The sequence below is a fragment of the Polyodon spathula genome, chromosome 20 (assembly GCF_017654505.1).
Source record: "Polyodon spathula isolate WHYD16114869_AA chromosome 20, ASM1765450v1, whole genome shotgun sequence".
NCBI lineage: Eukaryota > Metazoa > Chordata > Actinopteri > Acipenseriformes > Polyodontidae > Polyodon > Polyodon spathula.
Window position 1 is genome coordinate 3,724,473 of NC_054553.1, and position 129,501 is coordinate 3,853,973.

Below are 129,501 nucleotides of genomic sequence, written 5' to 3' on the forward strand. Positions count from 1 at the left end.
CCCTGTCCACACTGACTTAACACTGAGATCTCTACTCCCTTCATTGCAACATGTGATGAGGGCGCGTTTGTTAGGCGGTGGGGGTAGTCTATAATTCCGTAAGCACACTAACGTTTTGGGAGTTTCTTCCTTTCCAAAAGAGCTAATTAAAGGAGGCTGGACGTGGCTCTAATCTGAGCGAGGAGGGGGAGGGGGAGGCGGGAGGTTCCGAGGGCCTACCTGGGGGAGTCATCCGGAGAGTGACAGCCCTGCTCCACGTCCTTCGAGGTCACTTCCTGTTGGAGAGGCTGCAGTTCCTTTGATGAGTACTGGGTGATGAGGTCAGTCAGAGGGTCCGGGAGTCTGCTGGGCTGGAGGGAGCCCTTGTATTCTCGTCCTGCACACAACGAGCACAGGAGCACAGGTCAGAAACACGGAGGTCAGTGGTTCTCTAATGAAGGCACGATTCACTGCCGCTAGTCTACAATGTGTTTGAGTGTCTCTGGCCAGGCTGCTACTCACTGATCTGCTTGGTGATAAACACGAGGATCCACAGCAGCAGCACCAGTGCGAAGGCAGAGGCGGCTGAGACCATGCCAATCACAGCCATGGAGGTCTCGTGGGGCTCCGTCACTGGGGACACACAACAGCTCTTAGGAACTTGAGAATCTACTGTGGCTATTCCACACCTGTAGTATTATATGGATAAAGTGACCCCTGCTGTCTCAGCTGAACCCAAAGCACACACAAATGCATGTATGCAGGCAAAGATTTAAATATCATAAATGACATGGGCTGCGCCTTCTAATTCAGTCGAGTGTACTGCAAAGCAGGACAGGGTTAAACTGCTGTCAGGTTCCGAGTGCCTGTGTGTCTGCTTCGTCTTAGTTTCTCTGCTTGTTGCTCAGGTCTGGGTTTTCCACTTCACCAGATTTAGTATTGAAATCGGTCCTTCATTTCAGTTAAATATCCCACACTTCAATCATGCAACATGAAACAGGTGTAATCCTGGAAAGTGACTATAGAATACTTCTTTGACCTTACTAAAAAGCCATGCCTTATCACCCGAGAACCGTGCCCCTCAGCGACGGGTACCTTGGCACTCCTTGCGGCTCGTCACGTCTGTGCCGGCACAGGGGATGCAGACCAGCTCCGACCCCCCGTCTGTGCGCTTGAGCTCAAAGAACCTGGGGAAAGGAAGAGGGGCAGGGTCACACCAGCAGGGGGCGCTGAGGTGCAGGGAGTGCACTTTGTTTCAGGTGTGAGTCCTGCTGCGCAAACAGGGTAGATTCAATCACAGCACAGGGAAGTATTTGTTTGAAACCTCCCCCGCAGGAGCTGGAGCACCTACCCTTTTAAACAGCGGCCACACTTGGCGTTGGCGGTATGCTGGCATGGGGAGAGCTCCTCCCGGTTCTGAACGTGGCACTGTGTGCAGGACCAGCACGGGTTCAAGCCCCGGTCAGGGGAGTACCTGCCGTCCTCACAGGGCACGCATTGCACCGGCCACCCAGAGTCAATCCCGCAGTCCTGGAGGGGAGAGGGGAAAACATTCTGTCTATTATACATACTGCAATGCCAATAAGAGATACTGGAATTATAAAGGCATGTTTCAAGTGTGTGGTTGCAGGTTCACACACTCATGTTTGCAGTAACATTCTCCCACAGTTTTGGCACCGCTCAGGAATGCCATGCTTGTTTATTCAGTTTTAAATGCAGCCGCACATTCCTCCCCTCCTTGCAACACGCACACCCTTCTCCAGGAGCTTACCTCCTGGGGCTCTTCACCTGCGGGACACGGCTGGCACTCCTTACAGCTCCCGTCAGAGGAGCGGTACTGCGTATCACTGCAGCTGGAGCAGGAGCCGCAGAGCAGACACCACACCTGGAGACGGACAGACACATGAACAACGCTCAGTACAGTACAGTGCAGTACAGCTCCGTCCTGTGTAATGGAAGCTAATATGTACAGGCGGGAGTTTTTACTGGCTGGGAGGGATTCTCGTTTGCATCAGACCTTGTGTTTAGTGTTGGGGTTCTGGGGTCCCCCTATAATATTGGAAACTATTTGCAGCAGCTAACGGCTATCAATGATATGAGCAGAGATCTTGCAAAACATTCTATTCGTTTAAACCAAGCTGGTTCTATAAAAACAGATTAAGTTTTTTTTTTTTTTTAATTTAGATTGAATAACTAGTTATAATGTGTTTCTAAGTGTTCGCTGACTGTACTTTCTCTTGCTCTCTTTGTATGACCCGACACTGCAAAGAGTCTGTGGTAAATAAACTACCAGCTTGATTCGAGGCAGACATCAAACACTTAAAAACATGCCATAGAGCCCCTCAGTTCATTTGATCAAATGTAACCATGCATCACACCTGCACAAACAATGACTAAAGTGTAATGTCTCTGCTTGAAATTATCTAGAACATGTGATTGTTAATAATATACAGTACCCATGTGTCATTATATTGCAGTTTGAAACCCTAACCCTGCATGGTGTGTGGGAATGCTGTAACTAACGCTGGAGATCCTACTCATGAAGGTTAGAGTTTGCTTACCAGCAGGGATATTGTGATTGCAGGGCAGTCCATTACACTGGCTCTCAGCGGGGACGCTGCAAAATAATCAGTCAACTTCCCCTTTAATCAGCTTCAAAAATGTAACAATTACAACATTCTTCAACAGTGCCTTAAACATCCAATTAACACCCATATACAAATCTGTGCATTGACTGTATCTCAGGTGAGTGTTTTTCCAGCAGGTAATGATGAGAACTCAAACCCGCACTGTGTACAGGCAGGTATTCAGTGAAGAGCCAGACTCTGCCCTCTACTGGTTACACGTGAACACTGCTGGTGTTGGCGTCTCATATTTAACAGGCTGCTGCTGCCTGTCTCATTGGAATGCAATGTTAAATTACTGTGCCAGTCTCAGAGAGGCGCAGATTGTGTCCTGGATGCATCCTTTGCTGGTATTAACTAGATTCCATCTGCATTGACCAAACCCTTCCCAGAACTCCAAAAGCATTCATCAGAACCCTCTTTGAATTTCATATGCAGCACTGCTTTCTGGTATCTTCAAGGAAAGAACTGTTCACAGTGCTTTTCGTTTCTCAAAGAGCATTGCAGTTAAACTACACTTCAGTTTACAGCAGCATTACACTGTACTTACAGTCACTGTAGTAACACCCTATGTGTACTTGCTGTATACTTATAACTACAGTTGTTCATATAAGGTGAATGCACATCATTTGAATATCAATGTATGTACCTACCTTTCTAAATGTAAATATGTAAAACTACAGTTCATGAGTTCAAAATATCTTACCTTGTGGAAGAATTGCAAGGCTAATACATGTGCAGTTGTCTCTGCTGTCCAGACAGTCAAACATGTAGCAAGAAACTGAGTCACACACACAACACTGTCACCCTCCTCTCTCTCCAGACAAGTTCAGAAACACTGTTTTAAATAGATGGAGAGGGGCTAGTGGAGGCACTCTTTGAGCCGATTGGCTGGCTGCAGCTCAAGTCTCCGCCTCCACACAACAGGTGTCTTTGGAATTCCCCTGACAAGCCCCTGAACTTGAACAAAGAGGGGAGTCAGAGTCAGGACCACAGAGCTAAAAACAGAGCGTTCAATACTGAGCTTCAATAATGGACAATTGTTTCTTAAAAAAAAAAAAAAAAAAAGGAATTAAAACGAAGAACTGTCCTTTCGCCTTTCAGAGCCAAATGTAGTGATAGTGGGTTATTGTGTGCCTGTGTACTGTATGCATGCTAGGTTTGCCTGTTCTGTCCTAGTGTATGATTTCATTCTGCACTTCACACTGCTTAACCCTGACCATTAAAACAGGGGGCAGCCTGCTGCACACAGTAAATATTCTTACAGTTTCACCTTCCTAACTAAAATCTATAGGGACTAATTCTGAGGCTATGGGCACAGAGGGGTTTACAGTATGGCAAGTCACAACACCAATATTAAATTGCTCTGATCACCAGTGCTTGGTAGTTTTGTGAGCGCAGCCAGTGTTATGCATATTATACAGCAGACTGGTCAAAAGAGCAAGTCGCCAGTCTATGTAGAAAACACAGCTGCACTCCACATGCCAGAGAGAGCAGGCTCCACTCTAAATCACCCTGGCGAGAGCGGTTTGGTGATCTATGGAAAGTCAGTCACATGACCCACACAAAAAGGAGTTCCCCTCTCAACTGCTAACTGTGTCAGCTGACAGTCTCAAACAAGTGGAAGAACAAGTTGAGCCCTCTGTACTGGCACAGCAGAACAATCCCCAGGAGAAGAAGAACAGCGTCATGCTCCTTTGCATCTAGGAATTAGGGAAGCTTCACACTGTGGGATATTTTATGTCCATTTCACACATTCAGTTACCGACTGCTCTGAAACATTTGCAACTGATGTCTTATTAGGGCAGAGCTGTAAGTGGAATGTAATACTTACATTCCTGGATGCTTTACAGGCAGGGTGCTGTATATCTGCTGTCAGGCTTGGAAACACTCACAGCTACCTGACCTTCTCACTACCTGCATGTGTCACTGTGTGCCAGTGCTTGTGGATGTGCTGGAGCGCTATGTCTACAGGTGATTGACAGTGTGTATCTGTGTGCTTGCATGTGCATGTGCATGTCTGTAGGTGGGTGTGTGTGCGTGCGCGTGTGTAGATGGGTGGTGAAGTTAGCAAGCATGTTGAAACTCTCTTTAGCTCTATTGTCTGTGCAGAAGTTAGGTACCACAGGTAAGAATGAATCATTGGAATCCCAACGTCTCCCCTACAAACCCTGCACAGTAAACTCCTGTCTTGTGACCAGTCCCCTATAAAGAGCATCTCACAACTGACACCACTCTCTGTTAGGCCAATGAAACACCAGGCAGCATTCAGGGACCTGTTTCTGAAGCAGCTAGCTGATTATACAAGTACCATCCTGGCTGCCCAAATGCTTTGATGCCTGCAACTCTGAATGGGGGACACTGCTGCTGGAAAAGGTATCACTCCGTACAGTCTGCTGCTTTTACATTTCAACTCCAAAAGAGTTGAAGCTCTGAAATGTCTTAGCTGTACTTTCTTCAGTGAATGACTCCTGGAAATATTTGTCGGCTGTGCTTTTTCTCAAGTGTACCTTTCGCTTCAGCAGAGATCCAGGGGTGTCGAGCTGTACGGTTGAGGCGTCTCACATTTCCATCTTCCAGTCACGGCATAACACTGTCGTCATCTCTTACCTCAGTGTGTTCTATCCAGACTGAGGCCGTTTGTCTGAGAGAGAGAGAGGCCCCCGCTCTTCTGAAATAAGATCGCACACTGCTTTACACTCAAACACACTCAAAGAACCTGCACGCATCACCAATTCATTCACTGCTGCGTCATTTTCTATTAAGTGACTGTTCTTCCTACATCACTAAAATATATCGCATCGGAGCTTCTTGGAAATCCCTGAGAGGCTGTGGACAGGGGCATCTAAAAGTGTGTGTGTGTGTGTGGGGTGGGTGTTCACTCACTTTTTCACAAAAGAAACATGTGCACGCTCACTTGCTTGCACCACTGTCAACGCTTTCTATGTAAATCAGGCTACTTCAAGAATTATCCCTCTGGGCCCCACCCCACACAAACATGTTATTTCACATCTTTTGACGGTTAAACATAATATATATTAAACCACAACAAAATAGCATTGCCCATTCAAAATGATTATACAACAAATGTGCCTAAATATTTCAATGCTGACCTGAAAAACAGAACACTTTAGAATAGTGTTTTTTTTATGTCCTGCCTGTAAGGTAATAAAGATAAATGTTGTTATAATTCTTATGTACTTATTAAATGTAGGTTCCATTTCAATCTGCGTTGCCCAGGCAGTAAAGCTGCTGTTATCTTCTATTTGTAAATGTTATTAAAGCTACATTATTTCTTTATAATTGATATTCAAGTTTCGGTTCAGTTTTCTTGATTATTTGAGGCTATTTCATTTTTGGGAGCGGGATACCTCACTCAGTTCAATAGCAGACAGGCAGCCTTTCAGTGTCTTTACTTTTGCTGTCAGATGACTAATTTTAAAACGGGAACTATACACAGAACTTGGATAATTAATGAATTGAAAAATGAACGCTTTAGCAGGCGACTATTGTGGATGGTGCAGCGAAAACCATAATTTCACCACCACCAAAGAATAAGACAAAAACAAGACCACATATTGCATAATTTGTGCTGGAGCCCATGGCAAACCAAAAACACTGACCCAGTGTTCTCAACCAGGGGTCCGTGAGTAAACTCCCAAAACTCGGTTCCGCAGTTCTTGCAAAAACCCATTTCTACACAATCACACGTTGTGCAACTACAATATATACTGCTGAGCAACACAACAGACAGGTTTAACCACACGATATATCATCATAAGATATGTACGTAGTCTGCATTTCACCCCTGTCTCTCTGTTCTCTTTTATTACGTGCGTGTTTATAAATATTACAGCTCCCTTTGATGCAATACCAAGCATAGCCTTGGAAGCCGCCATTAACTGAAACAGCTTTCTGATGTGAAACAAATACTAACTCAATAACTGTTACACGTTATCAAGCCACATTTGGGTGAACGCTCGATTTCAGCCCCATGTTATTATATGGGTTTATTCAGCCATCTTTAATATCTCAAGACTATATGCCAAAGGGAAATTCTCTTAACATTACTTCTGGAAAACCTTTTAAAGTTTTCTAATTGCTTCCCACTCACCTCGTCTTCGTATTCCCGTGTGTTTTTTATATGCACAAGGAGTGAATTTGCCGACTCAGTGAGTGCAGTAGCTAAACTGCGTTAGGAATGTTGCGGCACCAGCACTGGTACTCGATCCGAGGATTACACACAGAACCAGCGCATTATTTGTCCGTTTTTGTCAAACGAAACTTAAACTTGCAAAATTGAGACGCCGTTTATCTACAAAGCATTCACAATGTGAAAAAAAAACACCTTTTTAATCGAAAGCCTTCAGCAACTTTCAATGCGCAAAATGAAACAATTCCTTGATGAACTGCAAATCCGGCCCGGGGCCTCGTTATACATGCAAATCGGTTTCAAAATGCTAGTGGTTCGTGGGAAAAATCCATACACCAAGGTGCACCCTACATTGAAAAAGGTTGGGAAGCACTGCACTGGGAGTTTTAAACTCGGTGGCTTTGATAAGCACACAAACACAGAACTAACACCGGGGAGGCTGGAAAGAACATGGACTTGCTTATAGCAAAGAGCGCGGGAAGCCGACTGCGGGTGTGAGAGCCAATGTTTCTACACCCGTCATCTTAAAACAGAAAACAAACACCCGGCTTTAATGAGGGCTATACAGCTTAATAAATACTGTGTAGACAGCTGGTTGATATTATTTATCGATACATTCTTTATCACTGTAAGTGCTGTACATGGTCGTTTTTTTTTTTGCTTTACAAAACAAACATTGAATTTCTTCTGAAGTCATTTAAACGATGCTTGCAGGATACGACTCACTACACAAAATTCCGATAGCAAGCCCATTATTATTATTATTATTACCACCAGTATTATCCTAAGACATTTCTATAACTTTTTACAATTAATTTCATGAAAAAAGCAATCAAGCTCTTTGCAGAGAGATTGATTCAAAGGAAGTGCGCAGAGCTCTGAAGTGTTCAGAACGCACGGGGTAGATAATAAATACAATGCAGCTTTGTGAATTACATCTAACCATAGGCGTGGGTGGCATTGTGGGTTTAAAAAGAACTGTCAGATTAAAAAATAATTAAACACAAAAACAACAGCGAACTACACTATGCAAATAATAAACGCACGCTTGGCGTCACTCAGCCTTCCTTGTTGTGAGCGCTTAACGGCATTTCACGTTCACCTGGCGTGGGCAGGTAATTGTGAAGCCCCCCCCTCCCCCCCTCAAAAAAAAGAAGAAGAAAAGCGAGACAGCCTTCAGAAACTTCCCCTTTTCTAATCTTTAGCCACACACACGACTTCCTTGTGCGTGTGCTGGTGTTGCAGGGAGGGATACATGGGGGCATTGTGTTTGTCTCCTACCCGCTGGCAAGCTGGCTCATCAGTCCGTCACGTCAACTGATTTCACGGCTTCATCACCACCTTCACAATGGGCCCCTTCACATTGAACTGCATTTTCAGGTTCCGCCTTCACAATTATATGTGCTATTAAGGATATTTTATGGCAACACAGCTTTCTAGTTTCAAGAGTTCCCCAAACGTAGGGTGGGGTAAAGGGCCTTTTGGGTACGAGAGTACCCCTTGCTTGGGGAAAGAGAAGCCTATGGGAGGCCTCTTACCCCATGACGAAGTAAATTGCAAGCGAGGAGGGTTTGTTTTAAAGACAATATGACTATTTGTATCGTATTGCCAGTAGAAGTTTAGCACTTCCAAAATTATTTGGACTTTCTTTAATAAAAATAGCATTTCAAGCTCCCCCACATGTCGGTTGGATGATGAAAGGCTATTCATTCCAAGTCACAGTAGTGCCACAATGGTAGCTCTCAGAAGCTACACTGTTACGCATTGGTTTTATTTGTATTCCTTCTCCTGATTCAGCACTATGACTCGAACGCACATAAGAAAATACATCAGCGCGTCATCATGTACGCAGGGATATTTAAAAGAGCTCTTCTTGTTAGTGTAGAACCTTAAATTTTACGACAACTATTTTCTAGTATTGTTCACAAGACTTTTGAAACTTCACTTTTTGAATATTATATATATATATTATATATATATATATATATATATATATATTATGATATATAATAGATATATATATATATTACTCTAACCCTAACCCTGGGATGCCCAGCGCTGACCGGCAGCAGTTCGAGGGTATAAATCCTATCATTAATGTTTGTTATTGCTTAGGAAGTCGTTTTTAATAATACGGTTTTATATTAATTGCTGTCTTTTTTTGAACCGTATGAGTTTTTAAGGACTTTGTGAAGTTTGAAGAATAAAAAAAAAAAAAAAAAAAAAAAAAAAAAAAAAATCTCATGCTTGTGAATTTGACCAGTGGTTTTCAATGCAAAAATTGCACCATTCTCATACAAAAACAAATGTATAGCAAACGCTTCAAGACTGGAAATCAAAACGACACGACTCCGGATCCAAACAAACACTCCCCTGAGGGATGTTGACACCTTTCTGCTGTTCAGAGCACTCTGCTGCAGTATTGGATCTCCACCACAAGAGAGCGACAGCTTTTCTTCAATTGCAATAAAAACAAACGAACAGTAGTACTGGGATAATTTGTGCTTTGTTTAATTTACAGTGCTTGCAAGATGAATCACAGATATCTGCAAACATATAGATTAGCCACAGATCACAATAGCAAAACTCGTAAAGAGAGAAGATACCGTCGGAGTGCCCCATACTGTAGATGAGACAGGATGTCATGCTTACTAAAAGATTAATCCTTCCCTAAATGTTGTGAAAATCTGCTTTGATCACTGATCCAACCTCCACGAAGTATACAAGTTACATTACACCAGAACATGAGAACAGTGAAACAGACCATGTGTACATACTGTATGTAAATATTTACACACATTATATGGTACCAGCATGCAACATCCCACTTGGTGGCTGATGGATGCAATACTAGCTGTTCTCTAGCAACCTGCATGGAAACCCTATCAGAAGTTCCAATCACAGTCTCAATATTGGAATAGCTCTGCACTGATAAAGGAGAATAGGGTCTCATAGTATTATCATTGCTGCTTAACAATGAAGGATACAGTAGGAGAAAGGTACTGTGTTGTTCTCTTCTGCCTGGAGGCTGGGAGGCTTGCAGCTGTGTCTGGAGGGAAGTGATACAGGATCTGCTTCTGAAGCAAGTGCAAAGGAAAGGCAAATATTGAGAGAGGAGTACAATGGAGTAACTGTATAAAACTGTATAAAACTAGCCAGCAATTACTCAGAACGGCAATGTGTTACCATTGCTCTCAGTAGGGTTCACACCTGTCCCTGTTTTCCTTCGATCATCCTGGTTTAGTGGAAGGTCCTAGGAATTTGATATGCCTTCCCGGGAGACTAAATTGAGCACAAGGTAGATACATCAGGATACAATATTCCTGCAAAAGACGCACAATATGAATTGTGGTCAATACTGTGGTGGTGATGTTATCAGTGCCCGTAACTGAAGGGAGATAAACAGGTGCCAAAGTAATCATGTACGCCAAGAGAGATTTCTAGATAAGCAATTTAGAAAGCAAGCCACCAGTTTGCTGTTCATGAGTGTTGGTGATAGAGAGCGCTCTGAACTGCAGCTCTAGTCCCCTAGGGGAAGAATCAGCTGTGTGTGTGTAGTTTGACTGCAGTTGAACTGCACAGCCACTGTGGAATCTTACTGCACACATAAGTTTATTGGTCGTATTTCCCCAGTTGTAAGGTCTCTACATTGGCTTCCAACACATTGATTTCAAAACACTGCTCCTCCACTGCTTCATGGTTCTGGTGCTGCCTGTTTGGATGAGTTACTTATTCCCTTTAAACCAACTCGTACTTTGAGATCGTCAAGTGATGGTCTCTTGATTATTCCAAGAACTGAATTCAAGCATTTGAGAGCAATATAGCAAATGGATATGCACAACTGCTAAGATTTATTGAATTAAACCCTTTAACACTTTATCAGAATGGCAGTCCTGGAGGATTTCAGGCTCCAGCCCCTATGAAGAACCTTGACAAACCCCAAACACCACAAATGAAAAAGTTCAAACAGTAAATAAACTCAAAGCTGTTTAATCTCTGTTTGCAGTGGCTCCATAAAAGCAAGTATCTGTCAAGGGATTTGTGTGCTGACAGTCACAAGGACAAGGACACAATGGACAAGGAGACAGAGAACCTACTGGATAAGCTATTCGTGTGTGACCAGAAAAAAAAAGAAAAAAAACACATGACGGGTGGTGGGTTAATAAAATAATAACATGAAGGTAAAAAATTCATGGGCCAGTACCTTCGTATCATTTCTGTGTGCTGCTATAAACTAATACTAGTTCCCCCAGGTGAGACTAGACTGGGCGGTACAAGTTTAGGATTAGGGTCAGGGTTAGGTAAGTAGTCTTGAAAGACCCTGAAGTAGTTCATTGTCCCTGTTAAACCTGGACAGGAATGGCTCTCCAGGACTGTGATTGGACACTCCTATTATAGTGTCACTCACATAGACTTCTCGGTGTTTCTGACAAACACTTTTGTCAAATTTTAAAAAACGTATTCAAAAAAAGTTACCAAACCAGAAAGAAGCAACCCAGACATTTCATTGAGGTCTTTGTGGGCAGTATACAATCGTTTTCTTTCAGATATTTGCCAGTTTGGAATATGTTTTTCTGCAAATGTATACATTGTCCAGACATTTACAAAAAACAAAAACAAAAAAACCCTGGTATTTTACGACGAAACTGCATTGGTTTTAACAGCGAAGTTTTCAATACTGTGCATGAACAGGAAAGCAGAAATCCCTCTCATCATACCAGCAAACTTTGGATTGGTCTTGTACTTTCTCTGGCAGAAAGGAAAACAGAATCTGGCTACTGCAAAATAACTTGTATTGCTTAACTTCAGCACCCAGACGCTACTGAACAATAGAACTCTTCCATTGAGGCATCACAGACTGTGAGACAGTGCCTGTACCCTGCTTGGCGGGCCATTCTTATCATGCAATACCAATAAAGAAATCTTCTGGGCTATTTAAGCTTTAGAGAGTGGGTACACCCTGTCAGTACAGTTAAGTACTCAGGGCTTACATACACTGCCAGCTGTTGCATTAGCTGAGACAACACACACATAGTCCGCTGAGTCACACTTTGCTACAGGTCCATGCAGACCGTTCACAACATACCAGTGGTATTGGCTATATTCTGTCATCGCGTGAGCGCTGTACCCTTACTGAACAGGGAGGCTCAGATCAGCTACTTGGAAGTTTTCAAAATATGTTCACGGCGTATGTTTCTATGACTATATGAAACTTTTTTTTTTTTTGCATGTAATTGTGGAATTTTCAGAGGAAACTCGGGGGTTCTAAACTCACTCTAATGTCGTGACACATACAGTATGATGCACGACCTGTCAAGTACAAAAATGTTTGTTTTGTTAGCGGTCGTTCATTGACGACATACCTATACGCCTACACTCGTATATATATGAGCGTGTATATATATATATATATATATATATATATATATATATATATATATATATATTTTGAAATTTGAGGTACATGTAACTAATTTATTGAGAAAAGTGACAATACTGTGTTTGGCAGCCATTTTGCACGAGTCAAATTAAAGCTGACATTTTACAGCTAATCAATAGGAAGAACGGAACTTGCAGGCAAGTCTCTAAGTGAACTGTGGACTGCCGATCAATGCTGTTAACAGCTTTGTAAAACACATTGGATTTTGAACTGACTGAAGCTGCACAGTCTCAAACGAATCTTCTATTTAACAGGAGCTAAAAAAAATAATAATAAAAAAAATCTAAATCATATTGAACTCTGTAGGTAAATGTTTCTATGTGTTTGGCTACCAGGCATACAAGAAAACCCAACAATTAAGCATTTTTATATGGCAATCTTACAGCATATTAAACAAAAAAAACTAATAATAATAATAATAATAATATAATAATAATAATAATATAATAATAATAATAATACTTTTGCATAGAATCTTGGTTTGGGTAAAACAAATGTATTTTTGCTTAATAATAAACATATACAAACCCTTTACAATAGTTTACTGCGCTATGCAATGGAGAAAGTAGGATGAAACAAAGCTTTAATTAAACCTGTAAAGTTAAGGAAATGCATGTAGGATGGGCCAAGCACTTAGACTTACAGATGTATCACTGCATATCACCAAAATACGTTTTGCACAATTTTGTTTAAAGCAAAATCACACTTTTAAAATGAATAACTAACAACTTAGTCATATGTTGAGTTAGCAAAGGAAACTGCTGAGTTTTTGTTTTGTTTTTACTAGTTAAATTACTAGTAAAACATACTGGTTAAAAACACTTTAATTCAGTTCAAACGACTAACGCTGTGCAAACTATATTTTGGTGTAATATGTGCCTAGTGTCTAGGTGTATATACCTAGCCATATCTATCTAGACACTTCTATATGCACTGTATAATTATTGAGGATATTTTGAAGTACCTATGCAAGATTATTGTCTCTGCGTTCCTATAACGTTAGTAGACATTTCTGTTTGCAAAAAAACAAACAAACAAACAAACAAACAAAAAGTCCTAGGAAGAGTCTAACCTGGGCAAATTGAGAAATTGAGAGAATGTCTTATATATAGCCCGTGCTCAAGGTGTGTGTCTGACGTGGTATTTACCTGTGTAAACAACAACCGCGCGCTTATGGAATGGAGAGATAAGGTCACTTCAAAGATCATTTTCAACTCGAGACCGAGACCGGTGATGGCGGACTCAACAAGCACAGAGCGTTATTTTTATTATTATTATTTTTTTAAATATATTTGTATTTGTGACAAATAGTAAAAACGGTTTAGAGGCTTCAAAAAAACAAAACAAAACAAAAAAAAGTTCCACCCAAGATAAATGCTGCTCCACTGTATATCAGAAGAGATTATTTCGACTTTTGGATAAATAGTCTGCTGTTTTAATAACACAGAGATTTCCACATGAATACAGGTAAGCTTCCTTTTTTAAAATATTCATTGTATAGCTTATTTTAGCTGAATAATTATTTTGTAATGACGTAAAAAAAAAAGAAAAAAATTGTATTCTTTTTAAAACCTAATACATATTTTTTATTTGATCATTTATTCTAATGTTTTATACACACACACACACACACACACACACACACACACACACACACACACACACACACACACACACACACACACACACACACACACACACACACACTGCCGGCTCTGTCTGGTACCTGAAGTACCCTGAGAAGATTGCAGAGATACCTAACCTTCCAGTTCCCCTCACCCCTGGCGCTGCTTATTCATTCCGCGTATCAGACTTCAGATCACGTTTAGATCTGGCTTGAATGGAACAAAGCGTCTGAGAGGTCCACAAAGAAACACGCTTGGAGCATCTAGGTCAAGAGGAAAAACAATGTGACAACAATGACTGAGCTTCCTAAAAGCTTTCACACCAGCTCAGCCGTGGGTGTGTGGTCCCTGCTTGCGATAACAGAGCAGACCTTTCGGTTGTTGTTGACAGCTGAATATAACAGCAGGACATACGGCTTTAAAGAATATCAGATATAAGAAAAAAAAAATAACAAAGCAAAAATATTCAATGCAAGTGTGTTACAAGAGAGTTTTTGTTTGAATCTGACTCTTGAGGTCTCCAGGTAAAAGCCTTTTAGAAGGACGGCCTGTGCTCAGAATGCACAAAGTGCTTGATACAGAAAGACTGACAAGAAATAAACATTTCATGCGTAACTATAAAACATTCAGTAAATGTCTTCAAATTGAGCAGGCACGCCGAGAGAGCGGGGAAATTCCCCTCGAGCCCACAGCCTCAAAAGGGGCCCTGGAAAAACAAATTCTGGTCACAGTACCGAACATTATCCGATGTGCTTCTGTGGTAGTCTAGAAAAAAACAACAGTAAATTAGACTCATGTTGTTCTCTTACTAGATATCTCTTACCAAGGATGACGTTTTGTTTTGCAATGTAATTTCAGCTATAGTACAGAAACGGCCCATGCTTCATGGGAAATGCAACGTACGCTGAAACCAAACCAGTACAATGTTCCCCCCCACCCCCCCCCCCCCCAATCAACAGATTCTCCACCCAATTTGTACTTTACTTACTTTACACCACGAGACATGAGGTCTGAATAACTACACGCTGGACTGGCTTTGCAGTACTGAAGTAAGCATTAATCCACACAGAACATTTTTTTTGGAAGTATGTGTAGCAGTTCTAAATTTAATTAAGATTCACGATATTATTTTGAAGATTGTGACTGTCTTTTACCACGGGCTCTTCCAACGACACTTCGACAATGTTCAGCACCGCCGAGCCCGGTGATTCAAGCGGCGCTAAGAATTTCAGCACCTTGGACAGCGGGCCAGCTAAGGAAGAGCCCCTTGCACCGGCCGTTCTGTGCACGGTGCTGTCTATCTACGGCACCATCATCGCCGTGGGTCTCCTAGGAAATGTCATTCTGATTAAAGTGTTTGTCACGATCAAGTCCATGCAGACAGTCCTTACCTTTATTGCCAGCCTGGCTGTGGGAGACCTGCTGCTTTTGCTGACCTGCGTGCCGGTGGACGCCAGTCGCTACTTCGCGGATAGGTGGCTCTTCGGCAGAGCTGGCTGCAAGATTATCTCGTTCATCCAGCGGGCCTCGGTCGGCGTATCCGTGCTTACCTTGACCGTCCTCAGCGCTGACAGGTAATGGGTTCGTTGCTGTGAGCGGTCCCAGTGACGGGTTCGCTCTCTTTGTTTAGCTTCTGTTGTTATCATCAGAGTCCTCGGAGCTCTTAACAACACAAGTACCGCTATGGTTTGTTTTTTTAAACAGTAACTTATTTCTTTTTTGATCTGCATTTAACGCCATTTATCACTTTTAAACTTTTAAAAGTTCAATCTGCAGGTGGGGAACTTTCTCTAAGGTGTACAACAGAGTCACTTTCAGGGCCATAGCCAGCCATGAAAAATTACCCAGGACAGTTTTTTTCTAACTGAAATACAAATATATGACGACATTATTATATGTTGCTTATTTAAATGTAAAACTGGCCTGGATAAACGAGAAAAAACAGCTTCTAGAAATTGCCACTCTTACCCTTTTCCCGTCATTTACCAAGGATGATCCTTGTAATTTACCTAGCTAGCCAATCTCTGTAACCATGTGGTGGCTACAGACTGCAACACAGGAAGTTCCTCCCTACGATCTCAGAAGTATTTCCGTGTGTTTTTCTTTCAAACCCGTAGGTAATTAAGACACTAGTACTAGTAAACTCTTCACTGTGCAAGCTGGGGTGTTGTGTGTATGTGTACGGTGTTGTTTTGTAAAATGTTGTGCAGTTTACTGTCAGGTTCTGACGTTTCCCTTATCATCGAGTTGTGTTTATTAAAGTAGCTATCATATATTCATTAAGGAAGTTACAGTTTACAGCACGCATGTCTTCGCTGAGCATTTGGCATATTCACTGTTAAGTGATCAGTAACGATTGTGCGAGGTGTTAGGTGCTAGCGATTAAATAAGGCGTACAGGCGAGGTGTTATCGTCCTCTTCGTCAGGAGAACAAGGTGGAGATCAAGATGATTCCACACCCCCTACGCTTTTTGGAGAGTGTTACACAGGGTCATGTAGACAAGCAGACACTAAGGGGAATGGCTCTCCCTGTTGAATCTGTAAATAAACACGCCTTTTTTCTCCACAACGTGTGTTGTTTGCTGTACGAATAGATGAGCGGCAAATCTGATGGAAACAACGAATTCCACGAGCAGCTGCGATTGCAGCAGCTGTACGGGGGGAGCCGAGAGGAGGGGGGCGGAGAGGACCCCAACACCGACGTGGATCCTGAAGACTGGACGGTTTATGACTGGGACCCCGAAAAGAGGGCTTGGTTCCCGAAGGTGTGTATATGAATAGATCTCTTGGACAGGTCTGTCAGTATCCAGCGGGTGTATCCAATTCATTTTCACCACCATAGAGAATGCAGGAATTTATTTTTATTATTTTTTTTCATGGAAGATAATGGGGGTTGAAAGGGATACACTGAGTGATTTTTATAATAGGTGGAAGATGGAGGCTTCTGCAGCTATCTGGCCCATAATGTTAGTAACTTTACTGTGTCTCATTTTTGGTCCATTTTAAGGGATCATACTGAACTATCCAGTATAGGGCATCACAGTCATCCCTTGCAAATTTTCACTTGACTCAGAGCTGGAAATAGACTCCTGTTGCATAGCAGTTTCACCCATTCCAGGTTTTAATATGTGCTTGAGTAGAACCAATGTATAGGGACCAAGCTCAGCTATGTTTTATTGAGCTCATAGCAAAACCAGGAATGGATCACAGTGCTGTGCAGTGGGAGTCTTATGTTCACTTTGTACTTAAGGCTTTTGCAGTCTCGCTTCAAATCTCACCCTGCAGTTAACAGAAGACTTTCTGGCAACTTACCACGCCAACTATGGCTTCAGTACGGAGGAACCGGAGAGCATATCGGCCTCGGCTGATAAGCCAGCCCCTCCTACCCAGGGTGGTGATGCCAAGAAACCACCAGCAGGTGGCGCTGAGGCTTCACAGGCTAAAGAGGGCAAACAGAAAGGAGAGAAGCGTAAATGCGACCTGGGTGAGGAGCGCTGCTTTCCTTTTTATCTTAGTGACAGTAAAGTCAGGCGCCACTCGCCACAGTCCGGTGCTGGACAGCAATAAGTATATATGCAGCAAAGAGTATGAAGCTGCAGTAATCCTGTGAGGATACTCTTCATTTCAATCTTTAGTGATAACAAGAATGCTGCTTTTTAATTATTGTTATTTTTTTACTGTGTATGATTTTTAAAAGCAGCTGCTCCTTGTTTTTGTTTTGCAGGTTGGTTTGATGTGGACGAAGGGAAAAACACAAATGTCTATGTGTCAGGTAAGGGGGATCGCTGGCCTCGCTGCCAGTAATATCAGTCGTCACACAAGTCAGATCTGTGAACGCAAGCAATGCAGACTGTATCCACGGAGCCTAGATAGCTAGATACATTGGAACCTGAATGAACCGGGCACCACAGGGAGTCACGGGACTAGACAGATAGATACATTGGAACCTGAATGAACCGGGCACCACAGAGAGCCACGAGACTAGACAGATAAATACATTGGAACCTGAATGAACCGGGCACCAAAGAGAGCCACGAGACTAGACAGATAGATACATTGGAACCTGAATGAACTGGGCACCACAGAGAGCCACGAGACTAGACAGATAGATACATTGGAACCTGAATGAACCGGGCACCACAGAGAGCCACGAGACTAGACAGATAAATACATTGGAACCTGAATGAACCGGGCACCAAAGAGAGCCACGAGACTAGACAGATAGATACATTGGAACCTGAATGAACTGGGCACCACAGAGAGCCACGAGACTAGACAGATAGATACATTGGAACCTGAATGAACCGGGCACCACAGGGAGTCACGGGACTAGACAGATAGATACGTTGGAACCTGAATGAACCGGGCACCACAGGGAGTCACGGGACTAGACAGATAGATACATTGGAACCTGAATGAACCGGGCACCACAGAGAGTCACGAGACTAGACAGATAGATACATTGGAACCTGAATGAACCGGGCACCACAGAGAGTCACGAGACTAGACAGATAGATACATTGGAACCTGAATGAACCGGGCACCACAGAGAGTCATGAGACTAGACAGATAGATACATTGGAACCTGAATGAACCGGGCACCACAGAGAGTCACGAGACTAGACAGATAGATACATTGGAACCTGAATGAACCGGGCACCGCAGAGAGCCACGAGACTAGACAGATAGATACATTGGAACCTGAATGAACCTGGCACCACATAGAGCTACGAGACTAGACAGATAGATACATTGGAACCAGAATGAATCAGGCAACCAATCTGATGACCACTTAATTCAGGTCGCTTTAATAACAGCTGTTACTGTATATAGTGCCACATAGTCTTATCTGTATTACAGTATGTGACTTACACAATACAGTAGACTCGCTAAGATTAGTGATTTCTTTTTTTTCTGTAGAAACAGTCTTTTGAATGTATCTGAATGGAAGATTTGACACCTCTGTCTTTGTGTTTTGGTCTACAATTCTCTCTAAGTGATTCTGTTTGCCTGTCTGCTTGTCTGTCTGTCACTCTCTGGCCTTCATCTCTCTCTCTCTTCTTCTGCACACTTCTCTCTGTCTGTCTCTCTCTCTCTGTTCTTCTGCACACCTCTCTCTCTCTCTGTTTCTCATTCTGACTGGCTGTTTCTCCATCAGGCTTGCCGCTGGATATCACCCCTGATGAGTCTGTGGAAGTTATGTCCAAGTGTGGGATTATCATGCGAGACCCCATCACAGATTATAAAGTGAAGCTCTACAGGGATAACCAAGGGAACCAGAAAGGAGATGGGCTGCGTTGTTATCTCAAGGTCAGTAACCGACTTGCTCTTGTGTGTGCTCTTGACTGCAGCTCCAGATCCCCCCCGAGCTCAAGCCCGTGCTGTCTTTAGCTCCCCAGCTCTCATAGAAGGGAGCCCTGGGATGTTGAGTTTCGGTGGATCCAGAGTTTTGGTGCCCTGAGGTGTTGACAGCTCATTTATAGTTAGTCCTGGAGTGGGGGAGTGGTTGGGGGAGGTGGGTCAATTCCTGTTTTTCAATTCCAATTCCTTTTTAAAATCAATCCCCAATCCCAATTTCCTTACCCTTTTAATCAATTCCAGCACATTACTGATCAAAATTGCAGTTAGCAGTATTCTGGAAAAATTAGCTTCTCACAGTGGCAACAAATTGCTTCAATTGAAGTCCCTGTGAGTCTGATACACTGACTTCAAATGAAATAAGCAATTATTCTACAATTCTCTAAAATATCAATTCCTTCAAAGGAATAGGAATTAGGAATTTATTTTAAAAATGAATTGGCACTGAAAAGAGGAAAAAATGGCATTGCTTATTCAGGGATGGGAAATAAGACTCCCATTCCGTACCCATTCCAGGTTTTAATATGAGCTTGATTACTCACAGTGCATCAGTAGCAAGCTGGGGGTGTCTTATTAAACACATAGCAAAACCTGGAACGGATCAACATGCTGTGCAGTTATTTCCAGCCCCGCTGTTACTTCTGCAAACCCTGTGATTGCTGGCTCTGTGCACTGGTTGTTCTGTAGAAGGAGTTGGTGGAGCTGGCGGAGAAGCTGATCGATGAGTCTGAGATCCGGGGGTACAGGCTGCACGTGGAGGCGGCGCAGTTCGAGCTCAAGGGCCAGTACGACGCCAGCAAGAAGAAGAAGAACTCTCTGGGTTGGGGTGTCTTAGCCCGGTTCTTAGTGGTCCACGTCACAGCTGGTATTGAAATACATTACAAAGCAGTTTTACTGTGAGAGACTGTAAACAAACACAAGGGCAAATGGGTCTTGTTTTATCCTCGAGCAGAAGCAAGAGTGGATGCCGCACAAGAGCTGGACAGTTTAATCTTCTCTTCTGTCTCGGTAACGGGGTTGGTGTTGCATGTGTCAGTACATTTAACATCTCTCCCCACTCCCAGGCAACTGGACTGGAAGCCAGAGAAGAAGCCCGGCGAGGCTCGGCTGAGGCACAAGCAGGTTCTGATCATCAGGAACATGTTCCACCCCAAGGACTTTGAGGTAGGCTCAGTATTGCCACTGTTCGACAGGACTACCGGGCTCAGCTGTGGGCTCAGTTAAATACGTCATGATCTGTAGCGATGGGATCCCACGTGGCATGCAGGGTGCACTGACCCACATCACGGTGCCACAGCCCATTACTGTTGTGAAATGCTTTGAGACCCCGGGGTCTGTTTTAATGATCCAAACAGAGGCAGTATCTGCATTCTGTTTATTGAATGCCTTAATGTTCCTGTGTGTAAAAAGACGTCGAAAAGTCAGTGGGATCAGAGGACGCCCACTGAGCCTCGGGTCCCCGAGCTGTGTGGGGAATCGCCACGGTGAAGGGGAAATAATAATAATAATCGAGCATTCCAAAGTGGGAGAAAAACAGAAAAAAATTGGGAGATTCTAAATTTATAAAAAATAAACTAAAATTATGTCTTAAAAATATTTGCTGATAATTATAAGCTTCCTTTCATACAGTTATTTTCTTCCTGCCAAAATAACTTGCAGCTCAGAGAATTGAGCTGAGTCTTTATTAAATAAGTAATGTGATTTATTTCACGCTGTGGGTACCCATTTATTGGAGATGTATTTCAAGTTGATTGTCCAGTTGTCCAGTGATCACTGGGATCTGAGTTTTCATCTGGGTCCCAGAGCTGGCACGCATTCGACATTAAGTGTGTAAAGTGAGTCATATTTACAAAGAATGTGCTCAAGTCTTAAAAAACTCTACTTCACAGTGCTGTAATTTATTAAATGTCTGCCTGAAACCACGTTCGTTCTGCACTTATGAGTCACTTAAATCAACACCCTTTTCTTTTTGAATTGTTAAAAATCACTCAACTCAAATCCAGCTGAACTGGCTGCCCTTGTGTGTGGTATGACTGGATTTTGAGGTGTGTCAGAGTTTATACAGACACCACGAGTCGTTCTTTAGTTCAGGGGAACTTTAACCAGCAAGCGAGTTCAGTTGTAGCATTCTGATTGGAGCTGCAGTTTCAGGGTCTGCCGCTGTGTGTTTTATGAAGTACAGAATCATTTTTGGTGGAGGTTTGGTGTCATGATGGGAAGCTTTCGGCTGCTGTAGCGTTACTGGTGTTTCAAGCTCTCATCGAGACCAGTTTTGAGGAGTTTATACTGAACAGTTAAATGAAGGTGTATTTAGTTTCAAACTGTTGGAAGTTGGTACGCGCAATGCGTAATTCTACTACAGTAGATGGACTGAAATTTGAACTGTATTCCTATATAAAATTGGAATTGCTAGGAATAGTTTGTATTGGATCATAATAAAAATGTTTGTGTTAGCCTCAGTGTCTCTTATACAGTAGTGTATCGTTCTAATCGAATGGTGTATAATTGAAATTATTTGAATATAAATCCAATCATTTTTATTGTATACTTGTTCAACTGTAATGCTGCTGTCATTACAGATTGTTGAGATAAACTGCTTCTGTGATGGGTTTGCATGTTTTAGAAATGAATCAGAATTCCTCACCCCCAAGTTTGCTTTTCAAGCCCATCTGCTGCTCTTACAATATCACATGTTGATGGATCCTGTTTTTAGCAGCTGGCCCCTGCATGAACTGATGCAGATACCGTGCGTTATTCATTCTCTGTTCCCATCATATTTGTCTGTTTCAAGCAAGTTCTCTCAGAACAAACACTGGATGAAGCCCGCTTGTATTTTGAGGTTGCTCTGCAGATAATGGAACTAAAGGAGCTGTGTGCAATTAGATTATTTGAGAGCCATGCTCAGCAACATAAAGGATTTAAAAAAATGCTACTTGTTCAAAATATGCTACTTAGTTCAAGATCTGCAGTTAGCAAAGACATGGAACTCCAGGTTTGTGTCTGCGGCTGGAGCAAGGTGACACCGGTCAGGGGTTTGAAGGTTCATCGAGGGAGAATGAAATGCTTGAGGGAGAAGGGACAAGGGCCTCGCATTGATCAGTACTTCTTACAAAGTCAGTCAAATGAAGTCCAGCGACAGGAAGCAAACCACAGTTCGCAGGATATCAGCAGCCCTGCCATAGACGTGAGGAGGACTTGCGTGGCTACAACTAGTGATGAACCCGGTCAGACGAACCAGCATAACAGAGAAAAGAACCTCAACACTAGAGATGCCTGCCAGTCCAAACCAGCTACATCGAGGTCTAAGACCCCAGTAATGCACAATTTATACACTCCTTGTTTGAGCTCTCCTAGCCACGCAACCTAAATATTGCACAATCAGCGCAACCCACGTGCTTGCTGTTCGCTTCGTTAACAATTTTCAATACGTGATGATGATACGTTAGAGTATGAGTATTAACACATCAGCCTGGGACAGGCCCCAGCTGGTCTTCAATGGACACAAGCTCAGTTTGTGAGTGATCTCTTGCAATCCTCTTCTGCAGGGAACGTGTTTGTGTCTCGTTCCAGTTTTCCAATGCAGTAGCACGTTTTTTCTATAGTAGTTACTCACAGTAAAATCCCCCCTTTATTTATTATATGTTCTATATGTTATGGAGGAAGTATAATACATACAATCAAATAGGGCAATACATACCAATAAAATTAAATCCTAGACTTGATGGGTATTGTTGGAGGGTATTTACTAGTCATTTATTGGAATGTATTTATTCTTTCCTGCTGAAATGCCAGCAGCTCATTTGTAAAACTCAATAGACTGTGTTGCTGCTTTCGCACATGGCACTGCTCTCTTAAACCCTTTTCTGTCACGGATTCCAGACCAGTGGAAATGCTTCTGTTGGGTTTAGGTCCGCTTGTCTCTCACCGTCAGTGTTTTTTTAAGGCTTCTGCTCCCAGCGGGGCAGGCTTGGCTCATTGAGGGGTGAGGCAGATGGCTGATCAGAGTCTGAATGCTGCTTTGTTTCACAGGAGGGATCCTCTGGTGCTCAATGAGATCAGAGAGGGCCTGAGGACAGAGTGCGAGAAGGTTGGCCAAGTCAAGAAAGTCCTCATTTTTGATGTGAGTATGGAGCAGATTGGGTCTGATTTTCCATTGTGGGTAATATTATATTACAGGGATGGTAATAAGAATCCTATTGCATAGCAGCTTCCCTTATTCCAGGTCTTAAAATTGATTAGCCACGGTGCACAGGTAACAAGTTCAGGTGTGTTAAATTCTCAGTAAAACCAGGAGTAACTGCTGTGCAATGATAGTCTTATTTCCATCACAGTCCTGTATTTTATTTTCTATTCTGTACCTGCATCCCCAGAGCCAGATTGCCGCATTCAAATGTATATCTGTCTGACCCATTTCCCAGCCCAATAACAGTGGTTTTAGTTTTATGTACCCCCTTAACCCCCCCCCCCCCCCCCCCCCCCCCCCCCCCCCCCCCCCCCCCCCCCGCCTGGTTCTTCCCAGAGGCACCCGGATGGAGTGGTTTCAGTAGCTTTCAAAGAGCCGGAGGAGGCGGATGTCTGCCAGCTGGCTCTGAATGTTCGCTGGTTCGGGGGGCGAAAGCTATCTGCAGAATTGTGGGATGGGAAGACGGATTACCAGGTAAAGTAGGAGTCGTATTCCTCTCCTGCTAATGTTTTGATGCACTTTAAAAGAGCTTTTCTTAACAGGCAGATGATTAAACAAGGTAGCTTCCCTGTCTTCTACATCACTCTCCTTCGTGTGCTGTAAGCTGGCATTCGCACAGAGCAAACATTTCGGCTTTCCGATACAGAACAGAACCGCTCAACAAAAACACTACCACTTTAAACCTGTTTAAAATATTCTGAAATGTGCAGGTCTGAATTGCATAATGCCCGAATACATTTCAAAATGTTTTTTTAGTTGGTGCTTTTTATGTTTTAACTGTAGACTGAGAGTCTGAGTGTGCCCAGACATGTACAGCTTTGTTCCTGTTGAGACAAGCCTACATGTAGAGAGAGAGAGAGGAAATGCATGACTGATCGTAGTTTGGCATGATCTCTTGGTTTTATGTCCTCTCTACGCAGATTGAGGAGACATCGAGGGAGCGGGACGAGAAGCTGAAAGGATGGTCCTCATTCCTGGGGGACAACTCGGCTGTGTCTGCTGGGAAAGAGGCCCCCCAAGGGGAGGGGCCCCCCAAGGAAGATGGTCCCCAGCCCCCAATGGAGAACACAGAAGTGTCCCTAGCAAGGAGCCTTGAGCCTGGGGGGCCTGTGCAGGAAGAGGAGGAGGCCCAGGGGAACGGGAGCAGCGTTTCGGAGGATCCTGGAGTCGAGTCGACAGACAGCAGCCTGGCAGAGAGCGAAGATGACAAGGAGGATGTGGATGAAGCTTAAACAGAGGAGGAGACGAATAACCCGCTGGAACAGCAGGGTGGTCCGTGCTGAGTGGGGTAACGGAACCGTCAGTGATTCCTGTTCCGAGATCCTATTTGAACAAGGAAGGGACTGAAAAGAAAGTGCAGTACAAGTAGCCCCTGATGCAAAAGGAAAAAAAATGCCCTAGTTTTGCAGTCCCTGAGCTTTCTTCTTCTCTTTGCCTTTCATTTTAATCAGAGGGATTTTCTTTACCGTTGCATAATAAACAGATGTTGATTGTCGGCTGTGAAGTGCTTTTCTGTGTACAGCAGGGGTGAAAGCACGATAGCTCGCTGAGGCCAGCGGGTTCTCAGTATCTCGAGAAAACGGAAATGATTACCCCCCCCCACCATCCCGAGATAGAGAACTCTTTTCCAGACTCCCATTTTTCTCGCGATCCTGAGATCAATTATCTCGTGATCATGACATCATTTTTTTCCCCAGTGGCCTCAACGAGCTGCCATATGAAAGAGACCGTCGCCTTATTTAATAGAACGTGGCAGTGGCAATGAGATCTGCTGATGGGTCCATGCAATAGACATCGTGTTGTGTGCCAGGGCCTGTGAGCATTGGGGTCTTGCTGCTTGGTTTGTAACTCTCAGAGCTGGAAGGCTGTGATGGAACTGAGCAGGTTATGAAGAGTAAAACACGTATGACTAGCCAGCACTTTACCATACAGTCTGTGCAGGTTTCGAAAGTCAAATTCATCATCATAAGCAGGACGTTTATACTAGAATAGTTTGTTTTTTCTTTTTGCATTTTCTGCAATGCATTTGCAAAATAATTGACTGAAAAAATAACCCATTATACCTGCTGCACCACACCTAAAACAGGAGGCTTTCAAAGCTGGTGTATGAAGTATGCAACTGTTTGTTTCTTTTTTTTGTATTTTTTTCAAGATTGTAAGGTAAAGTAAGTGTGTCTTGAAGATGCATTTTTGAGCCGCTGGCCTTTCGAACTCTAATGCTACACTGTTTCCTCTATTAAATCCAAACATTTGAAATGTGTTTTGTCAATACAGTCCAAGGACAGCAATATAAACACACGTTTGAACCTAGCGCTGAATTGCGTCCAGCAACTGCTCCTTTAAGTACGGTGGCTGGATGATTCCAAACTTTATGATCAGTGGTTTTGTTTTGTTTTTTTGTAAGGAAAAAAAAGTTTTTTCCATTCTGTCAGTGTTTTTGTCTTTTCGATGTATTTGTAACCCATTGGACTGAGTTCAGAAACTGGGTCATCAATTCAAGTCGCCTTAGTAATGCTGTGATATTGCTGGACATCACGCCCTTGTGATGCTGTATCATTGTTAAGTCAAGAGTTCTAATTGTCGTATAACACACACACAGACAGACGTACGCGTTCTGGTGTACATTCACATACACATTCACAGATCGCTGGCTTTCCCGTAGACTTGATTGAGGACAAGCTGCAGCTTGGCGCCTGCTTTCCATTGTTCTTTTGTATTTGTGTTTGTGTTGTAATGTGTACAGTAGCAGCTGTTTTAATAAAATAAAATCAAAACGAAGTACCCGACCTGGTGATTTCCATTGGTTTCCATTCCATACAGGCAATGTGCTTGATTTCTCTTCAGGAGAGAGCCACCCATCTTCCTTGTAAAGAAGTCCCATGTATGGCATAGAGGCGGCTTTGCCGTGCATGCATGCATTATTGTAACAGCATATATGTGTATTTGTGAAAGCACCTTAAAGGTATAATCGGACTCTTTCGGGATGTGTTTTGGTCTTCTGAGAAATTGAGCATGCTGGCATCCCTCTTAATGATCTTACCAGCTGCTTAAAAGAAAAGGAAGTCCTATTTTCACTCCTGTCCCTATCATTGTGTAGTGCTAGTGGAGACTGTCACCTTCTGGTCAGCTTTGCACACGTGTGTACCGATGAACATTTTAAAATCTAATAACCTTCAGTCAAAATGTAGGAAAATTGTGTATAGATTTCACCTTTTCACATGTCTGAACCAATGCAGCTGTTTTTAAAAAGATGAATTCATTACAGGAATTGCTCTGAAAAGGCACAGCCGCAGTACCCAGTTACCCAATTTATGGATGGCTGACAAAAAAAAAAAAGGCTTTAAAACGAAGTGAATTTAAAAGTCTCTAACGATGCAGTATTGAAATGCAATCTGTTGTGCAATGCTTCCATGTAAGTAACTGGTCTCTTGAGAGCTCGAACCTTTCACATTCATTTATTAGACGCTGGGGTTATTTGCCGTTCACTTCAATGCTCATGAATGCTTTACCTCGCGTACTGTAAGCAACAGACCATTTTCTTCAATTACTTGTGCCCCTGCAATTTCTATAATGCACCTAAAATTGCTTGTCCTGCAATATAATTGGTTTTATTTGTATGTAACGAAGTTATAAAACCAAATTACCACAGGCTTCATAAGTAAAATTACAACCCTTCACATCTATCTATCTATCTATCTATCTATCTATCTATCTATCTATCTATCTAGCTATCTATCTATCTATCTATCTATCTATCTGTCTGTCTGTGTATCTCTATATATCTATATCTGTCTATCTTTAAAATACACATGTTAAATAAATTAAGCATGTTAAGAAAACGTACGCCTATCATTTGCGTATTAAACACACCGATATGTATATACTGTAGGATATACTGTAATCCTATCTAGTAACTCGGGGTACAGGCATGTATCGTTTACTAGCAGGGGGCGCCTTTCTCAGTTTGAGCACATTTCTGTGTAAGTTATATAAAAACTAAATTGGCAAGAATGTCGTTAAGATGAAATGTTTGTCTGGAGTAACTAAACAATGCACAAACCTTCAGGTGTAAGTAGAGAGAAAAAAAAAAAAGACTACTTAAAAAAAAAAATTATAACAGCTTTATGAGTGAATTGTAAAAATGGTTAGCTTACTTTCTGACTGCTGAACCAATAACAGCAGGATGTGTGTGTGGCTCTGCTCGAAGCTTTTTTATTAACAATGACCCCCTGCAGCCAGACAGCCAGGCTAACCTGACGGGGCGCATTCTGTTCATACCTGACAGAAGCAACACCTGTATCTCCACGCGAACCTCAGCGGGGAAGCCTATTGGTTGCAAGAGCCAGGGGACGCAGCCTCTGTGCTCTTATCAAATTAGCAATCGTTCTTCTCATTGATTTCACAGCACCTTGAAGAACTTGAAATTCTACAGGTGAGGAGGCGCGCACGAGAAGACGCTCACTTCTATAGCCTTGTTTTTACACTGCTGCTTTGAGGATTAGTATGACTTACAGTAACGCCGAAGATCACCTAGTTTAAGAATACTGTCACAGCAAAGAAGAAAACTCACACAGGCAAGTAAAAAAAAAAGCATGTCGTTTTTTGAATTGACTACTATACGAGTGCACCTGTTTTCCATGGCTGGCTTATCTAGCAATGATCTTGCATTCAGGAATGAATACTTGCTAGCTGTATTTTAGGGGAGCCATTTACAAAAGGAGAATACATAATCGCTAAAGATTTGTATAGAGTTAGCTTTACTACAGCACTCGCATGCCTAAAGCTGCTCAGTCCTATGTATATATTTAAAGATATTGCAGTACGTTTCCCTGTGGCGTTATATCTGGGTTTTTTTCTTCTAAATGAATAGTTTCTAATGTTTAGTGTTTTCATATTGACGGAAGATCGCTGCAATTTGGAATTCGTGTGTGTTTGTTTTTAAAGTGGTCCCGACCTGGTTTAAGTAGGTTAGGTGTGAAACGGGTTGTGGAAATCGAAGCGAAGTAACCCGCGGGTCAACGCAACGCGGGAGCAGCTTGGCTCTCTCTGTCTGCATAGACAAAGTGCGCAACGATAGGAATGAACGTGCTTTAACTGCTGGGAGAGAGAGAGCAACTGACTCATTGCATACAAAAGGCATGCAAAAATTATTCATATTTTTATACCTATACTAATACAATATTTAACTAACCATGATTACAAAAAAAATAAAAAAATAACGCATCTACATTGTAATTTGTGAATTCATATTCCGAGAATCCCTGCTATCCATCAATGTATTTCCTCAATCTAGGAACTCTGGAAGTCTTCCTGTGGTGCAGTCAGAGATGGCGCTATTAAGACTCAAAGTGCATAGTGTTTCTGGACTTTTCAGACAGCTTTGTTATTCACAGCAGACTTGCTTATGAAAACCATGGATAGGTGTTGATCAGACATAAGCTCACAGTAACCCCTGGAATGACTCTATACAATGTCTTTATTTACATTAGTAGCCCACTCATATTTATTACTAGTACTTAGTGATGTGACGTCACTTGTCTCTATCAGTGTCTTACAGTTGCAGCCAACAGAAGATCTAGCATGGCTACAGGATTGCATTGTGTGCGTGTCTGTGCTTGCATGTGCTTGTGTGTGTGTGCATGTGTGTGTGTGTGCGTGTGTACATGTGAATGTGCAAGCCCGTGTTGTGCTCCTGTAGATAACAACACTCATTTGTGTCCTTTTTTGTCTGTTCCAAAACTAGGACCTTGTTCCAGCCTCCTCCTGGGTAAAATTACACAATCTAATGAGAGCACAGCAGAGCCACCTGAGAGCAGGATCTGTAACCATTTAAACCAGGAGTGGGAAAAGTTGCCAGTTCAAGTCTTTCCTAATGCTCTACGTTGTTGTGTTGAAGCAATGTAGGGAGTTTTTAAGTATTCCTGTTAACCCTAGTGGAGTGACTCTCCACCAGGACCCTTGCTACACAGTGAAAGTGGGTTTCCTGTAGGGTTAATGATGGTTTGATTGGTTGGCAGGAGTGAAGAGGCAGCTGCGATGGAGGGGAAGCATGGAAGCCCCCCGATGAGGATAGAGCAGTCTGCAGACAGCGAGGGCCAGTCCCACTGTGTCCTCTTCACCTACTTTCAGGGGGACATCAACAGCGTCGTGGACGAGCACTTCTCCAGAGCTCTCAACAAAACCAAAAAACCCAAGGACCTGAGCACCAGGAACAAGGGATGGAGAGCCGTCTCCTCCACTGCCAGCGCTGCCACCACCACTGCCAACAAACATGGTAACTGTGTGCTGCATTGACATCTAAATAAAAGCAATTAGCAATACAAATCTCATAATGAACAACAGGAGGCTGGAATGAGCGTCACCACTCAGCTGTTGTTGGATAGTGTAGATCCACAGGTGCAGATCTTCAAGCTCCACAGATATAAGTAAAGTGTAGTCCTTCACTAGCGTTTCAAGCAAATCCATTCAGTGATTTGTTTTGAAGCAGGAAACCCATGGCCTGACTGGGTGTCTGTTTCATCTGCATTCACGCTCTCTCTCTCTCCTTCTCTATGTTGTTGTGTGTTTCATCCGCACTCACTCTCTCTCTCTCTCCTTCTCTGGGTTGTGTGTTTCAGGTGAACCCTCGCCACCAGTGCTGTGGGATTTGCCCGGTGCCTCCTGGGCTGGCAGTCAGTACCCTGCACCCACCTCCTCCCGAATTCACTTCAGCACCTCCTCAGGGGGGTTACATAGCTCCCCCAGCCAGCCTCCCGGCCCCTGGCCTTTCCCTGTGCGGGACAGCAGCAGCTTCGGCCCTCCTCTGGGTGTGTACCCCCACCCCATGGGCCAGGAGCTCCCTGGAACGAGCTCCTTCCTCAACCTGCTGCACAGCGAGAGGGGAACCGCCAGCACCAGCCTGGGTGCGGCCTCCGAACCAGAGCAGCCTCCCTCCTGGGCAGGGCACCCTCCAGCACGCTTCAGGGAGGCAGTGGGGACAGGACTGAGCCTCGACTCAGGTATTGGAAGCCTTTTAAATGGAATTTGGCATTCTGGAAGTGTACGGAAATTCTGAACAGTACAGTATGTTGGGCCCAGGAAACATTACTAAACTACACAGACGGTTTCTTTGTGGCGAGGTTCCAAATTCATTGCCATTGCTGGTATTTCTTTAGGGTCATAATAGTGATTATCAATAAATTCAGCTCAGGTAGGTGGCATATTCATATTCATATGCATATTCATATTTCCTTTTCAGTGATCCAAGCCCCGGAAAAGAAGAAGGACCTCTACTGGTATTAGAACATGCATGAACCAGCCTGGCATCTGAGCTTTATACAGGCGTGTGAAAATCACAAAGTATTTCAAAGCACAACTCTATGGAGCACAATCGAAGAACAACTGCTTTTCACAGGCTGGCACTTTGAGCCAGGATAGAACAGAGAGACGACATCACAAAATCTGGAATACTCAACGCTGCAGCCAGCTATTCTTGCCAAAATACTGATTGAAAAAACAAACCAAAATAACAGCTCAAATGCTCTGGAACGCTTATCCCGGTTTCAAAGATTTATCATTGATACTCGACCCAGAAGAACAGAAAATCACAGTATTGCAAACCATTTTGAAGTGCCATTCAAAAGAAAACTGCTGTTTTCAATGGAGAAATGAAGAAATCATACATACAAATAAAAATCAGGTGTTGAATGAATATCTACAGATATGTAGACACGTTGCAGGAAGGAATGTTGCTTTAAATGAACAAATAGCTAACGCTGGTGTAACAATAGGAACGCCGTGACTATTGAATGACAGCTGTACTTTTTAAGTTGTATTTAATCCTTGTTTCTTAAGCTAATATCATCTCTGGTTATATTTCCCTGCACACCAGTGTAAATGCAGTAGTTTTAATTGTCTTTGGTAAATAGGGCTTCTCTCAATGGCATTGGTATTGTTAGTTGTGCTCGATTTGTCTGTATATGGAAGCAGTTTTTTGCATTCACAAATGACCAGCTGGTTCTGGGTCAGTTTAACAATTGAGACTATTAACAATTTATTTTGTCTCCAAAAAAAAACAAAACAAAAGAAGGTATAAATCATTTATCAATCTAACTATTTCTGAAACGTGTTTTTACCAGGCTACAGACTCCTAATCTGCACTCTCATAGATCAGGCCAGTACTGTACATTCAACTGCGTGTGACGCAGTAAATTGACTATATTATTGTCATATAAAGAGGCATTGCTCAAATGTATATAACAGTGTACGGCTTTGGGTTATAAAGGGGTGCCATCACACTGTTCCTGAGGGTATGGGGGAGATCAGTATCATTAATTACATTTTAATAAGCTGAGCACAACTCAGGAGAATACTTGCAGCAGCAGGAGGTTATGAATGTACTATTCAAGGTCTCTTATAGCCCAGTAAGCAAAACAAAACAGAATATATATATATATATATATATATATATATATATATATATATATATATATATATATATATATATATATATACTTGCAAAAATACTGTTGTTTGTCTGGGCTCATAAGGTAACAACATTCTGAATAATGTACAGAAATAAAATAATGATCGTCTGCTTCACATTTGACCCTTTGTGGTACGCTCTGCCATTGCCAGGCAACTAGCAGCATTGTCCAGCTGGGTCTTTCTTGCTGCAGCCCATATGTACTGTATGTTTAAACATTCAGTATGCCACAGAGGCATGATGTACTGGCTCACCCTCTGGATAATACTGACCCGCAGCTTGAAATGAAGAGCTGCTTACTGTCCTCATTATTGTGTGATTGACACGGCTGCTGATGTGAACGTGTGAAGGAAATTATGCATTTGGTTGTGGCATTCTGAAGGAATATATTTGTTATTTGTGTTTTTAAATATGTGGCTTCTAATAATTAAAATATATCTTTTAAGCTGAATAGTGTTTACTGCTATTAACAATTCAGAGATGTAAGCGTGTGTGTGTGTATGTATATATATATCATGTGTGTCAATGAGGATCCTTCACTATATTGACAAATGGAGGGATGTGGGCAATGGAACTTTGCTATTTCCTTTGCATAACAACCATTTTGCATTACAAATGACACTTGAGTGGCGATAGATGTTACTGCAAAACAGGACTGGGAAATTTCTATAACATGAATGGCTTCGAACATACATAATTGTAGACTGAAGCCAAACTGCTGTACAGTCTCTGCCACTCAGAAATGTACAGACGTGATTGCTCTACCTGATTTTCAGGTTCCCAGCAGCTTCAGGTGATCCTGAAGAAAGACTGATAAGAAGCTGAAGATCGGATGACAAGCTGCAGGTGAGTTTCAGTGAAATGTACGGCACACCTTATTTATTAGGTATGAGGTGTGATTTCAAAACCACATTGAAATCATTCACTGGAGATGTAGCAGCTGGTTTTTAGACCCCCGTTTGCACTAATCTTGAACTACAACAGGGATGGAAATAAGACTCCTATTGCATAGCAGTTTCATCCATTCCAGGTTTTATTATGTACAGTGTGCAGGTAACGAGCACAGGTGTGTCTTATTAAACTCATAGTAAAACCACAGATTGATCAGACTGCTGTGCAATGGGGATCTTAGTTTCTTCTTACCTAAGGTAACAGTGGATAGTCCATGATTAGTGCTAATTGGGGTCTGTGAACCCAGCTAATTGATTAATAAAACATTCACCTTTCTAAACATGATTCTAAACATGCTATAGTTTTTTTTATACCTTACACCAGGGGTCTCCGGTAGAAGGTGTGGAGTGTATGCACAACTTCTCCAGCAGACCCAGCTTCTGCTTTGTGAGAGCTTGTCAATCTCATTTGAAAATTGCATCTTTCCAATCAAAGGCGGCAGTCAGGGCTACGTGAGAATGTATACAAACCCACCCTGCCTGAAAGAGAAAGCTGGTCATGTTTTTTTATGTCTCATCGTTACATTGGCATTGCGATTTCAGAAGGAGGAGCTGCTTGTCTTGTTTCACCCTTAAAGACTGCTTTAAGGAGTTTTCTTCTCACATTCTGATTGCTAAAATCCAGTTTTCAGTTAATTGAAACCTTTCTAGATGATTACAAGATGATTAGTTTTTCCATGCCAGTCCTTCATGTTTTGTGAATATAACCCTGTGTGAAAGTTTCAAGTCGTTTTTTTCTTTCTTTTATATTGCTATGGAGCAGTCTGTCAGCTGTCTCACAGCAAGCAGATGGCTGGCACTTTGTAATTTACCTTCTGCAGTATATTATATGTGGATCCATCTTCCCCTGCTGTGGCTCTTTGGCTTCTGCTGACACCTTGTGGTCTATCTTTGTAATTGCCATCAGAACATTGGTTTTAAGAAGCATCACTGATTGTATGCTGGGAGTCTATTTAAAAGATCTAAATAGAGGAGAATTGTAATATTGCCAGGGTTTAGAGGACTACACCTCTAACAGCTAACAGTTCATTAAAACAAACTGACCGCTACAAACAAGCATGGCTGCATAAGGTGACGCTCTTACTCAGCAGGTATTGAATACATCCATTCATTAATGTGTTGATTTCAAAACAAGAAAAGCTGTCTTTCCCTCACCTTTACAATTGAGTACCACTCAGTGGCGATTCACACTGAGCGTTTTAAAAGCCGATTGGAAGTGAATTTTCCTTCTTATCCGGGGAGCTGACGTTTGACTGGCGTTCTGTAAATACTTAAAGGCAATTACCAGTATGAGTCCGAGTACCAGCACATCGATAGTGGAAATGTTCTTTCCACAGCTGAATCACAGGAGCATTTCAAGAGAGCGCAGTGATGAGAAATGAGTTCCCGTGGAGGGAAGGTCCTCTTCTTTCTGTGTAAAGTGATTCAGCTGGAAGGCTACGCTAAAATGTGAAAACAAGAAACGAGTGTGACCAGCAAACTGGACACCTGCAGCAGACGCATCCGCTGAGCCAGCGTCTGAAAGCAGTGCCCTGGGGAAGCCCCCGAGCCTGGGAGAAACAGCTCAGAAAAATCACAGGAAACGAACGCTGTGAAGCACGGATGACACTCTCTCTCGCTCATGATTTATTTAGTAATGCCTACATTTATTTTTTAAACTAGTCTCCAGAAAGGCTCTACCTTGGCCCTGTTTTCTTTGAAAATGGAAAACAACTTAAAAAAACAAACAAACCTAAAAGCAACCAGTGCACAATGTTATCAAAGGCCCTGACATGAATCTGCAGGCAGATGGATTTTGTGATGAGAATAATGGTGTATTGATAAGTGTAGGCTGATTTTGCTGTCTGTGTTGCAAAACACAAGAAAATCTGCAAGGTTCAGCGTGCCATGTGACTGTATTAGCACTGTGTTACTGTATTAGCACTGTGTTACAGTATTAGCACTCTAACCGCTGAGAATAACGGTAGCCCACCCCCGTCTCAAACCCACAAACCTCTGAGCAGCAATCCTCTTTATCTATAAGGGTGAAGAAGCAATGACTGTAACGGGTAACATGCATCGGGCTGCAACCTGTACAGATGTGGAGGTGTTTGAATATGCAGAGCAGCTCAATCATTTGCTTCACATTTACTATGTTAGCAATCATTCTCGAAGATCTCATTTCTTCACTGGCTGTCTTCTTGCCTGCAGGCTGAGCTACCCTGAATACGATGTTCTACAGTAAAAGCATTACAATATGTGTATTAAAGCCCAGTCAAAGTGCAGTAAAGCTTAGGGAAGCGTTGCACAGCCTAGAGAGGTATGGTAAAACATTAAAAAAAAACATGATAACCCATTGAAATGCATAGTATAACCATGGGACGAGAATGAAAAAAAAGCAAAAACACTGTACAAAATTACTGTGGTGAACTTTTATAACTGGATTTGTGCATTGAAAACAAACACACACACACACCATAGTTCAGCTAATGTCTGTTAAAACGCTATTATTGTTAAATAGCTTCAATTCTAATCACAGCACAATGGCTTTCACTGAACTATTGCCAGTGCTGCGTTTCATAGTCTGCAGCCCACAGCTTCACATGGCAGTCAAAGCTGTTGGTTTTGTTAGCAGTCAGATTACTCCAAATACTTTTTTGTTTTGTTTTGTTTGTTTTCTGTGAATGGGATCCTGTATTTCTCCAAAGAGAAAACAGAACGGTTAGACTAAATCTGCTTTTACAGAAGAACTAAAAAAAGAAGCGACAGAGAGAAGAAAAGTAAGGATTCATCTTGAAGTGAATTAATAGTGAAACTACCTGTAAAGAAATGCTAAGTGAATCATGGCTTGCCTCTAGTCCTGTTGTGTCATGCTGTGGTACAGTTACACACTAGTCTTGCAGCATCTGACGTTTCAATCCCTTGCTATAAGAAACCCCTGGCTCTATATTTTCCACTAGTTGATGTCTAGCGTGGGTTCATTTTTCCCCCGTGCCCAGCTTGGTTTGGTGGCATTGACGGTTACAGACTGCCTGCTCAGTGCAATGAGATGATGACCTTGCAGTGAAAGAAGGGATTAGATGTCAACTGCTTTCCTATCAGATGTCAGGCAGTTTACACCCTGGAGAGGTTGCAAATTAAGGTGGGGCTCAGTCAGCATGCAGACTGCAGAAAGGAACAAGGAAAATACGCTAAATTAAAATATTAAGATTTGACAAAATACAAGCACATTTCAGGTATAGATGTCTTATCATGAATAGAAGACAAGATGCCTAAAGTTCAATAAAAATCTTTAATAGTGTTCATGAGTATGATCTCTGTCGCGTGAACTGCCCAAACTGCAAGAGGTGATGCCTCTTATGACAATAAGCGTAACCCTACACACAGTGTATGAACCTGTACAATACAAAACCCTGAAGGCTCATCTACTGTAGAGTGATCTTCATGGATACAGTACCTTATTGTAACAAAAGTTCACGCACAGACTGGTCAGCTGCAGCGGTATTTGAAAAACGGGTCTGTGTCTCGGTCTATACGTTGATTGTAGAGACTGGTATGACTTGCACACTCTGAGAACTGAGGGTTACAGAGCTTTCTGCTGTCTTGGCGGATACCAAACTGATGTACCCCCCCCCCCCCCCGATCTGAGATAACCCCCCCCTGAGATAACCCCCCCCCCTCCAAATAAAAAGAAAACCACAGGTAGCAGGAGACCCTGAGAGAGACACAGTCATTCAGAGCAGCACGCTGCTGCAGCAAGGCTTGTGGGTAATTGAAGTGTAATAACTTGAATTGATTTATTTAATGAAAAAAACACAATCACTCACTGTGTGTAAAATGTTTCAGGACCCCGTTAACTGGGCAGCAGTAACAAGCCCGATATTCATCTGGTTTCCATGTGTGTGTCCGAAAGTGTTTTGGAACTAAACTATATATATTTTTTTTTATGGATTCAATGCAACTGATTGAATCTTTGTAAGTTTTCAGTACAAACTAAGCATACGAGGAAAGGCATGCATGTTTCAAATGAACATTGAAAATTACAGTGAAACAATCAAAGGTCACCCAAGGGATTTGGGACATCTGCGTCAGCTTAACGCTAAATAAAACCCAGATCATATAGAACACCATTTCACACCAGAAAAAAACATGAAACTGCGGCTTCAATCCGCACTCGTAAAAGAAAAATCAGCAGTGAGTCCGTCTCTGCCTTTTGAGCATCTCAGTTTTGTTCGTGTCATGTGGTATACTTTGAAATAGTTTCAGAAGATTCCAGTTTGAACCAGTTTTATTAATAATAATAATAACTGGTCTTGGTTGAACCAAACGTTTGTACAGTTTGGGAAGGAGCACTGGCCTGATAAGTGCTCTAACCGCACATGCGGTCAATGGCAGCTCTGTTCGGAGTCCTTTTCCGAGTCTGCTGTCTTTCCTCTCAGTGTTAGTTGTTGGCACAGTTTCCAATGTTTTGTTTATGTTGCTTATCAATTCTCTCCCTAGACACGAGCGTACAGACAGACAATCAAAACGGCCTGCACACTGAAGAAACAGTCATTATGAGAAAGCTTGCAACCAGACCTACAAGAGTGGAGCAATAGGATCTTTTAACTGATACCGATGACTGTACAATCGAGAGAGAGCAGCGAGCTCAGTGCTGGTATCGTTCTGTAGTTTGGAACTGGGCTCTGATCAGGCTGAATTGCAGGTCAGGATGAATTGGTGTGATCGCTTGCAGAGCTGTGAGGGGAAGCTGTCATGGAGCGTGTTGTTTTTACTGCAGGCCGTGCCATTGACCTAACATAGGAAGTAAACTTACAAGCACATAATAGCTGCTGGCTCAGTCTACTGCAGACTCTGCATAAAAAGAGTGCATTACCAGGAAAATGATTTAGAAATGTAAGATTATTTAGTTAGATTTGCTTTCAATCGAGATAAAAGAAAAAACAGCACACACCTGTTTTCCTGAGAAAAGACGGGCCCTTGTCAAGATTTCAAGGCTCGGTCAGTGCTGTAGAAAACCACATCCTGCAGCAAGAGCATTCTCACCCTGCACTTGTGTAGAGACTAGATTGAGCAAGCCTTGACTTCACTGTTTTTCAACGATTGGTTTCAAGCAATGTTGAGAACACTAGGCTTCAGCATTAAGGCTGAGGGTGGGAGTTTGGTCACCCCTCATACCCCTATCTATAGGTATTATTTCCTGTAGCAATTCCCGTCTCATCTGGGCACGGAGTCTCATCTCTCCAAACAGGTAGTTGTGCAAGGCTGTACACTGCCCAGATGTCAGTCGTGCTTATCACGGTTTAGAATCTTCTCAGATGGAGACAGAGACATTGGTCCAGACAAGGTTACAAAGCAGTGATCCTGAATATTACTGTAGCAGGGACAGCTCTGCCTCGATCACAAGCCAATTCAAAGAATTGCAACCCATTTGAATTCCTCATTACAGGGCTAACATGAGAGCCGTGTGCAGGCAGGGTAATTATTGCATCTTTGTAATCAGCTCATTTGTATTTGCGCTTAACATCAGAGAACATACTATTGACACGCCCCCCCCCCCCCACACTTTATTAATTCAGTCTCCCATTAGTTATTTTTAAAAGCAAAACCATTGCTATTTACAGGAAGCTGTTTTATTTGTGAGCCCAGATGAGCAAGTCACACATCAGTGCTCTTCAGATGCTGCATACTGTACTTATCCCTCATTCTAAGGTACTGCATTTTTCATCTTTAATTATCCCAGTGCTGTTTTGTTTAAGTTATCGGACTGCAGATGTTGTTTTGTATTTAAACTTCTACTGAGTTTTTTTTTTTTTTCATGGTCAGCAATTAAAGATGCATTACACGCAGTAGGCTCGGGTGTGTAAAACATCCAAGTTTTGACTTCAGCCAGGGTGAGGTGAAAACTGATAAAGGCACAAGCCAAAATGTTTACCGGGAAAAGAAAACAACAAGGGTTTAAAAATCATTATTCCGTACCCAGCGAGAATAAAAGTAAGTTTTGTTTAGGGACTCCTAGTTATGCCACATAAACAATTGAATTTGTCTTTCACAAGGATATAAATTGCAATTTAGTGTAATGATGAATCTGGCTTTTTTTGTGTTTCACCTTATAATGCGAATGCATGAGCATAATGAAAATGCTGCCATAGTGGCTTAATAAAGAGCTGTTATCATACTGGCTTAACACTGGATAGCTTGTAATGAGGGAGCACTGTCCTAGGACAACACAATGATCATATTGGTGAGACAAGCAGGGAATTCTACAGTTGGTAACTATACCAGCTAAATCTCGTTTTCCATCCAGTGACTAGCACAGGAAAGGTGGAACAACCAACAGCCCAGCAAGAGAAGACCGCAAGCTGCAGCCATGTGTGTAACCCCGGAGCTCAAGATGGGCGCTTCGAAGTACCCGATGACGATCAATCATCCAACAGAACAGGAAAATGTGTGGAACTGTGAAAGGAAAGAAGTGTGAAGTGTGATAACATGCCGTGTGCATTCAGCAGGTTCAAAATGTCAGAAGAAAGCAGAGACACTACCAGGCAAAGCATCCAGGAAGTGGCATTTAACAGTGAGGCTCAGCAAGAAGTGTCTCAGTACAGCACGGAGCGCTGAAGGACACACTTCTCCATTCATCTCCTCTGCACCTGCTCCAGGCAACAGCATGATAAACACCTACACCACCACCGTGCCTCCACCGCCGCCAGTACCCAGCTCCAGAGCGCCACTACCAGTCATGAAATCCTTCATTGGCTTCCTGGGCTTCTTGATTTTGGCTCAGATGGTGGGATCAGCCTTCCTTTTCATGTACATATTTAAAAGAATGGACGAGGTAAGACTGCTGTCGGTATCTTATTATTAACAGAGCGGCTCCTGATCTCTTTGCAGACAGTAAAAAGTAAAGGTGTGTTGATAGCAGAGGCTTGTCTTTTCTGTCTAGGTGTGTGTGCTTCAGGGTTCTTGGTGGACTCTTCTCTGCTGTAGCACAGTGCAAGTACTTCTAGGTTCAGAGATGGTAGATGTAAAGGACTTTCAAGCAGGTCACGCTGGTTCAAGAGATTTAGAAATACTGTAAAAAAAAAGAAACGTTGTGACAAACATTTTAACTAAAACTCTGTCTGAATGGCTTTAATGGTTCAAGAGATTGTAACGCTGGTTAGAAAATAAAAGTCTGATCAGCTTGACCTCAAAGGACCCAGGATGAAAATCAAATGGGGAAGTAAAGTTACAGGGTGGTTAGTCTGGCATAACCTGGAACTCTGTTCATATGAGCATGAAAAACGACCTGGTTCTGTCGATGAATCAGACTCTATTTGTCACAAAGAGTTCCGCTAGTGACTGTTGAGTTTGAATCAAAAACTCATGAACTAGTCTGGTAGAGCATTACCGGCGCCCAGATTGCTATGGATTGCTGAATTATTCTCCCTTCTTAATAATGGCTAGTAAGAGAAGCCATTATGCAAGTCCTTGTACATTGCCAAGTACAATCTAAACATATGTTCCTGCTTCTAGAAGACAGATTGTAATTATTATTATTATTATTATTATTATTATTATTATTATTATTATTATTATTATTATTATTATTATTCTTCCTCATGAACTGGATGGCTTGACTTGTCACCATTCCTGTTTTGATATTTAATAGAAAGCTATGATCATAATTGGTTGTGTCCCTGTGAGTGTTGTCTGGGCTATCATGTGTGCTACCAGTTTATTTTGTATTGTTAATATGAACTCATGAATCGGTCTGGTGTTAGTCTCCTCGTGTTGTCATGTCTGACTCAGGACTTGTTCTCAGCTTGGCAGTAAGGTGATTACAGTGATTAACAGTCAAGTACAAAGTCAGAAAAGTGAACGCCGTTTTTTGCACAACATGTTTTCTGTGTAAACGGCCAGACATGGAAGTTGCATAACCTTGCTAATTATTGGGCCGTCCTTCTTAATGCCTAGAAATGTATTTGATAACAATGTGACGAGTAGGTAGACTTGTTTTTTAAAAATCAGCTAACATCATTCTCTCCCCTTTCAATGAAAACTGTCCAGTACAATGAAATCAAATGAAGACCGTTATAAATTATTATAGTCTGTTTTAAACAGGATCAATTACCGCTGTAAACATCCAGTGAATTTCAATAGCTTCCAGAAAAATATTATTGAGTTAAAACAACGCAAACACAGCTGGTGAAATAGTGCTCAGTACATTTCTCAAAGGAAAAAAAGACATGTTGTCTAAGTGATAGCAGCTTTGTAAAAGGATAAATTAATGTATACATATAATATATATATATAATTTTTATAAAAAAATAGTTTGTGAAAATTTATCGAAAGCATCATAATATGCTATAAGGCTAGAAATCACAGGCATTTTGCAATAGCTTTGCTGGAGCAGTCTGTAGAAATTGAAGTAAGGCACACTGTGAAATGCATTACGTAGTTTGGGGGAGAAGTGGTTTTTCAAACCAGCACTGCTTTTAAACAATTGAAAACAGGTGTAGAGGAAGTGTGAAACCAAGCTGATAACAAGCACAATGTGAGCTTCTTCAAAGTAAAGGGACGGGGAGAACTAAACTGATCAAAACGTTTGGCACTGAGCTGAAAAGAGAAACCTGTGTCGAAAGAGCATTTAATACATTGTAATTACACATGTAGTTACAATGCAGTCCGTAGCTACTGCGTCACATGCTTGATTATTAGCAGTGTGGCAATGCACTAGAGCCACAGTACAATGTACCTCGAATATCATGTGTTGGTGGGCTGCTTTGTTTGATGTGTGACGAGATACCAAGATTAATGAGGGACTAAAAAGTGGAACCCCTTCAGTGCTGAATTATCTGAAGAATAAGCTCATTTACTGAGTATACATGAGAACAGGACTTTTACACATATTTATACTCGGACTGGAAGTCCTGTGAGGCTCCTATGTGATTTGCAATGGCATGTTTTAGGGTGAGCCATTACAGCTAGCAATAACATTTCTTACATCATCGTTTCAAGCAGCTATTTGGTGCTTTTGATCACATATCATGAAATACAACCTCAATAAAGATACGATATATCCCCTCTATTGAACACAAACCGAAATGTTGTGTAAGGCAATAACGATTTAAACAGAGATACTATTTGAGTGTCACTGATTATAATGAAAAACGTACATGGTTACAGTGTAATTACTGTTTAACTACAAGGTGAATTACAAATTGAATGTTGGTGTACGTTGAATAGTTTCAAACACCTAACAAAACTCAAATTGTACAGGTGTAGTTACAATGCAGTCCAATGCAGGCGTGGTTACATTGTAATTAACAGCACTTCTGATTCTCTGGAATAGCTCCTCTTGTGTAATTCGCTTTGCTGCTGTATATTTGTGGTACACTGTGTGTGTAGGCTAAGTGTGTGTTGTTGTGTGTTACAGGTCCAGACTCTGATGAGCTACCATGAAGATATGGTGGTACTGAAAAGAATAAAGCAATGTGAAAAACCAAGCGACATCAGGAATACACACCTGGACTGTGGGAAGGTCGTCACAGATTTTCAGAAGCTACTTCCAGAGGTAAATTAGTTTTTTTTTTAAATACTATGAGCATACATACTCGGATAAATTGGGTTACTAACCTATTCTCCTCCTCTTTTCACACTTCAAGATTATTTCAAGACTGAGGGATACTGAGAAAGCTGAAATGGTGAAAGGTGTGTTATTGTCTATTTAGTTATTATCTACAATTGAACTGTTATTTAAAGATGTTTAGGTAAATACTTTACATTGTGTCTCTAGTTACTGTGTATTTGCAAAGTAGCTGCTTAGTAAATACATGTGCACTTCCTCACAATTACAATGTTATTATGCATGGTTACAATATAATTAATGTGTGAATCTTTTTGTATGATACAACCCTAATCCTTTTTTGATACAATTGTGTACTCGCATATATTGTGCAAAAAACTTTAAACATTAAGCACATTGTAATTGTATGGAAGTACACATGCACGGTTTCACAGCAAAGGGCATGCTGCATTGTCGTTTAACTTGCTGATTTCCTGTTTCAGGTCAACTCCCTTCAGATCAGAATCAGGACAGCCAAGACCAAAAAATAATTGCTCAGCTGACCGTTCGATCTCCCTCCTCGTTAATCAGCCTATCAGGTAAGGAAAGAGCTGTTTGAACTCCACCTTGTGATGTGTGTGCAGCGTTCAGTTCTGGCAGCTGTCTGGCATTGCAATGCAGCCCTGTTCTACGTCCTGTAGCAGTGATCTACAACCGGAATTTAAGGATAATGATCTTTAATTATGCTGTTTCTCATCTTACATTTGTGCTGTCACATCAACAATATTCATTATCAGTTTACAACCTCTGAAGTGATTGCCATTGATTGGTACTCAGTTGTAAAGGTGAGGGAGGGACAGTTTTTTCTTCTTTTGTAATCGACACGTTAATGAATGGATTTATTTAATACCTGCTGATAAATACTTCTTAAAGGAGTGTGAGTATCAGCCCCCCTTATACTACTACTACCACTACTACTACTAATAATAAATAATAATAATAATAATAATCCTGACTCTTCTTGCTTTTGTTTTCTTCATGCAGGCAACACCATTAAACTCTGGTCTAAAGATCACATGCTGTTGACGACCAGATCCGTGATCTATGAGGAAAGCACTGGCTCCTTGCGGATCAAGAGACCTGGAAATTACTATATCTATTCTCAAACCACCTTCGTAAAAAAGCCGCGAGCCAGCCTTTTCAGCCAATGCATTGTGCAAAAAGATATTTCTGGAAAGGAGACCCTGCTGTTGAGGTCCTATAGCACCCCGGGCCGCGACGTAACTGCCAAACCAGACCCTGAGCTGCACACGTTGTACCAGGGAGCAGTGTTCACACTGAAGGAGGATGACCGAGTGTACGTGAATGTGTCTGATTTATCAGTCTTGCATTGGAATGGCACGGCAACACTGTTTGGATTAGTTCTGCAATAGACTTTTCTAGAAAGACAACCAGCAGCCTGTGGCTATGGCTTCAATTTGGACAACATGTACAAGTCAAACGCCAGTCAACAGAGCCAGGGAACAATATAGGACACACTGAGATGTTTCTACTGAATATTTAAAAAACTAATTCAATCTTGTATTCTGTACAGAAAGTACAGTATTCTTGATTTAGTTATATTGAAGCACATCATTCATGATGCATGCATAGACGCTGACATCATGAGCACTAGAACTATGAATAAGTGTTCCATCTAACTGATTTTTGACATTATAATAATTTATTATGAATCTGTAGGGAAAAATATTGGGCATGTTTTCAATACGTTTGCCCCAGTGTTTAATTAAAAACAAAGAAAAACGTGCAACTAAAAGAGAGCTTCAATTACATATAGTCGTTTTTGTCAATTCTATCTAGTTGCCTGGCTCTAGTTTGATGTTTAAAAAAAGACTGGAGCCAACACTTTGGAAAGATGTGCTTTTAACAGTAGCACTACAGCTTAGCTATTGAAGCAAGACCATGTGTATTTATATTCATTCCATGGTAAAATAACCAATTAAAAATGTAAAAAAAAAAACAAAAACCATTATTTATTTATTTTTCTACCAAAGAATATATTTTTTCAATTCTATTTTTGCATAAAATGTACATAGCCCCCTGTAGTCTCCCCTGACAGATACAGAATGAGAAATGGTTCACCTTGTAAAAATGCCAGCATAGACACAGATTGTTAAATGTACAGTACAGTGGGTTCATAAAGCGCCATTGAGACTTGAACGCTTTACAACGGAAACATTCAAAACAGTCAACGCATGGGACTGCCTGACTTCTTAAAGGGACGAGTAGATGGGACCGCCTGACTTCTTAAAGGGACGAGAAGATGGGACCGCCTGACTTCTTAAAGGTATGAGTTGGGTGCCATACTCTAAAGAAAGATGAACTTCCTGGCCTGGAATCAAATTAAAAAAAAAACTCTTTTAATCAAAGCCGCATGGACAGCGAGCATGAATCTACTTGATTCTTATCGTCCGGTATCACGCAGCCGTACAACATGCCTACAGAGACCATCGACGGCAGAAAGTTATCTGGAGGGACACATTTTGCCTGCAGAGGATTTCAACCAGACCCTGCTTGTTTGGACTACCATTGCACATGCTGTGCTGTGAAACTAGCATTATTGATCCGGTTCACTCAGGAGCATTGCGGGTCATTGAAATGCTGCACAGTCTCCACTGGATCTCGACCAGGATAACCTAGCTGTGATCCAATACCGTCTTCAACCCTAGTTCCCCAGTTTGCAGCTTGATTTGTATTGGTCAATCTGCTTTGCACCTTGCTTGTCATTGCCTATCAAGGTCTTGACATCACCTTTACAGACGATGCAAAAAATTAAACACCGAAGCGCACTCCCCCCTCACTGGTAACGATTGTCAACTAGTCAAGCATGTCCGTGAATAAGGGCTATACCACAGCGAGTAAGCCTTAACAGATGTGCTTGCTGAGGTGCAATGATTCAAATCATTTGGGAGTCACATTCATGCCTGATTTTCACCTGTGTTTTGTAAGGATTTTGTGCATGCTCTCAGCACTGAGTCTGTCAAATTGGGGGGGGGGGGGGGGGGGGGGGGGGGGGGTACCACAAAACATTCTGATCCTTGTGGTAAATGCGTAACTGTCAATAACTGAAATATCAGTGACTTGTAATTGACACTGAACTTAAGACAAATCAAACTGCTCATTCCAAGCGACATGCTTACGGGACTTGTTCTTTGTGAGTGCATTCGCATGCACTCAGTTACATCGGAATGAACAGGGATTTTTTTTTTCTCTGACTCACAATGTGTTTGTACGTTAGTGTTTTCGTATTTTCAATTAGTAAAAAGTAAAGTAATTTATTGTTCAGTTTTTTTTTCACATAAATGGTGTGAAAGCTAAACAAAGTACTAAATGTTAAATTTATGTTAATGGCAAATATGTTGCTATAATTGTTCTATGTATTATTCTGTAAGTCAATATGTTTCTTTTATATTGTCATGAGTGTTTCATTTTTTGAAAATGTATTTATATAAACATTGTTCTTAATTCTGCGTCATGTTTTACATTTTTTCTATAGTTCTTGCTTTCTTTTAATTCAAAAAAATCTGGCATCATTTTCTGAGCTGCAGTTTTCCCTTGTTCTAAATCATATTTTTAAGGAACGATAAACAACTCTTTATGTATCGCAGACTTCTTCCTGTGCTGGCGGGCTGCTGTGTTAGAAGATTATTATTGCAAACGTCCTGCGTTGGGTGCATCGTGGTTTGACCGATCTCAGAACTAGGAGGTATTTGTGGGACCAGTCATTGCCTTCCATAGCGAGTAGATATGTTTTCCCACGTTATTTATAATCGAGGTGGGCTGTGTGAGTAATACTGTTTGTTTAGTTGAGGTGGAAGATCTACTGCTTCTAAGGCCATGTCATCAGTCTGACTGGTTCAGATGCAGAGGCTGCCCCTCCCACTTCCCTTTCCAGCACATCTCCACATGTCTAGCTGGGCTGGAGGGGCCTTGGCAAGGCTTCCGGTTGATTGGACCTGTTGGCTGGTGATCCATTGGCAAGTGGATTACTCTCGGTCAAAGACGAGAATTGTCTCTTGCTGATCTGAATAACATTTAGGTTTTCGTCATAAGGCAGAGGACGAATAGAAGGAGCTCTCCTGATTATGATAAGAGACTCAATAGTGACCTGCTCTACAGGGTGGAGTCTGTCTCACTCCTCTCTCCACCACTGGTAGTCCCAATTGTAATCCCAATGTTCTTTTGTATAAAGTGACGCAACAGAATCATGTTGTCGGTACGTGACCACAGGCCACCTCTCTCAGGCTTCTAGGTATGACGCTGTTGTTTATGTGCATAGTTAAAAAAATATATAATAATTGCTGCCAATCAATGCAATGTGGTCGCTGTGGTGCAGCTCATGTCAGATTTATGAAACTGGGTCACTATGGGCTTGATGGTATTTACCACACCAAAGCAATATCGCTGCCACAAACAAACAAACAAAATCTTTGTTTTTTAATGGCTTCCCTTTCTTAGAAACCTGCTGTGTGTTTCAGTGACCTTAATCAGTACCATGGAAATGCTCTTTTGGTGCACAGAGCTGTAACAGGATGCGCTACCTTGCGGGTCTTTGAGAACCTGAAATTCTGATTGACATAAACCAGAACTAGTGTGGGCAGTGACCTAGACAGGACCTGATGAGCAGGGAGGGGTCTGAGAAATTCTTAGTAAGAAGGTACACAGCTATGCAAAGTGCTGAAGCAGCAGCATTGGGAAATGCTTCACTTGACAATAATTACAAACAGGCGGTCTATTACTATTTGCAACTAACCTGTTATGAAATAGAGTGGATGTAAATCTGCCTGTTGTTGGCCAGACAAATTTGTATATTGGATACATTTTAGATAGACACACAATCTGCCCCTCTTTGGCCTACTAAAATGGGTATATATCGAATAGAGAAATATACTTATTTATACACAATAGGTACGGCTCCAAAAGCCCTTGATAGTCCACAGGGCACGACAAGCTTCACCCTGCCGTACATGGCCAGGATCAAAACCCAGCGATGTATTTTACTGAAAGAACAAACATGTCACACTTCTCTTTCTGCCTCTATACTTCATGAATTTCCAAATAATGATATTTAGAGGCAGCTAAACACCCCCTTCATCCCACAGCCATCACGCGCTCAGCTCAGCTCCCCTGCACTTTTGCGCTTGTGTCGCTTACTTTTCAAAGCTGTTATGTTTGGCAGGAGAGCGCATGCCGCTACAAAAGACTGATAAAGATCTTGACAGCTTTTTTTTTTTTTTTTTTTTTTTTTTAACCTTTTAAGTCATGTCTCTGCATATGTTTTTACAAATAAATATCTGTTACTTTTAAACTTCTCCTTTAAGTGACAAACTCACTATAAAAATATGATTATACGGCTGCTTTCACAGACCCCAAACAGCAGAAACCTTTGGTAAAATTAGGATTAAAGATACCCAAGTTGCTAAAGGACAGTAACTTGAACTCAAGGTGAAAAACAAAAGCAGAAAAACTTTTTTTTTTTTTTTTTTAAGTAACTTACTGAAAATCAATTTGCTAAGTTTTGAAAATAAGCCCCTTTGTTGTGACCATAGCAGTTGCGTTACTCTTGTATTTAGTCAGCCTGCTTGTAAATGATATATGTATATAGGTCGCGATTCCATTTCATGATTGATCCCAGCCTTTACACACGAATCTGTAGGAGGCCGGGCATTTTGTCTCTCATCACCTCAAGCTGTGTGATAAGCATGCCATGTGATTAATCCACACTGCTATCTGCATGCAAAGTTCATTTAGTTACAGAATGTGGTTCCTTCATTATCTCACTGATGCAGTACACAGGTCGCAATAAATATGGTAGATACAAAGTAACTAGGAAACATTCTCTGACTCTCTCTCTCATCAAAATGAACTTATCACTATTATAACACATTTATTTAAAAAAAAAAGGTATATAAAGGATGGACATTGACTAAATGTTTTTGGTTTCTTTTTAATCACTTGATCCTTGACCATGACATGATTGAGTAACTATGACTGAAGCACATGCACTTAATCAGCTAATTAGTGAGACTGTTGACTGGACACTCGATATGGAGTGATTCCAGCTGTTGAATTGCATGCTTTAATAAAAAGCAATAAAGAAAATCACAGAAAAAAACCAACAACATGCCACATCTGTCAAGAGAGCAGCGCCTTCGTGCAATCGGCATGTTGGAAGCTGGACTAGGGCAGCGTGCTGTGGCTTGCCGTCTTGAGTGCTCTCCGCCAGCAATTTCAAACCAGACAAGATGGTATAACCAGACACACACTGTCAATGACTCTGCAAGACCAAGAGTCACAACACCTCCTCAAGATCGACAGATCATTTTGCAGCATCTTCATGATGTCAATTGTTAATTCATCACATCTAATGAATTTTATCCAAATATAAGTGTTATGTTTCCTTTGATGCAACATTTCAGCTTGTAAGATCTACCAAAGGAAAAGGCCCTTAACTGTGATAATAGAACTGAAGTCTGTTTCATTGCTCGAAGTTCTCCTTTCGGTTTCCCCGAAAGCAAAAAGTTAATCAGCACAACACATTAATGGTTTATAGGCCACCCTCTACTGTTCACAAGAAACACATTATTTTGCTGCAGGAAGGCACAAGCCCATAAGCTGTTAAGACAATTACAGCACTGCTCACCTGGGTCGGTTGCAGAATGAGACTGATGCGTTTTATCCGAGAACTGGCCCCCTGCGACAGCAGCGTCATCTTTCTCGTAAGAGCTCCCGAATACCCCTCTGTGCTCAAAATAGACCAAAGTAATAACAGTACAGGGTCAGAAGCCATCTTTGACAGAGACTATGCCTCTACTAAACACCACACTCCAGCACGCACCCTGCGCATGACTGTCCATTAACACAGACTGTCTGACAGTTCAGTCATTTTTAGTTATTTATTTAATAGATGGGAATAACACAATGTATTTCTATTTACCCTATTGCTCCAGAACTCTGTGCATTTCTGTTTGTCTTTTTTTTAAGGGTCTCAAAACACTAATCCAGAACCCCTGAAACAAGGCAACGGGCAGAGCAGCACATTATGATACAAGCAGGCCCTTTTTCTGTGGCTAAGGAAAATACATTATTTTTTTTCAGATTAAATAAAAAAGTAAAGGCATGTTGAGAGAGCCATCACCAGTCTCAGATCATTTTTTCAAAGGGTTTCATTTTTGTGAAAAGGTGAACTTATATTTCCTAAGTGGCATGCTGCGAGTTATTTAGAGTAAATCATTGAGATAGTCGCTTATTCTATAGGCAAACTTTTCCAGGCAGTGTAAAGGCAGCACAGACTCATCCCCTCCCCTTCATGGAAACTGTGACACTCTGCTCCCCGCCCCCCCGCTTGGGCCAGCCCAATTCAACACTTCTGACAGGATATGTTTGTCAGTCTTTCCTGTCACAACATTTTACTCTACACCTCTCAGGAAGAAGCGCATTCTTTAGTTACATCAAGAGATTACTGCGAGCAAGAGTATTTTTCTTTTTTTTTTTAATTATTAAATAAAAGGTAAATTATGGTTTAAGATTGGCATAGGCCTACTTAACTGAAAATGAACTCTGAAACAAACAAGACATTTACCCAGAGTACTGGACTGTTGACCACTTCCATCAAGTCAGTACTGCAAGCAATTGTTTAGCACAGGAAATGCCAAACACCTGCAGTATTAGTTCCTTTTAATCACACATCAATTCTTGGTATTAAATGTTTGCTATAGCATGCTTTTTAGTGGTTTCACCTGCCATACCAGAGCGCTGTTTAGAGAACAAGTAGCCTGGAGCTGCATCAGTCTAGTACAATTTTCCTGAAGGTTTTGCACACACTACTGCCAGTCAACTAAAACTGTGTTAAAAAATAACTTGACCTTTGAATGACCCTTGATGAATGTATTTGAACTGTTCTGAGAAAATACAGCCAAGTTAGGGGCGAAAGGGTTCTACTAGCCCTGTACACAGCTCTGGTGTTTGGAAGAACTCTTAACAAGTTTTAGCAAAAATAATCAAGCAATGAAGCACCTGCTAATGCCAATCTGAAACACCTCACGAGTCTGCAGGTCTTCAACTGAATACTTATTTGAAACACGATCAAGGTAACAATGGAGAGATTTAGCAAGGAGCCAATTCCTGGAACCTGATCATTTTCATTACACATCTAAACACCATTTAAAGAACAGAAGAATCCATACTTTTTTTTTTTTTTTTTTTTTTAAATGACATTTCTGTGACTCATGAGTTTCCTGTATTTGCCTCTCTCTCACTTCATCTTGTCTACTCTGCAAAATGCAACTCAAAACACCATTTTATCAACCCCAGGCCATCTCCGATATTGCTTATCTTGCCATTTCACTGTCGGTTGCAAGTAGGTTTTAACAGATTTTTCTTGCCAAGATTATAAATAGACTCTACTGTACTGCATCTTGGTGCAACTTTGCTGTCACAGACCACTTGGAAATACTGTCAAGTGAATAAAAACCTTAGAAGGATGGTGGTGGGTGTGATGATGATGCCCAAGACAATAAAAATACCACACATTTCTTTAGTTTTATTTTTATTTTTTTTTTTTTTAATTAAAAGAAATGCCTCAGTCATAACAATTATGAGCAGTCAGAAAATAATATTTATAATAATATTGCATAGAATACATCTGCAAACAGTAAACTTGTAAATAATAAAAAAGGCTGCAGATTAGAGTGAATTCCCACTAAACCCATCCAGCACTGGAGGGTTATAAACCCAGATACGCACATTCATTTACATCCTGATTTAAACAGATATAGGAAGACTCTCACGGCTACCGCAGAGCAGCCTGCAAAGAGGTTTCATTTTATTTATTTACTGCAGAACTGTACGTGTCCTTCAGCAATGCACGGGTCGCCCTGCTGAAAAACAAAAACAGTCCAGCAGCTCATACCAGGGAATTACATTTCTGTTTACTTCTTTATACTGTGGTTTGTTTATAGTGTGGGGACGGATACAGTGCAGTGGTTTCAAGGCTGAAGTGCAGGGCGGAAGGCAGTGGGGTCGAGCCCCCTCGGCTTATGCAGTGTATGCATTCACCAGACCACAGCTGTGAGAGAACACCAGCATGTAGAAATAAGGGGTGTGGGGGGCGACTGGGACAGGGATCCGAGACAGTCACTGCAGCACCTCACTTAGCATACCAAGGACACAGAGACAGGATTGCTAAACAGCGAGCAGGGAGAGAGACGGCCTTCAGATATCTGAAATGGTAAGCCTGTAGTGCAGGGATAGAAGTCCCATTACATAGCAGTTCAAGTAATTGTAGATTTTATTATTAAGTCTTAAGATTCATGGTGTGTCAAAGGATTTTAATGATGAGATGCCAGTAAATCCTGGCAGCGACAGACAGCTGGCCAGTGTGGAAAATAAAAGACTCCTATTGCTGGCAGCTCCAGGTTTTACTATGACTAGTGTAGTAAAACCTGGAGTGACAAGGATATCAGCCTTTACTTGCAAGTATCTTCTAAACTCATCGCAAAACCTGGATTTGCTCAAACGACTGTCATGGATTAGAGCCAGAGAAATAACATATAAAAAGACTTCACTAGGGATAGCTCATTCAAATGTAAAAAGTGAACTCTGCACATTGCAAGACAGCAGCACAATTTGGAGGAAACTGAAATATTTAATCAAAATCTAAAATGTATCAGTCTGAAAGCTCTCCTCCATGTACTACACAACAAGTCTTATTAACCACCTTTCTGCCAGCGATACATGCTGCCCCCCCATACCCAGGCTGTACAGCTCAGGAGCGCAAAAGGAGATGCTGGTCTAAAGAGGAGAATCAGCATCTTTAAGGCAGTCGCCACAGTGAGCAAGAAAACCCAAATGGCCACCCCAATATCAGCGCAATTCACGGGAGTACCAAGAATATTGCATTTTGAAAAATGGTATAATATTAATGAAAAAATAAATGACAAGTTTTATTTAATTCTTGATTATCTTCAAATAAAAGAAAAGCAGGAAAGAACTTTTTTGGGGTATATAAAAAGAATGTACATATTTGTTTGTCCATCTATAGTTTTTTTATACTACACATTTATATTAGATTAATAGATATCCCTGACAGCTTTGTGGACTCAACAAAAAGGCTGCAAAACATTTATGTTCATCACTACCCACCATACACTGTACAAATACACACACATGCAGGATCGAGTGATAGAGATAGATTAAAAAAAAATAACACCATCAAAGCACATGTTAAAATGAACCGCATTTAACAAAGCCTTTACAGTACAGTTTGGAGCAGAACGTGTTTCGGCTCAGTGGGATAGTTTTTTTTTGAACTTGTAATTTGTTCGACCCGCTTCAAGAGTTCTCTTGTCTAAAAAAAAAAATTTTTTATATATATATATATATATATATATATATATATATATATATATATATATATATATATATATATATATATATATATATATATATATATATATATATATATATATATATATATATATATATATATACACACACACACACACACACACATACACACATACATACATACATACATACACACAAAGACCACAATTCAAACAGCTGCTTGCAGGATTTTAAAACTGTCAAGTCTGGTGGACTATCAACAGCCCAATGCAGACCTTGACTGGATCCTGGAGGGGCTGAAACTTCTACTTCGTACCTCCTATCTAAAAAGCTGTGCATGCAATTGCGTATTTAACAAGAGCACTGCTGGCATTTTGCATCATTTGATGCATTGAATTTTGGATGGCTTTTATAACACAAGTCTTCAGAGGCACTCAATAGCTCTCCGGCCCCTAGTTTCACAGATTGAAGATTTCAGAAATTGAGAATGACAGAAGGCAGCGGTTACACTCTCTCTTTATCTTCAGTAGTGGACCATGCAGACAGCTTCTTCTCAGCACCCAGCAGGGGTGACTGGAATTGTTGCAAGACAGGAATTCCAATGTAATTTACTGCAAAGCCCAAGTCAGAGACTGAAGCGAACGAGGTATTTCCTTCAATACGACTATCGGAAGAGAGAGAGAGAGAGAGAGAGAGAGAGAGAGAGAGAGAGAGAGAGAGAGAGAGAGAGAGATTGCAAAATATTTTGTCTGCAATAAAACTTATTTTTTCTCATATCAAACCAAGTCTATACCCCCCGTCCCCAATTGAAAAAAAGGGTAAAAACTTAAACACAATTTCCAACGCAGAGCACAGGGAATGCCAGAAAGTGGTACTTCGATCCAGTTTCACTTCCCAGTAATTCCCCTTTTGAAAACGTTAATCCGCTGAAACTGCCAGCAGCTTTCAACCAAATCGAGCAAACACAGACATAGAGACGCACACACAGGCACAACACCGCGTGGACAGTGAAGTTAATGGCTGGTGTCCTCCCAGGTGCAGTCATTCTTCTGCTTCATCATTTTCCTCACAACTTTCTCTAACTCCTTACGAGACTTCTGCTCTTCCTCCAAGCACTGCCTCATTCTTTTGTTTTCCTAAAGAAAAAAAAAAAGATTTAAAAAATGCATTAGAAGGAATTCATTAAAATTGTGAGGGGGAATCTTCACAGTGCTGAGCCTTCAAAAGACCATGTACAGAGCTATCTTCACTGCTGGGGATGAAAGAACAATAGAAACCTTAAAACCAGTACCAGAGTTAAAATTCTCTTTTCTCATTTGGGGTGCGGGGGTGAAAAACACTTCTATAGGGTCCATTACCTTCTTTAATTCATGTACCTCGTCCTTTAAAGCATAAACAGCATCAACAAGACTCCTGGGGAGGAAGCAGGACAAGAAAGATACAGGTAAGGCGTTATACTGCACTGATACGATACAGAAAAGAGATTAGGAGCATCAGTTTGCATCGCAGAATTTATCGCCATTTTATTTCTATTCCTAGATTGAATGTATCCAAGCACAGTATTAGAACACACACAGAAATTAACTCAAGCGCAGTACGTCAAGTTCAAGAGAGACAGTCCTGTAAATCAAGTCCCAACAGAAATGGAAATAGAACAGGTTTTACTATACGTTGTGCTGAAATAGTCACTGTGGACTGACAAACTCATGTGTGACCAATTAAGTGAACTGGAAAAGCTGGAACGGCACAGGAAATCAGCGAAACGTTCCGGAGCATTTATGCAGGTTAGCCCTGGGAGATGCGACTCGTTTTCACAGTGGCCGGTCGACTGTTCTCCTTACTTTTCCTCTATGACAGTCTGCCCATTGCTCTTGGTTTCCTCAACAATTATCTTTTCCTCTTCAGGCAGTAGCACCTGTGGGACAGGCTCTTTTCGAGAAGCTGTGAATAAAGAGGAGTTGAGTGTGGGTGTGAATTATGCTTTGCAACACGTTAAATACACAAACATTGTTGGCAGTAAAATGACAGCATAATGCTAAATCATTCCAGTTGCAAAAATGAATCCCCCCTCCCCACAGAGAATACCCAAGCAAGAGCAGCGAATCCTGAGTCTGAGCTGTGCTTGAGAGCATCCTGTTCAGCAAACAGAAATAAGCCAGCGTTTCCTTTTCTTTGTTTCTTATGAAGATCAAAACCAACCCGTTTCAAATTAGAGGAATTCAATTTATTTTCTTTTGTGGTCAAACTGTGGTAAATACAGATATAATAATTGCAATCAGGGCCTCCCATGTAAAGGATTCTGGCACATGCCCCAGTCTACAGGCTGTATCTCATTGTAAGTGTTTAAATATCCTGTGCAGATACACAGTAGAGTACCGAGACGTTAAAGATCCTGTTTCTGAGAACCAGCACTGTGGTATGAAGGAGCAAAAAGGTACTGAAACTGCAACATAGTTAACACTGGGAGGGAAGTGAAAAGCTACACCACTGATATTTCTATGATTTTTCACCTTTGGTAAAAGTATAATGCATTGCATACACACACACAGACCCATATTACACAAAACAGGACAAAGTAAAGTCCCAGGGCAGTACCCTTACTGGAGCTGATGGTGTGGTGAAAGCTGGCTCCAGTGCAGTAGGCTTCAATGACCTTCAGAATCTGGGCATCTTCCTCAAGAGCTGCAGTACCTGTGAAGAGAGAGATGCTAAGAAACCAAGGCAAAGAAGAAATTAAAAAGGCAGAGAAAACAAAAGTAAGTTTAATGCATTGGGTTGTGATGCATTGCTCATAACAGCCTTGCAATGTGGGCCCAAGAGAGTACCTAAGGGGGTATTCCATTGCCTCTGCTGGCTGAGCTCTACTGCTTCTGGGAGAGGCATGTGAAAGAAACCCTTGAGTTTGGGGGCAGCAGTCTGGCAAGGACCCTCAGTTTCCTACAGGTGCATTCATAGTATACAGTGCCTATAGGAAGTATTCAGGTTGTTTTCACAGGTTTGTTATGTTACAACCTGAAATCTTGATGCATTTAAATGGGATTTTCTTTTTTTGATTTACACAACCTACTCAACACTTTCAATGAGTGAAAAAATGGGTGGGGGGTGAAAAAACAAATCAATTAAAAATAAAAACCTGAAAAGTTTTCATTAGATAAGTATTCACCCCCTTTGCTATGACACTCCTAAATAAGCTCAGGTGTAACTTGCCTTCAGAATTCACACAATAAGTTAAATGGAATCCATCTGTGTGCAATAAAAGTGGTTCACATGGTTTCAGATTAAATACACCTGTCTCTGTAAGGTCCCACAGCTGGGTAGTGCATTCAAAGCAAAGATACTACCATGAAGACCAAGGAGCATTTAAAACAACTCTGGGATAAAGTTGTGGAAAGGAAAAGATTAGGGGAGGGGTATAAAAAGATTTCAAAGGCACTGAAAATCCCCTGAAGCACAGTCAAGTCGATCATTAAGAAGTGGAAGGTATACGGCACCACCCAGAATCTGCTTAGAGCAGGCCATCCTCCCAAACTGAGCAGTCGGGTAAGAAGGGCATTGGTCAGAGAAGCCACCAAGAGGCCAATGGCAACTCTGAAAGTTCCACGGCTGAGAAACTGCCCATGTGTCAACAATAGCTGAGGAACTCCACAAATCTGGCCTGTATGGAAGAGTGGCAAGAAGGAAGCCATTTCTGAAAAAAAGCCCATGAAAAGTCCTGCATGGAATTTGCAAAAAGGCATGTTGGAGACTCTGAAAAGATGTGGCAAAAGATTCTGTGGTCTGATGAAACACAAACTGAACTATCTGGCCTAAAGGCAAAATGTTATGTCTGGTGCAAACCCAACACAGCACATCACCCAGGTAACACCATCCCTACTGTGAAGCATGGTGGTGGCAGCATCATGCTATGGGGATGCCTTTCATCAGAAGGGACTGGGAAGCTAGTCAGGGTAAAGGGCAAAATGGATGGAGCTAAATACAGGCAAATCCTTGAAGAAAACATGCTTCAGTCTGCAAAAGACTTAAGACTGGGACAGAGATTCACCTTTCAGTGGGACAATGACCCCAAGCACACAGCCAAAGTGACACTGGAGTGGCTTAAAAACAAGAAAGTAAATGTCCTAGAGTGGCCCAGTCAAAGCCCGGACCTGAATCCGATTGAGAATCTGAGGCAAGACTTGAAGATTGCTGTGCCCCAACGATCCCCATCCAACTTGACAGAGCCTGAACAATTTTGCCGAGAAGAATGGGTGAATATTGAACGATCCAGATGTGCAAACCTGGTAGACTTACCCCAAAAAACTCACAGCTGTAATTGCTGCCAAAGGTGGTTCTACCAAATATTGACTCAGGGGGGTGAACACTTATCTAACCAAGACATTTCAGTTTTCAGGTTTTTTTTTTTTTTTTTTTTTTTTTTTTTTAACTGTTTCATAATAGCAATTATCTTGCCTCTTCAAAAGTGTTGAGTAGGTTGTGTAAATCAAAAGGGAAAAAAATCCCATTTAAATGCATCAAGATTTCAGTAACACAAACTGTTAAAACGTCCGGGGGGGGTGAATACTTACTACAGGCACTGTATATACAGAACAAATACTAACAAAGGAGGCAGAGATAAGAAATATATATTTTTTTTAAATAGAAAAAAAAACACCAACTTACTTTTCCTGAGCAGAAATTCATCATCAGATGATGTCTTTCTTTCTGTTTTTCTCTTGGGAAGAAACTTTTTCATTGTCCTTGGGCTTTTACTGGAGTCCTGTGACAGAGCAGTGGATTAGGAGAATGAGAGCAGCCTGGTTTGGAAGTGCAGAGAAACTACTCTACTGCAGAATGTTCTGTAACACACCAACAAATTACCCTGCCATAAAAATGACTGCAGCACATGCTAGCAACGGTACTTTCATAAAATGACAAGTGTAAAAAGTTTGTTGACTGACCTGATGCATTACAGGCGCATCTGCAGGTTAATGCGTTTCCCTGTTGCTGGGTGTATGTACAGAGTGAGGACAATTAAGGGTGGCTGAGCGACAAACAAGGAACCTGGACTGTTGGTGGGTACCTGAGGACTATGGCTTTGCATTTTGAAGCGGTGTCATCTTTTACTTGCGATTGTGCTATACAACCAGCATGCCTTGGGTGCATAGTGAGCTATGGAAATTTGGCCTGGCACAACACAGGCAATACACCCAACATTTGATTATATAATGGGATGTTGAGGATTACTATACATGTGGAACCCAAACTGGTAACCCCCCAAAAATAACCATAACCGAGAGAAGCTGGAACTTTATTCCTCACAAGTGAAATGTGCAGCAGTTAAAATATTTTAAATTAAAATATTTCTGAAACTTCAGTACAGCAGTTTATAACCAGTGAACATACCAATCTCCATGCTCTGTATTGAAATGACCTTTATATCGCTTAATTAAAAATATACATAAAAAACCACACAAAAACAGAGAAACCAGTTGCAATAGGGGACAATTCCAGCAAGATATGACAGGGCTCCAGACAGACTCGATTTTGAAAGTATAAATTGTCACTAGAAATCCCCTCTCCTGGTGAGATAAGCAATCTCAAGTTGCTAGGATACCTGGTCGCTTTTAGAGCCTTCATTTTTTTTTTTTTGCACATAAATTTCTAACTCTCCAACTTATTCTGCAGCCTGATTTTATAACTTGGTATCGACATCAGGTTGCAGGAATGGAAGCCAACAGTTCTACCACCGGTCTTTTAAAGAAAGAAGCATCAAAAAAAGACACCAAAGTTAAGAAAGCAAGTTGCTAAAATATTTAGTTTAGTTGCAATCTGGAGCCCTGTGTTAAGGTGGCAATAAATAAATAAATAAATAAAACACCACAGCAGTCAGCACAGCAAATACCACACCTGGTAGCACGAGACACGCACAAACAGCGATCTAGCCTTACCTTCAGGATATAAGACATCCTCTACAGTAGTGAATATGGAAAGAAAGAGAAGATGTGCATGAGAAAAGGCTGGTGAATAAAACAGTCCAATCATTTCACACACCCCTATCCCGTCCGCTGCAACCCCAAACAGATCAATCCCACCCTAGTTGGTGTTAGCACTAGTAGCAGTATCTGGAGGGGAAACCAAACAGATCTTCTTATGCAGTTCCCAAAGAAACTCAAGCCATGCAACCTCGCTGATAGAAATCAGTGTGAACTTGATTTACAAAACCAGGGAGAAACAGACAGACTGCATGGAAAAAAAAGGAGAGAAAGACATAGGGAGTTAGATATATGTGGTTCAGACTCTAATTGAACTGTCTGAAAGAGTAAAATGTTGACCTTGTGTTTTAATGGAACACGTCAACTCTCAATTCAGAAATGATGTACCAGCAATGAGCAAAAGATTATAGTCAGTTGAAAAAACAGTGCTTTGAAATTGATAGTTTGCAGATTTTCATTGCTCTTTGGTATATGGCGGAAAAGGAAGAGGTCATGTAGAATTTTTTCTTTTTTTTCGACGGTATTGAACCTTGCAGAAGAAAGGGGGTGGGGGGTAGATCTATGAACAATTACAGACACAGAAATGGAGTCTCTTATTTGTACTTTTGCTGCAAACTTCTTGTTTGCTGTTGTTTCAAAACCTAGAAAGTACAATGGTGTTTTTGGATAGGATGCCCGATTGTAGAAATAGCAACTCAACATCTCAGACTGACCAGAAGCACTGCATCAATAAAAAAAAAATTAACAAAAAAACATTATGAGAAAGCGATCAGGGAGAAGTCCTTACTTCCTTGTATCCCAGTGCGGCGGAGGGCTTGAGTGGGGGTGCTGGTCGTAGGCAGCTCAGGGACCAGGGCTTGGCGATCTTCGGGGGCTCCAGGGGGCCTCGGCTAGAGGCGCTGAACACCTGAGAGAAGGTTTGGTGGGAGGGAGTGCTGACAGCAGAGCTGGCCCTCCCTTCCACATTCTGCAAATGGGTTTAGAGCAAGCAATGAATCGCAATGCAATATAGTACAATAAAATACAACATGACATTTGGATTTGCATAGCACAGCTCAGCAAGGACTAGATATGGATGATATTAAAAGTTAAGGACACAAACTTCTTATTCTTTCTAATGTGATGCTTACTTGATTACACAGCATGAGCCACCCTGGCGTTGAGCCGCCCAATAAAGGCGGGCACCACAGAGAGGCTCTAACTCTATAATTATGCATAGCAGCTCAAATGGGTGTCTGGTACCTTTATTATTGTTCCTCCTGGACTGCCCCCTCTGGTGAGAGTGTGCAAATGCTCCACCCACTCCTGCAGCTCCTGCTGGTTACAGCAGCACACGGTGATGCGCTCAATCATGTTCCCTGCATGGGGAAAAAAAAGATTTAGTGCGTTTGTGAACAAAACAGGAATGTATTCTACCATATTTTCTGAGGCTTTGCAAGTAGTGCTCTCAGCTGATGAGGCTTCATAATGAAGGGAGAGGCACTGACCTGTGATTTCAAAGGCATACTGATTTGTCTCGCTGTCGTCAGTCTGTTTGGTCACAGTCATCCCCGTTAATGGCAATTTTCCCTGACAAAGATTAGAAGGCAGCCTTGTTTTCACATTGCAGATTAATTAAGTTAAATTGAACTGCATTATAAAATCACCACCAGCCAATGAAAATGTTAAACTAAATAAAATCCATAGTGCGGTAAAATGATTTTTATTACACCTGATTTTAAAAGGTGTAATAAAAATAAGTAAACAAACTATGTATTAATGCTACATCCATATAGCTCCTTACAGGTCATTAGTGTCATTTAATTACTAGGAGAATAGGAAATATATTGTATGTAACTTAGCATTGGCCGTGAACATTTTACTGGAGAAACAAAACCGAAACAAAAGACAGACACAGTATTCTACCGTCTGTAGATGGATGCAAAAATATACATAAACCGGTTCTGTTTTTAAAACTCTCAAGATCTTACTGACAAAGACCTGGACTGAATTCCACTTTCGCCTACTGTAAACGCAATGTTTCAACACAGTGGTCCTTGGTTGGTTTATTTATTTATTTATAGACCCTTCTAGATTCACATGTGAAACCGGATCACTGCAGGTCCGGTCCGGTCCGGTCCGGTCCAACACCATGTAAACGGGGTGGGAAAAAAAAAAGACAAAACAACAACATTTACTGAACCAGGAGTTGAACCTAAAGCTATCCCTCTAAAGGACTGTCTTGTCGAGGGTCTGTTCTGTTCTACAAGCTTCCCACCTACCTGGTATATGAACCCGCTCATGCGCGGGCTGGCTGAGAGCATCAGAAGAACAGTGGGAAACAGCATGAAGTATCGCTCCTCTTTATCCTGCGTTACAAAGACAACCAGAGGCTCAGTTTTGCATTTGTCCTCATACCCATATCAAATACATTCTTAGCCCCTCAGGATAAGACCTGTGCAATCCTCTTTAGTACAATGGTGTTTTTTTTTATCATATAAAATGTATCTTTCCAATAAGGGAGCTGTCAACTTGTTTTTCTTGGTTAATGTTCTTAGTCGTCACCAGCGTTTATGGATAATCCTGATAAGACTCGGGTCTTCGTTGACAGCGCTACATTTCCTTTTAATATGTCAATAATACTGCTGACTGTATGCTCTCTCTCACTATAAACATGTTTTCCTTTTCTTTTTTCAGTGAATTTATTGCAGGTTTAAGACTGTGGAATGAGACACAGGGGGGTGGTTTTCCACTTTGATCATTTAAATTAATATAACTGTGGGAAGCTATTTTCTTGCACTACTTAAATGCAAGCGTGTGTGAAACTAAAAAATTAAACTATAGATGGTTTGGGTTTTTTTTTTTTTCCCAATGTGGTAATTTGATAGATATTTAGATAATAGTGGCCTATGCAAATCCGATCTGATGATCTAGTTTTATTTCTTGGTTCTGATACCAAGCTGGTATACCCAGAAGCTTCAACGATATTCATTTAAAAAAATCAATTAAATTCTTCACCTCCAGTTGTTTCAAAGCAAATTCCTTTTCAATAAAAAATAAAAATAAACGGAGCACAAAACAATTCCACTGGGCAAATCTAGACTAAAGCAGTTTGTCTCAGTTTTTAAAAAAATGTATTTACTTATTTATGTATTCTTTTTTAACACATGTTGGTTTTCAAGTAAACAGAACACATTACAGTTCTATAAATGCGTGCAAAAATTTAGTTTTTGCAGTACCGAGTTAGTGTGCCTCTATTGTCTAGCTTCGAGTTCGGTCTTTACCTCGCTCGCCCCGCTCTGCACCATGACCTGTGACATGTACAGGACGGTGCCCAAGGACCTCATGTTCTCTCCTTCCCAGCCTTGGATTGGCTCCGATAGGATCTGGAGCTCCAGATTTTTTCGTTTGCGGAGATCCTGGCATTGCGTCTGCGATGCGACAGAGGAGGAAGACGGGTACTTTATAAGCAAGTTTTTGTTTTGCTTTGTTCTCTCTGTGCACAAACAATGGCAAGTAGTAACAAAAAACAAACAAACATGCAAAAGATGGAACAAAACTGCAGATTTAAAATGCCATTTCAATATTCATATATGTGGTATGAAATATTTATTTTTATGCCAGAAAACAAAAATAACTCTAGTGCTCTCAACCCACCTTTGGGTAAGGTTAAATGGGTACTGATTTTGTGTTCTGCAAAAAAAAAAAAAAAGGGGAGTCCCCCTTTCTTTCTTTCTTTTTTTTTTTAGAATCATCTTTTAACATTTCAACTGTTGTGATAAAGCAGCCAAATAACATTTTACCAAAAGACTGTAACCAAGCATGCAAATCCAGTGGAATCACCAACCCTAACCCTAACCTTTGATAATGAACACCCCCTCATCAGAAAGACACAATGCGGGCCACTACCGGAAAACATCTGACTCACGCCTTCCCTGTGCATGTATACTGTCTGATGCACACATGCAAGGCATACAGTTTAGGTCTTCAGAAACAGCAGCATGTGAATTACAATCTCTTTCTGCGATCAACTCGTTTACTTTTTCCACATAGGATTGCTTTTCAAGGCATGTGCTGTCTGATTACAATTTATTGTTACAAATACATACATAAACCCAAAGACGAACGATTTCCTGCCAACTACGTTTTTATTTAAAAACTGAAACTGTAACAAAACAGTTGTGAAACAAATCTGAAGGTTATTTAAAGACACTGAAGTCCACCCCCTGAAGACGTTTCTTACTAGCTTTGTTAACTTACTGCCATGTTTTCAAATTGCCCACTTAGCAAACAACTCTGATAGACAGGGGACAATAAATTGAATAAAATAAGTGCAAAATGTGTAGCTTCCTCAAACAGGACAAGGTTTTAGTGACCAGGACAGAAACAAAGTTTTATTAAAAGCAGCTTCTTAACTTGGTGGCAAGAGAAGCCAAGATGCTATTGTAAGTTACCAAATTTGAATGGAACCAAATGATCATTTTTGAGTAAAATAACTTGCAAGACGTACAGAAGACAACAATAGCAGTTGTGATATTCTAATTGGGCAGCTTTTACTTCACTGCATGTGACCCATGTTATTGGATGCTGATGGAGATGGTTTAATGTAGACCACACTGTTACCAGTACCTCAGACAAACAGGAAGTCATCTTACCACAAGATTTTTGAACGCTGCTATTGCTTTCAGGATATCACTGTAGTCAGGATGCGACTCCTATTGAAAAATAAAATGAACTTAAAATGCAAATTAATTAAAAAAAATACAACTTGCCGTTTATGTTACATTACACACAGGTTTGTTTTCTTGCTAAACACATTCAAGACATACATTTTAAAGGCCTGTATGTACACAAATACTTTTGATTCTACATACACATTTTTGTTTTAACAGATATATGTAATTTGAAAAAGGAAAACCGCCGTGTACCAAAAACGAGCAAAATTTATTGCGTGGCATAAATTAATATTAAATAGATATGCAATTGATATTAAATTCATGTTCAATTATTCCTTGTTACTTTCCATTAACATATAAGTCAGATTAACGGTATTTTCAATTAAAAACATTTAAACAATGGGAAATTATTACATATTTTCAAGGGTACCCAAACCAAATATAAATGGACGTGACATGCAATTACATTTTCAATAGACATTTGGTTAACATTTAGCAAGAAACCAGCTACTGCATAATTATTAAATATAAATTTAACATTTAATATGCAATTGCATATCTATTTAAGATTTTTGCCATGCAATAGAAAGCGTTACCGAAAAAGGTAATGTAGGTACACAAAAAATGTGAATTGATTTAAACCCCTGCCCCTCCACCCCCAAGAAACTTGACTATGCTTGTCTTACTGAAATGTCAACTTCAGAATTTATCAGACTGAAACTGCAGATGACACTACAAATGAATGAAATGATATTTCACCTAAAAACACAAATGCAAACTGAAATTTCAATGCAAAGGAAAAAAGAAAAAAGAAAAAAGAAAATAATACTACATCCTCCCTCACTGTTTGCCAGTACAGCTAACCCCCAATATTGTGGCAAGAAACCTGACTTCATCTCTGCACATCCGAGCAGCGACAACAGGCTTCAGCTTCCTTTGTGTACAGAAAAGATCTGATCCGAGAAGCTGATAACAGGGCTACTTTCACACTTTAATCGTTCCAGGGAAGGAGCAGGTATTCAGCAAGGGTTGCATTTTGTTTAAAATGTATTTGAATTAGTCTTGGGGTAATCTAGGTGTCACCGTGTTTGGTCTACAGCGAGTGAAGTAAGAATCTGGCTTTAACCACAAATCCTAAATAGACGAAACAGGTTTTCAGACAGGCTGTAGCGTGTACAACAAGGCGCAGTTACATAACGTTGATGCCTCTTGTTTTACTATTTATCCAACATATTGGGACAAACTGTAGCTGACATTTTCACAGAACATAGGATCAGCTTGAGATTTTGAATTTTTGATCCTAATTAAGCACCCTGCTACAGCAATGGTGCAGACATGTTTCCATGTTTCTCACTGACCAGAATCTGTGATCTGAACTGGCGCTTTTATTTGGTTACTAACAGCTGAAGCCCTGATGCTACCAAGAGGTTTTCACATCCAACGAAAAAATAATCTGTAGTTTTGGACAGAAATATATTTAATTGTATTTTTTTTTCATTGCTTTATATGGAGAAAAAAAGTGGCAACCTTGTATGAGGGCATCATGCATTTGCATGTTCTTTTTTTTTTAATCCGTCCCCATATGTGGTGGCCATGTACAAAAGTGTTAATGTTAACAACACAGCCAGGGCTGGCTTACCTCAACGTGTCTCTCCAGCTCCTGCAGCAGGGTGGGGTACCTGTCCAGTCTCATGAAAGGCTTGCTCAGACTGGTGGTCAGGGTGAGGATCCCAGGGCTGCTGGCCCCCTGGCTCTCCATAAACTTATCCAACTCCTCACTGGAAAGACAAAGCAAGAACAGTCTCCATTACCTTCAATACTGTACTTCAATGAGGTACGGTACTAGGAGAAGTACCACTAAGTTACAATGCTGCAAGCAGAAAACCACAGAATCCTATGATTCTCATAAATCTGTCCACAATGTTTTGTTTTTAATTCCTCCTCCTGTTCGTGTTTCTTCTATGCCACATGGACATGGCAGTATTTAAATTCGTTTTTAAATCTAATTCCACCAACTTTAATCATCAACACGAGGAGGCTGCCTGTAAGTAGAAACCCACAAAAAGGTTAAAAAAGCCAAGATAACCTACTTAAAGGGTGCCTTTCCCAGTGTGGTGATGACTCACAATTTCTAGTTTCCCCTGTCATAACATAACATTCCTCTAACCTGCAATCTAGCACCTGAAAGCATTTTTTCATTGCATTTATTAAAATGTTGATGACAAACTATTGTCTCACTAAAACCGTTTCACTACAGTGAAAAACATTTCAATTGCACAAGATCATTATTTTTGCACGATCAAAATTGACCAAGACGGAATTCATGTGTGTACAGTATGAAACCAGTATCTCAAAGGTCTTTATCGCCTGTAAACCCCAAAATATATATTTTACATGACCGCAATATAGCATTCGTCTTAGGTCAAAGTGAAGGGGGCCGTTAGATTTTGCCCAAGGCGCTTCTATAACACTGAACATACGAAGTTGCCAGTTGGGGTTGGTGCGGTTGCGTATTTGCAAACTCACAGAAGCTCTCCTCATGTGGATGCTAAATTACAGGTTAATTCACCCAATACAAAACACAGAATGCATACTCCCTAGGTCAACACAAACAGTTTTAAACACAATTAAAATAAATACGTCTGAAGTAAATTCTGTGAAAACACCATCGTTGTTTTTCTTGTCCGTGTCAAATTCAACGGAAAGGTTAACATTTCCGTCTACCTCACCGAAACACCACGACAACCAAATGTGTTGCATCCCGAGAAAGCCGCTAGCCACAGATTAAGAAGCCCTTACATAATACCCCACGCTTTCCCCAACACAGACACAACCATTACGCACACAAGTTACCATAAGCTTGCGATTCTTAAACATCACAACTTTTGCCCTGCCCCTGGTGGCATTGGTCTCAAAATATAGTAAACACTTTTTTCCAAGTTCTAAACTGAAAGCTTATCGCATAACTTTCAAATGAACCAGGATCGGCACACAAACCTACCCATTCTGCAGTATACACTGTTGCTAGCTATGCAACACCTATCAAGTGGTAACTGAAGAGTCACATACTACAAATCACACACACTGCGATGGCGGCTGTGAATAGAAACCAAAATCTTTAACTTGTATACAAGTGTACATTTACAGCATGAAAAAAGTTTCAGGTTTATTGTATGTATTATACTGTAATTACCCATGTATTCTATTTTTTATTTTTAAAAGGGAGATTTCAAATATACACCAAACAAATGATTACATTTGAAATACATTTCCACGTGTGTTTTCATCATTAGAAGCTGCAGTGTCTCTCATACTAAAATAAGATTCCTGGGAGAAGCTTTCCACAGTTTACCCTTCTATGGTTACACAGTTAGTTTCCATTTATAAAGGGCTTTTTACATTACAGGCACACAAGCTCTGACTGAAATCCCCTTGCCATTCTGAACTAAACTGACATGCTACTGAACCTAGGGGAAGAAAAAAAAAAAAAAAAAGAAAAAAGGGGACCTCCATAATTTTTTACTTATTTTTACAGAATTGTGTCTTTTGTTAAACCAATACCATTTTCTAGGAAGTACGAAAAAAGGATTCAGCCTTCTTAAACAGATTTGGTACTTTTTGCTCTTTAAAAGAACATATATATTACCTGTTCAGTTCAACCACAGCAATACTATTGCATGAGTTAAACAGCCACTGTTCCTGTGTTTGATCTCTCAACAGCACTCTCAATAAAAGATAAAAGGCCACAACTTTGTAACTTCTACTGATCGATGATTGATAATGAAAAAGTGACACTTGAAAATGCCCAGCAGGATGTAACAATAAGTTATTTTACCGTTACCAGGAACGTTACTTTCACAGACAGGTTGTGATGTCAATGTAGATCAAAGGGACGTTGATATCTGATATTCTTAACTTCTTTAGAATGGTGGGAGTTTTCACATGCGTACAAGCCAGGGCTGCGAGTGTAATGCACAGGTACACTGAGGCGCCCCTAATCATTGTTTTAACCCTGTGCACAGCCTGGACTATTTGAGTTCTGAATCCAATTGAGCATTGCAGGATCGAGTTCAATAGGCTGGGGAAGACAAAGTCAGTCTTCAAGTACAGAGCAGCTGAAAGTCCTCTGCTGTGAAGAACAGCAATCCCCCCAAACTTGGGCAAAAGATTGTATAAAAAAACCTAACGGTTGTGACAAAACCAAAAGCATGTCCAACTGAATGCTAATGAATAATACTGAATGGGTGTCAGTACTTCTGACCAACGTCTAAACGTATTGCTGTATTGTTCACTACATTTTGTCATCCAATGCTAAATTAATATTGAATTAACTTGTCAATAATACATTCAGACTGCTTTTACTCAATGTATAGATTTACATCTAAATGACGGTTACATTTATAAATGACAGGGTGTCAATACTTGACACTGCAGGCACCGGACTATTTAAAAGAAAAGAAAGTTTGAATATGCAGAGTGCCACCCAGTGGTGGTTTAGAAAAAGAAGTGACATGAAGTCTGGAGGACCATGCTTATCACAATACTTTTAGAAAAAATGAAATCTAATAAATCACGCTAAAACACAGTCATCATATTATATATTTTATGTTTTTGTCCATAAACATATAGGTGTGTTCTGATCGAATACATGTGCACTGATTATGATCACATACACTGTTTAAGTATGACCATATTGCAAAGTATTCCGTTTATAATATTTTAAGTTTTAAGTCTCCCGGCTCGTGTCACAGACCCCAACTTGCACTAATATTGCACGACCATCCCTAATGTAGTAGCCCTGGCTTACCTGTGATCAGTGAGCACACAGACTGCAGAGGGGTGGTTCGAGCAGTACGTCAGGTACAGGCACTTTATCTGAGGCATCAAGTTCAGCAAACAGCCACCTATCCTGTGCTGAGCTTCCGGGAGCCTGAAACACAGGGCATGTTAGAAGCTTCCCCGAAGCCTAGAAAGCTACCTGCGTCAATCAAGCTTGTGCATTCAGTGTGAAAACGCTCAACATATATTTAAGAAATATTTTGTGCAACAACTGTTAATTCTTTAAAAAAAAAAAAAAAAAAAAAAAAAAAAAAAAAAAAAAAGCAAATTATTCAGTCTCTTTCCAAATATATGGGCCTGTTTTACAAAGCTTTCGCTCCAAAGCCTGCAACCTTGTACTCCAAAATATTGAAAGAACAAATATAAAATCTGTACTGTTTATATCATTTTTTTTTTTTTTTTTTTTTTTTTTTTACACATGGACATTTGTATCTTTAGACAATTAAACCACTACATGTATGTGTCTTTACTTGACATGAAAGGAACCCAAATACACAGCTGAAGGTCCTTTTACACGTTACTCCCCACCCCCTCTGACATCATCAACACACCCCAAACAAACAAACAAAAGTTGTGAAAAGAATTCTTTGCTTCACAGCACCTACTTTGCACATTCTTCCAAAGTTTGACAAATACTCTGTTGAAAAGTGAAAATTTCTTCCAAGTTCCCCATTAAACAAGTACCATCTGCTGTAGCCAACCTTCAAAAGAAAATGCAAACATGGAGTTACTCCACCCAGCGGAAGTCAATCAGCAAACAGTTCAGGGTCAAACGAAGACCACGGATTACATAATAACTGCGGGCTGTGATCAGGACTGGGCTCAATTCCCTTTCAATCAATTCCAATTATGTTTTAAAATCAATTCCAAATCCTTCAAACTTGCAATTGATTTTAAAAAAGAATTGGGAATGGAATTTGAGTTGAGAAAAGAGAATTGACCCCAGCCCTGGTTTTGATAAGAACGCCAGTGTGGCAGGTTTCATTGAACTCAATACCCTCATGCACCTCACACAACAGCCACTCTGACTTACTTCTCACTGGACTGCAGGGGCCTCAGGTAGCTGGTGAGCAGAGTCTGAAGCTCTTTTGAATATTCGCGTTCATTTTCAAGGATATCCTGCACTACCTGAAACAATTAAAAAAACAAAAGGACCTTAATTATTTTCTGCAGCTCTTATACAGACCACTGAAGACTGCAATGCTTGGGTAGAACACTATTCAGACTTGAGACAAAAACAGTAATAAATATATATATATATATATAATTAAAAAAAAAAAAAGATCACACAGTTTTGGACTATTTTGGTAAAATCACAGCATGTTCTACCAGAATGGTAACTCCCATTATCCCTCAGGCCAGTTGTGTACTACAACCATTATAGATCTAGGGCCTATAATGTCATCAGAACCCATGTCCCATGCCATGGGGGCAGCTGCAATCCTGGAAGCAAGGCTGGCCTACAATACCACCACAATGTGGGCATCAAGAGCAGAATGTGTGAACACAGGTTTCTTTAGATCATAAATCCTAGCCTGTGAACAATCATGACCCAGAATTCCTGCCAACTCTCGTACTGTTTGGGATGACAGCCATGCTGTGCCCATTAAACATTTACGCACTGCAATACAGGCACAGCCAAGCCTTCTAGGAAAACAGCAAACAATTAATAATAATAATGCATTTCATGAAATAATGACTTACAACTCAACTGATTAATTGCACCTCAAACAGACCCAAATTAAATTTTACAGCATGTTTTTCTTTGAAAATTATGTGGCTAAAGTGATATAGTGCTTTGTTCTGGAATGAGGAACTCAGAACTGCGCCCCAGAGGGGAAGGACAGCGTCAGGTGCACCACTCGTACTGGTACACACCAACTTACTTGGGGGCCCTCCTCCTTCTCAGATTAATAAGCATGAGATTAATCACAACTCAAATGTAATTTGTTTTGTGTAAGGTTCAAAAGAGCCATACCACATTGTAATAATTCTTTGTAAGCTGAGGTGTGTCGAATCCCTTCAGAGCCTTGGGAGACACAGGTTTATCTGCAGAAAATTACACAGAGAAATAAAAAGAGGATTACTACAGCAGTAACGATGATGGTATAGAAATTGGTGGAATGTACTTTACTGTAAAATAGTTCAATAATAATCCACAACAAAACGTAAGAGCATTTAAATGGGTGCCAGGTGATACGTCACAAACAACACTGATAATGTGGCACGACAAAAATGAATAGCATATTATACAAATAATACCTAGCAGACCATTATTTTAATGTGATGCCGACATCCGAAGTATAGTTACCCTTACGTTATCCATTAAAAAAATTGTGGGTCAGCTCACAGGTGGTCTTAAGATCCAGCTGTGACTGTGGTGATGCAGGACCACTAAGAGTCTGGCTAAGACCACACACAGATCAATGTGTACTTGAGGACACTTCCAGTCCAGTCAAATGGACCCGGTATTGGGGAAGATAACCGCTCCCTTTTTACCTGATGATTTGATCTCTCTGACGTAGTTACTGGGGAACCAGCCCGTTCTTCCGTTCAGGTTGCCCTCCCACCAGCCGCCATCCTCCATGCGCGTCACACAGATCACATCGCCCTTGGAGAAGGAAAGCTCGTCCTCGTTATTCTGCTTGAAGTTAAACCGGGCCTTCACCACCGCCTGCTGCTGCTGCTGCTGAGCCCCGTTCTCCGTCATTTCCTTAAAGAAGAGAAAAGAAACAGGGTTTCAAACAGCTCCCTGACAGTTTACATTCTTAGACCTAAACTTGAACTAGAATCCCAATCTTCTCAAACATATATGTTCTTGTTCCTATTCACACCCATGCTTATTGTATTGAAATTGTAAGTGTGCAACAAGCCCAGAAAGGCAAGTGTCACAAACTGGTAACAATGAGCACTGCGGCATCCCATTTCCAGTCGGGTGGTTCTGATTGGCGTGGGGACTAAAGCCCAGAACTAGGGGCGCACCCCTGATGACTCACAGGGTCACACACACTGTGGCAGTGACAGCTGAGGACAAGAGGGCATTCAACCTCAGGACCTCAGAGCTTAGTCCTGGGTTTGAACCACCAGCTACATTCATCTTCACAACCAGCTTCAGCGTGCGGTCCTTGCTAGATCCAGCACAAAATACTCTAACATTCCTCCAGCGTATTCTTAGGTTTAAAAGGGCTTAAATCGCAGCTAGCTTCACATCTCTTTGGTCCAGCTGTGATGGCTATAATTCATTTTTGTTCTTTACCCCGTTTCTTGATTGTCTGCGCAAAGACTTGGTGGCTCTGGAAGACAATGCACTCTGGGAGCAGGCAGGTTGGCTATGACTTTGCGAGTTGGAGCGTTGACATGATCTTTCTACTATTCGATCTGTTGAAAAAAAGAAACAATTAAAGAAACAAAAGGAGCTGGGAGGCTCAACAAATTGAGAAGGACAATACCAATGTATTTATTTTAGTGTTCAATGTTTTGATTCGTGAACGCAAGCTTTAAAAGACACACTGACCCATAACTTCAATAACAAAAGCGAGGGTAAACTTCTGAGCACTGATGAATACCACTTTTCAAGAATGATTAAAAGATATAGCCATCAAATAACTGTTGTAGGCCCATGTGAAAAAGAGCTCGGGTGGGTCTCGGCTCCTCAGACAGGTGTCCACGTCACAAACCAGGCTCTCTACAGACAGCTGGTGCCTTGCTCATTGGCAAATTAATTAACACATGGTCTTGATCTTAGTTTTCTATTTAATTCTACAAATCTTTGCAATGCCAGGATCAGACTTCCAGCTTTGCCTTTCAGTTTCTGATTCCTGTACTCTTATCCAGTTTTACAGCAGCAGCTGTGTACAGTATTTGATATCTTTAAAACAGCAACAGTGTCTTCTTTACTGCTGTAATGAAGTTATTTCGCCAACTAAAACAACGAGGAGAAAGAAAAAAACAGACACTACAGGAATCTATCTGCTTTCAGCAACCAAACAAATGACTTAGACAATTACATGTTACTGGTATACAGCCAGGGCAGAATTATGATCCTAATTTAATTCTGTATACTTTGTTTTATTCTTTTGTAAAACAGCTGTAATAAAACTCCCACACAAATAAGCCCTTTACTGTGAGAGCAATAACAGTACTAAACTAAATCTATTGCAGCACTAAGCATCGTGGAAAGACCGAAAGAAAACTGTCGATCAGCAAATAAAGAGTCTTAAATAACGTGGTGTATGGCAGACAGGGTCTGAGATGAGCAGGGCAGGACGGGGCGGGACGGGGCAGGGCTGACCGCAGCAATTACCCGTGTGAGCAGTCAGTTAGTCTGTCAATTGTGCAATGTCTTCAAAACAGAGAAGACCACTGCTGAGAACAGATCATACATGTAAATACAGTTTTCGTGCAAATCGGTATTCCGCATATTCAGTTAAAACAGTCAATTTGTTATGTCCTATGCTTTAAAGACACAAACTGTTAGAGTACGCACTGCTACACCATTAGACAGCTTGTACTGGGACACCTGTTGAGTTCTGAACCAGACGTACAGAGAAACATCCTACAGAACAGCTGTTGTACCTGGGAGGTCTCCAACTGAAGCACTGACCTTGCCTGACCCTGCTTAGCCTGATACAACCAAATAAACAAACACATAACAGAAGTGAGAAAAAGGACGCATGTGACCTTCTGAACCAAAATACAAATCTCTAAAGCAACCCTGACCACAATCTCCTTTGGGGGAAACCCATGTAATTAATGCAGCACAGCTCAACTTCACACGAGACTTCCAACGACTTTTGTGTCACTTCTCATCTGATGGACAGTCACAGTGTCATGTCCCTCATCTGGTATCTAGCTGACTACTCTATTGGATTTGCAAGAAGTGAAAGAAGAAATAACAGGTGTACTTAACAAGAAACTTGATGACAAGTTAAAACAGTTCTGATTTATGCTTACAGTTAGAGCAAGTCATTGATGGTTATATTATGTAAATAAAGTATATTTTCTTTATTGCAACAGCAGTACAAGATTTTTTTTCTTCAAAACTTTTTTGAATTCAAAACTTCTACAGCCAACAATACAATCATACAGGTTTCAATAAAGACAATGTTTGTTCATCTGGATAATCTTGAAATTCTATTAAGAAATACGAGCCATATATTGTGGCACTCTTGAAAAAGGTCAGGGAATGATGTAGATTGTTGGCAAGGCAAATCCAGCTGAGAACAGCCAGCACGCTCCAGATCAGGCTGGCACGACACTGCGGCTCACAAACTGCCTCGTTGGGGAAGTGAGATAAAGTCCAGTGTCTCACAACAGGTCCCACAAGTTCAAGTCAGTTATCCAGGCAGGCAGGGCAGCAGCTTGCTTGAAGTAGCGCTATCCATGTGGTTTCTTCAAGAAGTAACTTTACTATTGCCATCTAGATTTGCCAGGCAGTTCCCCAGGTGAGAAACCATACTGGGTAGAATGTCTGTGTCAATTAAGTCTCATTACAGTTAGCAATGCATGCAGCTTGCTATGCAGGGAGTCATGGATGGAGGCAAGCATTTGGCTGAGATTCAAATATCCATCCAGGTTTAATTACCAAGCTGTACAGTGGTTCTTTTCAGACAAGATGCACAGAGGTGCTACAATGGCTTTTCCACAGCACAAAATAGGTTTGGCAGAGCTGTTGCCAAGGCACTTTCTATTATTAGAGCATTGTACAGCACTGAGGAATCAGCCTGGACTGCAATCAATCAACTACCGGTTGTTAAACCAGGGAAGAAATAATAAATGGAAAGTTTACAGAATAAACTGGGCACCCCTTTTACAAACCTTAGGAGATCCGCATGCTACATACTGGTTGTTCATTACAACATAGAAGAATTTTGTAGATTATATATGGTGTGATATTTCTGTTAAGGGCTCATACAAGAGGAGTGTAACTCAAGACAGTTCAGTTACACAATGGGGTGCCAACACATTACAATAAAGCAGTGTATGCTGTAAATAAAATAATATTTTTAATAGTGAAGCACACAGAGCTGTCAGCAGAGAGGGAGCTATTGCTTGATCTATGAAAGGCACCTTTGTGTTCTGCGAAAGACCTGGACGGAGTCCAGCACAAGTCACTTTGCATAAGAGTCGATACAGACACCACGTTGCAGTTATTTTTAAGCAATGAGTTTGAATGGCTGATGCGCTGCTTTGCTAAAATCATGCTGTACAAAATGTCACTGTGAAGAAAACACGGCAATAAAAAAAAGCCAGTGCATTATTTATACTGCTCCTGGGAACAGACTGCAGGGCATGCTGACCGTCAAGACTAGAAATGAAAGGTCGGCAGTCAACAAGGTCCAGTCCTTTTGTTTGATCAAAGCAGGACTGAGCATACAAATGTTTCAAAAAACACGCTCTGCTATTACCTTACCCTGTGTGGCAATGTTGACAGCCAGAAGCGTATTGAGCACCTTGCTGAAGTTCTCCCCAGCATACAGGTGTTCTGCTTCAAACCCCTGCCAGAACAAAGGAAGAGTCCTTTAGCAAAAACTACATACAAAGAGAACACTTTCAAATTACAGATGATTCCCTGCTCACTTGAAGATTTAAAAACAAGAAACCCTTTTGCCCAGTATATACTGTACTAGACTAGACAAAGACACATAACACAATTGCAGATGTGGCTTCTAATACTGAGGGGCAGTACAGGAAAAATGTGACTCCCATTGCAGTTTAAGCAATACCAAATTTTTCCTGTGAGTGTTAGTGGTGAGTCACTTATAAAACTAAGGTGTGTCTAATTAAGCTCACATTAAAAGCTGGAATGGCTCAAACTGCTAAGCACTGGAAGACCCTGCAGTATGTCCAGTTCAAAATACATGCAAGTACGGGCGTCTCAACTACATCGCTGTCACCAAGGGATACAAATCCTTACAGGTTACAATCATTACAGAAGTACCTCCGACAAAACTAACAAAAGACCTGCTGATTCAAACTGTTAGCTGGAAACTTTGCAAACAGGCCTGTGGGGTCTGTTGCTTCCTCTTTGTCAACTTCAGAGCAGAAGTGAAAGCAGAGAAAAGAAACGCATTGCCTGCATTTGGGTGCATTTTCTAAAAAATCTTATATACACAGCACTTTTTTTTGTTCAATGATGACAGAACAAGGTATTGGGATGATACGCGTGTCTGTGATCGCACTCTCCCATCCATGAATGGATGCACACTGGCAGTGTTGTGTTCATTTCGGTTCTAGTTATTGGGATAGCGTATACTGGGGGACCCAGGGACACAATACCCTGACAATCCTGGAACATTTCTCAAAGGGTTCAGCTGCGGTCAGTAAGCAGCATTCGGAATCGTTAGATTTGCATTTGATTTCAAGATATTAAGCCCTACAACAAATAGGGGCTTGTTACATACATGTACCGAAGTATGGGAAAGGCTGAAGAAATATTAAAAACAATGCACTCACAAACACGTACACACGTTTAATACAAACAGCCACATTGGCTATGCGAAGTGAAGCTTACTGGCACTGCAACATGTCCTGCAATACAGTACGGAAGTAATATTATGGCTCACGACTGCCCAATGTTTTCAAAGAGTCATTTCAGAAGAAAACAAAATGCGTGCATATTATAATTCAGATCAGCCAATTCCGCAACACACCTCGCCCTCGCGTTATTAAGTTGCGGTCTCGTGTTAATACAAACTACAGAACATTTAATACAACTAATCATAAACTGCCCTCGCTGACTCGTTGTGCAAGGTTTAAAACACATTAAAAACAAACAGTAATAATTACAAATACAATAAAAACACAAGTCCTGTTCATGCGTAACACTAGAATTTCAACTCACCTCAATTTTTAACGCTGAACAGCCTTTGAGGAACTCTCGTATGTTGGTCAGACAGTCTGCCTCGCTTTTCGGTTCCTGACAGAACTAAAAAAATAATAATAAATAAATAACAGCAAACAAATACCAATATATATATATATATATATATTAAAAAAGTGAGAGCTTATATTTTCACTCCACCATAACGGATATCTTAAACACACACTGACAACACATTTCGCGTCGCTTCTGCCATAGGTGTGTGTTGTTTTGGTTCAGTTAGGAAAGTAACTGAGACTCCCCTCCAACTCACACACCAGGAAGCTGTCGGGAGGATGTGACGCACCGTGCCGGCTGAAACATGCGGAGAGTCCTCAAGCAGTGCAGTGGAAGAGTGGGTGACCTCCCTAAATTATTAACACACCTGCCATCGTTTACAGTCGCGGGAATATTGTACAAGGCTGATTACTTCATTTGTATCTAGTCCTAATCTAGGCTGGGGAAGGGCACACGATATCAATTGTACTGTTCCTGTAGGCAGCAGTACGGTGCATGAGCATCATTTAGTTGCGTTTCTGTGCAAAGCAGCCAGTTTCTATAAGGCAGTAACAGTAACTAACACTGCTTACTTTGACAGTGCGCAGTAATACTAGCATGAGCTCTTGTCGGTTTGTTAAAGGGCCCAGGCTGATCCCTGTCGTATTTGTGTAAACAACGAGGTTTGCTCTTTCTCTCTCTCCAAACTCCAGTCATGATGTGAAACTTGAGAAATAACAAAAAACATCATCTTAACCCAAGAGGGCTCGGAACCGACCCCTAACCTCATCCCCTGCTGTGACACTCTTAAATAAGCTCAGGTGCAACCAACTGCCTTCAGAATTCACACAATAAGTTAAATGGAGTCCATCTGTGTGCAATAAAAGTGGTTCGCATGATTTCAGATTAAATACACCTGTCTCTGTAAGGTCCCACAGTTGGGTAGTGCATTCAAAGCAAAGACATGAAGACCAAGGAGCTTTCAAAACAACTCCGGGATAAAGTTGTGGAAAGGAAAAGATTAGGGGAGGGGTATAAAAAGATTTCAAAGGCACTGAAAATCCCTTGGAGCACAGCCAAGTCGATCATTAAGAAGTGGAAGGTATACGGCATCACCCAGAATCTGCTTAGAGCAGGCCGTCCTCCCAACCTGAGCAGCCGGGTAAAAAGGGCATTGGTCAGAGAAGCCACCAAGAGGCCAATGGCAACTCTGAAAGTTCCATGGCTGAGAAAGTGTCCATGTGTCAACAATAGCTGAGGTACTCCACAAATTTGGCCTGTATGGAAAAGTAGCAAGAAGGAAACCATTTCTGAAAAAAAAGCCCATGTAAAATCCTGCTTGGAATTTGCAAAAAGGCATGTGGGAGACAAAAATATGTGGCAAAAGATTCAGTGGTCCGATGAAACAAAAATTGAACTATTTGGCCTAAATGCAAAATGTCTGGCGCAAACCCAACACAGCACATCACCCAGGTAACACCATCCCTACTGTGAAGCACGGTGGTGGCAGCATCATGCTATGGGGATGCTTTCATCGGCAGGGACTGGGAAGCTAGTCAGAGTAGAGGGCAAAATGGATGGAGTTAAATATAGGCAAATCCTTGAGGAAAACCTGCTTCAGTCTGCAAAAGACCCCTAAGACTGGGACGGAGATTCACCTTTCAGCAGGACAGTGACCCCAAGCACACAGCCAAAGTGACACTGGAGTGGCTTAAAAACAAGAAAGTGAATGTCCTAGAGTGGCCCAGTCAAAGCCAGGACTTGAATCTGATTGAGAATCTGTGGCAAGACTTGAAGACTGCTGTTCATCAACGATCCCCATCCAACTTGACAGAGCTTGAACAATTTTGTCAAGAAGAATGGGCGAATATTGCATGATCCAGATGGGCAAACCTGGTAGAGACTGACCCCAAAAGACTCACAGCTGTAATTGCTGCCAAAGGTGGTTCTACCAAGTATTGACTCAGGGGGGTGAACACTTATCTAACCAAGACATTTCAGTTTTTTTGTTTTTTTTGATTAACTGTAGTTTTACAATAAAAATTATCTTGCCTCTTCAAAGTGTTGAGTAGGTTGTGTAAATCAAAGGGAAAAAATCCCATTTAAATGCATCAAGATTTCAAGTTGTAACACAACAAACTATATACTGTTATATATATATATATATAATATATATATATATATATATATATATAACACACACACACAGTTTTGGAAAGCCATGCTTTTTAGTGGACATTGCTTGGTGATGTCAGAATCAACTGGTACACATACATGCGCATATGCAATGTACTCAAATGTGTTTTAGGAAAAGCTTGCAGTGTCCCTCATACATGCCAACAGTCCCTATATGGTCGGGACAGTCCCGATTTCCTAGCAAATGTCCCGCGTCCTGATGCATAGGAAGAAAGTCACGATATTTACCCATAGAAAAAAACAAAACATTTATTCTGCACAGTGGAGTTAATGAAAACCACACGCTGTGCTCTTGGTGCGGCTGACACACATCTGCTGATCACTAACTTATACAAAGAGCGCTTCGTTATGTCTGTTTTTAGTGTCAGGTGGTCGCGTGATGTTGAGTTGGGGGGATTCGTCCCGCCGAAGAGTTTCCAAAATGATAAACAAATATTCTTCAGTTTAACTATGTTCTTATCCTTATGTCTTTATATCCTTTATCCTTAGGTAATTTTATATTCTTAATGTCCCTTTTTATGATTTCTAAGTACAGTCTTTTTATTAATCTATGTCAACGGTATCAACGACCGAAAACTGTATTTGCTCCTCCGCTTACAAAAACTCATTGCATCACCTGTGTTCTTTTTCTTTTTTACCGTTTATTTTCAAAACCGCATTCTAAAATAATAATATCACTAGCTGTAAACAAAACTACCACTTGAGGGCACAGTGCCTAGAAAAAGAGCACATACCAATCCATAAACAGTAATACACATGTCTAAATATACTAAATTAAGAATACATTTTTTTTTTTTTTTATAATCAAAATACAAAATCGAAATTTGGCTCCTACAATCATTTTAAAGTAGTATTGCTGGTTACCAATAGCTAACACTGAATGCAGTCAGTAATGAACTGTATTATACTGGTACACTGCATTGCATCGCATTGCTATATTGCCTGCAGCATGTCTTTGTAAGGACACGCAGCTTTCAGCAGCTCACATTCTTACGGCACTCGTGTTTGAACTTGACCGCTTCACTCCACTGCCAGCATTCTGCATGCTGAAACTGAAGGAAGTAACACGCCCTTTGTATTGAAAACAACCGATAACATTACAAGCAAATCAGGCTATTCTAAAAGTTGTTTCTGAGAGTTTTTTTGTTTTAATTATTATTTTAAATATATATATATATATGTCTTTAATGTTTATATTATTATTAGTGCGTCATTTGAAATGCGTTAAACCTGTCTGGTAATTTACAGGAAGTTAAAAACACTGAAGATTCAGACACAATGGCTGCATTTTCTTTTAAATCTGATTTTTTTTAAATTAGTTGAATTTTAAATTAGTTACAAGCAGTAATAAAACACGCGCCATGCTTTCATTGTCGGAGTTCTGAACGACTTGAGAGTCACACTTGTTTGCTTTATAATGAAACCAACGCGTGCTTCCTTACTGGATTTATTTATGCCAACGTGTTTTAAACATTAAACCATTACAACTTTTAAACCCTGCAGCCGGAACACATGCTTGAATTACAGTGAAAATAACGTATGTATTTAATAATGCAATATTTCCGCGCACTGATTTAATCATTCTACCCAGTTTTTTTTTTTTTAACTATGACTCTCCCATATTTGGCAGGTTTCAGTTTACCTTTTGTACAGACTCCGGCACAAGCCGCTCCATGAGTTTGCAGAGCACCACTCCATCTTTCAAGCACGATTTCAAGAACTCCTCTGCGTCTGCAATGATTTTTTTCGGTGAATTCAAAACCCCTATGGATATGAGCCAGGTGACCGTCTGCTCCTCCGGGTTCATTGCTGCTGCAGGCCGGGTTTGTGACGCCCCGCTAAGCAAGATCAGTTGTTAAAAGATCTAGCCCACATCCGCGATGATATCGGCACTTCTGTTTTTTTTTTTTTAAAACTGTACAACCACGTTTAACAAGTTTAGCAGAATGCAGCGGCTCCTGCGCCCCTCATCGCCAACGTTTGAGATATTTTTTTCCCCCCAGTATCTTACTATTGGCATCACTAGTTACTGATTGGATGTAGAGACCGAATGGGAAAGCTACGATCTTGTTTAGCAGGAAAACCCCATAGTAATTCCTTCCCCTCTCGTTTCCCGAAAAGCCATTTCAATTTAAACAGAAACACACACACGCACTTAAACACAGCTAGTACTCTAAACTGTCCGGGGACTGGGAGGCTTGTTTTCTGTCTATACCTTAAATAGGACTTGTTTTGCGAGTGTGCGTTGGCCAATGGATAGAACATATTTGTTCATTAATTTTATATAACTATATATTACAGTGGACACAGATTCTGCCAGTTCAGTGTTAGCATTATGTATAGTGTCCTTTCAGTTTTGAAACTCAGAGCGATACAAACCTCACAACACATACAGCATCACCTAGACTTCACATACCAAATCATTTATCCTGGATATTCCAAACTGGCCTATTGTCACTTCTCTCCCAGATAGAAAATGCAACAGTACAGTACCTCAAACTTCAATGCATACATTAGTTAATAGTTTACATCATAGGGATCCCCCCCCCCCCACAAAAAAAGCTGCCTCTGAATGCAGCTCTAACCTCATATTTCAGTTCAAATTGGTCAACCAATGTTCAAAGTACAAGACAACACGTTTAACCGTGCAAGTTCACATTAAGTATTTTGTCTGCTATAATTGTTTTATTTTGTATTTGAATGGCAGTGAAATTGAGTTCCATCACTTCATAAATCAATTTAATAGACCATCACCCCTCTCTAACTATTGTTACTCTAGTACACACCAGTGTGTGTGTGTACAACCTTTCAGTGGTGCTGCAACTGAATATCAAAGAGAAGTATCAAATTTACAAAAAAAATTATTTTTTTTATTGAAAGTTAAGAATAACAATGATCACGTTCAATGTTAGCGTCCACTGCTTCAAGTACTCTGCTGGTCTTGAGATCTATATAGTAACAGCACGCTCCGGTACAATCCCGCCACTGGTTCACCTGTGCAAATGAAAGTTACAACATTTACATCAATCCAGTTAAAACATTCCATTTCATTCCAAGATGGTCTATTATCAACAATACCATTAAGGAGCTTAGAAGTTGTAAATACTCAGTTTTCCTTTAGATTTCAAAGCAATGAAGCACCCCCCCACCCACTTTTTATAGTGCAAATGGGGAGGGGATAGTCACATAACATTGTTAATAGGGTTTAAGATTAACATGAATCTTGAAAGTACCTGCCTAGCATTATACATTTACTTATCAAAAATTAAGTGAAAAAGTCAATTGTTTTAATTTAAAAAAAAAAAGCCAGTATTTATGAAACAAGCTTACCATGTAATTCTCTATTGGTTTACTCAGCCAAACCTCAGGAGGAATTTCTTCAGCAAATTCAATATTAGCAAACTGATCCCCTACAGCACATCATCCTGCAATAAACAAGTGAACATTAGACCACCAGTAACAACTTAAAAAAACTAAAAAAGAGAATTAAATACCACTTACGTTACCTAGGATCACATTTATAACACACACATGCTCAAGTCAAAGTAAATATATTCCTTTTCTTCAGATGATTAAACCAAGATTTAAGTTGCTTTTGGTCCTTTTTTTCCAGATTAGTTTGACTTCCAAACCACTGCCATCAGATTCCAATTATTTGAGCCACTTTTTAAAAAAAAAAAAAAATGCAAATATAGCACTTTCCGGTATCCTTTACTCCCTGTTTAAAAGGCATGAAGTCGTGCCACAAAATAGTTTGGAACAGCTTGCACCTACTGCATTATCCAAGAACCGTTCTTAAAATCCCAGTGCTGAACTTGGAGCCCTAGCATTTAAATCCACAATCAATTAAATAAGCTCATTTTACGGTTTGACTTAATGACATAAAAAAAAACATTTAGGATGAATATGAACAGCCTTCCATTTAAGCACTTCATCAGGCACATTTGGAGCACTAAGATTCAGTAGAAAAAAGTATACAAAGCCATATTGAGATCAAATCTATTTGCAAAATGCAGAATCTGGGAGGTCTGCGCTGCTCTGCAGCATTGCTTTTTCATTGTGAAGGATTGATGTCAGCCCTCTGAGGTAATCATTTCAAAACTGATGTAGCACAGCGTGTGTAACTGTACCAACCATTGAGAAGGCTATTCACGTCATATTGCACTTAGACGGAAAAAAAGTTTGCTTTGCTTACCATCTGCTGTTTCACAGGCAACTTGTTTAAACCTGCTGAATGCTGAAATGACTCACTTGCGTTTTGGTTGTAGTTTTCTTTGTCTAGGTCGCTGTAAGCCATCATAGCTTATTCTTTATGCATGACGAAGATCCTTTTGAACGGAGACACTATACACTGTTGTAAAGAGTTTGGGTGAGAAACATTTGCCCATGTTCCTTACAGGGAAACCATTGGCCCATACAAGTTAAATAAGAGTAAAGTTAACTGAGCATTTATAAAAAGTGACTTCAGTAATTTGATCCATAGTTAAAGATTCCAGTTACTTTCTTGAGGCAGAATGGGGGAAGAGAGGGTGGGGTTATGGGACTTAGTTGAACTTCAGAAAGAGGCAGTAAAAGTTTTAGGCAAATGCAGCTTTTTGCATACAAGGTACTGAAATTTAGCTCTCTCCAACCATTTTTCATTTTGATAAAAACTTTATTTGTAAATGAAGGCATGTGTTACTCCAGGGAAAGAATACTTTTCAAATTTAACAGCACTAGTGTACAAAACGCTTTTTAAACAAGCACACAAATCACTGTTTAAAAAACTTACTGTAGTATTAACAAAAAAAATACAATTCTAAACATTTAACGCTTCTCAAATGAAACAGGTATTAGGGGCAGGGGATGGGGAAAGCTCAACAATAAATAAAAACTTAAGCCTTGTTTTGTTTTTGTCCAGTCAAAGTTCAGTCTTCGTTTGTTTTTCATGTGTTTGTTTTGGAGCTAAGAAACACATGTTGTAGGATTGAGGCTTGCTTTTTTTGGGGTCCATTAATATCTGCTTCGGCCAATGCCCCTATCAGATCTACTTCCTCCTCGGGCACCCCTAGGTGCGCCACGGCTGGAGCTGCTGAAAGAATCACGAGGAGGGTAGCCTCTCTCGAGTGGTGGGGCTGGCCCCCGCTCCTGCCTGCCAATACGCTCGCCACGGCTGGCTGAGTACGGGTCGCTTCTGCTGCTGGGGTAACTGTCACGACTTCCATATCCATCTCGGGAACTGCTGCCATAATCGTCATAGCGACTGCTTCCGCCGCTTCCACCGTAGGATGGTGGAGGGCCCCTTGAAGGTGGGGCGCTGCGCGAGTTACCTGCAGGGTCAATGGGTCAGGTAATGGCATGTTTATATCAAGAGTTAAACATTTTTTTTGTTTTTTTTTTTCTTACTGCTGTTGCATGTGGTTGATTCATGGTTTAAAATGTAGCTCCCGTTAGCCATTACAGGACACTTGAATGTAGTGATTAAGTGCAGGTAAGATTTGAGTGACTTAAGTTACGGTTTTGTGACTATTTGGTTTGTTTTAGATCCCTCCCCCACCCAAAAATAATGAATTTAAAAACAGCCCTTCAAACCAGTGGACAGGTTTACACTCCACCCCTGTGAAATAAGGGATTGTAGATTAAATTTAGCACCCACTTAAACTATCCACCAGCATCAATTTACAGGAGGGTGGCAATTGCATTTACTACCTCTTGAGGATAAAAAGAAAAAACCCCCAACATGCCACTGAGCAGGTTTCCTTTAGAAGTGGTTTGGCTTTCCTTTTTTCATTCCTTTTGAAATTCCAGGTGGTATTGCAGAACACCAGATTGGCATTTCTCTTGCCATTTCTGAGCTGGGAACGTGGCAAAGGATTTCCGCAAGAGTCAAGTGCAAGCTTCCTTGTAGAAATTGACATTGTTGAACTGTGTTCTGCACAGCAAGTTACCTTGCATGGTTTTACAGGATGGAAAATAGCTTGAATACAGAGGCATTATTTCATGTTCACATTCAGGGAACACATTTCTACACAAGCATTAGTGTAGATGCACTACAAATAGCTAATCTTACCGTAGCCATCATATGGCTCCCTATAGGAACCGGCACTGGGACGTTCCAGGTAGCCCCGAGACTCACGGCCACCCCCATATCCATCACGGTCACTGAAATGAAAAAATCCAGACAAACATCTTTAAGGGGGATAAAAAGAAGTGCAGTACATTAAAGGGGAGGGGGGGGTATAACTTAAGTACTATTGCATATTCGAGATGATCGAATACCTGTATGACCGTGACATAGATCCTCCATATTCTTCGCGGGAACTGGAATGTGGGTATTCGCGATAAGCATAGTCCCTTGGGGGTGGAGCATAGTCTCTTGAATCTCTGGAGCTGATGTAATCCCGGCTTGAGTAACTGGAGAAAAAAGGCCACGTTATAAATAACTGCAACAGGCTATAAAACAAAACTAATGCTCTCTTCGACACTGTAGCCTGAATGGTCAAAAAGCCACACAATTGCAAGGATGGTAAAATACTAAAAACATACCTGTCTTTGGTACTATAATGGTCATCTCTTGGAGATGGATAATCGTCTCTTCTGGACATCATGGCGTCTCTGCGTGGAGGAGGTGGACCGTAAGGATCCCTTTCCCTGGACATGGGAGCTAAAGTTAAGAATTGATTAGTTTCATTTATCTAGGTTTAAAACACACAGATCCTATTATATAGCATCTACAAATCTAAGAATTAATTACACGATGCAAGCTCAGAACTTCTTAGAGGACTACACAGGCAAGATCATTTTACAATTGATCAAAGCCACATTTTTTCATCACAGCCCACACTTGTACAAAAGACACGCACTGACAGCATTGCATTATCACAGTGCTGGTGTATAGCGCTTAGTTTCAAGTTGCCAAAATGATTTAAAATACCCATATAGATCTGTACTAGGATGTACACAAATCTCAATGATTAAGCCTAGACACCAACGTAGAATTTGTTATATAGTCAAACAGAAGCTGCTACTTAAGCACAGCTCCTTTTAAAAGCCAAAACACTTACCCCGTCCCATTGGTCCTGAAGGAACAGATCTCTTGGGTGGAGGGCCACCATTGCGAATGGGAGGCCCTCTCTTCATTGGTGGTGGACCTCTAGGTGACATGCCTTGGAGGAGAAAGACAAAAAACATACAGTATTAAAACCCAACAAGTACTGTTCTGTAACAATGTATCTATGGAAAATGTCTTCACATGATGCAAGCTCAGAACTTCTTAGAGGAGAAAAGATGGGCTACATCAGTTTAATTGATCAAAGCCACATTTTTCAATCACAGCCAACATATGTGCCAAAGGTTTGGGGGGGGGTCATTTATTTTGAAGTTACCATCTTTGAGGAAAGACTTCTGAAAATGTTATTTGTTGGAAATTGTACATGTTTGCTTAAAGCAATTACCAGACACTGCCTACAGCAGTTACCTCTTGTGGGTCCTCCTCGAGCGCCTCTAGGTCCTCTCGGCGGTCCGCGGCTCCTTGGATGAAGGGATGGTGGCCCCCGCCTAGCAAGTGCCGATTCAAATGACGGCTTTGTTGCTTGTTCTACTTTGATTGGTTTGCCCTCAAGGGTCTAGAATAAAAAGTTAAAAAATTACACTGGAAGGGGTGGCGTGCATAGGTGATGTACAAATGACAATATGGAATTGCCTGCTGACAATACCTTTCCATTCATTTCCCTTGCAGCATCCTTTGCATCAGCTGGGTTCTCAAAGGTCACAAAAGCAAAACCTCTGGATTTGTTTGTTTCACGGTCTTTCATCAACAGCACTTAAAGCAAAAAGAAAAAGGCAGACTTTAGACTGACATACACAATACCTTATGACAGTAATGCATTAAGCATGCAAGCTCAGAACTTCTTAGAGGAGAAAAGAGGCATCATCAGTTCATAATTGATCAATGCCACCTTTTTTCATCACAGCTTGTATAGGATAAGTTTGTCTTGACAGGTCTAATGTTTCTCTAGGTTTGCCACAATTCAAATAGTTTCACTTAAACTTGTAATTTAAGCATTTATAATTATTATATCCCCATTTGCTAAAATAGCTCACAAGTTGCTAAGCATTTCCGACCAAAGATTAAATTTGCTTGAGGCGAAAATGCACCCAGAAATACTGCAACACGTGCATCCCTCGCTGATGCACATTAGTTCACGAACTGCACCGTGGTTAACTGCAACACGTTTCAAGCCTACCTTCGACTACTCTGCCGTATTTGGTGAAATACTGTTCGAGGGCCTTCTCGTTTGTCTCGGTGTTCAAGCCGCCAACGAAGAGTTTCCCTGGTCGGTCAGCCTCAGCCATGATTGTGGCTTTTTGTTTGTTATAATCTAAAATGAAAAAAAAAGGTACACAAACGCGTATTGCTCGACTGATCAGGGTGTGTAGGGCTTCGCTCTGCAGCACACTCGACTTGATATTTAATGCGTGAATGCAAGGATTATAATACTGGGTTACATTCGATGGTCAAAACCAGCACAAGCCAAGAACACGCCCCAATTAGTTATTTTGTTTAAATAGTTTGATTTCAAGAAACAGCGCTTAAATACACGCCGATACTTTGATACGTGAAGTACACGTTCATATTGTTTAACATGGCAAGTCCTTCCAACAACACATTGACTACATTAGTTTAAAAACAAGCAATATGTACGAGCATGTAATGGTTTTAATTCTGTAGGGTTAAGTATTGTTTTTCTTAACAGATACAGCCTGCTGTGAAAGTTATTGTTATACCAGCTGTACAGGCCGCGAAACGTGCTAGTCCACCCAACAAAATGGCGGATTACAAAAGAAAGACACTCCGAGCAGCCGGCTGTCCTTTTCGAAAAGGAGAACACAACCCGAATTAAAACACATCACCTAACAAAAAAAAAACGAAAGCGCAGCCCAAAACACACACACACACGCGTCTGCAACAACGCAACACACAACTTCATAATTATAACATTTTCTAAAATGGCGTCTATTCACAGGGCCAGTTGGCGCTGCGCTAAATAGTTGGAAATTAGTTACAAATAATAATAAAAAAAAAAATTCTTAAAAATTAAAAGTGTTTCAGAGCACGTGCTTTTTTTTTTATGATATACGCACAATCACTGATGTATTTTATATCACACAATAGTACTACCCTCGCCACCACCAACTGCAGTTAATAACACCACCCGCTCACCTCTCCCTTGGAAATCAAAGCGCTCAATGAGCGGCGGCGAAGGCGCCCCTTCGCTTTATAGTGGTCACGTGGCCCGTTTCAGAGCGAGGCTGCGCGCCTGTGATTGGTGCTGTATTCACATACCCGGCCTGTCACTCAGTCTGTGGGTGCCGGTCCGTCCTCTGATCGCTGAAGATGTGAATTAGAGTAAACTAAATTAAACCAGTGTATCTTCAGGTATATTGTCCAAAATCAGTAACATTAGTTTTGAAACACTGGTACCGTATACGTATTTCTTTAAAAAAAAAAGATTTAAAAAGCACTGGTAAATTGTAGAAACAGACATAAAAGGGAAAGCCAGTTTGTATTGTTAGATATACGGTCAATATATAATGTACATTTTAATGTATGTATACCGTTATATAATAATAACAATTAACGTGTAGAGAACTAGATAACCACTAACTCTCAGTTCAATAACATCGGATAATTGCCTTCTGGTCCACGTTCAACAGACTCTTATTGAGGTAATAATAAAACATTTCAGATTATTCATTTATTTATTTTTAAATGGTTTATTCAGGAAAGCCATATCGTTTACAGCGGCGTCCTGATTAGAACAGCTCCAGGGTACGGTTTTCAAGAACTAAAAATGAGGGACGAACAGCGAAACCACAGCGTAGATGGACATATTACTGTATTTTCAAGTATGTTGTCGCTTGTCCTCAATATATGTGTATAAATAAACCACACATACCAGTAAAATATGTAAAATGAAAGATGTTCAGACAACAGTCCTTCAAGATGAATGTGCGGCGATTCGACAGCCATTAACACATCACAACACAACAGAGAAAACAATGAAACCCATGATCGACCCCGACACGTTTAAAACAAGGAATCAATAACAATGTCCGGGTTACTCACATATTCTCAACAACCCCCCTCCGACAGATAACTCATTATTTTAACCCATTAAATAACTATGTCATTTCATACATTACATTTAGACACAACTTTTGCGTTAGCAAAATTAGAACACGTTATAACAATATGGTTAGGACAGCAATCGCATACAATGGGTTAATAATTAACTAAGATCGATACATACATCACTGGAATTCCTATTATCTGATTCATATTGTTTTAAGCAATTTTCCGATTTACTAATACAGCCCAGTTGTTTTAGTTGCAGGGGGTTAATATGTCAGATTATGGCAAACGAAATGCAGTGAGACCGTGGTTAGTACGCCAGCCCAGTAGGTGGTAGTGGCACAATGAAAAGTCATTAAACGCAGCAGAAATATCTTTTTATTGGTACGAAACCCTCGAATCATAGAGAGACAGAGAGCGGCCATCGTCCTGTCCTCCTCTTCATGACGTGCGACAACGTGCCGTTCCAGAATCCTGTTTGCGTTCTCTTTTACCCAGCGGCCCGCGAGGGAGTGCCAGACATTCCCACCCCAACGTCAGCTTTCCAAAACGGGTTCTGCAAACTGGGAGCCAGTGCAACCCGCTCAGTTGCATGCCAGTCGCCGCCTGGGCTCCCAGTAGCAGCGGAACCCGTAAAGATAAAGACAGCAGTGTGCTGTGTAGCCTGGTAGCAGGATGAAGCGCTATCGCCAGTCCCTTTTGGTTTTTGTCTACACGATATTAGCAGCGAATTGCAGCCACAGTTTCTATCTTCCGGGGTTGGCTCCTGTAAGTTTCTGTGAGGAAGGGAAAGGGACCCCGAACTGCAAGGTAAACAAGAGTTTTTTTTTTTTTTTTTTTTTTTTTAATATATTTAGTTATAATTAGGGTACAGTTGTATTTTTATAATGAATTCAAAGGCTTTGTTTAACGTTATGAGGCGGTTTTGCTATAGTGACGGTCCCTTCGGTTATTAGCAGGATGTGCTGAAGGATAGGTAAGATGTTACATACACAGTAACACGGCACTTTGAAGTGGATCGACTAAACGATCTTACACTAACGATACAGTATCTTTCCTATCGCAGTAAATGCCTGCCTGCCTGTCTTGAAGTATTAGGTTATTTGCAACCTTGGTCACGACTTGGAATGTAGTCGATTTTTACTGATTTATACCCGATTTTTGTCTTAAATGTTTTCCCGGTATTAATTTCTATCCAAAAAGCAAAAAAAACAGAAATGGGTCAGGTGATGCGGAGGATGCATAGCGCTGCAAATACTGCCGCACTGAGGTGCATGTTCGCGCAGACAGTAGAAGAACCTACTGAAAAATAAGCGACACGTTAAACTAAAGCAAGAAAGTGAACTGAGAGACAAGCAGCCCATTACTGCGGCTTTTCCACACGCCTTAATAAAAAGAGAGCGCAGAGCGACTGTGTTAATGAGTTTGTCAGGGCGCTGTGCTTTGCTGGACAGCCACTGTTTATTGCAGAGGTATGTATCGGTGACTTCGTGCGACAGGACTGTCTGTCCGTCAGCTAAAACACTGTAACGCCGACAATCTTAATAGTAAATATTTGACAGAAAACGGTGATGCTTTAGTTGGTAAACTTACACATGGAACGCATTGATGTAAATGTCCAGTGTGATTTTTTTTTTTTTATGCATCTTCCGATGGCTTGCATCACACAGCTTCGTCACTTTTCTGTATTTTTCATGATTTCAACGCAAGGTGAATAAAGCTGCCTTGTTTTGTGCTGATGTCATGTTCTTTCCTTCTGTGGATCGTGTTTCCCTCAGCACAGCGATTGCCCAGACGTTTGCAAAGTTCCAGCTAACTTGGGAAAACGTGGCTTCGACTTGCACAGATTCTGTTCATCATATATGCCAGGGACATTATTAATCAGAAACCAGAACTGCTAGCAGCATATTCCACATGCAAAGTGTGCATGCTGAGATCTCCTCCCCTCGATTTTTACCGATGTTTCAATTAAAACTTTTTTTTTTTTTTTTACTGATTTTATTCCTATTTTAATATATGTAAAATAAACTGAAAAATTCCCCCTTTTTTTTTAAAGACTGAAAATGCGGAACACTGTGTATCTGTTAGAAAAATGCAGCTCCACCTCCCATAACCAGTGTAGAGCTCTCCCACCCTTGCAGAAACACTTCCCTTACAAAGAGAAATTTACAAAAATGTCATTAGAACAAAACTCTTAAGTGCTGTTCATCATTTACATATAAGCCCGTTCACTCATATTAGGGGTCTGATTAGGCTCAGGGGTGGAACCTCCCCAGGGGGCTCTGTATTAGGAGTGAGACTCTCCTCTTCCCCCATTGGCTGACTTCAGTCACTAACATGCTGCGACCCTGAAGACACTCCAGGGGTAAAATGAAGAAGGAAGTAGAGCACTAACAGACATCCTGGAGGGCATGGCCAGCAAACAAGCTTAAACAAGCAAAGCATGTCCTTTCGCAAGAATGCAGATCACATTCAACTCAGGGTCCCGCCTCAGTGCCGTATCTTAACACGTGCCGCTGGAACCTCACAGGATCCCTAGGTCTCAGTCTGAGGTTCTAGTGTATTTCATAAAGGAGTTCCTATTCATCTAAAAAAAAATAGTTCAGGACTGAAAGGGTTAAATCAGATTTTCTACAAGTTAGATGTATTATTATTTTTTTTGCATTGTTAAGCTTCCCTCAGCTTTCCCTTTTTTTTTTCAGTCCGTCTTTGAACTCTTTGTGAACAGACTGGACTCTGTAGAATCGGTGTTGCCTTATGAATACGATGCGTAAGTATGAGATTCAGGATTGATGGTGGGATTATTAAATCTACAGATGTTCTAACGGTGGAGTTCAGAGAAATTGCACTGTAGACAATGCTGTTCAGTGTGTTTCACTTGATAATATCATCACACACGTTGTTAGACCTGGTAAAAGTGAAGCTTGTGAAGTGTTGCCTGGCTGCACTTTTGGAATTTGCTCGAGAAGTTCCTTTTTATTTGTCTTTTTAAAGTTTCGACTTCTGTCAAGACGCAGCTGAAAGGAGACCCTCAGAAAACCTGGGCCAGGTGCTGTTCGGGGAGAGAATTGAGTCTTCACCTTACAAGGTATTTGATGAAACATGAAATAAGTGATTGTTTATTTCAAGATATTGGCTCCTGTCCACGGAACATTTACCACCGTGTACGTGTACAGCTCCAGAGATATTAAGAGCTGCTGCATCCACTTTTGTTATTTCTTGTTTGTGTTCAAATATATGCAAAACTGCACGATCCTATGTGTGTGTGTGTGTGTGTGATATATATATGTGATATATATATATATATATATATATATATGTGTGTGTGTGTGTGTGTGTGTGTGTGTGTGTGTTTTATAAATGCAATTGAGTCTGTATGCACTTACTGATACACACGTAAAGTGAATATGTAACTTTTTTCCCCACAATTGCAGTTTGTTTTTATGAAAGAAGAAAAATGCAAGGCGGTTTGCAAAAAAACATATGACCCCAGCAGTGCAGATGACAAGGTTAAGCTGTCTTTTCTCAAAAAGGGTATAGAACTCAATTATCAACACCACTGGTGAGTAAAGCTGTGGATTATTACAATTACTCTGAAGGAAATTATATGCAGTCTGTTTTTGGTGGGGCCTCTGTGTGGTCCGTGCGCTTGGCAGATTGTTATTTGTTTAATGCAAGCTTTCAGGATCCTTTTTACTTTCTTGTTTTTTGGAGTCCATGTTAAAGGAATTGTACCAGTGAGGCTGTAAACCCCACCTGCTAATTTCACAGTGAGCCCAATTTAAAGCAAATTCTAACTTCCACGATATAAAACACTTCAAATAATTTTATGAATGTACAATAGGAAACAAAATGGAGAACACGTATAAGTGACATTGAATCAGATATTCTTCTTGTTTTTTTTTAATTAGGATCGTTGATAACATGCCGGTCACTTGGTGTTATGATGTTGAAGACGGGCAAAAATACTGCAATCCCGGGTTCCCCATTGGGTGCTACGTGACTCGGGATGGTCGACCCAAAGATGCCTGCGTTATTAACGTGAGTCTTTTTGCTCAGCTTGGAATCTTGATCTTGTGGTCAAAACTATGCATAATAAGTAGACAAAAAAAAAAAAAAAATGTTTTAAAGTTGTCAGACCAGTTAACAGCTGTCGGTCGTACTTTCAGCCAGTCTGCGTTACTGCCGGTGTCAACTTGTGACTACAATCCCGCGACACTGAGACAGGATTTTAAAATTGCCTGTCTCATGAATGAAGTGAATTTGTAAATTGGCTCATATATATTTTCATGAGCAGCAAACAAGTAAAACTGATCAGCTGTTCTCCATACTGCCTCCGATCAGACTTACTGAACACCTGAGCAACGTTACTGATTTGATGGGGAAAGTAATTGCATGCAGAAAATAAATAGCGACCTTAACTTGTTAGTGACTCAGATATATGAAAAGAATAACAGTAATACTAATATTGTATTTTGTAGAGAGTTTTGTAGATGTTTTCTAAAGCCTTGGTCTCTGCACATTGTGCTTTACAGCTGGAGCACAATTGAATGGAATGGAATGGGGGCATTGTTCACCTCCTGCAGTCGTGCTTTTCTGAGCAGGTGTTTTTCTTTGACCAGAGGGGAACAAAAAATAAATAAAAATGCCAGAGCTTTGTGTTGTATTGTTTTGCAGTCCGAGTTCAATAAGAGGAGCACCTTCTACCTCTTCAATCATGTGGATATCACCATTACATACCACAGCGGGGAGGGGGAGGGCTGGGAAGGAGCACGGCTGGTGGCTGCAAAGCTGGAACCAAAGAGGTAGTTTAATGGGGAAGGTTGAGCAGGAATGTCAGTTGAAAACCATGCATTATTATATATTGCCAGGCAGAGGTAATAGCACATGATTGTAGTGCATTGTATTAACCCATTAAGTGCCATTGTCCTCATTAGAAGACAGGCTACTTTGTAATGTTTGTTGGAGCATTTTTAACTGACATCTCTGTTTTCTTTTTCTCTTAACTATTTTGTGATAACTTACTCTAATTTTGTTAACTGCATGTGTGTATGTATGTACATGTGTGTATATATATGTGTGTGTGTGTGTGTGTGTGTGTGTGTGTACCATGCACTGACTGTACATCTTCTTTTTTCTTTTTTTCCATCTCTAGTTACAAGAACACTGATGAAAAGAATCTGAATTGTGAATCCAGTTCTCCAATGGAGATTTCTGGTGACTTCAATGGCAAATTGGATTTCTTGTACACCTACTCTGTTCACTATGTTGTAAGTGTGCCCCCGTGTTTTAAAACGTGCTGTAGTTATTAAACCAGGACACGTTGCTAAATGTCAGCACACCTGAAAGCAGCTGATGTTTCTCTCATTTACAGAAAGACAATCGTATCAAATGGGCCTCCCGGTGGGACTATATTCTTGAATCCATGCCACACACCAATATTCAGTGGTTTAGGTATGAACTTGGCAGCATTACTCAAACTAACGTGGGCTTTTCTTTCTCTCTTCTTATCCCGTTTCCCCTCATATGCGGGCATGGCTGGGGTATTCACTCGTGGGTTTTCTACGCATGCATTAATAAACAGCAGGACTGAAGGGAATACGTTATTGATGCAGAGATATAGTGGGCGTCTGTATTTGCACTGTGAAAGGGTGTGTGGACGTTTTCAGCTGATTATTGAACGGTTTTACCGCTCATGCAAATTTGACTTACCTTTTTGTATTTTTAGAAACTCTCTCTAGTCCTCTATCGAGTCCCCTCAAGGAAGTATGTTTTTGAAATGATCAGGAGACGTGAGATAGAGCAATCAGGCACCTGTTAGGGTATTTATTACTGAAACCCAGGGGTGGGTGCAGGGTTAGTTTCTAAACCTACTTTGCATGGAAGTTAATAGATCTGCCTGCTGTGTCAAGGTACTTTGTTGTATTCTATGTGTATGTGTGCGGTCCCTGTTTAATTTTTTTGCATTCTCATACTTCTCCACAGTATAATGAACTCCTTGGTTATTGTGCTGTTCCTGTCTGGCATGGTGGCAATGATCATGCTGCGAACTCTGCATAAGGACATCGCCAGGTACAACCAAGTTGAACAGGTACTGTAGTCTTGCAGCAGCATGTGCACGCAGGGTGGAAGATCACTGCTCTCCAGGCACTTGCGCATGATCGTGTTTTTGCTAACCCGTACGAAGTTCATAGGACCAACATATGCCTTTCCAGGCTGATTTTCCAGGCTCGTCAAAATGAAGTTGGCTAACCCTTCAATACCAAGTCTGGCTGGTAGAAGTAACTGAAGGTGTGCACATTCACTATAGAGAGCCTGATCTTGAGCTTAGAGACACCTGGCTTGGGTCTCTTAGAAATCAGCAAACGGAGCGTTGTGCTTCCCTGAGACAACCCATGGGTCTGTGCATTCACTGGCTATTTCAGTGGGCTTGCACAAAGATTGGCATGCTGTAAATATTTAAATGCAACACGTTTGCATCCACAGAGCAGAAGTGAAATGGTGGCAGCGCATGTGCAAGAATGAATGAGCTTTGCATACTGGAGTGCAGTGTTTATTTTTTTTCCTAGTAGGCTTTATGGTTATCCTGTAATGTACTGCTAACAGAGCTGAGCTCCCTCTCTGTCGGGTCCCGTTGCGTGGCTAGTAGAGTGTTACTGTTCTTGCTCCCTACAGGAGGAGGCTCAGGAGGAGTCTGGGTGGAAGCAGGTGCACGGAGACGTCTTCAGGCCCCCAAGAAAGGGCATGCTGCTGTCTGTCTTCCTTGGCCAAGGCACCCAGATCTTCATAATGACCTTCATTACGCTGTGTGAGTACACTGCAAAGACACGCTGCCTTGAAGCCATTGTACCTTCCACTGCGCACGTCCACTGGTTATATCAGTGTAAAATGGGCAGTACTGAATGGTTCAAATGTCCTGATGTTAGATAAGGTTAAAGAGATCCCTGCTTGCAAGCCCTGCTTTTAAGATAGTCTTGCATTTTTATTTTGTTGGTTATTTCACCTGGAGAGTGAAATTGTCCCCTCACCCCTTCACCCCATTAATTTCAGTTATCCTGAACGTTATAAATATCTCCATTCTCTCTTGGTAAGCAGTGAACCCGGTATTACTAGCACGTGTTTAAGCAATACTGTATAATTAATATAATGTATAATTCTGCTTGTAAAATAATTCATTTGAGCTGAGAGAATGTATGTGTTTTAATTTTAAGTTTTTTAATTTCCACCCAGTTTTGGCCTGTCTTGGTTTCCTGTCTCCTGCAAACCGGGGTGCTCTGATGACTTGTTCAGTGGTGCTGTGGGTTTTACTGGGGACGCCAGCAGGATACGTGTCCGCTCGGATGTATAAAAGTAAGTGCGTCAAGCAGAGCTGAAGCTTACGATAGACTATACCATGAGGGAGATTTTGGGCTTGTCTCATCAGACATTTAAAAATGGCTTCATCTTGCAAGCAGATATATACTTGTCATGCATGGGGGATGATGAACCAATATGATCATTTTGTTTTTCTTATTGTTTTCCTCAGCGTTTGGAGGTGAAAAATGGAAGACCAATGTTCTGCTGACAGCACTCTTATGTCCAGGGTGAGTAACAGTGGCACATTCTCAGTCACCTTCACTGCTCACGGTGTCGGGTGTCAAACTTCCTCGTCTGCCATTCCTCTATAGGTCTTTATTGACAGAAAGGGTGTGCACTGAATGAATGCTGTACTGCAGACTGCACTGTCCTGACTGTTTTGGGAATCTTTGTAACTTGTTGTTGGGGGTACTGCTTTTTATGTGCACAGGTAAAACAGTGCAGACCTGCACATCTAGGGCTGAAAACTGAAATAAATTGGAATCGCCTGCCATAACCCAAGCTTGACACCTGTGTGTAATTGCTTGCATTTTGAAAAGCTTGCATTTGATTTAACAATGCAGAAATTACAGGTCCTCCAGTGCCGAGCTATCTAATGATTTGGAAGTTCTCAGCAGTCTGTTCTCCTTGCAGAAGAAGTGATGCTCGTTTCCTTTTGATGCACTTGCAGGGTTGTGTTTTCTGATTTCTTCATCATGAACCTGATTCTCTGGGTGAAAGGCTCTTCGGCCACCATCCCTTTCGGCACGCTGGTAGCGGTTCTGGCCATGTGGTTTGGCATCTCGGTGCCACTCACCTTTTTAGGGGCTTACTTTGGATTTAAAAAGAGAGTAAGTACTGTAAAGCTTAAATCATGTATCTTGTCTAACACTTGTTTAAAGCCTTAATTTTAATGAAACAAAGGTATTTTAACAATTTATTTGTATTTTTTATGATGAGGAAAACACGGTAATTTCACCGCAGGTTTAACGGGTACAGTTAAGTACTTTTAGGGACATTAAGGAGTTCAAATGTAATAATTTAGAACTGGATTGGATCAAAGACCAGGACTGGAAAGGCCAATTTTGGCCGCCCCTGCTGTAGCTTAATATCACAATGTAATCCGTGCATGTAAACCTGCTTTTTAAAAAAATTCTCTGTTTCTTTCTTTATTTATTTATTCAGTCAATTGAACACCCAGTGCGGACAAACCAGATTCCTCGTCAGATTCCAGAGCAGTCGTTCTTCACCAAGCCGCTGCCTGGCATCGTAATGGGAGGCATACTACCCTTCGGATGCATTTTTATTCAGCTGTTCTTCATTCTGAACAGCATCTGGTAAGTATTATTATTATTATTATTATATTATTATTATTATTATTATTATTATTATTCACAGTCATCATCATCAGTATGATAATTGGCATAACTAGAGGGGCTGAATTCCGGATGAATGGCTAAATGGTGTTTTTTTTTTTTTCTTTCTTTCTTGCAGGTCCCACCAAATGTACTACATGTTTGGTTTCCTCTTTCTGATATTTCTAATTCTCCTCATCACCTGCTCGGAGGCTACTATCCTATTGTGCTACTTCCATCTCTGTGCAGAGGTAATTCTTAAACACTGACGATTCATTTATACATTTTACCAAGAAAACCTTTGGATGCACCCCCTCCCTCAACCTACATAATGCAGATTGCAGCAATAGTGAAGTACCGCTCGACACGTGGGTATCCCAGTTAGCAAGGGGGGGGGCACTGCTCTGTGAGTCGGTTCCTATTTCAAACTCGCTCTGCTTACAGGAAACTTATGAACATTTTTGCTTGCGAGTGTCGGCTTTGCATGCACGACTTAACTTTTACATCGCAGTAAAATCGGTTCACATTGACTGTTGATTTAAATGGGAAACCGGGCAGGGGTACGTGTGAATACGTACAGTGAGTTTTTAGATGTGTGCGTCTAATGGGAACGTAGCTAGTTTATCTGCTAATAAAAGTGCCCTTTTTGTTTTTCATTTTCAGGACTATCACTGGTGGTGGAGGTCGTTCCTAACCAGCGGCTTCACAGCTGTTTACCTCTTTGTTTATGCAGTCCATTACTTCTTCTCCAAGCTACAGATCACAGGGGCGGCCAGTACTATCTTATACTTTGGATACACAATGATCATGGTCCTTATATTCTTCCTCTTTACAGGTAAGAACCTTTAATAGCTGTAAACACAGTATAATCGTACATCTCGAAAAACTACTCGCTTCTAAATCTTTTGTAGTCATTTTTTTGTATTACTTTAGTATAAATACATGCTAATTTGGATTCATATGTTGTTTTTTTCCGACTTAAAATGTGAACGAAAAGACCCACATTTGCCCGTTTTCCCATTGGAAATGGTGATATTTCGAAACATCACTGTCTTGGTCACAAAAGCAAAGTTTGTGGGGAATAATAGCCATTTTCTATACTTTTGAGGCATAAGCAATTAGGAAATAACACTTACTACCCAGGAACAAAAATTGTGTTACATAGTGTAGTCTGTAAAGAGCAGTCACACCCTGTTGTGAGACAGCGGTAACATGCCAGTCCTGTTTTAGATTATAAACACAAAGAATACGATTTACTGGATTCTACTGGCTTTCAAGAAGTAATAGCTCTGCAAGTAATGTGAAAATAAACTAAATTGGTTTGGCAGTTTCAGAGATGTTGTTTCTGGGGTGTGGTTGAAGAATGTGGGCAGGTTTAACTGGTTCCAAAGGTGCACTTGATGCCTTAGGAGCCGAGGTTGGGCAACAGGAGATCCTTTGTTCAAAATGTCGATTGTCTTTTAATTACCTTTTTTTTGTAGCTGGGTTTATTTTGTCAGTGATCGCAATACTCGCCTGTTTAATTAGAACAAATGAAATCTGGAGAAGTGAATCAACAGTTATACATACCAGGTCACCCACCAGCCAGTAAAGAAACTGATGGTTGCACGTTCTCAAACGCTGCGACCAGTAGAAGCAACACGATTTTCTACTATGGTACAAGTTCATTGTGCTTGTGGTGTGTCTTTCATATGTTTAGACGAGTAAAAAAAACAATAATGCACGCTCTCGTATGTTTCTGCCATAGCGTTACTCCATTCGGTTTGTAACCGATAGCATTATAACCACTGTGGATTTGGGTTCACGTGTTTTGAGCATGTCTTGCCCATCGCACAGATAAGGTTTTAGGAATAGTACGTTTCTGTACAATTCTCGGTAAGAAACCAGGACGTTTCCTGTTCTGATCTTTTCCCCATGTCTGATACAGACTGAAATACCGCTTTTATTAATAGAAAATGATGCCTGTGAGCCTGACTCTGGCTCCTGCTCTCAAGAGCTTCATGTGAAGTGCATCAAAACCAGATCATGCTGTGTAGTCTGCTGTCAAGACAGGGATCTCGGTTTGATGTCAAGTTCAATGGGTTATGTCCCGTTTATGGCGAAACCCCTTGTGTAGCACAGGGAGAGGAGATGTGCTTAGTTTTGTGATTTCAGGATTAAGACATCTGTTTGACTGGAACTCCACTGCTGCTGCAATTAAGATATTGTCAGTGTTGAATTTTCAGCCCTGCGTCCCTGGGCACGCTAGTGAGTGACAGCTCCACCTGGTGGGTGACTGCAGTCTTGAGCAGCTGTAACTCTTGGGATGCTTAAAGGCTTTCTCTCGGAGATAAAGGACCTCCCTCTTCAGCAAAGCGGACGACCGAGTAGCTCAGACTGCAGGCTCATTCGCTTTTCAGATCTGTCCAAATTTGCGCTTTATCTTGTGGGTAAAAATATTGGCGTTTCGCCAGAGCTGTGGACTGTGAGACAGACAGGATGTTCTGGGCTCATTTCTGATCGCTGGCAGACCCCGTGCTTGGGTTGTGTGGATCTGTGATTGTTTTCTTGTTGCACCATTTCCTTCCAGACAAATGCAGAATATAAAGGCAGGTGTGCCGACATATACTCAAGCTGTATTAGCAGCCCAGGTAAAACCCTATGAGACTAGCAATGGAAATGTTCAGTGTTTGAATGTGAAGGCTGTATATGTTCTAGGGAAAGCATGATTTGTTAACCCAGTTAATTCAATTTCCTCATTGCTTTATTTTGTTTGTTTCTATGCTTTTTATTGCAAGGGGCCATGCACACGAGAACCATGCCAATATTGACAGAGCAGATAAACTAATGAGCCATGGGTTTACAAGCAGAGAGGCTGTCAGCATCCTAACCAGTGGCAATGAAATGGAAAGCCAGCTTCCTTTTGGGTGGGAGAATCTCCAGAGTCTTCCCATTATTGTTAAAGCTTCAAAGACAAATACTTCCTCAGCATTAGCAAGTGTACATATATAAGTAAACAGAAGCTACACTGGATTGCTGTTGCAGTGACCTGTTTTTTTTTGGAGAGGAATATATAAATAATCGCTTTAGTGTATGTTTGTTGAAATGTAAATTAGAATCCCTTTCCAAAGAGCACTTTTTGAAGTGGCCATTTTATTTTCAGGAGGGTATAGAGGGGTATTGCAGCCCCTCACTACACCCTGTGATTGAAACTAGGATAACCTGCAGGGCTCAAGCAAGGTACATGATGTCACAGTTTAGCACAAAGAACTCCTCTGCACCCTTTATCAGTGCTGTGCCTGGAGTAGATTTTTATTATTATGCAGTGGTGGAGTGGGGTTCTTTTAAGTGTAAATCTTGTCTCTCTTTTGTGGCCGATTGGGGGGGGGCGTCTGTTTTTAGGAGCTGCATAACAGAGTGTATTGCTGTAAAACCTTTAAAGTCTCTTGGTAGATGGGGAGGGAAAAAACATTTTTAAGAATAATAATAATAATGCCATTAAAATGGCATTACTGTGCGCAGTGCTTGCTATCTGGATAACATTTTATATGGCAAGAGCAGTCTGGCTACAAATGTGCAGTGTTTGTTTTGCTGAAGTGTACGCTGTGTGTGTAAGTCAAGTATATTCAGTGACTGATTTGCTCACAAAGCATGATCAGTATTCTATCCTGACCTACAGTGCCCGGATTAAGTGTGTATCTCGTGTCTTGTTCCACCTGATGGCTATAAGGGGATGTAGATAGTAGATGCATGCATTGCATTAATACTGTCCCAGTCCCCTGCCAAAAAATAAAGGTAAATCCAAGAACCAAAAAAAAAAAATAAAAAAAAATAAAGGTTTTATTCAAGATACTTATGGTATGGTATACTTCATGGTATTAACAAAGAAGTCCACAATGTTTTAGTGGAATTTGATCCCGTCAGGTGTTTAATACATGGCCACAGATTTCCAGCCGTTCCTGTCATCGCTGCTTGTCACTGTTTGCCAGGTTTGCCTTCTCTTGTGTGCTCAGCTGAAAAAGCCAGCATATTTTCAGATGTGGTAAACATGGAAACCGGCTTACTTGAAGCTCAATGGAAACTGATTGTATACAAATATGTATTTTTAGTAACTGCAGAATGTGTTTGTAGTGACTGAGTCACCACAGCTGTGGAGGGTTTTTTCTTTTTTTTAGACAATAGGCTCCGTGTTCCTCTGACTCCATCTCGGCTGTACAGCATGCAAAACAGCATCTCCACAAGCACTATCTGAAGGTACCAGAGGTTTAAAAGAGCATGAATCGTCCACAGTCGAATTTAAATTCTCCCCTTTACCAGCGTTGCAAAAATATTATCTGTGCCCCATTCTCTGCATGATTCAATGAGCCCTTGATGATGCATATTTTAATGTATGTGTTTATTTGCAAGTATGCAAAAGCACATCAAAGCAATAAGAAAGGCTTGCTGAAAATGTAAAAAAAAAAAAAAACGAAAGGACTGATGCTTTAGACCTTTCCACTGCATTAAATGCATATGAAGAACACAGTGAATTGTATCTTATAGAGACCAATACCAAGAGATGATCTATATATTCTGTGTGCGGGCTTCATTTTAAAGTAAGTGCATAAGAAAAACAAGAACTATATATATATATATATATATGTATATAGATAGATAGAATAAAAAAAAAAGTTCAGATACCCCTTTTTGCTTTCCCTATTTACCTAGTATAACTAGGCTATATTTTACTCTTTTGATTTACTGAAAAAAAACAATTATAATAATTTACTGAAGAGGAATGATTGGAGAATGCATTCTGAGGGAGAGAGAAGAGAGGCAGGATTGACGGGGGGGGGATCTCAGAAAAGCCTCCTTGTGGTCATGTACAACCCTAATGATACCATTAAGAGAAGACTACTTGAAAGGGTCTCATTCGAAGAATTTCCCTCCTGTGCTTCAAAAAACATTTCAAGAATAGGGATTTTTTTTTGTTGCCATGAATTATAATAGATTCATCAGGAGCCTAGACTGCTGCTGTTATGGCAACGTCTCCTTGCCTGCACTCGAAACACGAAGATGGATAACAACAAAGGATCTGGGATGTTCGCGTTGCAGTGACGTTTGCACAGTTTACTGAAAAACCTTCCCTTGTGCACCTGGTCCAGATAAGGACATTCCAGCTGGGGCTCGTGTTTGTTCTGATATAACCAATTTTTATGTAGGTCAAAGCAGCTTGAGGAAGACCATGGCGGAGGTTTAGATTGACGGGTTACGAGATGCATTTCTCAGTTGAAAGATGCAATGGTTTTACTTGTGCTGAGACAATTGTTCTTTTTTTAAATAACTTTCTAAATGTATAACCAGGCTGCCTGCATGTTGCTTGTGCTTTTAATCCGTCCTCATGATGACCTAGTGCAGATACGAGCAGTGCACACAGAACGACAACTGCAAAACCCATTTAAACAAGAGGAATTAATTGCAGAAAAATACAACTCCCAGGAGTATGGATATAAAGTGCTTGGCTGTAACCTCTGTGTATTTTAATATTGGAAAGTACCATACAAATATAAATACATACCTACTCAGTCCATCTACAATATAAATACATGCACCCTCAATAGAGCTACTATATAAATACACACCTACTCAAGCCATCTACTATATAAATACATGCACCCTCAATACATCTATTATATAAATACACACCTACTCAATCCATCTACTATATAAATACATGCACCCTCAATAGAGCTACTATATAAATACACACATACTCAATCCATCTACAATATAAATACATGCACCCTCAATACAACTTTATAAATACACACCTACTCAATCCATCTACTATATAAATACATGCACCCTCAATACAGCTATATAAATACAGACCTACTCAAGCCATCTACTATATAAATACATGCACCCTCAATAGAGCTACTATATAAATACACACCTACTCAATCCATCTACTATATAAATACATGCACCCTCAATAGAGCTACTATATAAATACACACCTACTCAATCCATCTACTATATAAATACATGCATCCTCAATAGAGCTACTATATAAATACACACCTACTCAATCCATCTACTATATAAATACATGCATCCTCAATAGAGCTACTATATAAATACATGCATCCTCAGTGCAGCTACATACCAGCTTCGTTTTTACCATTTACATAAATAAAAAACTGAGTCTCTTTGTAGACAGACGTATATTTTACAGAGTTTTAAAGTACGTATTTCTGTTTTCAGAATCAGTATGGTAGCATATGAAGTGTGTTCTCTGGGCATACACTTACCTGACAATTAGTACCGAGAGTACTTACTCTTGCTCGCCTTTGTTTTCCAACGGAAGGCCTCCTGGCTCAGCACTTAAGTACCGGAACACACATTGATCCTTAGAAATTGTCATTCTGAGGACTTTCTGAGCAGCCGTTATTTTTGTTTTAAGGGACACATCTCTTTGTGATTTTAATTTGTTATGTTTTTAATGAGGGGTTTGCTACTCACAGTATCCTGTCCCAAGTAGGATGAAAGTGATGTTCAGATATGTTCAGGGCCTCTCTCCAGTAATCAGTTTTCTATGTAACAAGCTGAAAGCAATCTGAGCCTTTTATTAGTTAACCTTGATGCTGACATGATGAAACTTCCGGCTGGTAGTGCTTTTTATTTCTGTATGAATGTACAATTTTGACCAAATGAAGAGCGTTTTAGAACCCATATAGATATTCTGCAAGAACTTATTCCACATATGGAGTGATTGCTAATGTGTTGGCTCGCACTAATCTTGTCCTACCTTATGTAACCTAGCATTATTTAGACCGGTGTTGCTTCCCTGTAGACACCACATGTGTAAGTTGTTTGGTTTTCCTCTCTTTTTTTATTTTCAGGCACAATTGGGTTTTTCGCATGCTTCTGGTTCGTAAACAAGATCTACAGCGTGGTCAAGGTGGACTGAAACTCTGCATTGTCCTGGACAGCCTTGCATTGGTCCTGTTTTTACTTTGCGGCGGGGAAATCAATGCACACTTTTGTTTTTCAGTAGCTGGTATAAATAGCAGGAGTTTGTAAGACATGTGTGAAAACATGACATATTTAAGATTTAAAGATACTTTTGTCACTTGTTTGTTTGGCGAATATCTAAAATAATATTCTGTTGTTTTTATTACTATGGTTTTGTGTGTGTGTGAGGTGTGTGTTTTTTTTTTTTTTTTTTTTTTTCTCTGAAGCATTGTGTTGGTTGTGTTTGCTCCAAAGATTCAGTTTCTATAAATTGTTTGGTGAGGGGGTTGAATGTATCAATTTATTTTAAATTGAAGCAGCTTTGTTATTTTTTATCATTGAGACATGTATATCTTTATTTTCTTCTTGCAGAATTAACTCAAAAGCTTTTCACAATGGCAGTCTTTACTTGGTTATCTGTCAGCCACAGTTGCAACTGATGTTTTAATGAGTACCAGGTATCTAAATGCATGCACTGTACACTCTATTGGCGTCTGTTCCTCAACATTATGAAGTTTACCTGCGCGAGGCCGCCATTTGAGAATCGGACTGTAGACTACTTCAGCCTTTTATTAAATACTTCCCTTTATTCAAGGGAAAAATACTTTCAACTGCTCTGGTAATGTCTTTAAAATTTGATTTTTTTTTCTTTTTGTTGTGTGTACTTTTATATATCCTTTTTTTTTACCCATCAATATGCAGCTGATAAATACGTGTACATAATACCCTGTATACTTTAATAACCTTTTTTATTTCTTTAAAATGCCAGTGCCCTTTTCCAAAATTGTTGTGCTTTTATTTATTCTTTTATTTTAAGAAAGTGTTCCAAATTTGAACACCAAGCTGTATGTTTTCACGGACTCTGCTTGCAGAAAGCCTGAACAGCACTGCTTTATAGTTCCATCCCTCCTGCCCCTCTGGGACATGCACCTTTCCCCACTCTGTCTCCCATGCATTTCAAACGAAAGCATCTTTTCAAAGTGCATACTGACAGAGCAGCCCTTCTCCCACCGCGGAGCAGATGAGCAGCGCCTCTCTGACATTGATGGTGAAAATACTGCCTCCGTTTGTACCTGGGAATGACAGGTATATTATTGTGTCTCTGTTTGAGATTTTCCTCTCAGACTCCAATCAGTGCTAAAAGCAAATCTCTGCAATCTACCAGAGATGACACAAATAGAGCCTACTGCAAGGACTCTGTTTTTTTTGTGGACAGTATGCTAGGTTTGTAGAACGAGACTGAGTATGGAAAGATTTGATTAGCTTATGCACTCTCTCAAATTTGCATTAATGTTCTATTATTTATTGTTTTACTATATTCTTTTACTGAATACACAGCGCTCTGTTTAATCCCACGCTGCAGCTCTGAAACGTTAACCTCCATCCCAGTTCTTTAAAGTCCTCTCAGCGGTAGCAGGAACATGGTAATCGAAATTGTTTTGAAAACTGATAAGCTTTAATTGTTTTAAAAGACTTGCCAATACCCCGTTTAACACAACCAATAATGGCTGTGTGCTTATGAACCAGATAGGAAGTCAACATGTTTTTTGAAAGAAGAAAATTCTCAGAAAAAAATAACATACAAGAGTTTTACTTCATCATATAAACAGTTTAGCCATAAGTTGTAAACCATAAAAAAACAGAAAAAATATATACATGTAATTAAAATGTGTAGCTGTAATATGGTACATCTCTACAAAAGCTAATATTTACCAATATTCACTTTCTATGATTTAAATAGATTATATAAACTTCCAGATATTGCATTAGAAACTTCTTTTTTCCCCTCATTTAAAATAAGGGAGTGAGTAAATGGATAGCGTGTAGGAGAGCAGACTGATTGGCACTTGGATGCTGTCAGGTTTCAATAATGTCACCAGAGCATTCCTGCCAAAACACTTTCACAATGGTAAATACTGTAGAAAAAAGAATCTAGTTCTTCTTACAAATTGTTCTTATTTATAAAACATTATATAATATACTTGTTTATACTTGGACGTGACTTTTTTCTGAGATATTATATAATATATATATATATATATATATATATATATATATATATATATATATATATATATATCAAATATAAAATGTATTTTTTCTCTTCTAATTGCAGCTTCCGAACAGACCTTGCTTGTAGTTACAAAGTATTGTGTTTGGCACTTAACAGGAATCTGGAATCATCCCTGCAAAAACATGGATCCCAGCGACAACTGTGTGGGAGGCAACGGTAGAAATTTGGAAACCGAACCAGTCAAGGGGTACAAAAGCTACTGTACAGTCCTTGTTTCTTAATTCAGGGATTATTGAGTTTGTCAAGGGGCTGTGCGTTGAACCCAGTTGAATCAAAACAGTATAAATTGAAGAACAGAGTTAATAGTGAAAGTCAGTAATGTGTACCAGCGAGACTTTCAAACACTATTAATAATGTGAACCAAATCAGGTTTTTCAGGTAATGGACACCAGCATACTTAAGGTGTACAATACATGTAGATGCATGCACGCTTGGATGTAATTAGTATTCAGGTACTGGTCAGTCACAGTGCAGGTTTAGTAGGTGAAATTAAGTAGTTAACTAAGAGGACTTAGAGTCCAAGTGGGGGTTTAATTGATTTGGTTAAACAGCCAAACCAATTTAACCTAAAGCACCGAATCCTTTAATATGATATTATTATACCTCTAATGGCCCTCTTGCATACCCTGGTTTTATGAGATCCTCAGCCTACAACACTGCATAGCGCATACACTGCTCTCTCTGAGGCTTTGTGAGATTACTCAGGGTGCCTCTCAACGTCTTGTAGACTCTGTGCGTGGCCGTGTACAAGATGTTATAGCTGCAAGAGGCTTGCGAAATTGTACGGGTGACGATACAGCATGTGGCTTTGTATATGGTTCTTATCACTTCGGCAGGGCGTTCAGTTCTTTTTCCGAGCTGAAGCTGATTGAGGTCGTGTCCTTCCTGCTGTCCTTGGACATGCCCTCGGTGGGGGAGGACGACGTCGTGCCCTCCTCCCAGGTCCTCAGGGGGCAGATCCTGGCAGCCGCACCGTGGGCGTGTGTCGGCCGCCCGGCGGTCACCGTGAAGCAGCTGTCCGCTCCGGAGCTGCGCAGCGGTCGCACCTGCTTGCAGAAGGAGCCGCAGAGCAGGGCCAGGAACTCCCTGCGGACGCTGCGGTGCATGTAGCCGTAGATGTAGGGGTGGATACAGCACTGGAAAAAGAACAAGACGAGGGCCAGGGAGACGATCCAGGGTGGGACGGGGGCGCTAGGGCTGATGGAGAGCATGCCGAGGACGCTGTAAGGGCCCATGCTGAAGATGTAAGAAGACATGATGACAAAGACCACTTTGGCTGCTTTGCAGTGATAATGGAAGCGTCTGTGGCGCGCCCTGATGGGGTAGACAGAGCCCTCCGGGGGTGGCTGCTGCTGCTGCTGCTGCTGCTGCTGTTGCTCTTGGCACTGCTGGTTATCAGCAGTACTGTGGTTGTGCTTGGTAGCTTGCACTGGGTGAACTAGGTTGTTCTGCCTCCTGGCAGCTCTGAACACCATCCAGTAGCAGCCCAGCATGATGCAGACGGGCACCCAGAAGGAGAACATGGATACCAGGGCGGAGTAGGAGTAGCTGGCGGACCAGACGAGCGTGCAGGAGTGGTGGCGCCGGTCGAAGTCGATAGCCCCCCAGCCGTAGAGCGGCGGGCTGCTCTGCAGGACGCTCAGGACCCATGTGCAGGCGATCAGGTTGTTCCCCCGGCGAGGGGTCATCCTGGCCGGGTAGGAGAGCGGGTGGATGATGGCCAGGTACCTGTCGACAGACACCACAATGATGGTGTTGACCCCGGCGAAGGCGAACAAGTGCATAAGGACCACCAGAGCCTGACACAACCGGCGGTCCAGGGGCCACACATCTGGCACCGTGGCGACAATCGCAAAGGGCATCACCAGGATGGTCTGGAAGAGGTCTGCCATAAGCAGGTTGAGCACAAAGCGGTTGGCCACGTGCAGGAGCTGGGGCTTGCGCTGGAACACCAGCAGCACCACCACGTTCCCGAAAAGGGAGGTGCAGACAATAAGGGAGAGCAGGGCCATCTTCACCACGCTGTTCACCAACGAGGAGGACAGAGAGGCCGCGCCACCCGCATCCCAGCGGCCCGGAGTGGAATTGTAACCACGCGGGGGATCGAAAAAGCTGGGCATTGTATAGCTGAATAGTAAATAAATACAACGCATAGAATTACAAAGTAAATAAAAGCTAAATTACACAAATAAATATAAGTTTAGTAAATCCCACATTCAGTAAGGCGTGTGTTTTCTTTTTAAATCTTCATCCAGCAACCTGTCACAAAAGAAAGAAAAAAAGCCATAGGATTGTATAGGTGTGCAGTTAATGTGTGCAGTTGAAATAATATAAATACACTGAATCAATACACAGATGCACTTTTAACGCTATACATTCACTGTTATAGGACTATAGGCTACTGTATAACGTGAAACTGCAATACTGTATTCGGCAATAGATAGTCATTATTAAGGACAGGTGTTCAGAAAGCATGCACATCTGGATGTGTCGTTCTAGTCAACGCTGTGCGCCATCACTGAAACGAGCTCTCTTGTTATTGTCAGTGTGGGCTTTGATTTGGAACCTGTGTACAAGCCTGTGATGTGTGTGTGTGTGTGCTGACAGTAAATAATACACCATGCATATCGTTTTTTAAAAATGTATACATACTGTCAATATACATGGCTTTACACTGTATGCCATGCCGGACAACGCTGAATCACACACCCTTGTTTTATTAGGCTGTATCGTTTTATATAGACTCTGTACTATTAACGATTAACAGCATGGTGTTCCTTCCACATTTAGGATTGCATTAGGAAAATTACGTTTTAATTTACGGGGGTAAAAAAAAGCATAAGCATTATCAGGGATGGGGATATATACTGTAACCTGTCCATTTCCCAGATCGGATTAAACCAGCCACACATAGAAAAAAAAAACCCACACACACATGCATATTTGTAAGTAACTGTTAATAATGTCTTTTTACCTCCTGCCGGTGGATTTTCTTTTATGGGTGTCATCCTGCTTTGTTGTGAGTTTGATGCTGGTGATGCCGTGAACGAATCTCTTCACTTCCCCAAACCTCTGCACTCTCCCGCTGGCGGCGCGCTGCTATGGCTAGAACACACGGCTCCCATTTTAGTCGCCGGCGCTGGAGTGCTGCTCGTCAATATTAATCCCAATTACTGTCAGCATATTTACTAACAGTCAGAAGATGTTACTTCTTTTTTTTTTCTTTTTAGAGAGACAGCTTCAGGATACACCACACAGATGCGTAGGTTTTGGCTATCGTCTTAAAACGGCACGGTCTCTTCTCTGGGTGCTATCCCCCCTTCCAAATGGCTTAGGATATCTCTGGAGAACAGTAGCACCTGTGTCTTTAAACAACGGGAGTGTACCATCAGAGACCCAGAGGTTTATATGGGCTTGTTCCGGAGGATGCTATTTTAAGACACAGCACAAAAAGATCTATCTTTAAACCGAGGAATCCTTCATTCGCAACCCGTGTTTTCAAATTACATGAATAAATTGGAAACGACAAATGCAGTAAAATCAGATTGAGACTGCTGTTAGCGCATGTCGTGCCCGCACCCTGTTATAAATTACATGATGCTTAATTAGCCCTAATTATTGCTTACACGTAGCTATACACAGCACCGGAGACTTATTGTGCGCGGTGTATATAAATACTAGCCTTGTGGTTTCTGAGGAGTTTGCTAACACCTGCGTTTTTAAACCAGTTTGTAATCCTCGTGTCGAACTGCTGAGTTACTCGTGTCTGATTCGTGTGAACCGGCTGCTAATGTCCACGGGGCGCAGCAGTACACAGCACACTCCGCATAGCAATAAGGGATATATAATACACAGGCTGCTAGAAGAACAACTCCACAGGCTGCACACACACACGCAGTCGAGTGTGCTTCTAGGAATGCGCACACATCCTGTATTGGCCGGGGTCCTGTTACATGTACTCGTTTCTTATATATAATTTTACAGACAAACCAACAATCAAACACATACGCATAAGCAACCCCCTTCCCTCCCCAATAAATGCAACTAAGGCTTTTAATTGATACATTGTGCATGGCTCTGTGGGTCATTTTCACCAATACTGCGTTGTCGGTAGAGTTACAGACTCAGGATTCCTCTTATTATCACTCTAGACCAGGAGTCTCCAAGCCTGGTCCTGGACAGCCCCGATCCAAGAGGTTTTATATGAGTCTTTACATCATCACTGGCTAAAGATATGGAACACCTGTTCATCTGGACTAATTAAGCCAATAATTGGTTCAATTAAGTAACAGAGAGATTGGCTGAAATGAAAACCAGCAGCCACAGTAGCTCTTCCGGACCAGGCTTGGAGAGCCCTGATCTAGAGCAGCTGTCCCTGTGAATAATTTCATTGCCCCGATTAAAACCTGGTCCTGGTCCCACCCTATAGATTCCTAATTACTTACCATAGCCTTATTCTTCTGTAAAGATTGTGATGCTGTACATATTCCTACATGCATTTAACGGCATAGTACCTGAAACCACAGTACGGCGGAATCTGTAAATACAGGGCTATACCCAGAGGGGATATGCTTTCACGATTGACTGGTCTCTTCAGTTTATAATGTCTTGTTGCTCGCTTTCTGTGATGCGCTTACAGCAGCTGTGTGTTCTGAGCTACACTGGAAACGTGACCAGAGTCCAGGAGGAGCTTACTCCTGGTCTGCAGGGTCCGGAGCACTCCGGATCATTGTGCCACCATTGCCCTGAATTACTTCACCAATTCAGGTTGTTTTTCATTCAGTTATCTAACGATAGCTATAAAGCCTGGAGGATATGATATCATGGACCGGATTTGTGCACTCGTGTCCTGGTATTTGTTCCAACATTGTTCTAAATTGTTTAATTGACCAATGGTAAGCAGTTTGAGGATCTTTATCTCTGCAGTGACCAAACTTGAACACAAGAGGGAGACATAGCTCTTTGTAGTTTCTGGTCTCCCTACTGTTTCAGTGTTGCGCAGGGCTGAAAGATCTGTTTAAGACAGAGGTGGCCAACGTTAGACCTTCCACTCCTGGTCTTTGTTCCAACCCTGTTCTAAATTGTTTAATTGAACCAATCAAAACTCCATCCAGACCCTGAAGTACTTCATTATAGCACTGTACCTGGTAAACCTGGAGTGGAATCTCCCTCCAGGACTGGGATTGGACCCCCCAGGTTTAAGAGGACAACGGGAATCTCTTCCCTGCCCTAACAGACAGACAGGTGGTATAAGGAGCCCCTGTATTCTGGGTGGTATGACTCAGCGGATCTCTCCTAAGGAAGCATCTCTCAGTCAAGCTGCTCTGATGAAGAGACACAGGGAGAAGCGTGACACTTAATTAATCACGGCGAGGCGCACACCTGAATCACAGGACTGCTTATTTTCATTAGAGAACAGCACACTGTCCTGGCAGGGCTTAAGTCAACACCCCTGAATAGCTGAAGAAAGGGGGGGGGGAACTATGCCAAACACAGTGGTGTCTGGAACCTGATGGGATGCACATGTTTATTCTTTCTCGGAAAGGCACCAGCTTTACAGACAGAGCTAGCATTAACACGTTTATATTATCTAGTAAAGCATAAAGCACAGCGAAGTTACGTGAGGGTGGTAAGATCATTTTTTAAATTACGGCCGTAAATGATGTGCACTTTTGGACATCTCTGTTATTATTGCATGGTATACTATGACATGCTTAAACGATATCCCAGTTCGGGCTCTGGGTGCACAAATAGAGTCTAAGAGGATGAGCTGAATATAGCTGTATAAAGCTGAAAAGCATTTTACAATAATCTGCTTCTTTAGACTATATAGGGTTTGCGTCCAGAATTAAAATCTGATTAAACACGTTCTTTTATTTTAAATTGAACCCGAAAGCACTAAAGAAATGCAACAAAACAATCAAAAGCTTTATAGATGAGCCCTCTTATATAAAAACATACATTGCAAAAGCAATCTATAGATTTTTGGACAGTGTTTTATTGAAAAGATTGAAATGTTATTTGAAGGGAATTTGTTTTATAAGAAGTGAGTGTGTGAGGCGAGGCCCCTCAGATCTCCTGCTATACGATGTAATGCGGATTAGCAGGGCAGTCAAGCCTGTGATGACAGCCAGGAAATCTCCAAGAGTAGGTATTCACGTTTGCGTGGCTTGCTTACACATTGTCTTGCTGCACAAGAAACACATTTTTGTTTTCCTTGACACTAATGAGAGGAACAAACTGCAATTAGCGCAGCCTGTTTAAGGGAAGACAGCCCCTAATTAGCCCTCAACATCAGATTCAGATTGTGGGGGCCGAGACAAGCGGTACGGCACAGCTCAGGAAAGGGGACCGTGGGGATGCTCAGGAAGACGACAGGTTTTCAAAGAGGGCGTACCGCTGCTGCCGCGCTCATTGGCAAGGACACTCACTTGACCTCTAATGGCAAACGGGGTGTTCATTTTACTTTGTCACCTCTTAATTGCTTCCCTTATTATACTTTTCAACCAGTTAATTGCTGCACCGGATAAAGAGAGCGCTTTTTAGGGGGAAAGGAATTGTCGCAGCGTGAGAGGAGAGAGCCAGGGAAGGAGAGGAAGATATGTATAGTTAATGTGTGTGTGTTTGTGTGAGAGAGACACTGTGTGTGTGTGCGTGCGTGTGTGTGAGACACTGTGTGGGAGGGGGTGCATAGGAGAGCATAGATGGGTATGCTTGTACTTCACCATCCTACAGAAAAGCTGAAAACCCATACCATTTGGTTGTCATGATATTACCAGAGGAAAACCATGAACAGACCATGGCAAGAATGTTTTCTGTACTGGCATGGTACAATAATACTGCACTGAATTATAACTGTGCCACTGTGGTATAATTGTAAAAGTACAGAAGACTCCTTGTGCCATTGCATTGCCCCTGTAGTGCCACTGTCTGTGTGTTTTGCCACTGAAGACAAGTCTGTAGGGCCACTATAATTGTAATTGAATCCAGGGCTGAGTTTCAACAGAGAGAACACTACAGTATGGGTGTCCAAACGCAAGGCATGAAAACTGTTCAATTATTTTGGTGTAACGTGTAAGAAACAATTGAGCTGAATTTCAACCCCTTTTTTTCATTCATTGGGGCACAATCAACATTTTGCATACTGATAACTGAGGGCTGTATTCATGAAGCATTACCCTGCCTGTAAATGCATGAAGGAATTGCGCTGGAGTTCATTCTGCTTGGGCCAACTCCTTGATGAGGGTCCCCTGGTCTGTGCTGCAGCCAGACCCCAGTCATCCTCAGGAGAGCTGTGGGACTGCATGGGATTCAGCAGCCCTTTGGAGAAGCAGACAGCCATCACTGGTTAACCAGGGCAGGGATCAAACCCTTGACCTGACCAGATACCATAATGCCTGAGCTATCCATCACTATCAGAGTCCAGCCTGTTGACAAGTGTTGTTGTTACAGGAGCAAAGTTTTGAGTTTGAAAGAGTGGATCTATTTTCTTAAAGGATAAAGCCGAGATTTTTTTCCTTTTGCTTTCTTTTTTTTTTTTTTTAACACACCGATGCTTGTCTTGAAAAGGGCCCTTCTCCTGCTTGCACAATAGCGTTGGTTTCAGATCCCCAAACAATCTTTAAGTAATTACTTCTGTTTTTCCTTTGGCTGCGGTGATGGTTATTTCTGCTACACTTGGCACCCATTGTCACTGTCCGTGCTTAACATTCATAGAAGTGGTCTGGGCTGACAAAGGAGAGAAGTGCCCGATTGATGATCGCACTCAATCAGGAACAGAGAATTTAAAAGTGCTTGTATAGCCCCTTTCAAGAGATTAACTTGGTGTACGGACTACCTGCCACAGACACATTCGCTGCATTCATGGATGCCACACAAAGACTTTTTAGTTGAAGTACAGCTGCATGAAAGCCACAGCTGAATAGGATAATGGACACAAAAGACAACAAACTTCAAGTGTAGAAAAATAAAGTGTCTTCTTAGATGTAAACCCCATTCAGGGGAGAATGATTCCCCCCATCGACCTCTCACTGAGTATCCTTAGAGCAGCTACTGAGCACCGTTGCCTCATTCATTTCAGACAGACAGAGAGCATGACAGGCAGCGCAGAGCAGGCACTAGAATAGAACAAAGTGCGCTTTAATTAAATCTTTCTAGCTGACAAACTTTCCTGAAAATACGCATCATAAGACCAAATCAAACAGCTGCCTCTGGCATGCTAGGTGGCCTCACTTATTTGCAAAACATGCTTTGGGCTTCTTGTTGTGTCTGCTGCAGGAACAGCAAACAGGAGCTGAAACTATCAGACAAGCAAACCTTTCAAAATGCTCCGTCTGCCATTCATAGTGTCCCTGGCCGGGTCTGCAGACTCACCTACCCACCTTGCACACAGCGCTGGGCATGGTGCCAGTGTGTTAACTGGTTGGAATCTTCCACAGGCAAGCTGTGAGCAAACGATATTGTCGATCTGCATTAAATCAAGGAGCAAAAGCATGACAAACACAGTAATCATTAACCACAAAAATGAAGGCTGCAAAAAAAATCTAATTGAAAAAAAATAGTTTCCTAATGATAGAAGTTGTCTGTCATAAATCAGAGGTGTGGACAGACATTTTTAATGACCATGGCAATAGGTCGCAATACAGCCAGAGAGATTCACAGCTCAAACCATTACAACCAAGCCACACAGCCCCTCAGCTTAAACCACTAGGCAACATTAACTCCCAGTCCAGTCCATGCCACACTGCCTCCCTTCCAGCCCCTCTGCTTTAACCGTTTGGCCACACTTCCTCCAAGGTACAGACCTGCAACCACAAGACCAGAGTGTCTACCAAGATTTAAAAAATAATAATTAAAACACAAAGAAAGCCCGGTTGAATTGCCCAGCCCCATTAGACGCACTCGTAGAGAGGGGATGAGCTGTTGGCCCCCCTTTAATTCCCATCAAAGGCTGACAACCCATCACTCCCAATTAACTTGTCTCTCTTGTCCCGAGCTTGCAAACTGTTGCTGCACTTGAACTTGGGTGCAAACCAGATAAAGGAGAGGGGTCACCCATTGAGCAGGTGGCCACATGCTACCCTGAGCACGAGCAAAGAGAGCGGGGCAATTTCCTGTGAGCCCCAGCCTCTTCCCCAGGCTGCCTGAGCTCTGCGTGAGTGGTTAGCGGTGCAGGAAGAGGGGATGCTGGCTCTCAGTGGGGTCCCTATTGCTGCAGCCGCCCCCTATTTATCTCCGCCTTTGTGTCCACGGCACACACCTGCCTTTTAGTCTTTAGGAAGATTAGTTATCTGCACAGCCCAGCTGAGGCGTCACATATTGCTTTGTGTGTGTGTGTGTGTGTGTGTGTGTGTGTCTGCATTGCGGTCTGTCTGTGTATGTTTAGACGTACAAGGAAGTATTTTCATATTAACTCCTATTTTTTGAAAATACAAAAGCTAGTGGTACTTAAATTTAAAACCAAAACACAACAACACCACCAACATGAGATTGCGTAAGATGCCTTTAGTTGAATGACAGGGTCGTTTGGTTCTAGTTTTGTTAATGTTAAAGTGAAAATGTCTCCTTTCAAAAGACAGGAGTTAATTAAAGCCGTCGCTATACAGAGAATCCAAGAACAGCAAGCAGCTCTCTGTTCAGGGAGAATCCCTGCTCATAGTTCTAACATCAGGAGCTCTGATCTGACCCAGTCTGTCCTGCTCATCTGATCAGATCTGACCGGATCACTATCGGAGGTCTGAGCTGAGGACCACAGCACCCTGGGACGTGGGTTCAAGAGCAGCAGGCGAGGGATCACACTTAGTGTCCGGTCAGGATGAATAACTGGGGAAGCAAACCTCTTCAAATGGAAAGGACTGCTGTTGAGTGATATTTTGATTGCAAACAGCAATGCTTTTGCACATAATGAAAGTATTGTAAAGCACAGGGAATCAAGGCAAAGCAAATGTTAAATTCCTGCTGCAAGACAAACGAGTGACTGATATCTTAGGAACCCTTACAATTTGCAGAAAAAGTTGTAACACATTTTTTTTTTTGGTGTATTGTTAAATTGAGGTGGCCAAACAATCAATTCACCTCAATGTATGATAAACAGCTTTGGAGGAAAAGTACAAGTTTATGTCATTCTTTAGGGCTTTATGTTGAGCTGCAGTAACAGCCCTGTGTTGAAAAAAAAAAAAAAAAAAAAGTGTTGCAGTTCTTCTAGCTGCCAGCAGATGTCAGACTGCACTGTCTTTTTACAGGCTGGAGACTGTGCTGCCCTGTAACGGAGCGACAGCTTCCCCAGGAAGCTAGGGTGACATTTGCTTCACTTAATGACACTCACTAATTAATCATTAGTGATCCCAGAGGTATGCCAGGTAGAGAAGCTTTGCTGTGCCTTTTCCCAGCAGGGGCGCTCAGCCATGGCACAGTTATGTACACACATTTCAGACTGTCTGATATCAGACTGACATGTCTTAATGTGCTGAGGGTTTTTTTTTTTTTTGTTTCTCTTAACCCTCCTCAATAAACCAAGTTGCGTCGTCAACTCTAAGCAACTCAGAGTTTGTCACAACAACTTACAAATGTTACCAAATATGAAGCATGAAGCAGAAGAGGAATGCGGATTGAGGGAATGGAGAGCATTTACAGTGTGGGATTCTTTCTTCTTCTTCTTTAGAACATCTGGCCGTGGGGTGCGAATGTAAGCTGGAAATGAGTTATATTCGTATGGTCCTGCCAAAACTTAGAGAGTGTCAGGGTAGAGAGAAGGAATATCACAATTAATCACAACCTGCCTCAGACGCCAACTAGCAGCCTGCTTAAATCCAGGCTGAACACCTGTCCAGTGTCCATAATGAAATCCGAGTTCTTTCAAATCAATTCCAATTGCAATTCCTTTATAAAATCAAACCTTAATTCTCTTTCCCCATTACTCAATTCCAACACATCGTTGATCAAAATTGCAATTAGCAGTATTGGAATTGGGATTGGCAAATGATTTTAAAAAAGGAATTGGAATTGGAATTGGAATTGGAATTGGAGTTCGAATTGGAATTGAGAATTGGAATTCAAATTGGAATTCGAATTAAGAATTGATTTAAAAAAGGAATTAGAATTGGAATTGGAATTCGAATTAGGAATTGATTTTAAAAAGGAATTAGAATGGACTTGAGCACTGTATCCAGGGGACAGGGAGAGGGACAGAGCATACCACTGCACTGTAGATCAGGAGTGGTATAAATAGAGGAGAATCCGTGGGGGTGTGTGGGGGAGGACGGAGTTTAAGAAGCATACCCCACCAGTGGAGGGTGACCCCACGACCTCCCAGCATGCCCAGGTTGACCTCCATTGGTCAGATACTTTTCATAATCCACCACACCCTATGGTTCCTGCTATATTGTGCTCAGGAGCCCCTTCATGTTGTTCTCTCTTGGCAGCTCTGCAGAGTGCCCCTCTGCTGCCATCCGGTGCTTCAGGGGGAGAACAACAGCAGTCCGTTTGTTTGATTATTACCACAAGCACTTTATCAGGCCAGTTTCACTGGTCCCTTTGGTTTGCAGGGACTCCAATATATCAGAATACAAAGGAAAGCAAAATACCTGCTAGGCTGTTATCCCCAGAAATGCATGGAGTCTGCTTATATGTCAGAGTGCACAGTTTCAATGTGTGTGTAACACACAAAGCACAGTGCCACCTTGTTTGTGGAGTAGTTTTAGTTGGCCACTCATTTAAACAGGGTAAATGAAATCTGACAGTTCTGCAGGTGTAGCGTTAAAGTGCAACAGCAGCTGTGGACAGTCATGAAGTAAAAGAGCCATGCTGCCTAGCACACAATCCAGGAGCTGCTTCAGACACTCTCCTGGCATGCAGCCTAGCACACAATCCAGGAGCTGCTTCAAACACTCTCCTGGCAATGCAGCCTAGCACACAAACTAGGAGCTGCTTCAAACACTCTCCTGGCACTGCAGCCTAGCACTCAATCCAGGAGCTGCTTCAAACACTCTCCTGGCAATGCAGCCTAGCACACAATCCAGGAGCTGCTTCAAACACTCTCCTGGCAATGCAGCCTAGCACACAATCCAGGAGCTGCTTCAAACACTCTCCTGGCAATGCAGCCTAGCACACAATCCAGGAGCTGCTTCAAACACTCTCCTGGCAATGCAGCCTAGCACACAATCCAGGAGCTGCTTCAAACACTCTCCTGGCAATGCAGCCTAGCACACAATCCAGGAGCTGCTTCAAACACTCTCCTGGCAATGCAGCCTAGCACACAAACCAGGAGCTGCTTCAAACACTCTCCTGGCAATGCAGCCTAGCACACAATCCAGGAGCTGCTTCAAACACTCTCCTGGCAATGCAGCCTAGCACACAATCCAGGAGCTGCTTCAAACACTCTCCTGGCAATGCAGCCTAGCACACAATCCAGGAGCTGCTTCAAACACTCTCCTGGCAATGCAGCCTAGCACACAATCCAGGAGCTGCTTCAAACACTCTCCTGGCAATGCAGCCTAGCACACAATCCAGGAGCTGCTTCAAACACTCTCCTGGCAATGCAGCCTAGCACACAATCCAGGAGCTGCTTCAAACACTCTCCTGGCAATGCAGCCTAGCACACAATCCAGGAGCTGCTTCAAACACTCTCCTGGCAATGCAGCCTAGCACACAATCCAGGAGCTGCTTCAAACACTCTCCTGGCAATGCAGCCTAGCACACAATCCAGGAGCTGCTTCAAACACTCTCCTGGCAATGCAGCCTAGCACACAATCCAGGAGCTGCTTCAAACACTCTCCTGGCAATGCAGCCTAGCACACAATCCAGGAGCTGCTTCAAACACTCTCCTGGCAATGCAGCCTAGCACACAATCCAGGAGCTGCTTCAAACACTCTCCTGGCAATGCAGCCTAGCACACAATCCAGGAGCTGCTTCAAACACTCTCCTGGCAATGCAGCCTAGCACACAATCCAGGAGCTGCTTCAAACACTCTCCTGGCAATGCAGCCTAGCACACAATCCAGGAGCTGCTTCAAACACTCTCCTGGCAATGCAGCCTAGCACACAATCCAGGAGCTGCTTCAAACACTCTCCTGGCAATGCAGCCTAGCACACAATCCAGGAGCTGCTTCAAACACTCTCCTGGCAATGCAGCCTAGCACACAATCCAGGAGCTGCTTCAAACACTCTCCTGGCAATGCAGCCTAGCACACAATCCAGGAGCTGCTTCAAACACTCTCCTGGCAATGCAGCCTAGCACTCAATCCAGGAGCTGCTTCAAACACTCTCCTGGCAATGCTGCCTAGCACACAATCCAGGAGCTGCTTCAAACACTGCTGTGTCTCCCACTAAAAAGATGAAGCTCGGAGACAAGTGGACTCGACACAGAGATAAAAAATTCTGTTTTAAGGGTCCGGTTTGATTTGTATGCACGAGATGGAGAAGCACAACTTCATCTCTATGTTTCTCATCCTCAAACCCGCTCACTTCTTCTGTCAACAGCCGTTTAATACTTCAAACAAGAGCTGCATGGAAAAGGATTCATCTGCAAAAGGAACCGTCCGTTTCTCTTAAAGCAAATGAAATTAAAAGTTCACCTCTAATCTGATTTGCAAACCTCTCAAGAGGTATAAATACTGACCAGTATTTTACACAGTCCCTGGTTTTCCTTGGCATTCACCCTTTCCAGAACTGGCCAGGATCAACCATGCCTAGCGTCCAAGAGCTGGTCAGAGTCCAAGGTCCCTGAACTTCAGATCCTCCACGCTGGTGTGGGGTCAGTATTTTGAGTCCCTAACTAAACTCTCCTTAAAACTCCTTGAAGTGCGAAAAGGGCACAACACTTCAAATGTAATGCTGTACAATGCCCTGCTATTAAATTAAAAGAAAATCTACATAATCTCATGACATATTTTCAACCTATTTTGTATTCATCATGAACAAGCCTATTAAAAATGACCCCTGAGCTCAGTAAAGACCTTGATTTATTTTCCATGGCAATGCCACCGGCCCAACCCCTCTCTCTCTCTCCGCTCTCTCTCCTCTCTCTGTACCCACCTAGGTGGGCATGGCTTTTGAAAAGAAAAAAAGCTGACCTTTCACAGACTGGTAGCTGAGACTCCCCCCCCCCTTTCTTCCCATGTCAAAACAGATGGCGTTTTATGCTGAACACAATCAGTACTATTCATTGTCAGTGCTGGCTAACCTTTCCCACCTGCGGAAAACCTAATCAGAGTCTAATGAACACGTTGGGAGCTGTCTGGACCAGATTTTATCCCAGTAGGAGCTTCCCCACAGGTACCCAGCGACAGCAAGCCTTTCCACTCCTGCTTAATTAAATCAAGATTTCTCCCTGCCTCACTCAGCATTCCTCCAGAAAGGAGATGTTCCAGCAGCAGGGCTGTACGTTACACAATGCTTCGACCGGCTATTCGCAGCGTTTAGTTTTGTCTTCCATTGATTTTGCACACAACAGATATTAAAAACAAACTTCTGAAAACATTTTCAACATAGTGGCCGACATTTCAAATAAAATACTGGGCTCTGTTCGCAAAGCTGTTTTAAATAATGTAACTGTTTCATGGATGGTTTGTTAGTTTATTTTTATCACTTAAGATTCCCTGTGTTGTGTCCAGCAGAGGAGTCTTTCTTTTCCTAAAAGGAGTTGAAGGGGTCCTGAACCCAGTAAAAGCACGCCACAGCCCAACAAGACAAGCTGGATTTATGGACGGCATCAATCAAGCTGGGTTGAGTGTCCCTGTTAAAATGTTGCCGTCACTGAGGATGGAGACACACTGAGACAAACGGTGTGGCCCTACTGAGAAGGTAATGGAATGACACCTCCAGGCACTCAGCTCCCCTGCAAGCCCACCTCTCACAGCCTGGAACCTTTACCTGCTGCTTTTTTTTGGACATGTGTTTCCACAAAGTCACTTTACAGCCACTGAACACATTACCCGAACACAAGCGTGTGTCTGTTTATGTGCTGCACAAGTGAGGACTGTCTTAAGACACCGTGTCTGATTACACAGCCAAAGAAGGGACTTAAATGACAGTCACACTGCGGTTACCATCTACTGTGCTGCACATACTTGTGCTGCAAGAGCAGCTAATGATTAAAGTAACAAAGGTGTGTAGCTCCAGTGTCCTCATTATACCTGCATTTCCCCAATGCACAAAGCACCACAACAGGCACTTAATAGCAGAAGCACACTTGTAAATATAAGGTATGTTCCAGCTGCATGTAAGCTGCTTGCTTAGATTCACTTCTGTATAGAAACCGGAGGCTGTCTTGGTTCAAAAACAGTAACTTTTAATAATTTGGGACAATAACGTAACATATCTGTCACACTGTTCTGTCTGCCCTCTCCCCCTCTCCCCCTCCAGCTCCCTTTCTCTACAGCGTGGCTCTCAAGGGTCACTGCATAACCCTCTTATTGAGATAGTGCAGGCAGCGTAATGCAATGCTACCTAATTCAGTAACGCTTTCATAACACTGTTACAATATAGACAAATAGAGAAACATTTCTTATGTGCACACAAATGCAGAGGGCCCGCTTTTCAAGCAAATGCGAAGGTGTGTTTTTTCTTTCTTTCAGAGAGAAACTGCAATATTGCGAATAGCAAATGTAAAAAAAGCTGGTAACTTTCTTGCTAGTTTAGTGCTGCGGGCCTGCTGATCCTTTTAATCCTCTCTGAAAATGTGCTTCAACACAGGGCCGCCCCAAAAAAAGGCAATTAAAATTGAAATGGTTTGCAACAGCTGGAGAACAAGAGTTTACCTGCTGAGCTCACAGCCTCCCTGCCCCCCGGGCAACTGGCTCAATCAATCAGTCAGTCAGCAGCTAAGACAAACCCCATCATCATCCGTCATTACTTGACAAGAGAGGAGCCCCCGTCCAATCTCCAGCTCAATCCTCAGTATATATGTTTTCCCTGAGTGGTGGGCAGCGCCCGGACCCCCATGCCTGTGAAAACCAGAAGCACGCAGGAAGTGCAAATATCCTCTAATGGCCTTGATCTAGGTTGATGCAGAAAGAAACAAAAGACCATTGCCATGCTGGGGGCCTGTGGAAGAGCTGGGGCCTGTAAGCAGCCTTATGCATGCAAATAGAAAGGATTCACATGCTAACAGGGGACTGAAAAAGGATTGTGATGGATAAGTTCAATTTCAAGCTAAACTTGGGCTATGAGCATGAGGGGGGGGTGGCATGCTGGAAAACAGGCAGATCCCATCCCTAACTCTCATTGACAATTTACCACAGTACATTTTGCTTATATGCAGTATTAATAAGGGGTTAGCTGAAGAACTGAGGATAACTAACCATGCTATGGTGCTCATGTCAGATGGATAAACTCTATGAATAAGGAATACGATCAGGGCACAGGGCATTGTGTATCTTAAATTTATTAACAAGCTAGGTGGTCTGCCAGTACAGATGAAACCCATTCGACTTGCACCTCTAGAGGACTGAGGTTAAATCTGACTTGAGCAACATACTTACTAATATATCACTCTTACACTCTGAAATAAATGCCATAGAAGAATTCCTACCCATTACGAGTGGAACATCCCCAACTTTTCAACAGCACCTAAACAGAAAACCAGCCGCTAGTTCATTTTTAATAACATCTCTTACCAAGAGTGCCATGGAAGAAGAGTGTCAAGAAGATCCAGGTGAAAAAAGACTTCTGAATTAAAAGGCACGGATTTACCAGTCAGTGTGAGTTAACTACTTGGTTATACCCACCTTGAATACTAATTAAAAATAAATAAATTATCATTTAAATAATGAATACCGTAATTAACTCCAGATTAACTTTAAAACCATTTTGGTTTGGGGGCTTTATGGCAGATCAAGAGACATTTCTCTTTTTTTCACAACAAGGGACAAGCATATGAAAACAAGTCCTGCTGTGCTACCCTTAGTGCTGCTGTATCTGCTGGCCACTTCTTAAGGCAACAATACAAGAGGATGAAATGCCCACTGGGGTTGGGGGATTGATTCAGGGATCAGCAGCTGATCTGAAAAACAGGATCTTCCAAATCCCGCTTCTCATTCACAAGGCTTCTGGGTTGGAGAAAGCTGTGACGTTGCCCACACCCCCCCTGGCACCATGCACCATGCTGGCACTGGCTCCTTCATGACGTCGCGACTTTCATACCCACAAACTGCACTGTAACCCTCGCCCTGCTTTCAGCTGCTGTGAACCACAGGGGCAGTGGAACTCACGGCACAGATAATTTGTGACGTTTTGAAATCTAGACGGCAGATTCAATGTGTTTATTGGACGTGCTATTTGTTTCCTTGGTGGGGGAGCAGTAGATTCTCGTGTGCAAGAAACCCCTAACTCTCAAAGGTTATTTATGAATCCCTCGCTGTATTCTGTTTGACCCTGCATGCGTGTGGCTGTTTCAAAACCAATTAATTTCCCTTAAATCTCTGACCAGCTCTTGGGAAGGAAAAATAATCACAGCCACCGTCTCAGCTTCAGCATCTTCAGTTACATTGAAAGGGATTTCTTGCTAGATCTGAGTACCGAGATGTGAACGCTGTTCGGAGTCTGCACTGGCTATTGCTGCAGAACTGTCACAGATCCCTGTCCGTCAAACACAATTTCATATTCAAATTACACTGCAGAAACGACAGAGGCTGTGCCAGCAATTAACATGTTTATTATAAACACAACAAATAAATAGACAATGCTTTGTAGGTTGTTTTAAGCAGTCTATATAGAAGTTATACAGTTCTACTGACAAGCCCCTAAATGAAATGTGGGAGTCGTTTATATTTCTGATTTGGTGACTGTATGGGGTGTGTTTTCCTTTCTTGAAGGTGCTATTGAAAGCTGTGTGAAGGTAGCCCAGAGTATTCTTTACTGTCTGCACACGAGACGAGACACTTTGCTTCTGATTATCCAACACAGGGGCTGTAACCTTCAACTCCAGGTCCAGCCTGTGTATTTTCCCATTGCACTGCTGCCAGGAGGCCTGATGGTTTCAGCTCTGCCTGCCAGTACTTGCTACTGTGTTTGTGGTGCTTTAATCTCCATTGAAAGCAGCTACAAGCCCTGTCAGAGATACATGGCCACATCAAGTTTTATTTTTCCTTTTAAATGTTGCCAGCGTGCAACGCAGACACCGCAGAGGAGGACAATAAATGAGAAACCGCTACACTAGCAGTTTTAAGGCACGCCCCTGGCGTTAACGAGACTTTAACAAAGGTGGGCGCACATATAATTAAGCTTATGTGATACTGTTAAAAAAACCAAAACAAAAAAACAGAGAAACAGAGAAACAGAGAAACAGCAAAACAGCGGAAAATTCATTCTGGCTACCCTGCTGCTTTTTTTTTTTTTTGACCTGATTCCAAATTTCATGCGTTTTCCACTTCAGATTAATTTTGAAAATATATATTGGAAATATATATAAAAAAAACTTTTGAAAACACCTACACACAAAAAAAACCCCCATAAATTTTTAAAAAAACCCCACCAGACACACACACACACACACATATATATATATATATATATATATATATATATATATATATATATATATATATATATATATATATATATATATATGTTTTCAATCACTCGACAACATCCACAGCACAGAAATGTTAATTAATGATCAACAAAATGAGAATATGTTAAAAAATAATATGTAAGATGTAAATCTGGTAGAGTCGTACCTCAGAGAAACTAGAGAAATGGATAAGGACACAGAGCGTCTGTACAGCATTGAAACACTACTCTTAAAAAACCAACTGTACTGCTCAACCTAGACTTCTTTAATATCAGCATCACAAGGGTACCCATACATTATAAAAAATAATAGATGGGCCTCTTCACTGAGTTACAGGAAAACAATTCCATCTCGGGGTTCTGAGACAGTTTATAAACTCCACCTTGGGTCTGGTAATTTATGATGTCATCAGTCTGTTTATATCCACATTGTATTACATCACCACACTATTAAACTTTACTAGGTTACACTATTCTAATGAGGAAGGCCTTTGATCAAGAAAGAGCTCATTAAAAAACAGACAGGTGATTAGCCTTCCAGGGTGTCCATAAGCATCAAGGACTGATGTACTTCTGGCAAGCTGATCCTTCTGAAAGCTGGCCGGCCGGCTGGCTGGCGGTTGCCACGTCATCAAACTTCAGCTGATGTAGCGTTTCCTTCAAAAAAAAAGTCTGTCCTAATAAAAATGGCAAAAACTCAAGCAATATAATAGCTTAATTAGAAACAAAATCACCAAACCCCTTTCCATACCCTAACTCAAGGCTCACGTTTGTATTACAGTATTTTCCTCCTTAATCCACTCCTTCGAGCTCCACCCATACCCCCCCTCCCCATATGGTCTCCATATACCGTGACATCCAAGCGACAGCAGAATATTGCCCCCCCCCCTCATACCCCCCCTCTCGCAGTACCCCTGGCTCCCAACCACTCCCTGCTCTGAGCTCATTAATAATCAAAGTTTTTGTATACATACATATTATTTTTTTAGGAGGAGAACTGGACTGCTGTGCTGCTGTGCGATGACAAACCCAGCTTTAGGGTGCCCTGCAACTCCCTTTCCAGCCCCCTTCCAACGAGTCTGGAATTCTCTGATAATCCGAGCTGGGATCGACCGGAGCAGACCCAGGGAAGCCTGTGTGAAATTTCCGGCTGAACGCTTCCAGTCAGTTCCTGCTAATGGCCCATTAATTGCAGCTGGGCTTTGGAACATTTAAGCCCTTTTGTTGTGAGTGACGTGGCTAGCTGAGGGAATCTTAGACAGACACATTTTATTTTAATAATTTCATTTTTTTTTTCCATTTGGCGCATCTGAGGTGCAGCATTCAGTTTCCAGAGAGCGTTCGACTATAATGGGATTCGAAACCAGGATATCCTGACTCCACAGGATCTCCAGAGCCCCCTGGCTCTTTGTCACTGGGTGGGGCAGGACCTGAGCTGTGGCAGCCGGATTGAGCATCTATAAGCATGTACTCACCACCACTTAGTTACCCACATTGCTTCCCTTGTCACTGCGCTTGCTGGAAACATAGAAATCCACACATTACCATGCTCATGAACTCCGTTTTTAGTGGAATCCACTGAGTTTCCAGTTGAAACGAAGAGACTCCATATCAATATAGATTACACATTGAAATGATGTAGGACAGTACCTCCCATAGAGTGGGTTTTTGCTTGGGAATAACAGTCTGTGGGGCTCAATGCATGCTATTTCTGGTACATTGACCTGTAGAGCGCAGATAAGTGGGGTGCGCTGGTATGATTTGAGAGGATCTCTCTATCTGCTGTACTAACACTGCAGATATAGAACAAAACAAATGCATGCACACACACACACACACACACACACACACACACACACACACACACAATAAGCAGAATGGAGAAGAATGAAAGAAAGAAATAAAGAAAGGATTTTTTTGTTTTTTAGAAAACATCTTAGTCAAGTTGAGAGTTGAATATATATGCAGGCAGACTACAATACCTGCACTTGTGATATCTACTTATCTCTCCATCCATCCATCTGTCTAACATATCCCTGCCCACATTAAAGACAGACTGAATCATCGAGCTACAGAAGCATGGCGTTTGCCCTGTTGGTGGTTAGCTGGCAACCTCTGAAGCTGCCCCTGGAATGCGCTCAGTGACGTGTTCAGGTTTTGGTTCAAGTCAACCAATGACATCTTCACAGAGCAGCAAGCACCATACTGTGCCTATGAACTCCAGTCAACCTCTGAAATACCTCAATCCAGGCAGGAAATTGAAATATTGTGCCACATTGGCAAGTCAATGGCCATTTATCATCCACACTATGTGTACGGGTTGTGTAAGGGGAGCCCATGAAGCTCACAGATGGGCTGCAGAGGCCGGTTCAAAGGTAAAGAAGAATGTGTACGGGCAGGAAACGGGACAAGCCTCCTCACAGGGGTCCTGTCTGAGGACCACATGACTGGTAACTGTTTACCTCTGCACGCAGGACTAAATGGCTGACAGGAAATATCAGGTTTGCCATTGATGATTATCCCCTGGTGGTTCTGAAGCAGGGTGTCTACAGTTCCGGCTCCTGCAATGGTAAAACATCTAGTATCAGTTTTCTTTACTGAACCATCTCAGTCTCGTACCTCATACATCAAAAAGACATAAAGCATGCGCTCCTGAATAAGCACTATAATAACACATTGTCAAGGGAAACCACACCTTGAGCCAACCACAAATGCATTTTAGAAAGTGCAGAAACAAAATATATTGCATATATATTGCAAATATATTCTTCAGTATATTGCAATATATTTTGTTTTGAGAGAATTTGAATTTGAATGCCTTTCTTTTTCATTCTCCTCTCATTGTCCTTTTCATTGCCAGTTTCAGACCTGGGTATGGCAGATGAGAAAAAAATAATCTTCCAATTGGCTTTCAAAAAGGTGAATTTCCACTGATTGACACTCAATTGTAAAGGTGAGGGAAGGACAGCTTTCTTGTTTTGAAATCAACACGTTAGTGAATGAATTCACAGAATACCTGCCTAGAAATACTTAGAGGTTTGGCACAGCCCTAATAAAAATGTAAGCAGTGAGAAAGATTTACCAGCCAGGAGGATGCTTGTGCAAATCCTTTAAAATGATGAGACATTTATCTCTCTCATGCACTTTCCAAAATGCTCTTGTTTTTGGATTCCCGGGGCAGCTCTGTCAGAGTTTGCACCATGCCTGTGTGCTGGCTTCCAGCCACACTTGACACAACTGTATTCACCATCACTGTGTGGGCTAAGTGAAGCAGAATCTCTTTGCAACTTACCAAAGAGCAAGCTGCACAAAAATGACATGAGGGCTTTTATAATCATCACATTTCCTGGATTGAAGGGTTCCTTTCTGCACTGCAAAGCAGTCTTCCCCAGGGTAAATGCAGAAGCTGCACTGTGCCTTGTGAAACAGCAAAGCAGAGTTGCGGTCTGGCGTGCATTATGAACACCACATGACAAGGATTGAGGACACACAATTAGTAAAACTTATAACAGACACTATTAAAAACACAACACATGAAGTTAGAGGAGCTACCTTGCTCTTCAGCGGGAAACTGATCCAAACTCTGCTGATCCAAGCGTCATTACAACCTGCAATAGAAGGGTGTGTTCATCTGAAATGATTCAACATGCCTGGAGTCGTGGCATGCTATATGTTCTGCATAGTGTTGCCTTGGGATATAATGTGTATGTGAAGGTGTGCGCAGACGAGAAAGCGCTGGAAATCTGTGCTCTGCAACAGCACTGCTATCTTTAATTGCACCTTACTTGCCATGCAGAGCTTTTCATTTGAGTTCACAAGTTATTTCAAGACGTAATTGGTATTCATTACAGCAACCCTTGCGCTCCAACCCTTATTCCACAAAGGCCCTCACAATATCATAATTACAGCTGCAAGGCTGCAACGAACATCCTCAGTAAAACACAACACAGAAGATTAAAGAACAAGATATATAATACAGAACCCAGTAAAAGTTTTTAGGTAGGTAACTATTTACTGGTGCAAAGAATACTTTTTGTTCTAATTTTTCTGTTATCTCTCTATTTTGAGTGGCACAGATAGGTATTTAATGAATATGCAATGAACCACTTCATGAAGTTTAGTTCCATGTTAATAACCAGTCAATAGATATGCTATGCATGCTTGTGTCTATCCTTAGTCTGCCAGGACTCACATTTCATATGCATGTTGAAGATTAATTTTTTTTAGACTTGGTCGTGTCCTGCTTCAATAAAACGAAAGACATCCAAAGACTGGGAGACCTGTGTAGAGTTAACGATATTATTTACTATCTGAATAATGTTACACAGGCTGACTGTTAGACACAGTGTGGTTAATTGCATATTAATGTGACACGACATATTTCCTTTGCAAACCCAGGAAGGTGAATTATAGAAGCTAATGCAATGCAAGCTACACCTAGCAAGCAGTCTCTAAAAGCAGAGTTAATAAGACTGGACTAAACCCTTTGAAAATATTCATTATCATGGCTCATTTTTTATTTTATTTTTTCCAGGGTGCAAATACACTTTTTCTAAGGACTTACTATAAAATACTTCCTTTAAAAAATAAAATAAAATAAACTTAGAATACTTTTGTTTTCAGGTTCATTTCTGATTTAGATCACAACAAAAAATAGCACCAAAAAATTCACATGTATAACTGAAGAATACGCACAATGACTACAGACCTCTATATCGGGTAATACACTGTAGATCGCATTCCATAAGCTGTATCTGTTTCATATAGAAGTGATAAATGGGATTTCCTGTCGTTTTAAAGCTCAATTTAATCGTCTGTTTGCTGGTGGGGGATTGTGTGTGTGACCAATCTGTCATTATTATAGCCCCTATCGGTTAATGGAAATTATTATTGTTTCGCAATTGAGTTATAAA

General features: G+C 41.4%; 8 protein-coding genes and 3 non-coding genes across 24 annotated transcripts in view; 4 read left to right on the top strand and 7 right to left on the bottom strand.

Moving 5' to 3' along the window:
• Nucleotides 1-3,435, bottom strand: part of LOC121295183 (tumor necrosis factor receptor superfamily member 19-like) — a 7,167-nt gene extending 3,732 nt beyond the window's left edge. For 2 of the 3 annotated variants that reach the window (XM_041219592.1, XM_041219594.1), the window contains exons 1-7: nt 3,310-3,435; nt 2,541-2,596; nt 1,751-1,864; nt 1,331-1,509; nt 1,075-1,166; nt 502-612; nt 220-376 (exon numbers count right to left, since the gene is read on the bottom strand). In XM_041219592.1, coding sequence (XP_041075526.1) covers nt 220-376; nt 502-612; nt 1,075-1,166; nt 1,331-1,509; nt 1,751-1,864; nt 2,541-2,596; nt 3,310-3,373 — 773 coding nt within the window. In that variant the 5' untranslated portion in view covers nt 3,374-3,435. The remainder of the gene's footprint in view (nt 1-219; nt 377-501; nt 613-1,074; nt 1,167-1,330; nt 1,510-1,750; nt 1,865-2,540; nt 2,597-3,309) is intronic. The other variant, XM_041219591.1, reaches the window with a different exon arrangement.
• Nucleotides 3,436-16,415: 12,980 nt separating this feature from the next.
• Nucleotides 16,416-20,091, top strand: LOC121295373 (HIV Tat-specific factor 1-like). The gene is made up of 5 exons (XM_041219900.1): nt 16,416-16,586; nt 17,107-17,305; nt 17,522-17,593; nt 18,980-19,131; nt 19,867-20,091. The coding sequence occupies exons 1-5, from the start codon at nt 16,416-16,418 to the stop codon at nt 20,077-20,079; spliced, it is 807 nt and encodes a 268-aa protein (XP_041075834.1). The 3' UTR covers nt 20,080-20,091.
• A 7,646-nt stretch (nt 20,092-27,737) lies between these two features.
• LOC121295210 (transcription cofactor vestigial-like protein 1) lies at nt 27,738-31,799 on the top strand. 3 transcript variants are annotated; one of them, XM_041219632.1, is made up of 5 exons: nt 27,738-27,936; nt 29,106-29,129; nt 29,380-29,636; nt 29,980-30,360; nt 30,600-31,799. In XM_041219632.1, exons 3-5 carry the CDS (start codon nt 29,399-29,401, stop codon nt 30,641-30,643), a joined length of 663 nt encoding a protein of 220 aa, XP_041075566.1. In that variant the 5' UTR covers nt 27,738-27,936; nt 29,106-29,129; nt 29,380-29,398; the 3' UTR covers nt 30,644-31,799. The 3 variants fall into 3 exon arrangements, with proteins under 3 accessions (XP_041075566.1, XP_041075565.1, XP_041075563.1); XM_041219631.1 differs by lacking the exon at nt 29,106-29,129 and having other exon boundaries at nt 27,739-27,936; XM_041219629.1 differs by lacking the exons at nt 27,738-27,936; nt 29,106-29,129 and adding an exon at nt 29,149-29,262.
• Nucleotides 31,800-39,309: 7,510 nt separating this feature from the next.
• LOC121295716 (CD40 ligand-like) lies at nt 39,310-45,346 on the top strand. The gene is made up of 5 exons (XM_041220703.1): nt 39,310-39,590; nt 42,174-42,311; nt 42,403-42,448; nt 42,806-42,901; nt 43,347-45,346. The coding sequence occupies exons 1-5, from the start codon at nt 39,423-39,425 to the stop codon at nt 43,733-43,735; spliced, it is 837 nt and encodes a 278-aa protein (XP_041076637.1). The 5' UTR covers nt 39,310-39,422; the 3' UTR covers nt 43,736-45,346.
• A 7,503-nt stretch (nt 45,347-52,849) lies between these two features.
• On the bottom strand, nt 52,850-80,299 carry LOC121295576 (rho guanine nucleotide exchange factor 6-like). Of its 9 annotated transcripts, none has more exons than XM_041220387.1 (22): nt 79,872-80,298; nt 76,019-76,102; nt 74,588-74,672; nt 71,432-71,553; nt 70,675-70,888; nt 70,154-70,224; nt 69,209-69,303; nt 68,781-68,876; nt 68,144-68,266; nt 64,976-65,114; nt 63,316-63,375; nt 61,945-62,091; nt 60,943-61,029; nt 60,169-60,250; nt 59,924-60,039; nt 59,469-59,648; nt 58,637-58,657; nt 57,369-57,465; nt 55,305-55,400; nt 54,551-54,650; nt 54,001-54,122; nt 52,850-53,845 (listed from the first exon to the last, which is right to left on the bottom strand). In XM_041220387.1, exons 1-22 carry the CDS (start codon nt 80,034-80,036, stop codon nt 53,796-53,798), a joined length of 2,352 nt encoding a protein of 783 aa, XP_041076321.1. In that variant the 5' UTR covers nt 80,037-80,298; the 3' UTR covers nt 52,850-53,795. The 9 variants fall into 9 exon arrangements, with proteins under 9 accessions (XP_041076321.1, XP_041076318.1, XP_041076319.1 ...); XM_041220384.1 differs by having other exon boundaries at nt 52,851-53,845; nt 54,068-54,122; nt 79,872-80,293; XM_041220385.1 differs by having other exon boundaries at nt 52,851-53,845; nt 54,068-54,122; nt 55,311-55,400; nt 79,872-80,288.
• Nucleotides 80,300-81,077: 778 nt separating this feature from the next.
• On the bottom strand, nt 81,078-87,568 carry LOC121295842 (RNA-binding motif protein, X chromosome-like). 2 transcript variants are annotated; one of them, XR_005946980.1, is made up of 10 exons: nt 87,432-87,568; nt 86,455-86,589; nt 85,924-86,030; nt 85,686-85,833; nt 85,273-85,374; nt 84,755-84,872; nt 84,488-84,622; nt 84,279-84,370; nt 81,560-81,654; nt 81,078-81,223 (listed from the first exon to the last, which is right to left on the bottom strand). XR_005946980.1 is itself a non-coding variant. In XM_041220936.1 (9 exons), the coding sequence occupies exons 2-9, from the start codon at nt 86,561-86,563 to the stop codon at nt 83,222-83,224; spliced, it is 1,128 nt and encodes a 375-aa protein (XP_041076870.1). In that variant the 5' UTR covers nt 86,564-86,589; nt 87,432-87,556; the 3' UTR covers nt 82,932-83,221. The 2 variants fall into 2 exon arrangements, 1 of the variants encoding a protein (XP_041076870.1); XM_041220936.1 differs by lacking the exons at nt 81,078-81,223; nt 81,560-81,654 and adding an exon at nt 82,932-83,538 and having other exon boundaries at nt 87,432-87,556.
• LOC121295937 lies at nt 84,970-85,046 on the bottom strand. The gene has a single exon (XR_005946988.1). It is a non-coding gene; the product is annotated as a small nucleolar RNA SNORD61 (small nucleolar RNA).
• On the bottom strand, nt 85,468-85,544 carry LOC121295938. The gene has a single exon (XR_005946989.1). It is a non-coding gene; the product is annotated as a small nucleolar RNA SNORD61 (small nucleolar RNA).
• Nucleotides 86,106-86,182, bottom strand: LOC121295936. The gene has a single exon (XR_005946987.1). It is a non-coding gene; the product is annotated as a small nucleolar RNA SNORD61 (small nucleolar RNA).
• A 1,106-nt stretch (nt 87,569-88,674) lies between the features above and the next one.
• LOC121295841 (transmembrane 9 superfamily member 2-like) lies at nt 88,675-104,786 on the top strand. The gene is made up of 17 exons (XM_041220935.1): nt 88,675-89,153; nt 91,046-91,113; nt 91,338-91,431; nt 91,778-91,905; nt 92,255-92,384; nt 93,021-93,148; nt 93,499-93,613; nt 93,718-93,797; nt 94,329-94,434; nt 95,019-95,151; nt 95,574-95,693; nt 95,869-95,926; nt 96,370-96,529; nt 96,864-97,015; nt 97,173-97,284; nt 97,697-97,868; nt 103,897-104,786. The coding sequence occupies exons 1-17, from the start codon at nt 89,019-89,021 to the stop codon at nt 103,962-103,964; spliced, it is 1,959 nt and encodes a 652-aa protein (XP_041076869.1). The 5' UTR covers nt 88,675-89,018; the 3' UTR covers nt 103,965-104,786.
• Nucleotides 104,787-106,127: 1,341 nt separating this feature from the next.
• Nucleotides 106,128-109,745, bottom strand: LOC121295386 (probable G-protein coupled receptor 101). Its single transcript, XM_041219938.1, has 2 exons — nt 109,057-109,745; nt 106,128-108,341 (listed from the first exon to the last, which is right to left on the bottom strand). Exon 2 carries the CDS (start codon nt 108,233-108,235, stop codon nt 106,907-106,909), a length of 1,329 nt encoding a protein of 442 aa, XP_041075872.1. The 5' UTR covers nt 108,236-108,341; nt 109,057-109,745; the 3' UTR covers nt 106,128-106,906.
• Nucleotides 109,746-129,501: the final 19,756 nt, after the last annotated feature.

Bases quoted from the DNA above. Each gene is read 5' to 3' on its own strand.
- LOC121295373 (XM_041219900.1), top strand. From the start codon at position 16,416: ATGAGCGGCAAATCTGATGGAAACAACGAATTCCACGAGCAGCTGCGA. The intron at 17,306-17,521 runs GTGAGGAGCGCT...TTTTAAAAGCAG, and splicing joins GAAGCGTAAATGCGACCTGG to CTGCTCCTTGTTTTTGTTTT. The intron at 19,132-19,866 runs GTCAGTAACCGA...GTTGTTCTGTAG, and splicing joins GGCTGCGTTGTTATCTCAAG to AAGGAGTTGGTGGAGCTGGC.
- LOC121295210 (XM_041219629.1), top strand. The intron at 29,637-29,979 runs GTAACTGTGTGC...TGTGTGTTTCAG, and splicing joins CACCACTGCCAACAAACATG to GTGAACCCTCGCCACCAGTG. The intron at 30,361-30,599 runs GTATTGGAAGCC...TTTCCTTTTCAG, and splicing joins AGGACTGAGCCTCGACTCAG to TGATCCAAGCCCCGGAAAAG.
- LOC121295716 (XM_041220703.1), top strand. From the start codon at position 39,423: ATGATAAACACCTACACCACCACCGTGCCTCCACCGCCGCCAGTACCC. The intron at 39,591-42,173 runs GTAAGACTGCTG...TGTGTGTTACAG, and splicing joins TATTTAAAAGAATGGACGAG to GTCCAGACTCTGATGAGCTA. The intron at 42,312-42,402 runs GTAAATTAGTTT...TCACACTTCAAG, and splicing joins TTCAGAAGCTACTTCCAGAG to ATTATTTCAAGACTGAGGGA.
- LOC121295576 (XM_041220382.1), bottom strand. From the start codon at position 80,036: ATGAACCCGGAGGAGCAGACGGTCACCTGGCTCATATCCATAGGGGTT. The intron at 68,877-69,208 runs GTAAGTCAGAGT...TTTCTTTTGAAG, and splicing joins CCCCTGCAGTCCAGTGAGAA to GTTGGCTACAGCAGATGGTA. The intron at 68,267-68,780 runs GTAGGTGCTGTG...CCTGTGTTTCAG, and splicing joins ACTTTGGAAGAATGTGCAAA to GCTCCCGGAAGCTCAGCACA.
- LOC121295842 (XM_041220936.1), bottom strand. From the start codon at position 86,563: ATGGCTGAGGCTGACCGACCAGGGAAACTCTTCGTTGGCGGCTTGAAC. The intron at 85,375-85,685 runs GTAACTGCTGTA...TTCTCCTCCAAG, and splicing joins TCGAGGAGGACCCACAAGAG to GCATGTCACCTAGAGGTCCA. The intron at 84,873-85,272 runs GTAAGTGTTTTG...TCTTAACTTTAG, and splicing joins TTCAGGACCAATGGGACGGG to CTCCCATGTCCAGGGAAAGG.
- LOC121295841 (XM_041220935.1), top strand. From the start codon at position 89,019: ATGAAGCGCTATCGCCAGTCCCTTTTGGTTTTTGTCTACACGATATTA. The intron at 96,530-96,863 runs GTAAGTACTGTA...TTATTTATTCAG, and splicing joins ACTTTGGATTTAAAAAGAGA to TCAATTGAACACCCAGTGCG. The intron at 97,016-97,172 runs GTAAGTATTATT...TCTTTCTTGCAG, and splicing joins TTCATTCTGAACAGCATCTG to GTCCCACCAAATGTACTACA.
- LOC121295386 (XM_041219938.1), bottom strand. From the start codon at position 108,235: ATGCGTTGTATTTATTTACTATTCAGCTATACAATGCCCAGCTTTTTC.